The following is a 144,179-nucleotide window of genomic DNA, read 5'->3' as shown; positions in this document are numbered from 1 at the left end:
GCAGTTTCAGCACCGCCTGCTGTCGCTTAGCGACGGCACTGCTGCTGTGCCTAGAGCTACCGACTGATGGCGCCATGCCCACGGATGGTAATTCGGAGGAGGAGGAGGTGGAGGAGGGGTGGGAGGAGGTATAGTAGGCCTTTGAGACCTGGACCGAGGTAGGCCCCGCAATTCTCTGCGTCGGCAGTATATGACCAGCCCCAGGGTCAGACTCGGTCCCAGCCTGCACCAAGTTAAGTGTAGTAGCGTTCTCATAAGTTTGGGATATGGCGGGTGAGGGGAATGTAAACAGATGCGCAAGAAGCGCATGATGCGCATGGAGCTGGCGTTCCGCTGCCAGGCGAGCTTTCGCCAATCCAAGCCCCTGTCTCTAGGCTACTCCCCAAACAGCACTTCTAAGAACCTTTTGTATAAGATCAAGTGTAGTAGCGTTCTTATAAGTTTAGGATATGCCGGGTGAGGGGAATGTAAACAGATGCGCAAGAAGCGCTGAAATAATATCCCTAAATGGTAAAAGTTTGCCAGTATATTTTGTGGATAACACAGCAGGGTGGCGACAAAGTTAACAACTTTGATGTGGAATCCATGAAAACAACCCAAATTTCTGCCTGACACACCTCGTTTGATAAAGGGACGATGTATGGAGGCAGCTATATGGACGACTTTTGGAGGTAGCAATGGAGACAACGTGTGGAGGCTGCTATGGAGACAATTTAATTTGGATAGTGCCTGTATGTGGCAGTCCCAAACATTTTTCAAACCAGAGGAGCAGGTAGGTGGCCCTCCAGTAAAATGGGATAGATTGAGTGCCTGTATGTGGCAGTCCCAAAAATGTTTCAAACCAGAGGAGCAGGTAGGTGGCCCTGCAGTAAAATGGAATAGATTGAGTGCCTGTATGTGGCAGTCCCAAAAATGTTTCAAACCAGAGGAGCAGGTAGGTGGCCCTGCAGTAAAATGGAATAGATTGAGTGCCTGTATGTGGCAGTCCCAAAAATTGTTCAAACCAGAGGAGCAGGTAGGTGGCCCTGCAGTAAAATGGAATAGATTGAGTGCCTGTATGTGGCAGTCCCAAAAATTGTTCAAACCAGAGGAGCAGGTAGGTGGCCCTGCAGTAAAATGGAATAGATTGAGTGCCTGTATGTGGCAGTCCCAAAAATGTTTCAAACCAGAGGAGCAGGTAGGTGGCCCTGCAGTAAAATGGAATAGATTGAGTGCCTGTATGTGGCAGTCCCAAAAATGTTTCAAACCAGAGGAGCAGGTAGGTGGCCCTGCAGTAAAATGGAATAGATTGAGTGCCTGTATGTGGCAGTCCCAAAAATTGTTCAAACCAGAGGAGCAGGTAGGTGGCCCTGCAGTAAAATGGAATAGATTGAGTGCCTGTATGTGGCAGTCCCAAAAATTGTTCAAACCAGAGGAGCAGGTAGGTGGCCCTGCAGTAAAATGGAATAGATTGAGTGCCTGTATGTGGCAGTCCCAAAAATTGTTCAAACCAGAGGAGCAGGTAGGTGGCCCTGCAGTAAAATGGAATAGATTGAGTGCCTGTATGTGGCACTCACAAAAATTGTTTCAAACAGAGGACCGGGTAGGTGGCCCTCCAGAAAAATTAAATGCATGAAGTACTATAGCAAGAGCCAGTGGGCCCTGTCAAAAAATAGCCAGTTTCCTCTGCTTTACTGTACAAAGAGGAGGAGAAGGAGGAAAATGAGGAGGAGGAGGAGGAGTGGATCAATTATTCAGGTTGAGCTTCCTTCACCTGGTGGAGATTGGAAATTCTGAGAAATCCAGCCTTTATTCATTTTAATAAGCGTCAGCCTGTCAGCGCTGTCAGTCGACAGGCGTGTACGCTTATCGGTGATGATGCCACCAGCTGCACTGAAAACCCGCTCGGACAAGACGCTAGCGGCAGGGCAGGCAAGAACCTCCAAGGCGTAGAGCGCCAGTTCGTGCCACATGTCCAGCTTTGAAACCCAGTAGTTGTAGGGAGCTGTGTGATCATTTAGGACGATGGTATGGTCAGCTACGTACTCCCTCACCATCTTTCTGTAAAGATCAGCCCTACTCTGCCGAGACTGGGGACAGGTGACAGTGTCTTGCTGGGGTGACATAAAGCTGGCAAAAGCCTTGTAAAGCGTACCCTTGCCAGTGCTGGACAAGCTGCCTGCTCGCCTACTCTCCCTCACTACTTGTCCCGCAGAACTACGCACTCTGCCGCTAGCGCTGTCAGAAGGGAAATACTGTTTCAGCTTGTGCACCAGGGCCTGCTGGTATTCATGCATTCTCACACTCCTTTCCTCTCCAGGGATGAGAGTGGGAAGATTTTGCTTGTACCGTGGGTCCAGGAGAGTGAACACCCAGTAATCGGTGCTGGAATAAATTCTTTGAACGCGAGGGTCACGGGATAGGCAGCCTAGCATGAAATCTGCCATATGCGCCAGAGTACCAACGCGTAAGAATTCACTCCCCTCACTGGCCTGACTGTCCATTTCCTCCTCCTCCAACTCCTCCAACTCCTCTTCTTCTGCCCATACACGCTGAACAGTGAAGGACTCAACAATGGTCCCCTCTTGTGTCTCGCCAACATTCTCCTCCTCTTCCTCCTCATCCTCCTCCACCTCCACCTCCTCCGATATGCGCTGAGAAACAGACCTCAGGGTGCTTTGGCTATCAACAAGGGAATATTCTTCCCCCGTCTCTTGTGACGAGCGCAAAGCTTCCGACTTCATGCTGACCAGAGAGTTTTTCAACAGGCCAAGCAGCGGGATGGTGAGGCTGATGATGGCGGCATCGCCACTGACCATCTGTGTTGACTCCTCAAAGTTACTCAGCACCTGACAGATATCAGACATCCACGTCCACTCCTCATTGTAGACTTGAGGAAGCTGACTGACCTGACTACCAGTTCTGGTGGAAGTTGACATCTGGCAGTCTACAATCGCTCTGCGCTGCTGGTAAACTCTGGATAACATGGTCAGTGTTGAATTCCACCTCGTGGGCACGTCGCACAACAGTCGGTGAGCGGGCAGTTGGAGGCGGCGCTGCGCTGCCCTGAGAGTGGCAGCATCTGGGCTGGACTTCCTGAAATGCGCACAGATGCGGCGCACCTTCGTGAGCAAATCAGACAGATTGGGGTATGTCTTGAGGAAACGCTGCACTATCAGATTTAACACATGGGCCAGGCATGGCACATGTGTCAGTCTGCCGAGTTGCAGAGCCGCCACCAGGTTACGGCCGTTGTCACACACAACCATTCCCGGCTTGAGGTTCAGCGGTGCCAGCCACAGATCAGTCTGCGCCGTGATGCCCTGTAATAGCTCTTGGGCGGTGTGCCTTTTGTCGCCTAGGCTCAGCAGTTTGAGCACCGCCTGCTGTCGCTTAGCGACGGCACTGCTGCTGTGCCTAGAGCTACCGACTGATGGCGCCGTGCCCACGGATGGTAGTTCGGAGGAGGAGGTGGAGGAGGGGTGGGAGGAGGAGGAGGCATAGTAGGCCTGAAACACCTGGACCGAGGTAGGCCCCGCAATCCTCGGCGTCGGCAGTATATGAGCAGCCCCAGGGTCAGACTCGGTCCCAGCCTCCACCAAGTTAACCCAATGTGCCGTCAGCGATATATAGTGGCCCTGCCCGGCAGCACTCGTCCACGTGTCCGTGGTCAGGTGGACCTTGTCAGAAACGGCGTTGGTCAGGGCACGGATGATGTTGTCTGACACGTGCTGGTGCAGGGCTGGGACGGCACATCGGGAAAAGTAGTGGCGGCTGGGGACCGAATACCGAGGGGCGGCCGCCGCCATGAGGTTGCGAAAGGCCTCGGTCTCTACTAGCCTATAGGGCAGCATCTCCAGGCTAAGCAATCTGGAGATGTGCACATTAAGGGCTTGGGCGTGCGGGTGGGTTGCACTATATTTGCGTTTCCGCTCCAGCGTCTGGGGTATGGAGAGCTGAACGCTGGTGGATGCTGTGGAGGATCGTGGAGGCGACGATGGGGTTTTTGTGCCAGGGTCCTGGGCAGGGGGCTGACTAGCAGCTGACACAGGGGAAGGAGCAGTGGTGTGCACGGCCGGAGGTGAACGGGCTTGTTGCCACTGAGTGGGGTGCTTAGCATTCATATGCCTGCGCATACTGGAGGTAGTTAAGCTAGTAGTGGTGGAACCCCTGCTGAGCCTGGTTTGGCAAATGTTGCACACCACAGTCCGTCGGTCATCCGGTGTTTCCTTAAAGAACCTCCACACTTCTGAAGATCTAGCCCTCGCCGCAAGAGCCCTCACCACGGGAGCTTCACTAGTTGACAGTGGCGCTGATGCACCAGCTCTGGCCCTGCCTCTCCGTCTGGCCCCACCACTGCCTCTTCCAACCTGTTCAGGTCGAGGACTCTCCTCCGTCTCAGAAGCACTGTGTTCACCCGGCCTCTCAACCCAGCTTGGGTCTGTCACCTCATCATCCTCCGATCCCTCAGTCTGCTCCCCCCTCGGACTTCCTGCCCTGACAACAACTTCCCCACTGTCTGACAACCGTGTCTCCTCATCGTCGGACACCTCTTTACACACTTCCACTACGTCAAGAAGGTCATCATCACCCACAGACTGTGACTGGTGGAAAACCTGGGCATCGGAAAATTGCTCAGCAGCAACCGGACAAGTGGTTTGTGACTGTGGGAAGGGTCCAGAAAACAGTTCCTCAGAGTATGCCGGTTCAAATGCCAAATTTTCCTGGGAGGGGGCAGACTGGGGGGGAGGAGGCTGAGGTGCAGGAGCTGGAGGAGTGGGGATTTCGGTGACATGGGTGGACTGCGTGGAAGACTGACTGGTGGTGGACAAATTGCTCGAAGCATTGTCAGCAATCCACGACATCACCTGTTCGCACTGTTCTGGCCTCAACAGTGCTCTACCACGAGTCCCAGTAACTTCAGACATGAACCTAGGGAGTGTAGCTCTGCGGCGTTCCCCTGCTCCCTCATCAGCAGGTGGTGTCTCACCCCGCCCAGGACCACGGCCTCTGACCCCTGCAGTAGTTGGACGCCCACGTCCCCGCCCTCGTCCTCTACCCCTAGCCCTCGGGTTAAACATTTTTAAAATGAGAGTTATAACTTTTTTTTTTTTTTTACTTCTTTTTGTTTTTTTTGGTGTTTTTTTGTGTTTTTTTTTTTTTTTTGTGTTTTTTGTTTTTTTTTGAGTTTTTAAAACCAAACAATCCTATCCTATTGCTATGGCTATTTTCTAGCCAAGTATCAAAGGAAGCACACTACTATGCCAGATGAGATGACACTGAGTTATTGCCTAATAGAAATCCAACCCCTACTGAATTTTGCCACTTCGGCCTTTGCTATGGATATGTGCGCCACTAAGCGCAGAACACAGCGGTCGCAAGTCTCACTACAAATTGCTCAGAATTGGCAAGTACATGCACTGCAGAAACTACAGCCACCAGCAGATCAACCAGAAATCAAATATATAGAACGCTACTGTAGGCTTCAAGAAGCTGTTTGTATTCTCCTATGGCTATTTTCTAGCCAAGTATCAAAGGAAGCACACTACTATGCCAGATGAGATGACACTGAGTTATTGCCTAATAGAAATCCAACCCCTACTGAATTTTGCCACTTCGGCCTTTGCTATGGATATGTGCGCCACTAAGCGCAGAACACAGCGGTCGCAAGTCTCACTACAAATTGCTCAGAATTGGCAAGTACATGCACTGCAGAAACTACAGCCACCAGCAGATCAACCAGAAATCAAATATATAGAACGCTACTGTAGGCTTCAAGAAGCTGTTTGTATTCTCCTATGGCTATTTTCTAGCCAAGTATCAAAGGAAGCACACTACTATGCCAGATGAGATGACACTGAGTTATTGCCTAATAGAAATCCAACCCCTACTGAATTTTGCCACTTCGGCCTTTGCTATGGATATGTGCGCCACTAAGCGCAGAACACAGCGGTCGCAAGTCTCACTACAAATTGCTCAGAATTGGCAAGTACATGCACTGCAGAAACTACAGCCACCAGCAGATCAACCAGAAATCAAATATATAGAACGCTACTGTAGGCTTCAAGAAGCTGTTTGTATTCTCCTATGGCTATTTTCTAGCCAAGTATCAAAGGAAGCACACTACTATGCCAGATGAGATGACACTGAGTTATTGCCTAATAGAAATCCAACCCCTACTGAATTTTGCCACTTCGGCCTTTGCTATGGATATGTGCGCCACTAAGTGCAGAACACAGCGGTCGCAAGTCTCACTACAAATTGCTCAGAATTGGCAAGTACATGCACTGCAGAAACTACAGCCACCAGCAGATCAACCAGAAATCAAATATATAGAACGCTACTGTAGGCTTCAAGAAGCTGTTTGTATTCTCCTATGGCTATTTTCTAGCCAAGTATCAAAGGAAGCACACTACTATGCCAGATGAGATGACACTGAGTTATTGCCTAATAGAAATCCAACCCCTACTGAATTTTGCCACTTCGGCCTTTGCTATGGATATGTGCGCCACTAAGCGCAGAACACAGCGGTCGCAAGTCTCACTACAAATTGCTCAGAATTGGCAAGTACATGCACTGCAGAAACTACAGCCACCAGCAGATCAACCAGAAATCAAATATATAGAACGCTACTGTAGGCTTCAAGAAGCTGTTTGTATTCTCCTATGGCTATTTTCTAGCCAAGTATCAAAGGAAGCACACTACTATGCCAGATGAGATGACACTGAGTTATTGCCTAATAGAAATCCAACCCCTACTGAATTTTGCCACTTCGGCCTTTGCTATGGATATGTGCGCCACTAAGTGCAGAACACAGCGGTCGCAAGTCTCACTACAAATTGCTCAGAATTGGCAAGTACATGCACTGCAGAAACTACAGCCACCAGCAGATCAACCAGAAATCAAATATATAGAACGCTACTGTAGGCTTCAAGAAGCTGTTTGTATTCTCCTATGGCTATTTTCTAGCCAAGTATCAAAGGAAGCACACTACTATGCCAGATGAGATGACACTGAGTTATTGCCTAATAGAAATCCAACCCCTACTGAATTTTGCCACTTCGGCCTTTGCTATGGATATGTGCGCCACTAAGCGCAGAACACAGCGGTCGCAAGTCTCACTACAAATTGCTCAGAATTGGCAAGTACATGCACTGCAGAAACTACAGCCACCAGCAGATCAACCAGAAATCAAATATATAGAACGCTACTGTAGGCTTCAAGAAGCTGTTTGTATTCTCCTATGGCTATTTTCTAGCCAAGTATCAAAGGAAGCACACTACTATGCCAGATGAGATGACACTGAGTTATTGCCTAATAGAAATCCAACCCCTACTGAATTTTGCCACTTCGGTCTTTGCTATGGATATGTGTGCCACTAAGAGCTAAACACAACGGTAGCAAGTCCCCCTGCTAATTCCTCACAAAATGGTAAAAGATGCAAATTAAAATAAAAAAAGTAGAACGTTATTGTAGCCCTAAGAAGGGCTGTTGGGTTCTTTGAGAATCACTCCTGCCTAACAGTAAGCTAATAGAACACCCTAACGCTTTCCCTGACCAGCAGCAGCTCTCTCCCTAGCGGCATCCAGAGACAGAATGATCCGAGCAGCGCGGCCAGCGGCTAGTCTATCCCAGGGTCACCTGATCTGGCCAGCCAACCACTGCTATCGACGTGTAAGGGTACCACGTCATGCTGGGTGGAGTGCAGAGTCTCCTGGCTTGTGATTGGCTCTGTTTCTGGCCGCCAAAAAGCAAAACGGCGGGAGCTGCCATTTTCTCGAGCGGGCGAAGTATTCGTCCGAGTAACGAGCAGTTTCGAGTACCCTAATGCTCGACCGAGCATCAAGCTCGGACGAGCATGTTCGCTCATCTCTATTTATAAACCAGCAGAGATGAGTCATGGCTGGAAGAAGTCTCCTGGAAGATCAGACAGAAGTGAAGAGACAACATGAGGGACGTCACCCTCATTGGATGACACTGCAGCCTCTGTGCAGGACTGGTATATACTACTATATGGTCACTATATGCTGGTACATACTGGTCTGTGTGTGTAGATTATCATTTAGTATTGTAGTCATTTTGTAGTGGTGATAATCATGATGTAATGCTATTTTTACAGCGGTATCATTAGTGATATTGCACTTTGCTCGGTGGTGTTTGTATTATAACAATACAGATCATCAGTAAATGGAGTTTATAGTTGGTAAATTATTGGTAATACTGGTCATGTTGTGGTAATCCTCTGGGTCAGTTTCAAGGGATCACTTGCAAATTGTAGCGCTATTGTTTGGAATATTAGAATTATGTTAGTTCTTTTGGTAACAGTATTGTGGTATCATTATTCGGTAATAGTATGGTGGTAGTATTTTTTAGTTTGTCATGGACCAAAATTGGAAATCATTTAGTAAAAGTAGGAATTTATCTAAAACTAAAGATATCTTTCTTTCTAATATCTCTAGAGCTTTGAAACTGTGTAACTATGTGATATATTTTACATATATTGTTATGGGAGGGGGCCCCGCATTGGCTGCTGAGCTGGGGGGGGCCCCATCCTAAATGAGGTGCTCCATAACGCTGGGACCCTTAATCTGGCCCTGCTTGTGGGGGTATATAGTACATAAGCCTTTATAGGGCACTTCCAAACGGAATTGATCACCAAAAAGTTCGCATTTTTCAAATTTCAAGAAAATCTGAGAAGTTGCTACTAAAACTTCAAACCTTCTCACATCCATAAAAAAATGGAAACTTAAAACAAATAATGGATATAAAAAGAAGACCAATGGCAAAAGGTTTCTATCAAAAAAAATTTGTGGTATCACTTTTTGTCTAAAAAGTATAACATTTGAAACTTTGAAAATAGTAATTTTTTTCAAATTTTTCCTAAATTTTTGAATTTTTACCCCCCAAAAAAGGAACGGATCACCGAAATGACACTACTAACATAAACTACAATGTCTCACGAGAAAACTATCTCAAATTCACAGAGATATCTTAAAGCGTTGAAAAGTTATTACCACAGGAAGAGACACTGGTCAAATTTTAAAAAAAAGTAGCGAGCCTTAACCTGCAAACAGGCTGCGTCCTTAAGGGGTTAAATAATTTATGACATCATGGCATTATAGGGAGTTTGGATATCATTATCAGGTGATTGGACAGGGGCGTTGTGGTATTGACCTACACCATGGTCACCACCATGAATTTTTGTGTACATTTGTTATTTTAAATTATTTTAAATGTGTGTCTCCAATTTGGTCTGTTTTTTGAATATGTCTAATAAACGTATGATTGTTTTGTACTGATTAGCCGCTACTTTCACTCCTTTCTCTTCTTGTGGATTTTTGAGCACAAAGATCTGTCAGGGAATCCTTGGAACAGCCGGCCTTTAAGGAAACCAGGAAGTGCCAACACCAATCAGAGGTGCGCTGGCCCTTTAAATCCTAGAGTACTGGCGTGTGCGTGTCCTCGCATCCTAAGGTCAGGCCGGAGGGGAGCGGGAGTGTGGAGAGGTGAGTTTGATGCTGGGGCCAGGAGGCAGCTCCACAACGAAGAGGGGCACGGGTGTTCCCACGATCCGAGACATGGATCGCGGGGGCACCCGTGACAAACAGATAGCGATTCTGTTTTATTATGCAGATTGGTACGGACGCAGCAATACCAAATATGTGGCGGCTTCATGTTTTTATTCAATTTTACTGAATAAAAACTAATTTGGAGAAAATCTTGTTCATTTCAGCATTACCGTCTTTTCATATGCATAACTTTTTTATTTTTCGGCTGACAAATCTGGTTAGGGGCTTATTTTTTGCAAGAAGATTTGTTCTTTTTAGTGGTCTCATTTTAGAGAGCGGAACATTTTTTCATCACTTTTTAGAGCATTTTTTAAAAGGTATTAATTAAAAATGGTCTTTTTTCTGAACTTTTTTGCGTTTTTTTTTCTCCGGCGTTTACCATGCGGGTCCAGTAATAATTCTCTTTTATTATACAGATTGTTACAGACGCGGCAATACCAAATATGTTTTTTGTGATTTTTATACTTTATTAAGCGTTTTTATGGGAAAGTGACATTTTTATGTATTCATTTTTTATTTATTCGAATGTGTAAACTTTTTGTTTTTACATGTTTTTACATACTTGAACTTGAACCAGCAATGCTCTGTTCGCTGGTTCAAGTTCAATACACTGCTCTACTATACTTTTTCATTGTAGAGCAATGTAAACTGTCTGAGCATGTCGAGCATGCATGCAGGTCGTGCTTGACCGCGGCGTTTGAGGGGTTAACACCCGCGATCCGAGTCGGCTCCGATCTCGTATGTTAGCACACGTTGTCAGCTGTGATAGACAGCTGACAGCCGCTGCTTCTGGTGCCGCTTCCCTTCGTGAGCCAGTCCCAGAAGCAGGACATTATAGCGCGTCCCCGTGCGCTTAGCATCTAGCCGCAGGGACGTACTATAATTTCCTGGTGCACCTAGGGGTTAAACATAGTATCATAGTATATAAGGCTGGAAGGAGACACAAGTCCATTAAGTCCAACCTTTAAGAATTAAATAAATGTTTTATCCCCATAACCCGTGATATTTTTTCTCTCCAGAAAGCCATCCAGGCCTCTCTTGAACATGTACATAGAGTCGGCCATAACAACCTCCTGCGGCAGAGAGTTCCACAGTCTCAATGCTCTTACAGTAAAGAACCTTTGTCTATGGTGATGGTAAAATCGCCTCTCCTCGAGGCGTAGAGGATGCTCCCTTGTCCTGGTCACAGGCCGAGGTATAAAAAGATCTTTGGAGAGATCCTTGTACTGTCCGTTCACGTATTTGTACATTGTAATGAGGTCTCCCCTCAGTCGTCTTTTTTCTAAACTGAATAATCCCAAATTTTGTATCTGTCAGTGTATTCTAATCCCCCCAATGAAGAGTTTTGTTTTCATATACTTTGCTTGTTGTGGAAACTACTTTTACTGTATATCAATTGTCAACCAATCACAGAGCAGTTTTCATTTTAAGAGAGAACTTTTAGGAATGAAAGCTGTGCTGTGATTGGTTGCTATGGGTAACCAGCACAGTTATGACCTATGTTAGGCCTCGTTCCTTCAGGGATGTGTGTATACGTGACACCTGTGCAGTATGTAAGGGGCAACCACTGGGGTAGATGCATCCATAGGTGCAGTTACTGGACAATGTCCCTCATGTGTTCTCCTTATTGACCCTATGAGATGTGATGTGCACAGACCTTGTATTCACCTTCCCAAGAAACCCCCACGAAAAATGAATTAAAACAAAGAAGATCCAATAAATAGACAAAAGACAAATAATTGGGAAGTAAATAACCAAATATTTATTTATAATCCCATCCCATGGCAGACCCCCGACTCACGAAGAGTCACCCTTCAGCGCTCAGGAGAGGAAAAACCCCCTGTGGAGGAAACCTCTAGGGAACCCATGGCTGAAGGATCGCCCTTCCTCTGGGCTTAGAGGGTTACTGCCAATAAATATCTCTCACTCAGGTAGTCGGGTGTCCAGCGATCCAAGGGTTCATAATCCATACGTCCAGGGGTCCAGGCTCCATACGTCCAGGGGTCCAGGCTCCATACATCCAGGGGTCCAGGCTCCATACGTCCAGGGGTCCACGCTCCATACGTCCAGGGGTCCACGCTCCATACGTCCAGGGGTCCACGCTCCATACGTCCAGGGGTCCAGGCTCCATACATCCAGGGGTACATAAATCCACGGTTCTTCACGAATCGACGTCTCACCACCCAGTGCCTGCCCCTATTGACCAGCATAGATATTTATACTTGAGGCAGGTGGGCGTGGCAGCATGATGTGGCTCTTGGCTACTTCAGGCGGGTGGGGCTGTATGATCTTGCTTCTGATTGGTCAGTTTCAGTGTCTATCTGTCAGAAGTGGCAATTATGACATCAGCGCATCTATGACACAAAATTCTGAAGAATTAACCCTTTAATGTCTGACTAGAGGGGAAATTAAGTTGTCCTTATCTCTTGTACTGCAGTATAATATATACATATTTATAAGTGACGGCCTCACAGATCTTTTAATGTTATTTATTGGAGAACACAATAATTCAAGTTTTTGGGGGAATATATGATATGTGTGAATAAAGATTATTATATTATATAAGGCTACATATTTATCTGGGAGCACATAGAAATTCTTTCTTGTAATTGTGGGGTTTATTTTTGGGGGATTCTTTCATAAGGATTGAGGTTAGTCCTATGACGAGTTGTGGGGAGGACCACCACCACTGTGCCCAGTCCTATGTGATATTAGGGCTCATGCACAGACATTATGTGGGGACGTGTCTGTGATTATTACTCATCCCAATGTATTTCTATGGATTCTACTGAGCCGACTGCCAAGAGGCACAAAACATAGAGCGTCTTTAATATTTTTTTCTATTAAGCTGCAAAAAGAGGGAGCAGGGGGGGGGGGGCACAATATAAAAGGAGCCAAAATTGAAAGGAAGATGAGGGGGGACAATGGTAAGGGGAGATGAAGGGACACAATATCAGGGGGAAAGGAGAGACCACAATATGAAGGGAAGATGAGGGGCCACAATATGAGGGACAGATGAGGGGCCACAATATGAGGGAGAGGGAGAGATGAGGGGCCACAATATGAAGTGGAGATGAGGGGCCACAATATGAGGGAAGATCAGAGAGGGGGGGGTGGGAGGCGACACAATATGAGGGGGAGATGAGCAGGTCCCAATATTAGGAGGGGATGAGGGGCAGATTAGAGGTCACAATATTAGGGGGAGATGAGAGGGGCCACTAAGAAGTGGCACATGACATTAAGAGGAGCATCACAGACTGGATAGCAGAGAGAAAGAACCTGATAACCCAGCTGGACAATATGGGGATTGTATATAAGGTGAGTGAGACATGCCGGTGGCTATATACCCCTGAAGAAGTCGTCTTGTACGACGATACATGTGGGGAACCCGCTGCTTATGTCCTTCTTCCTCCTCCCACCTGTATGCTAGCCTATTGTTACCTATAGCGTGTACCCTCTTTGGTAATTATGTGGATGATTCACTTGGTCATAGCTACTCATTTATTACTTACCATTACTTATTTTTCTTTGGCGCATGCACTTTGGTATACTTCTACTGTATCAGCTTACACTTTTTTATCCCTGTTTTTGGGCTTAGTGCAATTAGGAGTATCAGCAGTTGGACGTTGTCTATAGGGTAGTGTTTACATATTGGCTTGTAGTACCGATATTAAATAATTTATGACATCATGGCATTATAGGGAGTTTGGATATCATTATCAGGTGATTGGACAGGGGCGTTGTGGTATTGACCTACACCATGGTCACCACCATGAATTTTTGTGTACATTTGTTATTTTAAATGATTATAAATGTGCGTCTCCAATTTGGTCTGTTTTTTTAATATGTCTAATAAACGTATGATTGTTTTGTACTGATTAGCTGCATCCTAGGGTCAGGCCGGAGGGGAGCGGGAGTGTGGAGAGGTGAGATTGATGCTGGGGCCAGGGGGCAGCACACAACGGAGAGGGGCACGGGTGTGCCCACGATCCGAGACATGGATCGCGGGGGCACCCGTGACAAACAGATAGCAATTTTCCATCCAGATTGCCTTAAAGGGGTATTCCCATGAATAGAAGATTCTCAAATATACTCAGGATAGCAACAGAAGACATTCTCTAATTCTTGCATATATTTGTCTGCTCATCAGAGATAACACATTGGGGGTCATATACTAAAGGCCCTATTCGCGTTTTCCCGACGTGTTACCCGAATCTTTCCGATTTGCGCTGATTTTCCCTGTATTGCCCCGGGATTTTGGCGCACGCAATCGGATTGTGGCGCATCGGCGCTGGCATGCACGCGACGGAAATCGGGGTGCGTGGCCAAACGAAAACCCGACGGATTCGGAAAAACCGCAGCATTTAAAAAAAAAAATTTGCTGCGGGACTCGCACTTACCTTCACCAGGTATAGGCTCGTGCATTCCGGCGGACCTTGGGGAACTTCAGCGCAGCAGCGACATCTGGTGGACGGCGGAGGAACTGCCTTAGTGAATCCCCAGAAAACCTGAATCCACCGCAGAGAACGCGCCGCTGGATCGCGAATGGGCCGGGTAAGTAAATCTGCCCCATTGTAGAGAACACAGGTAGCATTCACATTAGGAAAATTCTGGATTAATAGAATTGTGTCCATTTTCTGTTAAACAAAAAAACGCTCAAAAAGAGTGACTCTCCCTTTGGAGAATATCCTGTCAGCCTGGCATATCCAACAACCATAATGTCTGAATGAAAAAAATATATATTGTATATAGAGGTGGCGAGGACAGAAGCCAATATGGTGGGTTGCTTTGCATATGGCATTTAAACTGATAATACCGGCAATCCGTGCAAGCACCAATCACAGGTGTTAGTGGTGAATGTTTGCTGCATTATGCATCAAATACCCACATTGGGGGTCATTTACTAAGGGCCCGAATCATGTTTTTCCGTCACGTTACCCGAATATTTCTAATTTGCGCCGATTTTCCCTGAATTGCCCCGGGATTTTGGCGCACGCAATCGGATTGTGGCGCATCGGTGCCGGCATGCACGCGACGGAAATCAGGGGCGTGGCTGTAAGTAAACCCGACGAATTCTGAAAAACCGCCATATTTTTTTTTAAAAAAGTGTCGCTTGACACGCGCTTACCTGTACCCAGGGTAGGACGGTGAACTTCAGTGAACTCCGACGGAATTCAGCACAGCAGCGACACCTGGTGGACATCGGGCACACTACCTTAGTGAATCGAGAACGCGCCGCTGGATCGTGACAGGACCGGGTAAGTAAATTTGCCCCATTGTATGAGTGAGTTTAACCCTTGAGCCATGGGCCATTGTAGCACATGAAAATAGCTCAGTGAGGTGTTTAGAGCTTGGGATAACCCAGCAATACACTTTGCCACAACTTTATCCCTGAGCTATCTGGTTTGCTTCTTGGTTTTCAAGATGCTGTTTGTTCATTATTATTCTCTAACAAACCTCTGATGCCTTCACAAAGCATCTGTATTTTTACTGAGAATAAATTACATATAGATGTACTGTATTCTGCAACTTATAAAGAAAATATGATTTTAAATAAATATGATTTTATTTAGGGGTATCAGAGTACAGGGGGCACATCACACTTTTCAGCTTTTAAAAGGAAATCTAACACCTGGATGAAGGATTGTAAACCAAGCACACTAACACATTGGCGTGTGTATCAAAATACAAAAACGGTTATTCCCGAAGGTGATAGTGGAAAAAAAGTCCAAATGTTCGAAACGCCACTTTCATGCCATTTTACATCACATAAAAATTTTATAAAAAGTGATCAAAAGCTTGCACTGTCCTCAAAATGGTAGCAATGAAACGTCAGCTCATCTTGCAAAAAATGACACCTTAGACAGCTCCGTGCAACGAAGTATGAAAAAGTTGGAGAAATGAAATTAAAAAAATTTTGTACACAGTGGGGCACATACACTAAGGACCGGTTTTCCATCAGACTTTGCAGGTTCTTTTACAGGTATTTAAGAAGTGTCTGCACCACAATTGTGTCGCATGTGACCCTTTTGTGGCGTATCACCATAATCGTACAGAACCAAAGAATAAAGTAGAGCGTATAAACTAAACCCACAAATGCTTTTTTTGCCAATTTTACCACATTTGGAATTTTTTTTCCAGCTTTCCAGTATGCACCATGTAATAATAAATAACAGAACGGAGAAGAAAGATGTGTTATGCAGAAAATAAGCCCTCACACAGCTCTGTACACAGAAAAATGAAGGAGTTTTACATTTTAAACACCCTTACTATCCCATAGAAGCAGAAGGTAAAGGTGTTCCTTTTGTGAACTTCAATGAAGTGACGGGCTGCTTCTGAAACTCCTGTACTCTTTTTGTTTATATCTGACAAATGCTGAGCAACTTGGGTCATGAGGTTAGAGTTCTCCTAAGGCCGGCATCACTCGTGGCGTTTTGAACCCGTTTTTGGGCAATTTTTAAGCAGTCCGTAAAAAAACACATGCGTTAAAAAACACATGAGTTTTTGGGAAACGCATCCGTTTTTGACCGGTTTTACCAATTATCTTAATTAAAACCAGTCAAAAATGCATGCGTTTTTTAAACGGACTGCTTAAAAACGGCACAAAAATGGGTTCCAAAAGCCACGTGTACTGCCAGATTAATGGAGACTGCCAATTAATGCCGCCTTGTAGGCGTGTGGAGTCTTATAACCATGGATGCTACACTAGGGAGATAAGGAAAACCATGCCTCTTTTAGCTAACTTGTACGGCAGCTCCCTTGACATCAATCTTGACCTACAAGAGGCCTAATAACCAGGGCCATAACTTTAGGGGGTGCAGAGGTTGCGATTGCACCTGGGCCCAAGAGGTTTAGGGGGCCCTTATGGTGTCACTTTCCCATATGAGAAGACTATTACTATATACCATACATTATAGTCGGGGGCCTGGCACGGACTTTGCACTGGGGCCCATCAGCTTCTAGTTACACCACTGCTTATGACATGATGCGGGATTAAGACCAAACCAGTATATCTTTTCCAGAAGGAACAGACTCCCAACTGCCTACCTAAATGGTGGCCTTAATTGACAGTCTCCATAAGGAATACTCTTACCTCCTGACCCTAGTCACAAGCCTCTCGCACAGCCAAACCAGTTCCCTACACTGTACTGAGGAGACCCAATCAGGTTGAAACAGTGCTGTCTACATGTGTCTTTGTCGTCGCCGTAATTGAAATGCAGTGCGTGTTTAGTTAGGTCAATTGCGGGAACAGTGTGCTAGCATAGTGTTTTCATGGCATAGTTGAGGATTATACTCCTGTGTGCTGTAAACACTAAGTGTGAATCTTAATTTATTGTATACTTAATGTCGCGGTCTGTGCTGGGACACAATATACGCTGTTTGTATGTGCAAATGTATGTAATCTTGACTTATGCTCATTTAACCCCTTCCCGACGCGCGCCGTACTAGTACGGCGCGCGCCGGGTCCCGGTGCATGGAGAGGGCTCGCGGGCCGAGCCCTCTCCATAGCCGGTAAGTCTTTGCTGCATATTGCAGCAAAGGCTTACCGGTAACACCCGCGATCGGTGCTAGCACCGACCGCGGGTGCTTTCACCGCGATCGCCTCCGGCAATGCTGCCGGAGGCTTCAAAAAGATGGCGCCGCATGGGCGCCGCCATCTTGGCGCGGATCTCCGCTCCCCGATGACGTCACGGGGAGCGGTGATCCGTTGCCATGACAGCATCGGGCCTCACGAAGGCCCGAAGCTGTCTCGTTTTAACCTATTCATTACAATGTGCTATCAGCACATTGTAATGAATGAGGAGTAAAATCCCCATATACTGCCATATTGCAGTATGGCAGTATATGGTAGGATCGATCAGACAACCTAGGGTTAAAGTACCCTAGGGAGTCTGAAAAATAGTTAAAGTAAAAGTAAAAAAAAGTTTAAAAAAAAAAATTATATTAAAAAAACCTAAAAATTCAAATCACCCCCCTTTCCCTAGAACTGATATTAATATTAATAAACAGTAAAAATCATAAACACATTAGGTATCACCGCGTCCGAAAATGTCCGATCTATCAAAATATTATAACGGTTTTTCACTGCGTTTAACCCCGTAACGGAAAATAGCGTCCAAAGTCAAAAATGACATTTTTTTGCCATTTTGGAAAATATAAAAAAATTACTAAAAAGTGATCAAAAGGTAGCACAGTCCTAACAATGATAGCAATGAAAACGCCATCAAAAGTCGCAAAAAATGACACCACCCACAGCTTCGTACACCAAAGTATGAAAAAGTTATTAGCGCCAGAAGATGGCAAAATCAAAAAAAAATTTTTGTACAGGAGGTTTTAATTTTTTTAAATGTATGAAAACATTATAAAACCTGTACAAATGTGGTATCCCTGTGATCGTAGCAACCCAAAGAATAAAGTAGACCTGTCATTTGGGGCACACAGTGAAAGCTGTGAAATCCAAGCCCACAAGAAAACGTTGCAAATGTGTTTTTTCACCATTTTCACTGCATTTGGAATTTTTTTCCCGCTTCCCAGTACGCGCCATGGAATATTAAATACCGTCACTACGAAGTGCAATTTGTTACGCAGAAAATAAGCCATAACAGAGCTCTTTATGTGGAAAAATAAAAAAGTTATAGATTTTTGAAGGTGGGGTGTGAAAAATGGAAGTGAAAAAACTAAAAAAGGCCAAGTCGTTAAGGGGTTAATAATAAAGCTGTCTACAGTTGGGAGTCTGTTCCTTCTGGAATAGATATACTGGTTTGGCTTTACTCCTGCATTTGTCATAAGGCTTTTTGTAGGTCATGCTTAAAGGGGTTATCCGGCTGTTACCCAGGCCGGGCTGGGCTAGTTAAACATAATAAACATGTACTTACCTCCTCCGACGCCGCCGATGGTCCCTTCGATCCGTGCCCCTGTTTGTTTACAGGGACACAGAAGCCGCGCACAGGGAGCTTCCGGTCCGCAATGTGGCCAACTCCTCTCATCCGTTCCTATCTCTCAGCGTTGTAAGTGCTGGGAGATGGTGTCGGATGGGAGCTTCTGGCCGGAAGCTCCCTGTGCGCCCCTGTATACAAACCGGCGCACGGACCGCGGCGTGGGACATAGGCAGCGCCGGAAGAGGTAAGTAGATGTTTATTATGTTTAACTGGCCCTCAGTATTTTATAACACCCGGATAACCCCTTTAATGTCAAGGGAGCTTCAGTTTACATATAGTTCTACCTACATACTTCACATTGCAACTTTTGCACTACTATATAAACCACATGATGGGTATCACATTTCCTGAAAGAACACATATCGTAACTTCTGTTTTCATTTGAATTAAAATATTTGCATTCAGCGGAAAAAATCCAGGTACTACATCTTCTTCCACAAATAGCTGCCACCCCTCACATACCATTCAGGATATGCTGGTTGTAGAGCAAGGAGAAATTGCTCTAGAGATTATATCTATGAAGAACAGTGCAGAACTATAGAGAGAAATTTTTAAGAAAGAGGGTATAAGGATGTTGCAGAGAGCAAAAAAAAACGTGTTTGCAACAAAACACAAGGTAGTATATTCATTCCATTGAAGTTCACAACAGGAACACTTCTACCTTCTGCTTCTATGGGACATAAAAGGTGTTTAACCTCATGAGGGGAGGCAATTGGGAGTCACTAGTAAGGAAAAAAAGGGATAACACTGGATTTTGGAACAGAAAAGAGAGGATTTTTAATATATATATTATCTATATATATGTGTGTGTGTAACACCATGCAACTACTTTGCGCAAAAAAAACGCTCAATCACGTATTTAGATCTGATCTTCACAATTACTTTACAAACAAATATTTTACATAAAATATTCTCTATCATTATTTTTAATGAGCACTTGCATATTTTTAATTAACAGTGACTTTAAATAAAGTTCAAATTATTACCTTGTGTTTTATTTTAGGTTTGTTTCAAGGAGCATGTATACATTTTTGTGTTTTATTTTAAATCTTATTAATAATAACACAAATTGCGATTATTTTTTTTAACCAAAATAACTTACAGGATGTTAAAAATCGCAACATGCGATTGATAAAATAAACCACACATATTTATGATTAAATACCTCTTTTAGGTACTTTGTAAGTCAGCTCCCCTGACATCAAGCATGATCTACAGGAAGCCTTATGACATGATGTGGGATTAAAACCAAACCAGTTTATCCAGAAGGAACAGATTCCCAACTGTAGACAGGGCTGTACAATGTTTTGACCTAGTTGGGTCTCCTAAGTACAGTGTAGGGAACTGGTTTGGCTGGGTGAGATGCTTGTGACTAGGGTCAGGAAGTAAGAGTTCTCCATATGGAGACTGACAATTAAGGCCGCCGTGTAGGAGTGTGGAGTAATATTGCCATGGATGCTCCACTAGGGGATTCTGGAAAAATATGCAAAGTTTTCCAGGTTGGGATAAGGAAAACCACACCTTACTTAGGTACCTTGTAAGGCAGCTACCTTGACATCAAGCATGACCTACAAGAGGCCTTATGACATGATGTGGGATTAAAACCAAACCAGTATATCTATTCCAGAAGGAACAGAGTCCAAACTGTAGGCAGCGATGTTTCAAGCACTAGGTCTCCTCAGCACAGCGTAAGGAACTGGCTAGGCTTAGTGAGAGGCTTGTGACTAGGGTCGGGAAGTAAGAGTTCTCCTTATGGCGACTGCCAATTAACCATGGATGCTCCACTAGTGCGATTCTGGGAAAATATACAAAGTTTTCCAGGATGGGATAAGGAAAACCATGCCTATTGTAGCTGTCTTGTAAGGCAGCTCCCGTGACATCAAGCTTACTTCCTAGTCACAAGCCTCTCACTCAGCAAAACCAGTTCCCTACGCTGTACTGAGGAGACCCAATCAGGTCAAAACACTGCTGTCTACAGTCTGCTTGTAGGTCATGCTTGATGTCAAGGGAGCTGCCTTACAAAGTAGCTAAAAGAGGCATGGTTTTCCTTATCCCATCCTGGAAAACTTTGTATTCTTTCCCAGAATCCCCCTATATCCATAATAGACATACATAAACACAGCACAATATAAACTGTACACACACTACACATACAAATACACACACCATATATTAAAAAACACTGAAATATAGATGCACATTATATATACACCCACACCAATATCCACACATCACTGCACATTACTATATAGTGCCAAAAAATTTTCTGCGTTCCAGGGCTGCCATAAGTGAGATGTAGACATCACTTACTGTATAAATCGGTCGTAGATCTTGGTGGCTCTTCACAGATTTCTCCACCTGTTACAGGACATTGATAACATCTCCACCCATGACTTATTGCTACGGTATTCACCACAAGACGACTTCAGCTCTGGGCAGCACATCTCAAAACTGAGTACCTAAAAACACCACAGTCACTTACAGCATAATGTCACATGGATAAAAAAATCTCCCACTTATGTAAATACAGAAACAGCCTCTTATTAATTTATGTTTACTCCCATTCATTAATATTTTGCAAAGCAGTACCCCTTTTTTAATATGTAACCCTGCACCCCGCCAATAAAGTAGCAGAATAGCCCCCCTCCCCTCACCAAAACAGCCCCCCCCCCCCATTATATACTGTCCAGGTGTGCCTCCAATAATATACCCGGAGTCCCTCTAATACCCCCCAATAATATACTGTCCAGGAGTGCCTCAAATACCCCCCCCCACCCATATTATACCTCCAGCGGTGCATTTCCCACTCCCTAATAATATACTGCACAGCAGCCATTTAAAAACAAACTTATTACTTACCTTACCTCCGCGGACTGGTGATCGCCATCGCCCGCCTATTCTTATCTTCACCTGCAGGCAGAGACACGTTCCTGCGCTTTGCCGACCTGTGTATGACGTGGTGGAGTGATAATGTTATCACGTCCTGGCTATACGTTAGGCAGAGCGCGGGGATGTTACTTCTTGTGGCACTGTATTAATACTATCTTTCTCTAAATGACACATATAGAATTGATACGCTTTCTCTTAGGCCCGGATCTGCCACCCAGCAGATGCAGGCCCTCACCAGGGGCGGGCCTGGTCGCAGTCACACACCCTAAAATATTTACAAAATACATTTAAGTTTGTGGCTGTTCAAATACTTTTGCAACCCACTGTATGTAAACATACAAATGCTGCAATCTACAGTAGCAGTAATATATATGACAATTATACAAATAGCATTAGTGTTACAATAAAAATCCACAGCAAGAAGTGAGCTTTATTGTGGGTTTTAAGCACCAAATAATTTCCCAGCAGTGTTAGAGCTGGTGACATATTTGTTTTTTTTAGTGCATTTTCTTATTGTTCAGTTGCGCTCACGCAATGCTTGAGGTGCTTTAGCTTAATACATATGTCTCTCTTGGAATTTGTCTCTGCATGAAATCGCAGAGCACAAACACACGTGTTTTGAAAAATGCAACCGCTTTGAAAAATGCAATGAAAATGCAACTCAAAAATGAAGGCACAAAAAAAACGCAAGGGAGAAGACGCAAAGTTGTGACACTTTGGGGATTTATTTACTTACCCGGTCCAGTCGTGATCCCGCGGCGCATTGTTCGACGAGGATTCGGGTCTGCCGGGATTCACTAAGGTTGTGTTCCCGATATCCAGCAGGTGTCGCTGCTGCACTGAGGTCCGCCGGAGTTCACCTGCTTCTTCCCGTGCATGTAAGTGCTGATCTTGCGACACAATTCTTTTTTTAAATTCCGCGGTTTGTCTGAATCCGTTGGGTTATTCGATGGCCACGCACCCCCCCGAATTCTGTCGTGGTGCCGATGCGCCACAGTCTGATCGTGTGCCCCAAAACCTGGGGCAATTTAGGGGAAATATTTGGGAAAACCCGACGGAATTGCAGCTGCAGGACCCTTATTAAATGTGCCCCTTAGTAAATCCAAAAACCCATTTAACAAGTCAGTATGCAAAACTAATGCATTTTACAAGGATGCAGAAATGTACCAAAAGTGCCATGTGTGTTACGGGCTGAAAGAGCTTTACATCAAGCCCTTACACTAAGGAAAAAAGGAACAGATTGGAACGGCACCGTGCAAACTGTCGGGTGCAGGTCTGCAGAGCGGGTCTGACATGACTCGCTGGATGCAATCAAAAGGAAGGTTGAAGCAGCACTCCAATAAGTAGTGAAAAAAGAAAAAAGTTTATTCCACCATTGAAGTATCAATGGTGGAATAAACTTTTTTCTTTTTTCACTACTTATTGGAGTGCTGCTTCAACCTTCCTTTTGGAAGCCCTTACACTAGATATAGCAGAAAAAAACAGCTCCAGTGTGTTATAAATGATAGAAGCATTATGTAGGGAAACCTTCCATACATTTCAACGTCCACCAATCCCTGGTACCTTGGTGTCTGGCTTCATGCGCAACCTGTCATGGTCATGGTTAACTTAGTCCAGGTGGACAGGCCTCTTTAAAGCCGGGATTGGGCCAGCAAAGGAAATGCGAGAAGAGGGCACAATATAATGGTAGGTTCCCCCTGATGTACGTGTGGTGAAGGTGAGGCCCATGATGTTAGTGGCAGCCTGAGATCACACTTAGAGACAGAAATTATCAACATAACACTCACAGCTTCTTTATTCACAGAATCCAACACAGCAATGAGTAACAGGTTGAGGTAGTAGGTCCTTTCTGCAAATTGCACATGGTAGCTGGTGTTTCGATGCAGTCTGCGTGTAGCTTACAACCCCGGTCTAGTAGCTTGGTGCTGAAGGATAAGGTAAGCTGTTCGGGCTGAGAGAGAGCTGCTCTGTAGAGAGGCTGAGCTGCAGGTATAGTGGAGATGAAACCCTCTCAGGAGAGACAGCAGCAGGGCGCTAGTGTCTGCAGGCCTTGTGATGTTCACTGATCTGCAAGAGCCTCATAACTTTCTGGAAATCCAGCCAGGGGGAGCATTTATATACTTCCACTCTAGGGGATTTCCAGGCTTCCAACCAATGGCTGCTATTGCTGCAGCGAAGGATTTACATTTTAGATACAATAATCATAACATTGTAAACTTTAACCCTTCCTTGACAGTCAGGTGGAAATAATAGCTGCAATACCGTAAATCACCAGTGATAATTACTAAGGAATAAATAGACTGACCATAGGAAACATCACCCAACATCACCTAGATTGGTATAATAAGTTTGGCCATACTCTGCTAAGTTCCTAGGGGTCATATAAAATCCCACATTTATTAAAATGTTTGCACCAGTTTTCTGTCAGACTTTGCACTGAAAACTTCTTGCACATGTATTTATGAAGTGTCTGCGCCACTATTGTGTCATGGCTGCACTAAAGGGGCGTTCCGGTGCAGAGTCAGACTGTGTACCACATTTAATACATTAATTACCGTAATTAATACATTTAATACAGCGACTCAACACAATTGTATTGCACATTCTGGGGGTCATTTACTAAGGGCCCGAATCGCGTTTTTCTGTCGGGTTACCCAAATATTACCATTTTGCAGCGATTTTCCCTGAATTGCCCGGGTTTTTGGTGCACGCAATCGGATTGTGGCGTATCGGCACCGGCATGCACGCGACGGTTCGGGGGGCGTGGCCATAAGAATACCCAACGCATTCAGAAAAAACGCAGATTTTTTTAAAAAAAAGTGTCGCTTGACACGCGCTTACCTGCACCGAGGGTAGCTTGGTGAACTCCAGTCAACGCGCCGCTGGATCGGGACAGAACCGGGTAAGTAAATCTACCACTCTATGTTAAAGGTGCACCAAAAAAAGTAGGTGCACACTTCCCGAGTAGTGCAGGGGGCGCCAGATTAATGAAGTCCGTGCATCACTTCTGATTAATCTGGTTAAATTCTGCAATCTCCACAGGCAAACTGCACATAGTACAGACTGCACTACATTTGATAAATGTGGCCCAAAGTGTATAGAGCTGTAATGCCCCAGCCAACGAGCCATTACACACTAAGGGCAATAGACTTTGTAACGAATGTATGTAATAATACTCTTTATTTATATAGCGCCATCATATTCTTTAGCGCTTTACAAATCATATAAGAATATAATATTACATTACAGAGTACAAACAGTCATATGAAGCAATAGGAGAAGAAGAATTAATTCTATCCGGTGACCAATCATCTAATGAGTTTACCAGTAGTCCTAGCTCTCATTGGATAGAGGAAGCACACGGTTTTCTTACGAGGGCCAAGCGAAGGGGCCTTTACTCAGATACTTGTGAATGGAGCTATACTTGTTTCTCATATTAGCAGTTGTTAGAGCAAACATGCAATTATGAGCATAAGTCGGCTCATAAAATTCAGTTCCTGGGCAGGTTGGTTGGAGATGTTCCCGGGCGGCTATGACATGCTGGTGCATAAACCTTCTGCCCTAGATCTTCCCCTCCCCCCATTGAATTGTAACCTACTCCTTCCCACTGTACTATTCGTTTCAGAAGAAACTTTTGGTGCCTGTTTTAGTTGTATAAGTTGTTTCTGTAATGTGCTTATGGTTCGGTATTATGCACAGTGTCTTTCTACCGTATGATAAAACTGCCAATTTCATGACTACTAATTGTCTCGGTAGGACTTCCCTTTCATAAACGGCAATGTTACCTTCATCACCCCCCGTGGATCTCTGCACACTGATATATTCTAAACGGTTTGTTTTGTTGTAAGATAAATCTGTATTGCATTATGGAGGAGACATTTAATATGCTCATACATTACATGGTAAGATACATGTATATGTGTATATGTTGTAAAAGAAAATGTCTTTTATTAAAAATATTAATAAAAATATAATATTTAAAAGATAAGCAGTTGTTGAAAAATAAAAGCTTCTGGTCAATGTGAAGCCGTCATTTAGCTCCACAGATTATAGCAGAACATAACAATATCATGTTCCTTCCTATATGAGTCATTTCCACCACATTATATAACCTTGATCTTTAAATGTCACACATCTCCGATAACTGCGATCAGCTTTATTTATATATTTGATGTGTGAAGTTTTTTTTAATTGTATTAACCGTAAGTAAGAAACACAAGAGTTGGTTCACAAAAAATATATTCCACCTTATTGAATGATAAGTGAATAACATGATTCTTGGAATTTGGACCCCGGTGTCTCTAGAAATGAGAAGTTCTGTGTCCCCCATTTGAAGAAAGCAGTTATCACACATGTACAACCACTACATGCAATCTGTTTAATGGGAACCTGTGAGCAAATATTACCATACTAAGCTACTAGCCCCTCAGGTAAAATGTCCTTTCTAAAATATATGTGCAACATCCCCCACCGGGGCCTAGCCCTTGAGGTGAGGCCTGGAGACAGCCGGGGCCCGCGGTACCGGAGTGGCTGGCGGTTGCGGCCTAAGCACGCTATTGTCACGGTGCTTGGTACGGGGGAACCGGAGGGCTGTCCTACAGCCTGGCAGGTCTCCAGCAGGGTGGTGTTGGCAAGAAAAGATGAGGGAGAGGCTGCTATAGCGGATCTCCCTGGGGCAACCCCTTAATGTCCCGAGTGTGAGTCTCTGGGTGATGGACAGGGTGCCGGTGATGAAGGCAGCCGTATTAGCAGGGACCAGACGGAGACAGAAGTTGAAGAAAACAACTTACAGTTCTTTATTTGAACCGCAGGAACCGCAGCAAACGTGCCTTTAACAGGTAGGTAGGGTGCCGAGATGTGAGTTGGAGGGAGCCTCAGGAGATAGTTCACCAGCCTGGAAGTGGAGGGCAGGCTGGGAGGCAGCTGTGTCCTGGTAGGAAGCTTCAGCTTGTCCTGTAGGGCTTCAGGTATCACCTTTAAAGGTAAGATGATACCCCTTTTCCTCACTACACTAACTCTATTCTATTAGCTCCACTCTTCAGAGGCAGGGGCTAGGCTCTTCCTGCTCTGGTATGGGCTAGATAGAGATTTCTCACTCACTCTAGGATTCTCCTACACTGGAATCTCTCTGAAAGAAGATCTCCAAAGACCTTCTCCTGGAATCCTCCAGAACACTCCTGGCCAGAGGTTTTATTACCTCCCTTTTATCAGGTGGTGGCTGCTCCTCCAATCACATCTCAGCTCACAGGGACAGGATGTAACACAGACATTGGTTGATATAATTACATCACAGCTTAACATCTGCCTTGCCAGGCAGGATTAACCACTGCAACATCTCCACGTCCTGTCAGGACCATGTAGTGTCATGTGGGTATATGCAGGTGGGATGTATTCGCAAGCACTACCTCGCCATTGCATCGGCGAGGGTGTTGCATACCCCGGGGGCAATTGAAAGAGCCGCCCTCGGCTCGACTACAGATGTTTTGGGCACAGAGGGGGCTAAGGGCACTTCTAGGAAGTGCAGGCTATGTGAGGTGTAGGGACAAACCGCCCATGGTCCTGGAGACAGGCACCTGGGTTGGTGTCGGACTAAGACAAAAATATGTAGCTGTATGACAGTTGGTCGCTGACGCCATTAAACCGAACTGTACAGTAGGAAAGGTGTGGTGTCATGTCCTGTAATCCACTCCTTGCACCAAGGCCTGTATATTTGTTTGATCAACGCTTCTTCCCTGGCGGCAATTATATGGTGTCTATCTGCATAGCATGAGCATATGCGACACGAGTACCTCCTGACTGACAACCTTACCCATGTATGAGTGGCATCCAGGTGCTATCTGTGTAACACCCCCGGTCCCCTAAAGACCCGCAGTTTACGGACTACCCCCATGTGCAAACCTCAGTTTGAGGGATCAGGTAGCGGTCAGTGTTTTACATAAAAGACGGTCCGACACAGCCACACTACAACCTGAAAAGCCTATGAAAGGGTTAATGCAGACTACTGGCATATCTTCTGACAGTGTGCAAACAGGTTAAGATCACATTGGCTTAGGAGCCCAATGGGTACACATCTTGAACGTTACAAACGTTACAGAGGTAGATAGGCTACTCAGGGTAGCACGGTAGCAAATGTCTCTTTTCCTACAAAGGAAAGGCATAAAAAAGTGCATGCAGAATGTCCATACCTAAAAGGAAGGCATTAAGTGCAAAAATGATAATAAAGTACATTGCAACTTTTCCTGGAGGTTGGCAAAAGTCTCTCAGAAGGTCTCTACTGACAAAGTCCATCTTCTGGGTACAGCCCTTGAGGTGGGAAAAAGTGCAATGAAGAAACAAAGGGTCTCCTCTATTTGGAGAGGGACAGAGTCCTTTGAAGAAATCTCTGCTGTGACAGAGGAAGGGTGCTATCATAGCACATAATCTCTTGACTGAGATAAATAAGGGTAAGAGTCTCAGGACTGTCTCTGGCTCTTTGGGGAAAATGGAGATATACACAATATTTACAATGGACATAGTACCTGTAGAGGGCGACAGCCCTTCAGGGATTACTCCGCATCTTCGCTGGGTTCCACAGGGACAGGATCCAGAGTCAATAAGGAATCCTGTGCTTCCTCAGCGGGAGTAGGTGCCGGCTGGGGACACCCGGTGGCAGTAGTGGGCACTGCAGGTGCAGCAACATCCTCCGGACCTTCAGGGGGAGGAGCGCTGTCGCCCGGGGTGTCGGCTGTTCCAGCCGGGGGCTCAACTGAGCCAGGGACCACAGAGGGGTCCAGGAAAAAGTAAACGGAGTCCAGCGGCCGCGCCGCGGCTCCTTCCAGCTCCGGTTCTTCCGGGGCCGGGTCATCACCCCATTGGTAACCGGCAAGGGGAGATGTGGGCCTAGATGGGACCTCCGGACAGGGTTCACTAGCCGGGATGTCTTCTCCCACAGAAGAGCCGCGGGACCTGGCAATGCTCCCGGCAGGGGAACCGGTGGGGGTGGCGCCCTGTATCATGCCCGGCCCATGGATGGCAATGGGACCCGTACTCACGATTACCGTGGATGGGGCATTCACATGGGTCACCGCCCGGGGACTCGCAGCCGAGGAAGAGGAGGTGTTCGGGGACTCCGGCCACTCGTCGTCCTCATACCAGTCATGCGGGTAGTAGCGATCCTCATCGGAGTCGGGGATCCGGATCACTCCAGCCGCCCAGGGTCCACGCGGTCCTTCCTGCAGGGAGAACTCTATGCACTCGCCTGGCTTGAGGTTGTGCTGGCTCTCCGGCAGATCAGGCCTCTTGACGGACCGGCGGGGTATAAATACTTCCCGTCCGGTATAGTCCTGGGTAGCGAAGCCATAGCCCTTCCGCTTGTCGAAGAACCTGACCATGCCGGTGGTGCGGTTCTTCTCGACCCAAGCTCCCGCTGTGGATCTGCCGGCCATATACCGCTGGGCCTCCTTCTCTCGGCGTCGCTGTTCCGAGACAGCGTCTCGGAGTCGCCGGCGGGTGGCCTCACCTCGGCCTTGAGGCTGCGGGGGTTTCGGTGCTGGGGCTCGTGGCTCCGGTTCGGGTTCGGATCTCCTTGGGCGACAGGTAGGTGCCGGAACAGGAGCAGGAACCACCGGAGGGTCAGGAGCTACCATAGCGGGGCTAGCAGGCCGCGTAGCCGGAGGGGTAGGCCTCGGAGCAGGTGGAGCGGCCATACCAGGCCCAGGCGTTGGCTCCGCAGGAGTCGGGGCCTCTCCACGTGGCGCCTCCACGTGGGCCCGCGCTACCGGGATGGCAGCCGGGATAGGGACGAGGATCCGCCCGGGTGGAATCTGGTACTGCGTCACCGTGTGGTAGCAGGTCCGGGTGACGAAAGCCCGAGTAATTCCTCGGTGCAGCCGATGTCCCGCGGAAGGTCTTCGGACAGGCTGCGCGGAGACTACCACCATCGTCTCTAGGACTTCATAAAACTCAGGACGCTCCACAGGAGGGAAGGGCGGAGGACCCCACATGATGTAGTCCTCTCTGCTCAACATCCACTTGAGATCTGGCGCTTCTCTGAGGCAGGGCAGGAAGTCCGCCTCGGGCCAGGGGGGTGGAGTCTGAGTCCTTCCCGCCAAGAGCTGTGGCGGGCTCTAATTTTTCCTGCGCCACAGGAGGCGGGGTTCGCGCCATTCGCGCGTGGGTGGAGTTTTGTGCGTCATCTGGATTTCCCGCCTGTGAAGATTTTGGCGGGCTTGAATTATTTGCTGCGCCACAGTTTCTGAGATAAAAATCTTCAGGCGCGGCAGCGCCGGATGTAGCAGAGCTGGTACAGTTCTTGCCAGGATTAACCTCTGGAGTGCTGGAGCGACGCTCAGCAGCACGTGGCAGCAGTATAACGCAGTTCAGAAACACACAAGTCCTTAGGCCTAAACCCGGATGGCAGCAGGGTTAGGCAGCACAGTCTTTTTCTTAATAAAGTACAGTCTTTAGTGCCAGGATAAGGCACAGAAGTATATATCCTGTTCGTGACGCCACTTGCAACATCCCCCACCGGGGCCTAGCCCTTGAGGTGAGGCCTGGAGACAGCCGGGGCCCGCGGTACCGGAGTGGCTGGCGGTTGCGGCCTAAGCACGCTATTGTCACGGTGCTTGGTACGGGGGAACCGGAGGGCTGTCCTACAGCCTGGCAGGTCTCCAGCAGGGTGGTGTTGGCAAGAAAAGATGAGGGAGAGGCTGCTATAGCGGATCTCCCTGGGGCAACCCCTTAATGTCCCGAGTGTGAGTCTCTGGGTGATGGACAGGGTGCCGGTGATGAAGGCAGCCGTATTAGCAGGGACCAGACGGAGACAGAAGTTGAAGAAAACAACTTACAGTTCTTTATTTGAACCGCAGGAACCGCGGCAAACGTGCCTTTAACAGGTAGGTAGGGTGCCGAGATGTGAGTTGGAGGGAGCCTCAGGAGATAGTTCACCAGCCTGGAAGTGGAGGGCAGGCTGGGAGGCAGCTGTGTCCTGGTAGGAAGCTTCAGCTTGTCCTGTAGGGCTTCAGGTATCACCTTTAAAGGTAAGATGATACCCCTTTTCCTCACTACACTAACTCTATTCTATTAGCTCCACTCTTCAGAGGCAGGGGCTAGGCTCTTCCTGCTCTGGTATGGGCTAGATAGAGATTTCTCACTCACTCTAGGATTCTCCTACACTGGAATCTCTCTGAAAGAAGATCTCCAAAGACCTTCTCCTGGAATCCTCCAGAACACTCCTGGCCAGAGGTTTTATTACCTCCCTTTTATCAGGTGGTGGCTGCTCCTCCAATCACATCTCAGCTCACAGGGACAGGATGTAACACAGACATTGGTTGATATAATTACATCACAGCTTAACATCTGCCTTGCCAGGCAGGATTAACCACTGCAACATCTCCACGTCCTGTCAGGACCATGTAGTGTCATGTGGGTATATGCAGGTGGGACGTATTCGCAAGCACTACCTCGCCATTGCATCGGCGAGGGTGTTGCATATGAAACCTCTTCCATTTACCTATGAAACAAATCTCCTCCAAAATCATGTGAAAATGAGCAGATAAGAGTCATATTTTCCTAGAGATGAGTCAAGTTTAGAGACTACAGGGGGAGTGTCACTTGAGACCCCTCTATCTTCAGGACCTAGTAACATGAAATACAGAACCCAAGTTAAAGACTATGGCCCAGATATGTTTTTGTGTTTGGACCAATTTACATATAAAAATGTGATTATGGAGCTTGCACATGTATTTGTTTTGCTTGTGTGCCACAATTTCGTTGCAGTTATATTTTGTCCAACACTTTTTAATGCTGTGCACTCAAAGGAGCGTGGAAGTTTGTGTTTGTAAATTGCAACACATTATTACTGTGATGGGACACAATTCTGGCGCAACAACATAAAGCAAAGTGCACCAAGAACAAAATGGTGCAATTGTGCCACATCCTGAAAACTGACCTGATTAAGGCTATATTCACACAGTCGTATGGGCCAATGGGCGCACGGCGCCATACGGGAGTGGTACGGTGCAGCACAAGTGTGCCACCGTACCGTACCCCGTGAAAAGATAGGACGCGTCCTATCATTTCCCGGAATACAACGCAGGGCGGGGAGAGCGGCGCTCATCCTCTCCTCCTCTCCCAGGCGCCCACGTGTGCACGCCATACTACGGTACAGGGGGAACACATTAATGTGAATGTAGCCTAACTAAGAGCATTCAACACTATTACATAATGTAGTGCAAATTGCATAAAGTGCAAATAAAACTAATGTATAGTGCACCAGTTTTAATATATCTGGGCCATTGCTGGGAATGTAAATGGCAGAAACATCCAATTACTGCCTTTTTATTTAACTGCTGGTATCTCCGTTTCTGTAGATCACAGAACCACAAGCCAGAAGTGATGTGAAGGATGAGACTCTTGCAATTCTAGGTACAATAGAGCCCAAGATATAGACATCTGAAGTGTAGTCACCCTGCACTTCATCTTCAGTTCTCCTGAGCTTATTTTCACATTAATAACAAGCTATAAAGAGCTGTTATACCAAATATTAAAAAATCTACCCAAATTGGCTGAAATATATACAAAACCTAACAAATATAGAGAAATGAGAGAAAGCACACAACCTATATACAAACTTTCAATATATTGAAACTTTTCCTATACCTCTGAGGCCACCCCTCTCAACATTTCTTGCAGTTAAAAAGCAGTTACTCACCTTTCTTCTGCCCCCCCCCCCCCACAGCACTCCTGCTGCGGCTGTGCACAGACCTGATGACATCACATTGGGGCAGATTTACTTACCCAGTCCATTCGCGATCCAGCGGCACGTTCTCTGCAGTGGATTCGGGTCCGGCCGGGATTCATTGAGGCAGTTCCTCTGACGTCCACCAGGTGGCGCTGCTGCACTGAAGAGCATCGGAACGCACTCAAGTTCACTGGCCTATTCCTAGTGAAGGTAAGTGCAAGCTCCGCAACACTTTTTTTTTTTTTTTAAATGCGGCGTTTTTTCCGAATCCGTCGGGTTCTCGTTCGGCCACGCCCCCGATTTCCGCCGCGTGCATGCCAGCGCCGATGCACTACAATCCGATCGCGTGCGCCAAAATCCCGGGGCAATTCAGGGGAAATCGGCGCAAATCGGAAATATTCGGGTAACACGTCAGGAAAATGCAAATCGGCCCTTAGTAAATGACCCCCATTGTGTCTGCCCGCCTCTGCTGTACATGGCAGTGCCAGAAGACGGATGGTGACACAGGGAGCCGATAGCTCCCTGCATCACCATAAGATTCAACTCTATATCCTTATGAAAGGCCTGACCGGACCCCCCACTCTGAGGGAAACCATGAGAGCAGTGGTGGCGAACCTATGGGACGGGTGCCAGAGGCGGCACTCAGAGCTCTTTCTGTGGGCACCCCGGTCATCACCTCAGCACACCAGACTCAAAGAATCTTCCTGCAGTTCCAAGCAACTTAAAGGGAACCTACCACCACAAATCTACTTATAAAGGTAGATTGGGTGGTAGGTGGATCAATGGGACGTGCCCCGGTAGCCTCTTTTCTCCTCCTACTCACCCATCTTCGGCGTGCAGCTCCGCGTAGCTGCGCGCCCTCGTCCGGCGATCCTGGACCCGCGCCTGTTTCGGAGCAGTGACCGCGCAGGCGCGGGCCTGCTCTTCTGCGCATGCGCAGACGGCAGGATCGCCGGATGAGGGCGCGCAGCTACGCGGCGAAGATGGGTGAGTAGGAGGAGAAAAAAGGCTACCGGGGCGTGGAGTAGCCGCCTCGTGTAACCTCAGATGCGGCTACTCCACGCCCCAGTAGCCGCATAAGTAAATTTGAATATAGGGATAATAAAAGTTATCAAAAAAGTGTGGGGACGTGAGGATTAGCCCTTAAAAGGGCTATCCTCACGTCCCATTGATCCACCTACCACCCAATCTACCTTTATAGGTAGATTTGTGGTGGTAGGTGCCCCTTAAAAGATGCTGCTGTCATATAAGTGATACGTACTTCACTGCTTGGGAATGTAGGAAGAGGGAGAATGTGTAGACAGGGCCAAATTATCTTTGGAAGACCTTCTGTCGGCCCCACAATTCACTGTGTACAGAAAGACACTGGAAAAAAGCTAAAATTATGTAAATTTTCCATCTTGTCCTCAGGAGACCAATATGATTGAACGTTGTTGAGCACAGGGAGCAATAAGTTACTCCTTTAATTTTTGGTTGGCACCTCACGATAAATAGGGGGGTTTTGGGTTGCAGTTTGGGCACATGGCCGCTAAAAGGTTTGCCATCACTGCCCTAGGGTGTTATTTCCAGCAGTTGACCCGGAGTCTAAGCACCATTGCAGAGCAGTGGAAAAACCCTGCCTGCTGGTCCTGCAGTGGGTCCTGTATATGTGAAAGTAAGTGGGTGTTAGAGACAGACTAAGGTCATATTCACACATTGGGCTAGAAATTGCACTTAAAATTGTGATTCAAACGCAACTTGTGAATGCAGCCTCGGTAACCAGATTTAGTAGTAAGCACACTGCTAGATTTACCCCGCATAACTACAAAGGAGGACTGTAAACTCTCCAAAATAAATGTCTGAGGGAACAATACGATCTCTTCCTTCTACTGCTCAAGTTCTTCTCTCAGTAAACAACTTTTATGGTCATTTCCAACAGGATCTGCATCCAGAAAACTTCCTGGACTGATCTGCCGGGCTCTTCTATGACATATAAACATCTTCTCCCACTACTGTGTCCCTCCTCCAGGGATAACAATATCAGGCTCTGTTCATACTTAACCGTAAATGTTAATGAAAAAAAAGTTTATTATACTTTTTTTTCACGATAAAATGTAGTTTTTAATAGCACAATTGTGTTATGGCAAATGTCCTAGTGGTGACATTTTATTAACCATTTCTGTGCAGCATATTTAAAAAGAGAACGCACATCTGATGTTTTTGCTTAATTAAATACTTTTTGGGGAAATACATTTTTTTTTGCATCACCACCTTCTAAGCGCCACAACTTTAGAATTTTATTTTGTCAACGTGGCTGTTTGAGGGCTTTTTTTTTCCCCAAAAGACCTGTAGATTTTATTTGTATCCATTTGGGGCTCATAAAGTTTTTTGATCGCAATAAATATAATTTTTTGCGTGATGGGTGATTAAAAAATGTCAATTTGGACATTGTTTTTTCATTTTTTATTGTACAGGATTAATACTGCTCTAGTTTTGTAGTCTGGGTTGGGACATGTGTAGAGGAACACAATGGGGCTCACTTACTAAGGGTCCCGTGGACCACACATTCATCAGATATTCTGACGTTTTAGGATTGCACCACTGGGACAGGCATTTAGAAGGGGATTTTGGCGCACGCGGTCCGATTTTGGCGCATCGGCGCCGGCTTTCGTGCAACAGAAATTGGGGGGCAGACCGTCGGACAATCCGCAGGATTTAACTTTAATTAAAATTATGTCTTTTATTTCATTGTTTTTAAAGGGGCAATTTTTTTTGTGTCAGTGTTTTTTGTACACTTTATTTTTTTTTCTACAAATAAGGAGGCACTGACATGAGATAATTAGATCTCTTATATAATGCACTTCATTAGTTATGCAGTGGAACATATCGTCCCTAACATGCATTATTAGGCCAGACCGAAGCCCCGGGGTTCCCTGCAACAACACCCTGGGTGCCAATGGGTGACAGAGGGAGCCAACCATGGTGAGTGCTACCGGCAAACACATTACTAAAATGTAGGGATAGGGAAAAATAACATAGTAACACTGAAAACATTATGGCCATAAGCCTCCACTGGCCTACAAGGTGTCTTTAATTGGCGCATTCACACGCTGCGTCGTGCGTTGCGTTTTTGACGCATTCCACTGGCTTCAGCCTTGATTACATGCTAAGGTTACATTGCGTTTCCACTGCATCTGATAAAACGCAATGTAACCTTATCATGTAATCAAGGCTGAAGGCATTGGAATGCCTCAAAAACGCAACGCACCCTAAGGGAACTCTTACTTATTGACCACATAAAACATACTCATACAAATTAGAATAAAAGGGGAGGAGCTGTGCAACCAAGTGACTCCAGTTTATGACTAGGGTCCCTCTTATTAGATAAATGGAGCTGTCAAAGAAACTTCAGAAAGAAAACCGCCTGGTGTGAATGTAACTTAAGGTTTGTGTTTGGGTCTTTCCTGCAGTTTTGGTGACAACCTCTGTGTGGGAGGAGCTAGCACCGCCCTCACACTGCCCACCTCTTCTGCACAAGCCTATCAGCAGCCGGGGGCGTGGTCTGGCGGGTGTCATGTGACAGCGCTGTCTTGTGATCCGGTAGATGCAGGTGACCGGAGATGGCAGTGATGTCTGTGTGGCTGCTCCCGGTGCTGTGCCTCGCCCTCCTCTCCCTGCGGGGCTCCGGTGCCTATGATCCAGATGACATCGCCCTGTTACAGGCGGCGCAGGTGCCTTCCCCGTACGGCTCCCTCTGGCCGTTACCGCAGGCAGTGCAGATCTCCCCTGATGTCTACTACATCCCCCCGGGGGAGTTCTCCATCGTGCACGGTGCGGGCTCCACCGCCGGACCCACATGTGTAGTGCTGGAGAAAGCCTTCCAGAGGTGAGTGCCCGGGACTACAACTCCCAGCATCTATCACCGCAGCATCCCATCTAGTTCATATAGTGCTATATCTATGGGGAAAACTACAAATCCCAGCATCCCCCCCGACTACTGCAGTACAGTATGGCATGCTGGTAATTGTAGTCCTTCCCTGAGTAATGCATAGAGCCTGGCTGCAGGAGAGTCGGGTGACAATTATTACATGTGGCGCATCTTATTGAGCCCAAAAGTCACGAATATTATCTATGGCTGCAGGGGGAGGAAGATTTGGGTCGTGTTTTCGTCATATCTGCAAAAAACACGGTCACGAATAGTCACATTACACTCTGTGTAACTTTTTTAAGGGACGGTTTACACTCTTTACAGTTGTGTCAGCCGCGGGAGCATCATGGGATTACTAGGGGGGTTTGTGCTCATTTACCCTCATGATGATGATAATAACCTTCTAGAAGCTACTGGGGAAGGACGGGTGGGGGTTCAACAGTCCAAAAATACACTCGTCCTAAGCTTTGTACAAAACGTGTCTTTTTGGGGGTCTGTCCCCTGTGGTTTTTATTCTGCAATGGGATGTGTAGGAATTTCTTATTTTATTTTTAAACCTGCATCACACATCCCTTAATCCTTGACCCCCTTGTTTCATGGCCTTAAAGGGATTTTCTAGGTAGACCCTGAAATGCTCAGGAGGAGACCCCCTTAGCAGGTTTAGGCTGTGCACACTGATCCTGTGTATGGTGACAGCTTTTGCTCTGTAGCAGGGAGGGGGGGGGGGGGCGGCTTTGTTCCGCTTCTGTTGACAGATACAGGAGGAAGTTATTGGGATGTAAGTGGAAAATCGTGACTGGAAAGAAGCTGTGACCGGTATAGTGACTGACCTGGTCTAGTCCACGTGCAGGAAGACCGTGACCACAGGGCGCCCCATGGCTGTGATGTATGTCACTATAGAAATGGGGACTGATGGCTTCCTGCTGATTGTGTGGTGTGTTTTTTAATATTTATTTTTTTATTTTTCCTTTTCTTTATTTTGCAGTAGCCCTTTAGTATAGGAGTGTGCAGTCTGCTGTGGTGTCCTACTGGCCTGGCCTATCCCTATGAACATAGGGGGGTCCTCTGGATTTGCTTAATTAACGGGAGTGCAACCTCTTCCCCCTGATTGAATAAAGTGTGTGCCGTCCTGTCGCTCCATCAATGTCTATAGTAGACAGTGTGAATTGCCACACAGCGCTAAGACCGGTGCAATATGACCTCGCTCTCATGATCACTAAATTAAGTTTGGGACATCCCCTTTAAGTGTGCAGGAACAATGTACGTTAGGCCTATTATGGCTGCATTTTATTTTTTGTTGCTACATGAAATCCCCCAGTTCTTGTGTCTCTTCACTTCCTTGTACAATAACCTGCAGAACACGTCTTGGCTTTGTCTCCTATTGTTGTTCTCCTTCCAGATCTCACACCCTGATCAGGGTGCAAGTATCACAAAGTTCACACTGGATGATTTTATGTGGTGTCATTTGGATGTAACCCATCAACAAGACTTGAACAATAACCTGGGTCAGACTCCTGCAAGGTCCTGATCCCCCTGTCCTAACAGGATGGTTTCCCGTATCGGGGTGTGTGCAGATGGCTGTCAATCATCCTGTGTGGGCGGAGTAATCCTGACTCTCTCTGTCCTGATAGGAGTCCTCAGAGGAATTACCCAAATTTTTGGTTTTGGATAGGAAGGTAGAAAAAGTCAGAGCTTTAGTAACTTGTTCTTATAAAACCATCACTGGGAGAGCAAAAGTGTGGAGGGAACGTCTATTTTGCACTTTGTTACATCTTATGGTTCCTTACCAGATTACACTGATCTTTGGCAAGTCCACATGTTGTGACAATAACAGTAGGAAGGACTTCCAGAACCAAAAACGCAGGCAGGACTGGACCCGCTCAGTTTTATGTTTTACACAAGGGATTGAGGAAGCCACATCCGTGTCTGAGCCCATAGACATACATGGGGGTGTTTGGTGGCCTCTGATACAATATACATGGGTGCAGGGGGCCTTGCTGTCAGCTGTGGCCTGGATTCTGCAGCAGGACTTGTAGGTCACTGATGAGGACAGAGTTCCCTGCAGCCATTGAAGCTTATTATCTGAACCTCTCCCCTTGGTAATAAGTATGTGTTGGGTAATTGCTTCTTGTACAATTCATACCAGTTTTACAGGAATAAATTTAACCTCTTGTTTTATTTACCAAACTTCTAGATGTCTTCTCCGGGTGCCATAGGCTTTCTGTACAATGCATGAGGAAGTCAAGAGCTATATGTATGTGTATGTATAAATGGCTCTGCATACTCATACCGCCAAACTTTTGGGTCAAGAGAAAGGGGTACAAAAAGCCACAAACATTTTGTATATTTTTGACCTAACCTCATCCTCCATCATATTGTGGCACCCTATCCTCTAGTAGCCTCCTGGTGTGGCCTCCTCCTGTGGCCCCCTGGCCTCTAGTAGCCTCCTGGTGTGACCTCCAGCCTTCTCCTGTGGCCCCCTATCCTCTAGTGGCCTCCAGCCTCCTTCTGTGGCTTCCTATCCTCTAGTAGCCTCCTGGTGTGGCCTCCAGCCTCCTCCTGTGGCTTCCTATCCTCTAGTAGCCTCCTGGTGTGGCCTCCAGCCTACTCCTGTGGCCCCCTGGCCTCTAGAAGCCTTCTGGTGTGGCCTATAGTAGCCTCCTGGTGTGGCGTCCAGCCTCCTCCTGTGGCTCACTATCCTCTCGTAGCCTCCTGGAGTGACCTCCACCTTCTCCTGTGGTCCCCTGGCCTCTAGTAGCCTCCTGGTGTTGCCTCCACCTTCTAGTGTGGTCCCCTGGCCTCTAGTAGCCTCCTCCTGTGGCCCCCCCCCCCCTTGGCCTCTAGTAGCCTCCTCCTGTGGGCCCCCCCCCCCCTGGCCTCTAGTAGCCTCCTCCTGTGGGCCCCCCCCCTTGGCCTCTAACTACTACTACTACAAAAAAAAAACTTTACTCCTCCCTCAATCATTCTCCCACAGTCCTGCTTCCTCTTCTCCGGGGGCTCCGAAATGAAAAGTAGAACAGGGTGGGTCCATCCCGCCTCGAATGGCGGAATAGCATCCAAAAACCGGGACTGTCCTGGACAGTTGGGTTTTATGCTTACTGCCTTATAGTCCCTGCCTCGGTTCTGCATACTGCCCAATAGGACCAGTACTGCCTATTAGGGAGAGGGCCTCTACTAGTGTTTCCTCCCAGGGAGTAGGGTGCTGTGTGACCACAAGTAGCGAGATTGTGGTAAATTTCATGTAATCATTATTTTACACTCCCACTGTTGTGTCCCTTTACATACAGATGAGCAGAGTTATCAAACTGTCTGAAAAGAAGAATGTTCTTGGTTGCCATGGGGCAACTAAGAACATTCTTTCTTACTTTTTAGCTTGATAAATCTGCCCCAGTGTTTTATTGGACAATACGTTTAAATTCTTGATGTCAAATCCTTTAAACCTAACATTTTTGTGAATAAACCTTCTCTCCGGCCTCCTGCATTGGTAATGCCTCAAACTTTTTAGATTTGGACGACCTGACTAAAATGTATTCTGCCCCCTGACAACTATCTGATGTATGGCACAGGCACCATGTACTCAATGAACGTGATGTCATCACTTCCACTCTGATCGGACCAGGGTGCCGCTGTGCCTATATTTAAATTATTTTTAGTAGGCGCACTGCCCCCCCCCCCCCACTTTTTTTTTTTTTTTACCAGCCTCAGAAAACCCCTTAATGTTATGCAACCCCTGTGAAAATGACCCCCCCTTACACTGCATATTTTTCCTGTCATACTGCGGTATAATTTGTCTGGTCAGTATTACTATGACCACACCTGTCTATACATAAGCAGAGCGATGCTTGAGAAACAGTTCAGCTCAGTTCAGACATTTCACAAGAGCGAACCCGACCAACAACTTCTCTGCTTAAAAAAACTAATTTCAAAAACCAGATTGTCCAGGTGTATTATTCTTAGCATTTTAGCAAAAACTACATCTCAATCGCATTATATTGGTAAAAATGTGTTTTTACATGAAAAAAGGCACTTTAAGACACAAGGACCGCAAACAACGGAGCATAGGCCTGTTATGCAGCCCAGTATGCCGCGTATTGATGTGTAGGAGACCCAACACTGGATCCCCACACGCTTAAATCCATGTGTAATGTAAGGGCTCCTTTATGGACAACCAATATGGCCGCCCGAGCAAGTTCTATAGCGCGTTACTCCCGCCTGTTGTGCTGATATTCAGTGGATAAAGGGCTGAATGTATAGGAATATATATCACTCAGGGGGGAGGGTGACTGTATGTTCTCATCCGGGTTTTCCTCTTTCAGATATTATGATTATATGTTTGGATACGAGCAGAGGGAAGGCAGAGATGTAGACGCCAGCGCCCCGTCCTCCGGGAGGTTGCTTCAGCTTGAAGTTGTTATCACCTCTAAAGAAAACGAATGTCATAAGTATCCTCACATCAATTCAGACGAGTCTTGTGAGTATTTGTAATGGAGGGATTGTTCATGTTCATATCTTGTTACTTTATTTAGCATTTCTGGTGTTTAATTTGTTTGTTTTTTTTTTTTTTTTTTTTTTGTAGATAAACTGATAATCGATGATAGCGGAGCTGTGTTACAAGCCAGCCAAGTGTGGGGTGCTCTGCGAGGTAAGTCCTCACCAAATGCATTTTTATTTTCAAAGATGTGTTTTGCAGATCCGTCCCATTCACTTTACTCGAGTGACCTTTAAGACAAAGGGGCAGAGGTATTATCGTATCTGCGCCAAAAAATTGTCGGGCACTCACGTGATTTTAGGCGCAAAGTGTTGCGGATCATTTATGAGTTTGCGCCAGAAAGAACAGATGTTTCTGACTATCCCGACTCCTCCTTTTTTTTTTTTTTTTTTTCCCTTTGGCGAAAGTGGGCGTGTCCTAACTTTTCCACATTATCCATCACATTTATGTATATTGTGTTGGCAGTCTTTGGCGCACAATAGACCATGAATAAAAGGTCAGAGAGCAAAAATAGTTTTTGCGGCAGAATTAGTAAATCCACCTGACACCATTAACAGACCCCCCCCCCCCCCAAGTGTTTTTTTTTGTTTTTTTTTTTTATTGTATTGTAGTATAGGCAGTCTCTGAGTTACGTACAAGATGGGGTCCATAGGTTTGTTCTTAAGTTGAATTTGTATGCAAGTCGAAACTATATATTATATCATTGTAGTTCCAAAAAAAAAAAATTTTAGAAAAGGGAGGAGGAACTCCGGCTCAAAAGTAAACTTCAATCCAGGTAGGTAAAATCAAAGAGACTTTTATTGAAGATATACAGACAACATGATAAAACGGATTGGCATGGGTAGCGGGAAGGGTCCCTGGAATGCCCCAGTGACAATTGGATTTTCAAATAGGGGACTTCTGTCAGGTGTACTTAAGTAGGGGACTGCCTGTATATGTTTAAAGGACATCTGTTACAAGTTTACTGGTGATTGTGTCCTAATTAGATTCCTTGTTCAGTCTAGGCCTTGGAGGGGGGGGGGGGGTGTTCTTAACATGTTTTCCTGCATCTTTATTAAAGAAATAATAACCTAGACTTCCCTGTGTGTGTGTGTGTGTGTGTTTTTTTGTTTTGTTTTTATATTTATGCACGGGGTGTGGAAAGAGCGGGATGTATCCTCTCTTATATCCATGGCAGGAGGCAGCTTGCAGGCATAAATTAAAAGTCAGGAAAGCCAAGAGGTGCTTGGGCGCCATCAGCCTGAGCGCCTCCGGCTGTATGATAAAGCTATTATTTCATTAATAAAGATGGCAGAAAATGTCTTGAACGGCCTCCCCCCCCCCCCCCCCCCCCCCCCCGCCATCCCCTAGAATGAACGAGCAGTTTAATTAGGACACTCTCCTACCAGTAATCAGGTGGTAGATGTACTTTAATGTTTTATTTGGTTGCACAATAGACTATCAGACATATTTTCCTTTATTTCTTAAAGGCCTTGAAACTTTCAGCCAGCTGGTCTATCGGGACAGTACTGGGGCGGTAAGTCATAATCGTCTTATAAGCGATTGTATGTACGTTCTTTGCTGTAGCAACATATGAAGGCTTGAGAGATCGATATGGGATATAGATCTGTATGTATATAGCCATCTATATCTCCTATAGTAATAAAGCATTTTTTTTGTCTTAAGTTCACAGTTAACAAAACCCACATTGCTGATGCCCCAAGGTTTTCACACCGAGGAGTCTTGTTGGACACATCCAGACATTTCCTGCCTTTAAAAACTATTCTTTTGAACTTGGTGAGTTCTGGTTTTGTTTGTCTTCCCAGTTATTCATTCTCACACACATTGTTCTCGTCCATGCGTTATCCGTTTGTGCTAAAAAATAAAAGCAAAAAACTTTCACATTCATTTTAATGGATTTATGTGGAGATTGTAGAAACCTCAGAGATGGTCCTTTTCCTGCCTGTGTTTGCAGCTCAGGCTTTCCGATAGAATCCTATGGGAACCTACAAAATATAGATATTAAATGTGTGCTGAGTATTTGCAGAGACTACTGGGGTGTGTATTAGCGTTAGCTCCCATTCCCCGGAAAGGCTAGGACACGCCCCAGTAGCCTCTGCAGTTAATTTACATAATGCTAACATTTAAAGGACACCTGCCATCAGGTCTCTGTCACTATTTCTGTCACTACTACCTGTTGGAGCAGCTCACAAGGATCCCATCCCAGCCTTTATCTAGTCATTTCATACATTAATCAGTATAAAATCATCTTTTCTTTATTATGTAAATGAGGCTGGTCACATGGTCTGAAGCAGTGATGTTACCCTCCCATCTCCTCCCCCTGCTCATGTCTGTGTGTAATGTATAGTAAAGCATTGCTGGTGTCTGTGCTGCATCTGCTGACATGCTGCATCCACCTAATACACATGTGTGAGACACATACATCAGCTACACAAGTACCTGACATGCTCTGCTATACACATGGCCACCTGGAGCTGTTGTATCTCTCCTATACACACACACAGGTTGCAGGGGGCGCCAGCACCAGGAAGCACATAGAGGAGCCATTACACCATTATACATCACATCATTATACAGGCTGTCAATCAAACACTGGAGGGTGTGGCTGTGCCTCCCACTCATGAATAAGCCGGACAGCTTGAATATGCTAATGACTCATTGGACAACTCACAGGTCATTTACATACAACTTTAGGACCTCATTGCTTAAGTTTACAGGCATGTAGAGGGACAATGAAGGGATAGAGGCAATGCTTTCTAATGGCAGTTTATGAAAAGATATTTAGTTTAGGGGGTTAATTTTCCTGACTGGTTCCTTTTAAGTTTTTAACAAGTTAGTTATTGAATCCCCTATTAGGGCAGAGGCAGCAGGAGGAATCTACCATCCCATCTACTACTGGTAATAGATTCCTCATGGTAGGTTTCCTTTAATGTCACATCCTTTAAACAGCTCATGTAGCTGACAGTCTTGGAATAAACTTTTTCTGGGTTGTGCTCTGATGTGTCTTTCTGTTCCAGGATGCAATGTCTTTCAACAAAATGAATGTTTTCCATTGGCATATTGTCGACGATCAGTCTTTTCCCTACCAGAGCGCTCTATTTCCAGAACTGAGTAACAAGGTAGGTAAACTGTACAGGTTCATAAAGCATAAACATGGCCCCATGGGATTTTATTATATGTCAGCATTTGACATGTACAGATAACAGATTCCAGTAGTCTATATAATCTCAACTTTACAATGATGAAAAGGTGTCCTATGTGATGCGGAGCCATTAGGAATATATTCATTCACTTATTTTATTTTATTTTTTTTAATTTCTTCCCCCAGGGCGCTTATCATCCATTCACACACGTTTACACTCCCGTTGATGTCAGAATGGTGATTGAATATGCCCGATACAGAGGCATTCGGGTGGTACCAGAGTTTGACTCTCCAGGACACACTAGTTCATGGGGTAAAGGTAAGTGAAGTGTGAAAAATTATTTTATATTGTTTTAAGCTGCTTGGGAATTGCATAAACCTCTTACTATCGGGACGGTGGCATCCTCCTTCACTTTGCAGACTGTTCTTACTTGGTTTCTAGGTATTCTGTAAATAATGGCCTGCAGCTGCATCCCCCTCTTCCCAATCGCTCAGTTTTGCTCTTGATCTTAGAACATATCCTATTCACAGGATTTCAGATTTCCTAAGTGTTGTGGGAACTCACTTTTAAATGAATGAGCTGCCTGGGTAATACATCTCGGAAGTTCTTGAGCCTCACTGCAAAACCCAAACTATTTAGGGTGTCGTTTCCTAGCGGTTCTGCAATGGAGGGTTCGCAGTGGACTTCCCATTGCAGAATTGTTCTTTGTATCCTTGACCTAAATTGGGATCCTAAATGTGAATGTTGTAAAAGGTGTCTTGCCTTTCAGGCCAGAAAGATCTCTTGACTCCATGCTACACGGATGGCCAACCCAGTGGAACCTATGGACCTATAAATCCCATACTCAATAGCAGCTACTGCTTTATGGACGAGTTGTTCCAGGAGATCAGTTTAGTATTTGCCGACCAGTATATCCATCTAGGAGGGGATGAGGTTGATGTCTCTTGTTGGTGAGTTTATTGCTTAATTATAATATACCATAGTTGTGTATACCTTCACCAAATTATCTGGCTGAGCGCCCCCGTCCCCACTTCAGACGGTCTATTCCAGACAGCTATACCCTTTTTGCTGCAGCTTCTTTGATTCCCTCCTGGTTGTAGACCTTTTACATGTCTTAGTGTTCCTCCAGGTAATAACTAAATGATAATATCTGATCCTTTAAGTTCTGTTCAAGCGATTTGTCACTAATTTGTGAAAACCAATGAAAACTCCACAATGTAATCTATAGAAATCTACAGACTGCATACATCATCTATATAGTGAATTGGCTTGTAAGCTGTTATGTGGAGGGCTAAGGAGCAACTTCACATCATAGAAATTAGTAGTAGAATCGAAATGTATTGTCTGTTCTGTGTGAGATGCTAAAGGTGAATGTGGGCTTTGCAAAGTAGATCCACTTATGGATGGTGCTGGGATATGGAAACTGGTTGGGTACAGGGGAGCTGTGCGGCCACTCTTGTTTTTCACAAATCTACCCCAGAGCTTCACTGACACGTGGCTCGCCTGCTAGCTACACAGAGCATCACATGGTCCCTGAGGAGATACATGGCAGCAGTTGTTGTCATTCACTATAGCAGGGGTCAGGAACCTTTTTGGCTGAGAGAGCCATAAGCGGCAAATATTTAAAAATATAATTCTGCGAGAGCCGTACAATATGTTTAAAGGGACACTGACAGAACAATCGCTCCAGTAATCATTAGGACAAAAAGGAGTGTTCCTCCCCCCTGTACTAAGCCATCACTGGAGCAAAACAATGGTAATTCCCTTTAACCCCTAGGGGACACAGCCTATTTTGGCCTTAAGGACGCGGCCCCATTCTTCAAATCTGACCTGTGTCACTATAAGTGGTTATAGTTTTGGAACGCTATGAGATATCCAGGGGATTTTGAGATTGTTTTCTCGTGACACATTGTACTTCAAATTAGTTTAAAAATTTGGATGATATCTTTTGTGTTTAGTTATGAAAAAAAACTAAATTTGGCAAAAATTTGGAAAAATTCTTTATTTTCAACGTTCTAAATTCTCTACTTTTGATGCAGATAGTCATAGCTCCCAAATAAATTCATAACTTACATTTCCCAAATGTCTGCTTTATGTTGGCATGGTTTTTTAAGATTCCACATATTTTACTAGAATGTTATGAGGCTCAGAATTTGGGTGCCATTTTTCAAATTTTTTGTAAAATCACCAAAACCTGTATTTAGATGGACCTGCTCAACTTCTAATTGACACTGAGAGGCCTAAATAATAGTGGGACTCGTAAAATACCCCATTGTGGAAACTACACACCTCAACGTATGAAAAACCACTTTTAAGAAGTTTGTTAACCCTTTACGTGTTTTATAGGGGTTAAAACAAAATGGAGGTGCAGTCTGCAAATTGTAATATTTTTTCACAATACACTCATTTTGGGTGGAAAATTAAACATTTACAATGGATTAAATGAATAAAGGCTCCACAAAGTTTGTTACCCAATTTCTCCCGAGTACACGGATACTCTACATGTGGTGGTAACCTGCTGTATGGGCGCACGGCCGGGCATAGAAGGGAAGGAGGCGCCATCCAGATCAGATTTGCGATGTCACATTGTACAGGCTATAATTTTTTTCTTTTTTTAATGTGGACCTATAGGGGCTTATTTCTTTTGCCACATGAGATGCACTTTTCTGGTACGTAATTTGGGGGAATCTATAGGCTAATTGGTGAGATTTTATTAACTCTTTGTTGGTGGAGGAAATGAAAATCATCACTTTTCAGGAAGATTTTTATGGGTTTTTTTTTTTTGGCTGTTTACCATACCATAAAAATAGTATATTATTTTTATTCTATGGGTCGCCACGATTACAAAAAGACCTCATTTATATAGATTTTTTTATTTTTTTCCCATTTTTAGTGCATAAAAAGTAATTTGGCAAAAATGTTGTTACTTTTAGCATCACCGTCTTTCATATGCATAACTTTTTTATTTTTCGCCTCACAAATCTGTTTAAGGGCTTATTTTTTGCGAGAAGGATTGTTCTTTTTAGTGGTCTTATTTTAGAGTGCATAACATTTTTTAAATCCCTTTTTAGAGCATTTTTATAGGGTATTAATTGAAAATGATCTTTTTTCTGGAGCTTTTTTTTGTTTAGTTTTTTACGGGGTTAACTTTGCGGATCTAATAACGATTCTGTTTTATTATGCAGATTGTTACGGACGCAGGGATACCAAATATGTGGGGGTTTTGTGTATTTTATTCAATTGTACTGAATAAAAACCAATTTGGAGAAAATCTTGTTCATTTTAGCATCATCATCTTTTCATATGCATAACTTTTTTATTTTTTGGCAGACAAATCTGGTTAGGGGCTTATTTTTTGCGAGAAGAGTTGTTCTTTTTAGTGGGCTTATTTTGGAGTGCATAACATTTTTTAAATTACTTTTTAGAGCATTTTTTTATAGGGTATTAATTAAAAATTATCTTTTTTCGGAACGTTTTTGCGTTTTTTTTCTACGGCGTGTACCGTGCGGGTCCAGTAACGATTCTGTTTTATTATACAGATTGTTACGGACGCGGCAATACCAAATATGCGGGTTTTTTTGTGTTTTTTATACTTTATTAAGTGTTTTTATGGGAAAGTGACATTTTAGGGGCTTATATTTTTATGTATTTATTTTTTATTTATTATAATGTGTAGTGTTAAGTGTTTTTGCATATTTTTACTTATACATACTTGAACTTAAAACAGCGATGCTCTGATCACTGGTTTAAGTTCAATACACTGCTCTACAATACTATTTTATTGTAGAGCAGGGTAATCTTTCTGGCATGCTTGCGCATGCTCAGACAGTTTACAGTCAGACCCGGAAGGGGTCTGGCTGCCATGGAAACCGGGCAGCTCCGGGGCACATGCCAGTCCTCGGAGCTGCCCAGAAGTGGATCGGATCCCCCGGTAAGCGGCACGGGGGATCCGATCCACAGCGCAAACACCCTTACACGCCGCGGTCATGTTTGACCGCGGCGTGTAAGGGGTTAATACCCGCGATCGGAGCCGGCTCCGATCGCGGGTGCTAGCGCAGGCTGTCAGCTGTACTAGACAGCTGACAGCCGCTGCTTCTGGTACCGGCTCCGTTCGTGAGCCGGTGCCAGAAGCAGGACGTTATAGAACGTCCCCGTGCGCTAAGCATCTAGCCCCTGGGACGTTCTATAACGTCCTGGTGCGCCTAGGGGTTAAAATAAAAAATAGATAATTTACATTCGCGCTTGTGATGCAGGACATCTCGCCTAGCACTCTTCCTACTTCTGCGCACGCCTGAAAGCTGCATCTCTCATCAGGTGGGAAGAAGCCAGATCTAGTCCATTAAAAAGAAGAAGCCAGAGTTCTGGAAAAAATGTCAAGCATCACAAGCTCCAATGTAAATTATCTAGTTTTTTATTTTACAGGGAAATACCATTGTTTTTGTCCAGTGGTGGCTTAGCACAGCAGGGAGGAACACTGTTACGCACAAGCCTCAGCTGCTGCAGAACCTCCTCATACATGCAAAGACGGCAGGAGTAAGACCTGTCGTCTTTGCATCCCACACAGTCCCTTACGATGGACAGTGGCGAGATAAGTACCATTCACCCCACTGTTATCAGATGTTATCACCCCACTGCAAAATTCACATGTGCATGTGGCCTAATACTGCACACACATAAACACACAGTACAATACATGTCACACACCGCACACACACACACAGTACAATACATGTCACACACTGCACACACACACACAGTACAATACATGTCACACACTGCACACACACACAGTACAATACATGTCACACACTGCACACACACACACAGTACAATACATGTCACACAACACACTGCACACACACAGTACAATACATGTCACACACCGCACACACATAAACACACAGTACAATACATGTCACACACTGCACACACACACACAGTACAATACATGTCACACACTGCACACACACACACAGTACAATACATGTCACACACTGCACACACACACACAGTACAATACATGTCACACACTGCACACACACACACAGTACAATACATGTCACACACTGCACACACACACAGTACAATACATGTCACACACTGCACACACACACACAGTACAATACATGTCACACACTGCACACACACACACAGTACAATACATGTCACACACTGCACACACACACAGTACAATACATGTCACACACTGCACACACACACACAGTACAATACATGTCACACACTGCTCACACACACACACACAGTACAATACATGTCACACACTGCACACACACACACAGTACAATACATGTCACACACTGCACACACACACAGTACAATACATGTCACACACTGCACACACACACAGTACAATACATGTCACACACTGCACACACACACACAGTACAATACATGTCACACACTGCACACACACACAGTACAATACATGTCACACACTGCACACACACACACAGTACAATACATGTCACACACTGCACACACACACAGTACAATACATGTCACACACTGCACACACACACAGTACAATACATGTCACACACTGCACACACACACACAGTACAATACATGTCACACACTGCACACACACACAGTACAATACATGTCACACACTGACACTGCACACACACACAGTACAATACATGTCACACACTGACACTGCACACACACAGTACAATACATGTCACACACCACACTGCACACACACACAGTACAATACATGTCACACACTGACACTGCACACACACACAGTACAATACATGTCACACAGTGACACTGCACACACACACAGTACAATACATGTGACACACTGACACTGCACACACACAGTACAATACATGTCACACACTGACACTGCACACACACACAGTACAATACATGTCACACACCACACTGCACACACACACACACAGTACAATACATGTCACACACCACACTGCACACACACACAGTACAATACATGTCACACACCGACACTGCACACACACACAGTACAATACATGTCACACACCGACACTGCACACACACACAGTACAATACATGTCACACACTGACACTGCACACACACACAGTACAATACATGTCACACACTGACACTGCACACACACACAGTACAATACATGTCACACACTGACACTGCACACACACACAGTACAATACATGTCACACACTGACACTGCACACACACACAGTACAATACATGTCACACACTGACACTGCACACACACACACGCACACACACAGTACAATACATGTCACACACTGACACTGCACACACACAGTACAATACATGTCACACAACACACTGCACACACACACAGTACAATACATGTCACACACTGACACTGCACACACACACAGCACAATACACACTGACAGTTACTTCTACACACTTACATCTTCTGAATAGATCCCAAATCCCCCAGGATATCAGTGCAGGGGTCTGTACAGAGGCTGCATAGGAAGCTCAGGCTCTGCTCTCTGAGCTGGATCCCGGCAGACATGAGCTTCAGCCCCTCCCCCCTCCTCACACAGTCGGCTGCTGCTGCAGAAGGGGGTGAGGGACAGCTCCAGCAGCGCGAGGCTCAATCCCGGCACACCTCGTGGTCATGTGACCGGAGCAACAACGGTATGTACACAATTACTGGCTCCGGTCACATGACCATCCTTCGGGCGTAAGTGTCTGCCAGGACTGAGGGAGGAGAGAAGCCGCAAGCTCATTTATACACTCGGGGCTTTTTTAAATGAGTACATTTTTTGAACGTGATCTATGGATGCGGCCCTGGCCGCGAGCCAGATGCGGCCATCTAAAGAGCCACATCTGGCTCGCGAGCCATAGGTTCCCGACCCCTGCACTATAGTATGTCTTCAACATGGGTGTATTTGCCCATGGCAGACAAGATGCCTCCATCGTAGTTTGTATTATTTACTTTTAATATATTGTATTATAAAGCAGACACATTTGGTATTTTGTGGTCAAGTTGGCTGTTTCACCATGAAATATTGCCGACTGTGTTGGGCAGGAGCACTGGAGAGCAGTGCGCACCTTTAAGCTGTATGTGTTAGTTGAAGCTGGTCTGAGAACAATTGGTTTATATTTCAGGATTTTTGCTTCTCCAAACATTGTCTGCTGTTCTGCACGGTCGCAACTGCTGACAGATTCCCTTTAAGTAAATCTGGGTTTCAATCCACCCATTCCTGTTCCCGTATCCAGTCAGATGGTTACACGATGGTTATTCTATCTGTACTCTTTACAGGAAATCCAACCCTGATATTACAAAGTTCATGAGCGAGCACGGCTTTGGCACAGATTACCGCAAACTGGAGTCCTTGTATGTTCAAAGGTTAGTTGTTATATATTTTCTGCTGTCCTTAGAAGGTTCCTCCTCCATGTGCCTGCACACGTGGCTTATCACTGTCCCCTGTGATCCCTGGAGGTGAAAGGGGTGATCCAATTCTGATGTTTCTAAACTCCTTGAATTTGTAGTAGGACATGTGACCTCTAGAGCCTGTGATTGGCTGCTGTAGTTACTTTGTGACTTCTACCTGATCCTTTCTTCTAGCTGGACTAAACCTACAGGAAAACTTGGGTTTTTGCCACAAAAAAGGCTCTAACCTGTGACTAGACAAATGTTATATATATTTATTTTTTCCCCAGCATATTGGACATAGTTACAAAATACAAGAAGGGCTACATGGTCTGGCAAGAGGTATTTGATAATCACGACCAGGTATGTTCTTGTGGGATTGTTCGTGTTGCCTTGCTTTGTTTCTCTATTCTTGCCTACGTGATATTAAATTATTAAAATTTTATTAAATTATGTTTTGTTTTTTTTTTAATTATAACCGTGTTGCATATACTAAAATATATTTATTATACGTTTTGTGTGTATATTCAAATATTTGTTCCGTGTGTGGCCCCTCCTCCTCTTCTGTCTCTAATGTCATCTGTCAGTCTGAAGTGGCTGCTGATAGACCTACCTATCCATTTTATATGTAACTGGAATATATGATCTAGAGACTTGTTATCGTTCTAAAGTAACATCTGTCTGTACTACTTTATCTAACAGAATCAATGTCACATCTAAATTACTAATATTTACTCCTCTCACAGCAAGAATGCATTTCTGCCCCCTAACCAATCACAGCTCAGCCTTAAAGGGGTTTCCCACTTTAAAAGTAATCACTTAAAGTAAAGCCAATCAAAATCCATCATGATAAATCAGGTACACTTACCCATAGATCCAGGAACGGGGACTTTGGTAATCCTCTTTTATTTGTTATCCATGGGCTCATTCCTCCTAAAATCGATAAACTGATGGTAAGGAGTCTCCGTTGCTCTAGGGACATTTCCTGAGTAGCTTCACTGGCTGTTGCACTGTGCAGAAGCACCTCCCCATTTCTCTCTGCCTGATCTCATTGCACAGTGGGAGGGCAAAGTGCTCTTATACAGTGTAACAGCCTGTGAATCTGGATGGTCTCTGGTAACACCCCCACCCTTCCCGATCCCTTCTTTAGCATAATTTTAAAAGTTGATTTTAGCAGAAAGGAGGCCATGAAAATTATATAAGATAATATAATATGAGATTACCACAGTCACTTTACTTGGATCTATGAATAAGTGTTCCTGGTTTATTATAGTGGATTTAAATGTTGAGGTTTCATTTTTAAAACTAGAGTTGTATTATTCTTTAATAAATCTATTCTTTAAAAAATATTTCTAAAAATTTGGCCTCATTTTAAAGCCATTCCCTTATTTTGAAAGTCAATGTCACACGGAGTATCCCCTGACCTAGCCATCCATCTACATCTATCCACATTCCTGTAACTTTCTACCATGCATGAGCTAACCCTTGCAGACTTGTGCATGGGCATTAGAAAAGTGCTGCGTATGGGTTAACCCTTTGCTGTGCGTGTGTCAGCTGACTGCACTGTGCTGCGCATGGGCTGTGTTCTTTGCCAAGAAAATTGGAGTGAATATAGGGCCAGACTGGGTCACATTGAGGATCTCCTTAAAGAGCACAGTAAAACTATTAAATTTTAAAAGCAAAAAAATGTATATCTTCTTTTTCCTCTCTTCACACGCCTCTCCAAAATTATTCATCTATAATCAATAAATTGGTGTGTGGTGACTTTGATAAATACAACTCCTTCTCAAAAAAGATTCTGAAATGTCCCCCAAAAAATTTTAACAAAAACCTGGTCATTCAAGTCCAAAATGCAGATCTGAAGATGCCAATAAAAAGGAAGTCAGATTCTTCTCCTCCATTAGGATTAGTCTGACTCCCCAGTTGTTTTGTTACAACTTCATACTGGTGGGGGACCTAGAAAACTCAGTAAAATTTTTTTGGGTTATTAGCCAAAAATTTTTTTTATCCACTGAATAATCCCTATAAAAAAAAAAAAAAAAAAAAAAAAGGGGGGGGGGGGGGGGGCATGTAGCTGACCGACTTTGGGAAGGCTTGGCTGGTCATGTGGAAGGCTCGGATTGTCTCTACAGACGGCTGTCGCTGTCATTCTCTGTCTGGCCCCGGCCTTCTAGTCCTGTTTCTGGCATGTGATGGCTCCACTTTTGACTTCTATTAAAATCTAATATATTAAAATCTCTACAGATTAAGCCTGACACAATAGTGGAGGTATGGAAGATGGAAAAGTATCAGGAAGAATTGTACAAAGTGACTGCTGCGGGCTATACTGCCGTCCTCTCAGCCCCCTGGTACCTAGATATTATTAGCTATGGCCAGGACTGGCAGAAATACTACAATGCCGACCCGCATAATTTCAATGGTTAGTTAACTTTTTAATATTCTAATGTATTACTAATTTTCGGTTACACTTCTAACACATTTATTAACACCATTAAGTTTTGAGATGGACGATACATATGGGTCTAAGGATTAACCTTAATTTTTTTTTTTTTTTTTAAAGTATTATTCCATTTATACCAACGTCAAAGGAAATCTACATTTAAGATTTCCTATTTAACCATTAATGTGATTAGAAAAATACGTTTATTAGCTGTATTGATAAGATAAACTTTATTTAACCTTGTAATCGCAGCCCGTTTTTCGCGTTTTCCCTTTGGATGTCTCCAATATAAAATTATGGACTTTTTTAATGATGTGCACTGGGGAGTTGGGAAAAAAAACCTCCAAATGCGGTGAAATAAACACATTTGCAGCATTTTCTGGTGGGCCTTGTTTTTTTTTCTTTTTACGGATTTAACTGTGCACTTCAAATGACACCTCTTTATTCTTTCGAAAGCGGATAACAAATTTTTATATAAGTGGATTTAAATATTCAGAGGACCATAACTTTTTCATACAATGGTGTGCGAGCTGCGTAAGATGTTGTTTATTATTTTGTGGGCTGAGATGAGGTGTTTGCTCCATTATGCAGCAAACGCAACACGTGTATGAATAGGGCTCAGCCCATGAGCCTTGGGGAATGTCATGGCGTGGCAAGGGGGTTAAAGTTTCCAGCAGACAGAGGGGGGGAGCAGCGAGGGAGAAGTGCTCAAAGTATACGGAACCTGAGGGCTCTGGGATGCCAAACCCCCCCCCCCCCCCCAAAGCACATTTAAAAAAGAAAATTTGCATTTTAACAACAATGACTGCATGACTACCACTAACGCACCAGTATCGGGGAGGGTGATGACTGGGTAACGGCACTAGTTGAATGGGGAACCATGATTGGTCTAACTTTGTGGTCGTCCTTTCTCAAGGATACTTGGCTGTTGTTGCTTCTCTGCTTGAATATCTACGTCACAGCTTTGCCACCATCTTTGAATTGTCTTTTTAGAATGTCTCCGGTTATCCCCCCCACTATTAAGGTCCTCAGCAGCCACAACCAGGGCAAAGCTTTAATCTTGTATTGAATCCTTGTAATCCGGCTAATGTCTGCTTTATGCCTCCTGCAACGTGTTCTGCAGAAGTGATCGTCTTTCCGAATCTTCCATTGTCAAACGTCACTTCACCTTTTTATTGTCTTGTTCGAAAAAACATGGGGGCGTTTTGACTTTTTTTTTTACGTGTGTAGCCTTGCTCTCTTTGCAGGTGTAAGACCCTAATAAATAAGTGTTTGTCCCCCAGTTGAAGGCGGACACCGTTGTGGAAGTTTGGAAGGAAAAAGATTACCAGAAAGAGATGGCGGCTGTTACGGCCGCCGGGTTTCAGACTCTACTGACCGCTCCCTGGTACCTAAACCGCATTTCCTATGGTCAGGACTGGATCCAAGCCTACAAAGTTGAGCCAACCAATTTTACTGGTGTGTTTTGGCGCCTCTTTACCCACGCTAAATTTATCTGTAAAAATCTGGCAATTTTTTTTTTTTTTTTTTTTCCATCTACGTTTAGTCACCGCAGCTTTTGGCTGGCCGTTGTTAAGAATAGAATTGGGACCTGATTTTATTTTGTACTGGCCCTTTAATATTTGCATTTTAATTCTCTTCTCCCCCCCACTCCCCTAGTTTATTAGTCAGTAGTATTAGATTTGCCTTGTCTTGAGCATAGTGTACCCTGTGACCATCGACTATGCCGATAGCATAGGCATCTGTCAACAGTACTAGGTAGCAGCCTTGGAAATTTTGTGTACATACACGTGTGTGTGAAGCAGTAGGAATGTAAAAAATGCATTTATATTCCAGGATTGTAGCTGGATTCGGTGTACGGACTCGTGGCTCCTCCCCACTGCAGCAACTTGTGTTTAAATCCTACAACAGTGGAAAGGGCTGTGCAGCAGTTCATTGAAAAATCTTGCACGCCAGTGTAACAGGGGGCTCTAAATCCAGCCACAATCCTGGAATCCTGGAGAAGGATCAAGCCACATGGCACATACTGTTTCTTCAGTGAAATAAGTGGTGACCTCGATCTTCAGGGTGACTTGGGTTGCAGTCTTTGCTCTATAAAAAGTCTCTGATCTATGAAAACCTTGGCTGTCTGTGCACACAGGACCACATTACCCCCTCTATTGTGCCTGTTGTATAAAACGCTTAGCTTGCTCTCCTGGAGAGCGCTGGGGTTATAGGAATGTTGACCTTTGCACTAAGGATGTTTGTTTGCCTGTACAAGTACAATGTCTCTTCTGTTCCATCAGCCTGACCTTAGGTTTCCTTTAAAAAACAGATGTAAGTTTCCTGGAGGATATTGGCTCATGGGTCTTGTAATAAATGCAAATCGGGCCTTTTGGGTGAAGTGTCCTTCATGTGGAGGAATTTTTTTAATTTTATATTGTATGCAAACTGTTGTGTTTGTGCATTATGGGAACGGCCATATAGAATGTGGTTATGCCTGAAGACTTGACAAATGTTGGAAACTATGTCCTAAGGCCGTGATGGCGAACCTTTTCGAGACCGAGAGCCCAAACTACATCCAAAATCTGATTATTTACCGTGAAGTGCCAACATGGCATTTTAAGCAGTAACTTATTGCTAGCTGTTCTTCCACATCTTTCAATTGTATTGCCCTTCCTCTTTAGAGGAAGAATGGTGGGTCCAGCAGGAGAAACTCCAAAGATATTGCAGTTCTTGCAACACCTTCTCAGTTTCCTGCAGTTCCAAACAGCCGATCAAATGTCGCTGTAAAATAGCACTGAGCAGCATTTCTTAAGTTGCCTTGGACTGGAAGAAGATTTGGTCCTATTTGGTGAACTGAGTGCCAACAGAAATGGCTCAGAGTGCCACCTCCGGCACCCGTGCCATAGGTTAGCCACCACTGTCCTAAGGTCTTATACACACTGCCTTATCATAGAGCTCCGATATGATTCCTGCTATTGGGTCATATAGCACCAATGAATTAGGAGGTATAAGAATTTTCTCTTTATCCAACAGGACTTGGTTGTCTACCCCAAATGTAGTCAGTCCATGAATCGCCAGCCGTGCCGAGTTCTGTTTCACTTACTGACCACAGTGTAGAGGATGGGACTTCTTGTAACGTTTACCACTATGATGCTTGGAGTTCCTGCAAAACAGCAGCAGCACCAATAATCTGTGTGGAAAAAGGGATTCCTTGGGACTTTTTGTGACACTTTTCGTAGTTTGAGACTTTTTTAGGTGCAGAATCAAGTAGTGCACCAAAGTTAGCTTCCTCATGGATATAATGCAGTGGCCGGATTTATCTTCGTAGCTCAGATGTTTGTTCAACTTGAGACTTTTGGGCTCTGAAATTGTCCCATTCTTGCACCTAATAAGTCCCAAAACAGAGCATGCTAGACCCAGACTTACTTTTGGTAAACTGCTGTTTGGGACTAAAATCGCACACCACAAATAGTCCTGAAGTGAGACTAAACAGGCAACTCATCACATGCATCACAAAAGGGAAATAACTTAAGATACATTGCAGTGATCAAGTAGGCCAACTTCAGGAAACTTAAAAAAGTGGCAGATGGAAAACTATTCTACATGTCTCCTTGTATCATGTATCACTGATTCTCGAGTTCTTTCTTCCGCATTGATCATGATTAAAGTTTGCTGCTGCTGTATTGTAGGGACTCCAAGCATCATAGTGATATGATACAAGAAGTCCCATCTTCTGCACTGTGGTTGATCCATGACTGACCGCAGCAGTGTGCAATTGCCCTTACTCATTGACAATCGGGTTGGCTGTGTTGTGTTAATATGGCAGCGGTGTATAATATCTGCACTGAATGACGGTTTTCCTATATGGCGGCAGGCACAGAAGAGCAGAAGCGGCTGGTAATTGGCGGTGAAGCTTGTTTATGGGGAGAATTTGTGGATGCAACCAACGTCACTCCAAGATTATGGTAAGTTTCAAGTCAACCCCATCCCCTCCGTGGTACTGATATAATGTGTATAGAAGTAGTACCTCTAAGATTGAGACGACCACCAAACAATGGAAACGAGGGGGAGGCCTACAGGTGATCGATTGCTTGAATAACCCAGTGGTGTCCTATGGCCTGATGACAAGGTCGGTCAGGGTGTGCCATGGCGTTGTGTGATTTGCTATAATATCTGGAGAATGTAGACTCTTGTGGTGATGCTGAATACACTGATATTGCTCTTAGGCCCAGAGCTAGTGCCGTCGCAGAAAGACTATGGAGCAGCAAAGATACCAACTCTGTGGGGGATGCCTACAACAGACTTGAGAAGCATCGATGCCGCATGCGCAGGTAAATCCATAAAGCAAAAAAAAATGTAGCATGGAGAGGTCACCGCCTAATGTCTAAAGGTCACTGGCTGCCTAACTGTAGTGAAGCCCATCCTATGTCAAGAATTCCTCCTAGTGTCTTCCCAAGGTATAACGAAAAATTCACTAAAGGCCTTGTGCCACAGCTATCAAGGCTCGTAGACCTCTTTTTTGTGGCACTTTTCTGGCTAAGGGGGCGTGGCCTCGCAAGAAGGAGACGTGGTTTGCTGGAAACCGTTTCTGCGCCAAAAATTCAGAAGTAGGAACCGACAGTCTTACACTGGACCAGAATTCCTCATCGGGGTGATAGATCTGGCGCAGCAAAAGACAAGTGTTTTCCAGCCAGAAACTGGCAGAACCTGAGGCACATTGTTAAATTCCCCCCCAAGTGTTGAGGTAAAGGGTTTTTAAGACTGGCGCTGAGTTCAGCAGGTGCTGCGGCCTCTCTGCGTTTGGGACCGTTTACCCAGTAGCCTCACAGTTTGACAGAATAAACTTATGTGAAACTGTCCTTAACCAGAAGAAATTCCAAAATAAAAAGTTTTACATTAAATAATTTAATTTTAAGAAAGTTTATTTTTGCTTTTTTAGTTTTACATTGTTTATCATGATTGCCATTGTTACCCAGATGCTAATAACCCAAGTAACTGCTGCAAAGAATTAGACCCTACTTTTAAAATAAAGGGTCCTTGTGCTCTTTGTAAATTGTTCAAAGCAAAAGAAGAAAATATAAAACCTACAGAGTGTGTGTGTTAAATATTCATACTAATATATTTCTACATTTTGTGTATTTGTCTCTTCTCTTTCCCCCAGTCGAGGAGTCGCAGCAGAGCCGTTGTATGTAGGATATTGTGAACATGAGTCTCTTGCCTAGATCCATAAAGGGAAGAAAGTTGCACTGTGGGCCGAACCTACTTGACCAATCACAAGTGATTTTTATATTGGAAACCTTTAAATTTTATGATTTGCTTTCTTTTTGGAAAAGTTGAATTGTAAACTTTATTAGCAGTAATAAAGGCTTTACAGTAACGTGGTATTTCATGTCTATCTGGATACAAAGGAAAGTCATGGATGCAAGTGTCTGTTCAGTGGTCCCATCCTTTCTGTTATTTTCATACTTTAACCCCTTACCGACATGCGATGTACTATTACGTCACGTCAGCTGCACTTGTATGGAGACTCCTCAGGGGCTGAGCCCTCTCCATACAAGGTGGGTGTTTGCTGCAAATTTTGGGTGGCTTGGCGGTTACCATTACAGTCTTGCAGCGATGGGGACCTGGGTTCAGGTCCCCGGGTGAACATCTGCAAAGAGTTTGTATGTTCTCTCCATGTTTGCAGGGGTTTCCACCCACACTCCAAAACATACTGGAAGGTTGATTAGATTGGGAGCCCCATGGGGACAGGGACTGATTTGGCAAACTCTGTGCAGCGCTGTGTAATCTGTGTGCGCTATACAAATTATTATTGCAGCAAACGCCCACCGGTAACACGCATGGTCAGTACTGGCACCAATCGCAGGTGTTAATCATGTAAATGCCCCTGGGAAAGCATGGGCGATGCCATCTTGGATTCTATCAAGAAGAGGGGAGGTGTCGCCATGTCTTAAGACTTGAGGCTGTCTGGTTTTAACCTATTCATTACAATGTGCGATTTGCACATTGTAATCTATGATGAGGAAAATCCCCATACTGTAGTATGGCAGCATATGGTAGGATCAAAGTACCCTAGGGCAGTGATTTTCAACCTTTTTTGAGCCGTGGCACACTTTTTATACTTAGAAAATCCTGGGGCACACCACCAACCAAAATAGCACAAAATGACACTAAAACAGTCATATAGTTAATATAGATTCTAAATTTATTTTACTCACTCAGTGTGAAACCTGGGCCTGTTTCGATAAACACCAAAGGGATATCCTGGCAGCAATGGTGGAAAGACACACACGAAGCTCTTCCTCAACAGTTCTCAGTTTCTCCCTGTTTTTAGTATATGGTGCTGATTATTATGTGGCTCATATACTGCAATATAAAGGGGTACAATGAGAAGTACTATGGCTCATATAAAGGGGCTCATATACTCAGCATATCAGCTGGTACTTGTAGTACTCCAGCCTCATGACTATAGTATTTCTCATTTTACATTTCTCATTGTTATATGCAGTATACTGCTGGAGTACTAAAAGTACCAGCTCATATGCTGAGTATTCTGCAAACAGTTCATACACTCAGGCAAAAGCTCATATAGTCAGCATTATTGGTGGGCATTACATTGGCGGTGGGCAAATACGAGAGTCTCTCCGCTCTCAGGATGATGCGCCGGCTTCGGTGACGTCACTTTGTCGCACGAGGTTCAAAGCTTGCGCATGTGTTATTGTACACGTCTCCTACATCGTAAGAAGCCGTGACTGCGCATCGCTGCGCATTACCGGGAAACAAAACACAGGGGGCACCATAGTTTGGGGAAATTTTTCCTGCGGCACACCCGACCATGAGTCGCAGCACACTAGTGTGCCACGGCACACAGGTTGAAAATCACTGCCCTAAGGAATAGTAAAGAAAATTAAAGGGAACCTGTCACCAGGGACCACATTTTCACTAAAGGCAGATTGTAAAAGCCCATGACACCTGCAGTGCAAACATGCCTCTCTGCCTTTTCTAAGCATTTGCATTACAATATAATTGTGTGTTATTTGCATCCTGACAAAATACTGGGATAGTCCCAGGGGCTGAGCTTTGGTTTGGATGCATTCAAAAAACATGTGACTTGTCTGAGGTGCAGGCCGTCTCCATCATTGTGCTCCTGCACAGCTTGTCCCTCCCCCACTGTCATTTGAGAAGGAGCTAGACAGGAGCACAAAGGTGGGGGCTAAGCTCTGAGGAGGGAGTACAAGGCACATGTTTTTTGAAATGCATGCAAACCAAAGTCCAGCCCCTGTGACTACCCCAGGATTTTGTCAAGATGCAAGGTAAGTTATAGCACACTATTATGTTGTTAAGCAAATGCTTTGAAAAGGCAGATTTGGAATGCAGGTGTGATGAGCTTCTGCAACCTTTCTTTAGTGAAAATGAGGTCCTGGTGACAGGTTCCCTTTAAAAAAATTAATCTCCACCCCCCCCCCCCCCTCCCCTAGAACCGATATAAATAAACATGTTAGATCAGACATTTTGGGACGCGGCAATACCTATCAAAATTGGTTTTTTTTTTGGGTGCTATTTTCCGTTTGTGATTAAAGTAAAAAATATCACAATTTTGAAAAACATTTTTAAAAATTTCAAAAAGTGACCAAAAAACTGTACAGTGCTAAAAATGGTTGCATTGAAAACGTAATCAGAAGTCAAATTACACCACCCACCCCAAGTATTAAAGTTAATGGCGCCAGAAGATGGCAAATTTATTTTTTTTTTGGACAGAAGGATTTAATTTATGTAAATGTATGAAAACATTACAAAAACTTTACAAATTTGTTATCCCCGTGATTGCACCGACCCAAAGAATTTGGGGCACACAGTAAAAGCGCTAAAGTCCAAGCCCAAAAGAATATGGTGCATATGCATTTTTTTTCTCAACGCATTTGGAATTTTTTTCCAGCTTCCCAGTACACGGCATGGAATTTTAAATACCGTCACTATGAAGTGCAATTTGTTATGCAGAAAGCAAGCCATCACACAGCTCTGTACATGGAAAAATAAAGTTTAGATTTTTGAAGATGGAGTAAAAAAATGGAAACTAAAAAGGGCCCTCGGCAGGAAGGGGTTAAGGCCATAATTTTTGTTATGGATTTTATATATGGGAGGAGTGGTCATGGACAGTGCAACAGCCTGTGAAGTTACAACAATGCTGGGCTCCGGTAACACCCCAGGCTTATTGGCATACTATTAAAAGTTGGTTTTAGAAGGAAGGAGGCCACGGATAACAGATATAAGAAGATAACCACAGTCCCGGTGCCTGGATCTATGTGTCAGTGTCCCTGGTTTATCACAATTGATTTTTATGGTAGATTTCCTTTAATATATTCTGATAAATGTAATTTACATGGGGCACAGATTGGAGAGATGGCAGCGCAGGAGGTGTAGGGGTGTGTGTGTGTGTGTGTGTGTATATATATATATATATATATTTTAAGCAACCCCCTCCTGGCCACCAAGGTTTTTTTTTTTTTTTTTTTTTTTTGTCTGACCACCCCTTTAAACCTATATTCAAGGAAATCTCCCATTCGCTTTTATGCATTGTGAACCAAACCTACCTTGAGAATGCTACATTGATGCTGGAACATATCTTGTTTAATCCCTGAACTGAGGGGTTTTACTGGAAAAAAATAAATAAAAAAAATGAGGCTCTGTCGCAACCAAGCACCTACATTTACGGCTAGCTGTGCAGTTTCCCATGGAGAGGGGATGGATGGAGCGGTGCTCCCCCCTTCAGCGGGCAGCCGTATGTTCAGCCAGGCGAGTTTAAATGTGTGAATGAGGCCTTAGAGTGAGTCTTCCCTCTCCCAAATCACATTTGTTTTGGAGGGCCTCCTGCAGAACTTGCATATACAACTTTCCACGTACAAAACATTTCATCCCCTACTGAAAGGGGACATCAATTGTTGTAGTGTAAAAGTTGGGTGTTAAAAAAATTAAAGCATTACCAATTTTTTGTTCCCCATGAAAAAAACCAAACAATTCAGCACAAGTTGTACATCTTTTATATAAACATCATAAATACAATATATAAAGCTCAAACGTGTCATACGCCAAAATCCCTATACAAGTCCCTTCTTCCGCAGCAGAGAATTCTGCTCCTGGGGATTCATGGCTTCATAGTTTGATAGTTCCAGAGTAAATGTGGCCGTCCCTGATGTTACTGTGCGCAAATCTGTCGAATATCCCTATAAGAGAGGAAGGCATAGATCATGTCAGTCTATAAACATGTACCATGGATGGGGATAACCCTACATTATGATATAGACTGGACAAAGCCATTATATGAATAGGACGGTGAAACTAAGTTTACAACTCTGGGCAGAATCTTCACCTTTTGACAATACGGAGGTGGAAGATATTTACCATGAGTTCAGCGAGTGGCACATGGGCCAGTACAACTTTACTATCCAAGCGGTCCTGTATCGCCCCGACATTTCCTCTTCTCTGGGAAAGATCAGCTAAGACTCTGCTCAGGTGATCTTCGCCCATCGTGATTTCCAAACTCATCATCGGTTCCAGGATTTGCTTTTCGGACATTTTCAGAGCCTATGAGACAGACCCCAAGGGTTAATTCACTGAAAGAATGCACAAAGATGTTATTTAGGCTTTAACAACCCTATAAAATCTCCATAGATTTTTGTCCTTGTTGGAATTGCCATGAATTTATTTGCAGATTTTGTGAAATCCATCAGAACAGGTAATAAAGTGCAGATTCTTGTAGTGATCATAATTTAATAACTAATTATCAATACCCTATAGTCAATGACAGGGCGGTGGAGACGGTAAGACAAACCTTTGAACTCTACTCCAGCTCCACTGAAATGGCCCCGACTCAGACTCCACAGTCCTGTTATCCTGGTCTCTCTAGCAGTGCTGAGATAAATGCTTTCCTTCCCAGTGCCTTATACCTCGAATCTATAGCAGAGACACTTCACTCCTGAGCATGTACATAAAGTGCAGCACACATTCATATAGACTAAAAGGGGGATCAGTGGTGCACAAGTCGTGCCGACAGGTCACATGCAGCCTGTCAAGCAATGAGTTGCGGTCCACTCCCTGTTGACAATGAGTCCAATGAACACTTCCATAACCGATGGCAGATCATTGGGGCAGGAGGCCGGGTAGCGGTGAGTGAAAAGCTCTCTCTGCTCTGCGTCCTGACTCCTGAAACTTGTTGTATGTGTTGAAGTCAGGATCCAAAGCAGAGTGCCCAGGGGAGAGGCAAGTATTTGTAAGCTGTACTGTACTGCTCCCGGATTTGCTCATGGCACTTCTGCTTTGGGTCCTGATGCCGCCACATACAAACAGCACAGTGTGCAGAGCAGCACATGGAGGAGAGAAGCAGCTGCATTGTGGTGCTGGGAGGAGGAGAGGAGTCAGAAAAGAAGAGGGTTTCATTTTTGCTGCTCTGGGGTTCTCCAGTATTACTAGTTTTATACTCTGGGGGTTCTCCGGTGTTGCTAGTTTTGCTGCTCTGGGGTTCTCCAGTATTACTAGTTTTATACTCTGAGGTCTGCACTATTATGGTCTCCTCTGATTGTAATATTTGGTTGCTGGGGTCACATATATAGTTTCTGTGGTGGCATTTTGTGTTGCGTTGTGGTTATTAGTACATCTAGGGTGTTGGTTACTGATGCAGCACCTTAAAGTTGATCAGTATGACAATATGACCCTTGGAGCAATACATGTTCACCCCTGACCTCAAACCTTAGGTCAGGAATAGAACAGACATTTAAAAGGAAATCAAAATCAAATTTTTTATACAACTCCCACCAAAATTGTCAACGATTGACTCCAAAGCCCTTGTCAATGAGGTGAGTGCACACTTACCTTTGTCATGCATCGCGATACACAAGCAGACACCACGGTCATGGATGTGCCAGGTAAAAGACTGACTTCATGTACAATGACTCCAACATCCTGCAGAGGAGAGCCGAGCAGAGGACCTGGAAAACCACACATTTCCATATTATCCATCTTCTAGCAGAAATTGTGTATTCGACACAAGATAAATTCAGCATTTTGGATATGTTTTATATGCTATGAAAGACACAGAAAGACTATTTTTGGGATACATTGGCTAAAGGTTTAAAATTTATCTTGCAGGGACCCTCTGATTGCCCCCCTTAGCTGCCTTGTGATGTCTACATCCAGCAAAGGTGCATCCTGAGAAATCAGAGGACAGGAGTTTTTCTGTGGATAAGGGAGAAATATCCTTTTTGGGGAAAACTCCTGTAAGGCTACCAAAATGTTGTTAATGACAGTCAGGCTGAATATTAAAAAATATATAAAAAGCAGTGACTACTCAGACATTTTATTACATGTAATAAAGGGCAAAGTCTGGTGAAAACATTCAGGTGACACAAGGACACACACGAGAGGCCTCACCTGTGAGATAACAACCATGGATGCCATTTTCTATGGCTTCTTTATAGCTGTTCACACTGGACGGCAGATTAGCAGAATATTCAATAAGTGGAATGTCCTCAGACAAGGGTCTCACTTCAAGCTCTACTGTCACCTGGTGACGGGTGTCACCCATCGTTCTATCCAGGGTATCTAGTCATTAGAAGAACACTGAAAGTAAGGCTTCATTCACATGACGCTTTTTATGCCGTATGTTGTAAGGGGACGTCGGGAGGATTCCTTGTCCTTACAAGGTAGGGCACAGATGTATCCCCTGGTATATGCTCATACAACTGCATGTATCCTCCTCGTGGCCTGGTGTCCTGGTGTCTGCTGCACTGTACCTGATGCTCGGGAGCCACTAACAATGGTCTCCCTATAAGCGATCTGAAGGGGTCCCAAGTACGTTTGCAAACCATACTCCCTCCGAATGCGGTCGTGAATTATCTCTATATGAAGTTCTCCCATTCCACAGAGAATAAGCTGCAATTCAGGACAGAAAAGAGAAATACAAAGTTAGTTTAACCAAATTATTAAAGTCACTAAAGTAACCCCATTGCGTTGCTCACAATATGTGAAAAGAAAATCCATCATGATAAACCAGGGACACTTACTCATATCTCAAGGCACTGCGACTGTGGTAATATTCTTATATTTTTTATCCATGGGCTTCTTCCTTCTTAAAGCAAATTTTTAAAATTATGGTAATTAGATAAAAGGGGTTTTGAGGGGGCGTTACCAGAGCCCCTTTGTGCTAAGCTTCACAGCCTTTTACACCGTCTCCCCATTTGCACTCCATGCCCCCCTCCCTCCTGTAATCCCACAGTGGGAATGGAGTGGGTGCAGTGCTTCTATACAGTATAACAGCCTGTGAAGCTACAGTAACAAAGGGCTATAGCCCTGGTTACTCCCCCCATAGCCCTTCTGGTTCATTAATATAATTTTAAAGGTTGATTTTAGAAGGAAGGAGGCCATGGATAACAAAAATAAGAAGATTACCACAGTACCGGTGCCTGGATCTATGAGTAAGTGTCCCTGGTTTATCATGATGGATTTTGATGGCAGATTTCCGTTAAAGTACTTGTGCGTGTGCTCTCTCCTACCCCCTGGCTGAGAGCAGGAATAGGCTTACAGCAAAGGGGGCGGAATAAATGAAAACCCGAGGAAGCAAAGATGATGTAACCATAGCGCATCCGTCTCATTTACATATTTTTTTAAAGTTATTTTTTGAGCTTATATGCCCTCTCTTTATACACTAAAAACGGTTCCAATTAGTGCATAAAGAAATGGGCATCTAATGCTGGACATCTAATAGTCAAACTCATGGTAGATGTCCTCTAGCTTAAAAAAAAATTTTAAACATAGGTTGTACGTCATGCCCAGCTGTGCATCAAAGAAGTGAATTGATATAGACTGCAATACGGCACAGGACCTTAGGACAGGCGTGCACTATTTTAGAGAGAAAGCAGCCATACTCATACTTCAAAAAATCTGGAACAAACCTAAAATAGCATATGACAGCCGTGTAATACTGGGAGAGATTATGTTCATATCCTTAAAGTGGACTTGTCGCTAGGAATGGTAACAGATTACAATCGCCTGTGCTATGCGGATTTGAAAAATGCCTTTGTCAGCATTCTGAATCATTTCAGTACTTTATACAAGTTTAATTTGCATTACCTGGCTCCCTGCCAGCAGTGTGTGGCAAGTCCCCGGGGTGGGGGCAGCTACACTGTGTGTCAGTCTCCTCTCCTCCTCACTCATGCAGCTGCCTCCCCCCTTCCTGTCAAGTGCATTGAGCAGGGGAGGGGGGGGGGGGTGGAGGAGAAGAACAGTGAATGAGGATACACAGGCACAGGCTGCAGCTGTGAAATAAAATTGTGAAGTTTTTGGAGTACTGAAATGATGCAGAATGCCGACAACAAGCATAACATAGTCTATTGGATCCGGTCACCAACTAAAAATGACATTCTTTAAAGCATAAACAAATTGCCCACATTTATTTTTTGGGAGCCTCTTGGGAAACAGTTGACATAATCTCTTACTTGTCCAGAATCTGGATCGGTCCTCACTTTTAGGCTTGGATCCTCTAACTGGAGACATCTTAGTGCATTTTCTAGATCTGGGTAGAAACACAACACAAATATATAACACCTGAACCAATTTATTCACATTAAAGCATTATTTAACAAAAAAAACTTTTCACCACAAGATTTTCCCTAAATATTTCAATTCAAATATAATGGGAAGAAAATATTACTTTGGTATTTTTGCACATATATCCAACATGATGTGAACATATATGATAAGCCGAGCTTTTCGGAACAAAATTTGTTCCAAAAATAAAGCTAAAATCGGCATTATCCTTGAATCTATGAAAAAAAAGTAACACTGTACTCACCTTTCTGACGCCCCCCGCAGGTCCTCTTGTTTCAGGTGCTCCGGGTCCATGCCTGATAAAGTGTTGTTTTTTTGTATGGCTTGGCATAAATGGGGGTAGGGCTGGCAGGCTATAAACTAGGGGGCACGGGGCTGGCCTGCAGGGCCTGCTGAGCTTTATACTGGCTGGAGGCTGTGACCAATACATTTCCCACCCTCGGCTTATACTCGAGTCAATAGGTTTTCCCAGTTTTTTTGTGTTAAAATGAGGTATCTTGGGCTTATACTCGAGTATATACGGTAATAAATGTACAGTAAATGTTAGGCCCCATGGACATGACAGTGTGTGCAGTATGGGCCACAAACAGGGAATAGTGATCCTGCTTGCGGCTCTTTTTGGCATCATCCCACCTACCTCCATGGGAAATGAGCAGTCACAAATCAAGGCAGTAACATGCTCTGCTCTACGATCTGTGGCCCACAAAAATGGTTGCCTGCACGAGGCGTTAAAGGTCACAACATTTTCACCTAAACAGCTAGTGACAGGTTACATAGAGCCCTAATAACCAAATGCCACCATTCTTTCAGCTAAAAATGGTTTCCCCTCACATCCACATAAAATCAACTTTCTGCCTCCTCACTATTCAGGGCTTCATGGCATGTGACCAGGAGGAAATAATCTAGGGTCCTTTACCCAGTAACAAGTGCATGTCTTGTATGTATCTGATCACATGAAATAACAGCAGCCTCCATGGACTTCTTCTCCGCTGCTGTGATTTCAGGCGATCAGGTAGATGCATCTGATCAACCACTGTGTAATAAGCATTATTAGCCAAACATTCCTTTAGACATGTGTAGGTAAAGCTGATACAGGTACTGGTCTTGTATAGATTTGGGACCAAGTGGTTTCCGGCAAAAAAAAAAATTGTAAAATTATGCTCATGAACCTCCACTACTCCTGCGGCCGTCATACAGGGCACTTGGCGCTCGCTATTAGCCAAGGCTCATTGGCAAAAATTTGAAAACGTTTTTTGACAAAATGCTCAGTTCCAAAACTATACAAGACCAGAACTGATATCAGTTTACCTACACCTGTCTAAAGGTATGTTTGGCTAATAATGCTCATTACAAAGTGGTCGATTTCCTTTAATGAGGACATCACCCCGTTTACATGACATGAAGGGCTCAATGACGTAACCAATGTTCCAGAAAGGCGCTGTGTAAAACATTTGAGACAGCTCCTACCTTTCTACTCCAAATAATAAGTAAACAGAGTTGTACAAGTCTGTAGCTGAATATTAACCCAAGGTCCCTAAGTACTAGTTCCACACAACAGCAGTGAGACCTGTCAATCAGGACTCTTGTAATATCATTGGATTCACATCAGATAAGTTGTATATATAAATTAACAAATTTTATTTTTTTTAAAACACTGCAGCCATGGAGAGGAACCATTAGAGATAAGGGCAATGCTTTATAATCATAATTTTTGTAATAAAGTATTTATTTTGGGTGGCTTAATTTATTTTTTTTAAACTGTTTTATTGCATAATCAGAATAGCAGAAAACATTACATTGTCATTTTATGTTTTACAATTTAACATCGCATATCGTGTTACAATCTTCATCAATTTATCTGCTTGTCTGAAAGAACAAAAACAATAATAAAACTATCGAGTCAATACCATCTAACTGGGACTTTGGTTTCATTGTCGACATTATCTATTGTGTTGTATTCGAAGGTTTGTGTCACCTGTCCCCGCTCTATCTTGTCCTACTGGCGTGAAGCTTATTTATCCCTTCAATTGTTTCTGTTTTGTAGGTGTCCAGTCCTCCCAGGTCTCAGGAGGGTGGTAAAGAGTGGGTTCCCGTCTGGGGTCATATATAGAACTCTACTTAAAGACATTTTAGTATCACCACTGCTGTGCTTTCATATTGTTCTCAAATTTTGTCCGCTTATAAGTCTCTCATGGCCATTCTAAGTCTGGGAGGAGAGTAGTTGGTTCTCGGCGAGTCGCACCAATCTCCCCATATTTGGTCAAATTTGCCTGGCTTTTTCTCGTATGGCAGAATTTGGTTTACCTGAAGCTTCCACATGCTAAGTGTAGGAGTGTTCGGTGAGTACCACCGCAGCGCAATGCATTTTCGGGCCAAAAACAATGTTTCTCTTAAGAATATGATTTGGTAATGTGTCCAATCTGCTTCCTGAATTAGACCCAGTAAACATGTCTCGGGTGAGTGCGGGCGGTAAAATGCCCGTGAGGAAGTCGGTAATGTCTTTCCAAAATTTTTGGATCGGTGCGCAGCTCCAGCTCATGTGCCAAAAATCTGCTCCTGATTCTCCGCATCTAGGACATCTAGGGCTGTCGTAGTCACCCTACCTACCCATGTGCCGTAGCCGGACTGGGGTTAGGTATGCTTGGTGGATGAAGTACCGCTGGATGACTTTGTTATTTACTGAGGGAGAGACTTTTAGACGTGAGGACAGAATATCTGAAATGGATTCCTCATCTAGTGAGGCAATGAGTTTTTTCCATTTGTCTATTATAGTCAGTGGACATGTATGATCTTTTTCTGTATTAGATGAGAGTAGAGTATTGAGACTAACCCTCTAGGACCCTGTGTTCTGTATATGCCAATTATCGGGTACGACGATATGATGAGGGGAGAGGCTGGAAACTGAGCCTCCAGCACATGTCTGAGCTGTAGGTATCTGTAGAAGAAGGACCTATCCAAGTCATATTTGTTTTGCAATTCTTGGAATGAGCAGGGGACATTTTCTTAATAAATATCTCCTATTATGCTTATGCTTCCATAGGGCTTGCCCTTCCAGGGCATGTATGTGTCGGAGGGTGGGATTATGCCACTGTGGGGTTTCAGCTATAATGTCTGTGAAGTTTGCTATTTGTTTAGCCGCTTTCCAGACCTGTCTAGCTAAATTATGTAGTGGTAACAAGGTTGGGCCTGCCTCCTGAGATGGTTCCAGGACCGGCCATAAAGTGTTGAGGCCTAAATAATGTTGTAAGTGATGTTCTGAGTTGGGCAGGGTTTGTTCGCCTATCCAGCAATGTAAGTATCTAAGTTGTCCTGCTAAGTAATAATTATAAAAATCTGGGAGTGCCATTCCCGCCTCTTCTTTTGGACGTTGTAAGGTGTTGAGGCTAAGTTTAGCTCTGGAAGTGGCCCATACAAATACACCTGTCAGGGAGTGTAGTTCTTTAAAGAATTTTTGGGGTAAAGGTACTGCCGAATGCTGCAGGATGTAAAGACATTTCGGTAGAATTATGAGTTTGACTAGGTTTATTCTGCCTGCAACCGAAAGAGGAAGTGCTTTCCACGATTTATATTTCTCCTTCACATAGGTGAGATGTGGGCCTGTTATGTGCTTGCGTGCATCCTGATGCAGTCTAGTTATCATGACCCCCAGATATTTGAATTCTGAGACCACCGCCAACCCCTCCACTATTGCCGGGCCCTCCCATGGACGTGTGCCCAGAGGCATAAATGTTGATTTCGACCAGTTCACTTGCAGCCCTGAATACATCCCAAATTCATTGATGATTGTAATGGCATGTGGCAGTGATATGGTGGCCCTGGACAGGAACAGTATCATATCGTCTGCGTACAGACCCACTCGGTCTTCCTGTTGGCCTAGGCTAATACCTTGATAGATGGGGTCTTGTCTGAGCTGGGCCGCTAGTGCTTCAATAGTTTTAGCAAATAATAATGGGGAGAGCGGGCACCCTTGCCGCGTGCCTCGGTGAAGGGTAAAGGTAGGGGCAGGGGCGCACCTGCCATGAGGCGAGTTGAGATTCTCGCCTCAGGCGGCGCGCTTCCTGCTACACTAGGGGGCGGCATCGGGCTCCCGCCTCCCGGAATGTGTTGAGGGCGCTACATCTCCCCGACCCAAACCGCCCCCCCTGCCCCCCGCACAATCCGCCACCCATCACATGCACCCGCCCGCGGCCGGCACATGTACCTGCCGTCACTTCCCCCCACAGCCCGCCCATCTATTCAACACGTGCGCGGCTGTACCTGCGCGCCCACAGAAATTTCCCCCTTGCGCGCCCGCTGACACTTCCAACCCCCGCAGCCCGCCTATTTCATCCACCGGCCCGGCACAAGTACCGCTCCCCGCCCCAGCCTGTCCGCGCTGCCCCCCCCCCCTTCACGCTCCGTTTTCGAACCCCCCTCGGTCCGTCACTACCACCCCCCCCCCCTCGCTCCGACGTCCGACATCCCCGGCAACCACCCCTCTCCCCCGCTCCGACATCCCCGGCAACCGGCTCGACAACCCCCCCCCCCCGTTACGACATCCCCGGCAACCGGCTCCCCCCCCCCCCCCGTTACGACATCCCCGGCAACACCCCCACTTCCACCAGAGGACAAGGCCAAAGAAAAAAGAAGAAAAAAAAGTAAAGGTAACTTCTACGTATGTATATGTGTGTGTATGTATAGATTTGTCTGTGTGTATTTGTATGTGTATGTGTATATGTAAATATACATATATATATATATATATATATATATGTATGTCTGTATATTTGCTGTATATGTGTATATATATATATATATATATATATATATATATATGTATGTACATTCAGCGTGCCACCATTTAAAATATACTATATGGCAGCACACTGTATGTATTATATGGTATATGGTGGCACACTGTATGTATTATATGGTATATAGGGGCACACTGTATGTATTATATGGTATATAGGGGCACACTGTATGTATTATATGGTATATGGGGGCACGCTGTATGTATTATATGGTATATGGCGGCACGCTGTATGTATTATATGGTATATGGCGGCACACTGTATGTATTATATGGTATATGGCGGCACGCTGTATGTATTATATGGTATATGGCGGCACACTGTATGTATTATATGGTATATGGCGGCACGCTGTATGTATTATATGGTATATGGGGGCATGCTGTATGTATTATATGGTATATGGCAGCACACTGTATGTATTATATGGTATATGGTGGCACACTGTATGTATTATATGGTATATGGGGGCACACTGTATGTATTATATGGTATATGGGGGCACACTGTATGTATTATATGGTATATGGAGGCACACTGTATGTATTATATGGTATATGGGGCACACTGTATGTATTATATGGTATATGGGGGCACGCTGTATGTATTATATGGTATATGGCAGCACACTGTATGTATTATATGGTGGCACGCTGTATGTATTATATGGTATATGGTGGCACGCTGTATGTATTATATGGTATATAGGGGCACACTGTATGTATTATATGGTATATGGGGGCACGCTGTATGTATTATATGGTATATGGCGGCACACTGTATGTATTATATGGTATATGGCGGCACGCTGTATGTATTATATGGTATATGGCGGCACGCTGTGTGTATTATATGGTATATGAGGGCACGCTGTATGTATTATATGGTATATGAGGGCACGCTGTATGTATTATATGGTATATGGCGGCACGCTGTGTGTATTATATGGTATATGGCAGCACGCTGTATGTATTATATGGTATATGGGGGCACGCTGTATGTATTATACGGTATATGGGGGCACGCTGTATGTATTATATGGTATATAGGGGCACGCTGTATGTATTATATGGTATATGGGGGCACGCTGTATGTATTATATGGTATATGGGGGCACGCTGTATGTATTATATGGTATATGGCAGCACGCTGTATGTATTATATGGTATATGGCGGCACACTGTATGTATTATATGATATATGGCTGCACACTGTATGTATTATATGGTATATGGGGGCACACTGTATGTATTATATGGTATATGGGGGCACGCTGTATGTATTATATGGCATATGGGGGCACGCTGTATGTATTATATGGCATATGGGGGCACGCTGTATGTATTATATGGTATATGGCGGCACGCTGTATGTATTATATGGTATATAGGGGCACACTGTATGTATTATATGGTATATGGGGGCACGCTGTATGTATCATATGGTATATGGGGGCACACTGTATTTATTATCTGGTATATGGCGGCACACTGTATATATTATATGGTATATGGCGGCACGCTGTATGTATTATATGGTATATGGCGGCACGCTGTATGTATTATATGGTATATGGCGGCACGCTGTATGTATTATATGGTATATAGGGGCACACTGTATGTATTATATGGTATATGGGGGCACGCTGTATGTATTATATGGTATATGGCGGCACGCTGTATGTATTATATGGTATATGGCGGCACACTGTATGTATTATATGGTATATGAGGGCACGCTGTATGTATTATATGGTATATAGGGGCACACTGTATGTATTATATGGTATATGGGGGCACGCTGTATGTATTATATGGTATATGGCGGCACACTGTATGTATTATATGGTATATGAGGGCACGCTGTATGTATTATATGGCATATGGGGGCACGCTGTATGTAATATATGGTATATGGGGGCACACTGTATGTATTATATGGTATATGGGGCACGCTGTATGTATTATATGGTATATGGCGGCACACTGTATTGATTTTATATTATATGGCGGATTGTTTTATGTATATTGTTCTTTGTAGTAGCTCGCTGTGTGTATTATATAGTTATGTATTTTGCATTGCTTTATTTTCACATTTTTCACATTGGGTCTGGTCCTGACACTCCTTGATATTTTACATGTATGGGGGGGGGGGGCGTTTTTCTATAGTTCGCCTCAGGCAGCAGAAAGGCTAGGTGCACCCCTGGGTAGGGGACAACTCTCCATTACTTAATAATCTGCTATTAGGTGTGGAGTATAATATGCTAATCGATCTGCAGAAGTTAGGTCCAAATCCCATCCTCCGAAGGCATTGATTCAAGAAGGGCCATTCAAGTCGAATGCCTTGGCAGTGTCCAAGGAGGCCAATGCCCAGTCTCCCCCCCCCCCCCTCGTCTGTCCAATTTGGGCAATCACTTGTACCCGTCTTATATTGTCTGATGTGGATTTTCCTGGCATAAACCCGCATTGGTCTGGGTGTATTAGTGTTAGTATGATATTGTTAAGCCGGGATGCTAGTATTCTGGTGAGGACCTTGTAATTGGTATTTAATAATGCTATGGGCCTATGAGAACCGCACTCCAGCGGATCCTTGCCTGACTTTAAAATCACAATAATGGTATCTTCAGTTAATGATCTAGGAAGTGCTCTTTCAGTAAATGCGGCCTCATACATCCCTAGTAAGCACAGGAGGAGTTGTTCTCTGTATTTGTTGTATATTTCCTTAGGGAGCCCGTCAGGGCCAGGTGATTTATTATTGTTCAACTGGTCTATTGCCTCCTCTACCTCCTGTTCTAGGAGATTAGCTTGTTCCGCTGTGAAGACTGGTAGTCTTAGCCTATCTAGGTAGTGTTCTATGTCACTATCTGACTTCTCTAGGGATGGTCTGTATAGGTCGCTATAAAATTCTGTGAACCTAGCTAATATATCTGAATGGGTTTGCAGTATATCACCATTTGATGAACGTATACGTAAAATTGGAGGAGATAGCATGTGTTGTCTGGCGATGTGAGCGAGTAATTTTGCCGATTGGTTACCTAATTCAAATGCGGTTTGTCTGTAGAAGAACATTTTACTGTTGGGTGGCTTAATTTAAAAGGCAGGTTCCCTTTAAGGTGCTCAATGCATCCTATAATCCATGTCAAATTTAAGCCATTCTTGCAAGTAGTGAACTTAATAAAACAATGGATAAACCTGTTCAACAATTCACAGTGCATGTGCAGTAAGGTGTAGTACAGGGCTACTAAGATCTCTGGAAAGATAAATAATCCTTATAATTCTTATTAAAAAAAAAAATATATGAGGATTTACCGGATTGCTTGGCTACAGAGGGAGGTTCGATAGTGCAAAAGAAGACGGGCTCTGGGATCTCCACTCCCGCTAGTACCAGGTTGTCCTGAGACTTTCTGTCCTTAGTCCTCTCTTCGGCCCGAACAGCTCTGCGGGCAGCAGCGGCTGCAGAAGCTTTGGAGGATACAATAGTGTCTCCAGTTGCGGTCTATAAAACATATTGGTAGACATATCAGTACAAAGATAGTGAACATTTTGTATTCGTTATTAGACAACCAAAAATTACAGTGGTTTTTTTAATGAGACATTTTAATGCAGGAATCTAGTGTCACCTGGCGGCTATATTTTGATCAGTGGAATTTCCCTATATATAGCGACTAATACACAAATGACTACTATCCCTATCCACAGGTTAAATGTACAATTGTTGTGGATTTAACCATGAATAGGGGAGGATTCTCACTTGAGATACAAGCCCTTCACGTCAGTATGATCCATTTCCAGAGCCTACACACAAAGCACACAGTCCTACTAGTCCTATATGAAGCTTCTGAAAGGTACAAGAGTTATACATGACAACCCTTATCTAACGTAACCATTCACACTTACCTGTTTAAGGCCCACAGTTAGAGCAATGTTGCCAGGAGATAAGGAGGAGATTTCAACTTGTTGATCAGCAAATGGCAAGAGCAAGCGGCTCATCCTTTCCCTGTATGAGGGGCAGGAAAAACATTGTCAGCTGTAAATAGCTTGTTGGGGATGATGTAGATAAAGCTTAACAATAGCATCTCCATTCATATAGCTTCAGCCTATTCTGCACAACTTTACAAACCTAAACATGCTCAGGTGAGCCACCAACTGGGTGTTGAAACTTCCTCTGCTGCAGTGAGATTAGAAGTATCACGGTTCCTGTCTCTATAAGGAAGTGTCTCCGGTTTATCTTGATTTATATTGATGGTAAATTTCCTTTAACCGGTTCCTTTCCTGGTTTTTCATTTCCATTTTTGACTCCCCACCTTCAAAATACTATAACTTTTATATTTTTACAAATAAAGAGCTGTGTGACGGCTTGTTTTCTGCGTAACAAATTGCACTTCATAGTGATGGTATTGAATATTCCACACCATGTACTGGAAAAACAGCATTTGCGCCATTTTCTTTTGGGCTTTCACGAGTGTCCCAAATGACATGTCTACTTTATTCCTTGGGTCGGTACGATTACGTGGATAACAAATTTGTATAGGTTTTATAATGTTTTCATAGATTTACAAAAATTAAAACCTCCTGTACAAAATGTTTTTTTTTATTTGGCCATCTTCTGGGGCTAATAACTTTTTTATACTTTGTTGTACGGAGCTGTGGGTGGTGTCATTTTTTGCGACATTTGATAATATTTTCAATTATATCATTTTTAGGACTGTACGACCTTTTAGCACCGATCGCGGGTGTTACCGGTAAGCCTTTGCTGCAATATGAAGCAAAGACTTACCGGCTATGGAGAGGACTCAGCCCAAGAGCCCTCTCCATGCAGCGCAATCCGACCGCCGCCGTGAATACACGGCGGGCGGGCGTGAACCAGTTAACATACAAGTTCAACAAAATATTGGACTCCATATAAATGAGAGACCGGCTGATGTCAGGAAATGCGATATAAGGGACCCTACGGAGAGACGTCTACACCAGAACACTGGAGTAATTTGCACCTCAAATGGTATTCACCAGATTTATTGAGGGTTTTAGACCATTTGTAGGCAATTTTTACAACTGGTCCAAAAGGGGGTGTGTCCTGTTAAAAAAGGGTGTGTGGCCACAGCAGAAAAGTCAATATTCTGGCGCAGCAAACTATACTAACTAATTAATAAACTAACTAACTAATACTGAAGTACAAACTCACCAGTCTTAGGGCTCTTTCACATTAGCGTTGTTTTTCCACCTCCGTGCTTCAGTGATTTCCACGGATGCCTCACAAAGCAATTGATTTCTTTAGGTGTTTTCACAATGGGGCAGATTTACATACCCGGTCCGTTCGCGATCCAGCGGCGCATTCTCTGCGGTGGATTCGGGTCCGGTCAGGATTCACTAAGGTAGTTCCTCCGCCGTCCACCAGGTGGCGCTGCTGCGCTGAAGTTCCCTGGAGGCGCGCTGGAATGCCCTGAAAATCACTGGCCTATACCTGGTGAAGGTAAGTGTAATTTTCGCGACACATTTTTTTTCTTAAATGTGGCGTTTTTTCCGAATCCGTCGGGTTTTCGTTCGGCCACGCCCCCCGATTTCCGTCGCGTGCATGCCAGCGCCGATGCGCCACAATCCGATCGCGTGCGCCAAAATCCCAGGGCAATTCAGGTACAATCGGCGCAAATCGGAAATATTCGGGTAACACGTCGGGAAACCGCGAATCGGGCCCTTAGTAAATGACCCCCAATGACTTGTATTTTCCCTGATCTGTTATGTCCTATTTTTTCACTGATGTGAATTACAGAAGGCAATAGAAGTCTATGGGTCACCAAAAAAACCGTGATGAAAAATCCGTTCTTTTTGACTGATGAGGCTTAGAAACCAGGTGTGATGTTCGCTAAGCAACGTTTTTTTTTTTTTGTGGACACGGAGATAAAAGGATGCATAACGGAGACAAAACCAAAGAAAAACGGAGACAAAACCAACAGATGCATAACTGAGGCTGAGCACCAACGCCAATGTGAAAAAGCCCTTAAACTGCACCAGATTAATCATCCAGCATGAGATACAGGGATTAATCTGTCTAGTCCTACTGTGCACTGGTCCAATGACCCGCACATTAATACATCTCCCCCTGTGAGAAGTAGATTGGAGCCTTGATTTCCGTCCTTCTATAAAGATATACTAAGAAAAATTACTGAACACAAAATCTTAAAAATCTACATACGTGCAGTTTTTGTTCACATTATACACTGCGGATTGTGCCTTCATCATTCCTGAGTAAATCCGGACAAACACCATGGGTCCACGCTGCCGATCATGAACAACCTTAAACGCCAAAGCGCACAAGTCATCCTTGTACCAGGACCTAGAAGGGAAAGAACAAGCCAATTATGATTTCATATAAGTCCAAAAGACTTTCAGCAAATATTCACCCATATTAAACACGTGAATCAGCCAGAACATATTATATTGGGCAGATAAGTTATGTTTATATTTTTCAATCCAATGTCAGAACTAGATCCATGCAAGTATTTGCTCTGCAGACAAACAGCTGAATATCTCCATTAAAAAAAGCAGCTTTTTGTGAGCTGAAGGGCGGTCGCAGGGATCAGATCCGGAGCTTCATACCCTAGAAGCCATTTTATGGCTGGAAGAATAAAGGAATACAGAAATAGTAGTTGACCTCATGTACTTACATGAAGTCGTGGGTGCAGTCATCTGGAGAGGGAAGGTACAAGGTGATGGCGTCTAGTAGGGGCTGAACGCCTTTATTCTTCAGGGCGCTGCCACATAGTACAGGGACGGCTGAGCGCGTCAGTGTAATCCTGCGGATGGCCGCCTGTAACTACATTATACAACCATTCAAAATATCAATAGGAAAGAAGACGTTAGTTTTGTACTTAAAAGGGAGCCGGTTACCGTAAACATGCAGTGTAATCTGCAAATATATATAAAATATATTAGATAGGCCGGCTACACACTATTAGGTTCCGTCTGTGGAAACTGACCCGTATGTTGGTTAAATGTGTAGGCATTGCACAGGACGGGAGTCCTTGCATTATACAGTAATATGTATGTAATAGTAAATCCAATGCTGGCGCTGCGGTTCAGCCGACAGGGAATCTTTGCATCACATTTCTGTATAATGTGAGGACTCACATACGGGCCCGGTTCCACGGGCACGGACATACGTGCAACATGTTCGTATTAAATTATTTTCTCAAAAAGCCATATGCAAATCTTCTTAGCTCCTTCTGCTCAAAAAGATGTGCCTGCATGAAGGATAGTGTACAATCTGCTCAGCTCCTTCTGCTCTATTACATGCTGCCTGTAGAAGGATATTATGTACAATCTACTCAGCTCCTTCTGCTCCATAGCATGCTGCCTGCAGATGGGACCGGATATATAATGTGGAGAGATTCTCCTGCCCTATAACATGCTGTCTGTAGGAGGATATCTCGTACAAAATACCAGGCTCCTGCTGCTCTATAACATGCTCCATGCAGATGGGACCAGATATATAACATGCTGCCTGTAGTAGGATATCTTGTACAAAATACCAGGCTCCTGCTGCTCTATAACATGCTGCCTGCAGAAAGGATATGATGTACAATGTGCTCAGCTTCTCCTGGTCTATAACATGCTGCCTGTAGTAGGATATCATGTACAATCTGATCAGATGCTTCTGCTCTATAACATGCTGCCTGATTACACTACATTTTGTGGTCATCAATAATAAAGTCGTGGAAATCCCCTACAATTTGGGTCCCATGAGCAGGTAATTGTATTATTCTAACAAACTAAAAGCCCAGCAGACAATACAGTTAATGGGGTTATCCGTGGTATCATCACAAAGTCCTCTAATATCCCATGAATTTGAAATCTCCTTCCTACTTGTCATTGATAACACTGTCGTCTCTCATACATCATGAGTGATACAGATATCCCGTTAATGTAAGGGAGATGGCTGCCGTACCTTTTCTACAGGGATGAGATTACAATCCTCACTGTATTCCTCGAGCATTAATGAGGCAAAATCATCATCTAGATCCGCAACCTGCAACAAGAGACATTTCCACCAATGTGAGACGCATAAAGACCAATGCAAAAACCCCAGGTCACCAACCTAAACTGCAGAGGTCCACAACCTTCCCGGATTATGGCAATAATAACACTTCATGCAGTGCTATTTATTCAGACAGATAGTTAACCACCCAGGCAGAGTACCCCAATAAGTCTCCTTCTGCTGGGCACAGTTGGTGCCCATTGTGTGATGTTAAGTGACTGTAATGTGGTTTCCATACAAAACAGAAACCCTGATTCAATGTGCACAGAGCCTTACATTGCAATGCATCTATCAGTGTCCAGTACTATGGGGGTACTATGGGGGTACTTGGCTTTCCCATGACAGATCCTCAAACCACCAGTCATTTTACATATTTACTTTAAAACTTTACTTGTTCTAATAAAGCATTTCTGGCTTCTTTGGCCGATTGTAGAAGGTCCTGATCCATTAAGTCACTCAAAGGCTTCCTCTTAAATCTTCTCCCATCATCTTCATTGGATCGTGAGCTCCAGCTGAGCGATTCCATGGACACCAAATCAATCAGACCCTGGAAGGATTTTCCTTCACCTATAGGAAGCTGTACATAGAAAGAAATAGGATGTATAGGAGAAATTGTTCAGTGTGTTGGTCCCGTTCACAGCCTACACATGGACCGGGTGAAGCCATGTGTCATGATCCAAGAAAAATATCAAACCACAATCAGTACAATGAAAGATAATCAGTTGAGAGAATTGAACTTACAAACCACCACCAAACTATTATCCTGGAGGGGTAGGTTATCCATGAGAAGTGACTACTACATTCTGAGATTATGCAGAGAAAGAGTCATGCTGTGTCTCCTAGTGGCTTTTATCATGTCCAACAGATCATTATCATGCGATACCCTCAGCAGCCCTCACCCACACTTGTGCCTATAAGGCACCAACCAAGCCAGAGGGGCCAGCGAGACCCTTCTCCATCCACTTAACTCCTACACATCATTTGTATGCCCTGTAGGAAATATACCAATAGGATCATTTAATGGAAACCAAGGACACTTACATGTTGCTGCCTCGGGTCTTCTATTTCAGTTCTATAGCCATGTTAGGCCAAAAATTAAAATGTTAAATTATGCAAATGAGCCTCCGGGCTCCACAGTCTATTACTTATTCACTCCTCTTCGCAGCATTACTACCCGCCTCCTCCCTTCCCTGCTGCAGCCAGAGGGCCTGTGACTTCACCAAGCTCTCGACAATTCTTGCGCATGCATGGTTGTCTCTGCAGCGCACAACCACAATGAGGTGCACAGAAATTGCTGAGATATGGGTGACATCATCGGGTTTTTGTCTGAGGCGAGTCTGCGGAGAGGTGTGAATTTTTAAAACACAACGGAACCCCGAGGGGCTCTGGAAACACCGCCTCAGGCTCATTTGCATAATGTTATAAGTCTGTTTTAGCCAGATAAAGGCTTTAAGAAAGATAGAAGACCCGAGACAGACCAAGGGGGAACAAAGCTGTATATATGCGTCCTTGGTTTACATTACATGATCCGGCTGGTAGATTTACTTTAATGCAGTGGTGGCGAACCTATGGCACGGGTGCCAGAGGTGGCACTAAAAGCCCTTTCTGTGGGCACACAGGCCTTCACCTCAGCACCAAATTTTCTAGACATGACTGAAGGTTTCCTCCTGCGGTCCAAAACTATTCTTGGTAACACCTTCTTGGCTGCAAGGACTACACAAGAAGGTGTGGATAGAGATGGATTATAGTTGGAGCTCCTACTCTGGGTCCCCTGATTTTTCCTCTTCAGGGTACAATCCAAATTTTCTTTCGATTGTATTTGTGTCCGCAGAACGCCAAAACGATTAAGACTTATGATACAGTTGGGATCAATAGGTTACTGCTTAAATTGTCATATTGGCACTTTGCGACATAAAAGTAGATTTTGGTTGTAGTTTGGGCACTCTGTGTCTAAAAGGTTCTCCATCACTGCTTTAAGGATTTGTAGGACCAAATTAAAAATGTAATTCATCTTGAAAAAGGAGGGGCTATGACTAAGTTTGCTGCCATATGGCAACCTTGAATTGCCACTCTTGTATTTCCGCTCTCTGATGATATTAAACTGATGAGTTAAGTCATTAGACACTTCATCCGGTTCTTTTATCTCTCAGCCGTCAGTGGATTCAGGACTGGATCCTGCCTCATCGACTGATAAAACAGCAATGCAGAATAACAGGATCAGAAGAACGGAGAGGACTCTACAGTGTTCTCCAAGGTGCTGTCTGGGGTTATTAAGCTGATCTGTGGTGACAGGTTCCGTTTCAATAAGGAAGAAAGGCAGGGGAAGAAGAAGGACACAGCAACAGATTTTTTTTAATAAAGTATATTACAAAGTTTACTAGTATCATCTGCACTACGGGATTTATAAAAATGTAAAAGTTTAGTTAAATTTTAACTGAGTAACGACATAAAGGCATTAGCGTGGATAATGGATTACATTTTAGCATTGATCTACAAATGAGAACATTTTACCTGTAATAACAAGGGCCGGGCTTTCAACTTTTCTTTGATGCTTTCAATGGAATATGTAAAACTGAAAAATAAAAAAACATAAAATGTATAAATATAAGTAGGTTTCAAAGACACTGCAAGTGACAACCTTGATTTACGCTGCCCCCCACTCTTATAGCTAACGAGGGATAGTGATGGTCCACTTTAAACCCATCTTACTTTGTGAAGAGTTTCAGAAGAGCGTGACGGAAACTAAATATGCAATTGCTTTTCTTCTCTTAGGATTACTTCCATCCTGCGTCTGTTATTTAAAGAAGAAAAATGACACGTCTTCCTCTATAAATAATGAAAGGCACACGGTGCCCTCAATACTGGGAGCTCTGGCAGTGGGGATCCGACCCATCACTAAAACAGGGGTCCTTACCCCCCATTTCCCCTTAGATCTGAGTGATGGTCAAACATTATCCCAGCTGCTGTATTTCAATGTCTATGTTGCTACAGTCAAGCACCGTCTTCTATGGTCCCATAAACTTTGAGCCGAAGAGTCATGTGCAAGGCAGGCCGACCATTTATTTTAAATGCTCTTCAGGGAAGGACGAAGCATTTGTGCGAAACGCGCGTCGGGGTGCATCCTTTGGCTTTCCTCTGATCTGCCCAGCGTCTGTCCACCATGTTTTCGGGTCAGTGTGCAATAGTAATATGATATTTTCCCAACACTGGATGGTACCTCCAGTGCTGTGTATGGTTTACCTCTACTGCACTATTGCCACTTTTCCCCTATCTATTTGAGTCTAACATTTTGACTGTATTACTATTATTATCAATTACATTATTTGGACTCTGGGCTAATAGGGGTAGCCACTCGTCTCCTGTGTTGCCCTTATTCCATCTTGGGCTACTTGTGTGCCCTATACATTGTATTGATATATTTTTTTCCCCATTTGAGGGTTATATATGTCGAATCTATTTATTTTCAATAAAGAGTATTACTTTTATACATTAGTGTTTGTTGCCGCTCTGGTTCCTTTTGGTGTTTTGAATGTACAGTTGGAGAGGCATTGATGATTTATGGAGGAGTGTAGGGGTAGGGTTGGTTTTATGCACATGCATAGGCTGACACTGTGCCTTTAAGATGACGTGACAGACACCATCTTAAAGGCACTGACTTCAAGCATCTCTGGGGTCCCGACCGGTCCCCAGAGATGCCATAGCAACGATCGGCGCACCCGAAAACAGCGCGGGGCGCCGATTGTGGGGGAAAGACCCCCGGAAGGCATGTTAAATGCCGCGGCATTTAACAGGATAAACACCCGCGATCAGAGCCCACTCCGACCGCGGGTGTTAGCCTGGGATCCCCGTGACCCCCCCGGCTCGGCTCCTGTGCACAGCTGCACCGGCATCGTCTCTGCTATTCCCAGGACTCTGCGCAGTACAGCTACGCCACAGAGCGCTAAGGGGTGTATTAAGGTACAGGGCCTCACTGGCAGCTAATTTTAGGTGATATGGGGAGGACTTGTAACCCTTTACCAGCAGGCATTGTTAGTCAAGGGGGGGAAAAATCTAATGACAGGTCCTCTAGAACTCCCATTCTCAGAAATGTTTTAAACCATTTTGGGACCCCAAATAATCCCAGTTATATCACTTAAAGTACCTGGCTCCGGTCTTATCCATCTTGTTCAAAAAACACATTCGTGGTACAGCATGCTTGTCAGCTTGTCTCCACACCGTCAGCGTCTGAGCCTTGGTGGAAGAAAGGGGACATGTTACAATTGTGCCCATGTACTAAAGTGCTGGGTGGTCATGTAGTTGCACAGTTGCTCTTTGGGAAGTCTACTGGATTAATGCACGTGGAAGAGTACAGATAGACATGTAATAGGTGCTAAAAGTCCTGGCCTAGAAACACAATATCACAAAATCAAATCAAAATCACAAAACTGCAAAGTGAGGGATTAAAATCTATATATTGATATAATTTATATGTTATTATCTTCATCATGTTATCATCACTAATGGATTAAGATTTGAGGACTTTCTTTCATGGACAAAACCCTTTAAGGTACAGCACCTCAGTGGCAGATAATTTTAGGCAATTTGGAGATTCCATGGACCCTTGACCAGCAGGTATTACGGGTGTGAGGGGTAAAAGTGGGTAGGTGGAGAAGTGCCATTTTATAGAATATATGTATACGCCAATATAATATAACAGTTTACACAATCGTGTGCCAATTACAATAATCTAAAAGGAAAGTACAACTAGTGATTACTTATTAAATAGTAAATTTATTTACAAAGTTAACATAAAGGTACAGTTATTCACTGTCAAGATGTGGAGTTCCACGGCAGGGATGACCAATCTACAAGTAAAAGAGATGAATCGGGAATCAGAGAGTGGGCCTGGGTTGTCCTCTGTTTAGACAGTTGATATAATTAGTAAAAAAGGAGAACTCACCTCAGGAGTGAAATACTGCTTCGGACTCCCACTAGGGGCATATGTGTGACTCCTAATCGATGGTGTCGAAAACACCGGTGTTCCAGTATGCAGTAAAGGCCGTTTATGGGTATAGGGGTATAACACCGTAGGGAGTACACACAGAAATGCACAGGAAAAGAATCGGGTGGTAGAAAGAAAATGTCCAGTAGGATTAAGGGTATGAAAGACTCAAAGGTCGTGTAGTGGTACCCTACAAAAATCCCTATTATGGACTATAGAACTATCGCACCCTAAAGGCCTAGCTTCGGAACTGGGGTCCTTTTTAACCGCAGTCCCGACTGGAACCTGACCCTGCAATAGCTGGCCCTGTTATTGGCCTAATAACAGCAGGTTGCGTCAGGTAAAGCGTCAGAGGGGAGTCAGTATAACATCAATTCTGACCCCCTATAGTCTAGAGAAAGTGTGTCATGGCTGAGATCTGAATCCAATGTCCCATGTCCCGACAAGACTTGTTTCGCCCTATGGGCTCATCAGGGGATTGCTGGGTTCATGCAAAAAATACAGCCTTGTCCCTTGTAGGGGCAAGTGCTTGATAGCCAGGCAGGGAATGGCTGGTGAGGTGTATAACCTCACGGTAGAAGCCAGGAGGACCAATTACAATAATCTATCATACCTCCACACCAGCCGAGGCATCAAACACAGCGACGGCTCCATCCAGCACCCTTAATGAGCGCTCCACTTCTACGGTGAAATCCACATGTCCTGTGAAAGACACAAGACATTGTTCAGAATATATGAAACTGGTTACAATTCTTGTCTGAAATCCAGTGAATCCATGAAATAGTGACTCAGGGAGAACCTGGAGTGTCAATCAGGTTGATCCGGTGTCCATTCCAGTCAAATGTAACAGCGGCCGACTGAATAGTGATCCCACGCTCCCTCTCCTGCGCCATAAAATCCGTCACTGTGTCCCCATCATCAACATCTGTTACGGAGAAATATCATGACTTCTACAAACTTCTACAATAAATATTCATCATGATAAACCAGGAACATTTAATCACAGATCTAAGAACTGCGACTGTGGTAATGGCCTCCTTCCTCCAAAAATCTATTTTAAAATGATTCTAATGAGCCTGAAGGACTCTGGGTGAGTTACCGGAGCCCCTCCGTGTCGCAGCTTCACTGGCAGTTACAATGAGCAGAACATATCTCACCAAACCCCCTGCTCTCTCCCTTCTCTCATTGCCTGTGTGATCTAGCAGCAGCAGGAAGTGTGGGGGAGTTTGTGTTCTGCTCATTGTAACAGCCTGTGAAGCTGCAGCATTCAGGGGCTCAGGACCCCCCCCCCCAAACCCTTTGGTTCATTAGCATAATTGTAAACATTTTAGAATTTTAAAAGGAAGGAGGCCTTGGATAACAAGTATACAAAGATTATCAGAGTCACGGTGCCTGGATCTATGAGTAATTGGTGTACCATGTTTGATTTTGATAGTGGATTTCCTTTTAATGCATTTTCTTACCTCCGAGAGCACGGGTATATCCAGAATAATATAACATTCTCTCTGTTGTTGTGGTTTTCCCAGCATCAATATGAGCCATGATTCCTATGTTTCTGATCCTGCAGTGAAAACATAGCAAAGGACATTATAGACCAACAGAACAAGCGCATAACTGGTTGCAGGTTTGTCATCCGAATATGTCCTTCTCATATCAAAATTCACAGACCGTCATCATTCAAATAGAAATAGCGAAATGTAATTCTAGTCAAGATACAGTCCTGCTCCAGTAGCCACAAAAAAAAAACACAAAAAAAAAAACCAAAAAAAAAGGAAAACATGGATTCTTATATTTATTTTAGTGGACATTGATAGAAAGTCCGTTCTTTCTATGTTTGTCCAGGAAGTTACAGATTGATGGCAATTCGGAATGTTTGAAATATTCTTTGTAGTTTATGATCGAATGAAATAAAGAAATCTACAGCAGGACCAGGCCCAATACTTTTCCTTACTTGGATACGGGAGGGTTGATGATACTCCGCAAAGATTTGATGTCACCTGCAAAACAGTAGAAGTGACGGTAGTTTGAACCAATGTTGCAGTAAAGGGCTACTCACATGAAGACAAGATTCTTATATGTACTCAGGATAACAAAATGACACATCCTCTAATTCACTGTTATTAACAATAATACAGCATTTCACAGATATAATTCCACCCTGTCTCTATCAGTCCCAGTGTACACAATTTGGTTGTCCCCGATACGACCGTAAATCTTCTGACTATGGTCGGGTTCTTCTCATAAATAGCTTCTCCTGTCTGCACACTGCAGTGCTCTCTGCCCTCCCCCTGCATTACAAGACCAGCTCAGACACAGCAAGCAGCTGCGTGCAGAGACCAACTCTACAAGCTACAGGCAAGAAAAGGTCTTTATCCAGGGAAGGGGGATGGGAGGGAGGCATATAGCCGAGCTGACTGTGTGTATTATAGGCGAGTCAGTAGAGGTGAAAGTGTCATTGTGTTTTATATCCATCTCATGGATCTCATCATCTCTCATCTCTGATCTGTCTCATCTCTCTTTTTCTTTGTGTCAGAAACTAGTAGAATGTTCAGAAGCTAAATAGTGTATATACACCTTGTACCCAGATAATCTAAGCACATTGTCAGCACCCAGCATCTTATAGCACAGAGGGATCATGAAGTCTCTGCTTAGAGACTCCCCGCCCACACTCAGGAATATTACACTGACCATCAGGACCAGTGATAGTTTTTTTGCCGTTTTAGCTCCTGAGTAAAATAGTAAAGTAAGGGGTTAAAAATGATCTTTACTGTGTAAACATCCCTAGGGGATTCGAATTTTTTTTTCTTACCACCCCTTTAAATACAAATATAATCCTGTTCATTTCTGAGGAAGGTTTCCAACCATTAATGAGACCATATTAGTAAACCTGCCCCAATGTATTAAAATTGGTCAGGAGTCACATATACAGGGAAGGAAAAGGAGTCCGGAGATATGGAGTCAGGGCTACGCATTTCAGTAAAGCCTTAGTAATTCTGTATAATATAAACTCCACTGGCACTAAAATATCTGCTGTCACTTAGCCGCCACTGGAATTTTACGTGATACACATGTCCAATAAAACATTAAGACATTTTCTATGTAGGACATAATATTTAGTCAGTAAATCATCATACCTGTGGGCATACTGTAGCTCCTAGATTGGCCATTTTGGTGTCTTGGTCTAATGCACAGTAATCGTTGTCTTCTACAGCAATGGACACACTGTATGGGGAAATATCAAAATACAGATTGAAAAACTGAAAAAAATACCCACTATAGCCAGCCAGCTCGTTCATTACTGAGCATGTGTGACCTCAGGCACTGAACACATTAGATGGACATACTTTGAAGGATTCAAAAACCCAATGGGGCAACTTAACAATTTTTAAAGGGAATCTATGAGTAGAAAATATCCTACTAAACTACCACCATTTTGTTGTCAAGAATCTTAACACTTTTCAGATCATGGTTATTTATTTTATGACCCGGTGTGGTGGCATCATCCAGAATATCAACTTTGAAGTGAGATGTAAATTGCCTTTATAAAGTCATGGAGGCGGAGAGTTTACTACCAAATTCAATCTCTCCTCTCCTCAGAACTTTATTCAACCAATTTACATTTCACTTCAGAGTAAAGTCCTAAAGGCGGGAGTCAAGCAGTGAAAACAAATTCTTCTTATCCCATAACACCCCCTTTGCTGTAATTGACACCTCTGCATCTTAGACCATGACTAAACAGCCCTCCAGAACCAAATGAGGTGGGGAGGAGAGCTTCACTTCAGTACTAAACTATCTGCTTCCATGACTTTATAAAACTAATTGGCATCTTCAGAGTTGATATTCTGGATCATGCTATCACGCCGAGCCTGAAGTATGATCAATTCTAGACCAGAATTTTACCACCTTGACTAAGAATGCCTGCTGATAAAGGGTTACAAGTCCTCCCCATATCACCTGAAATTAGCTGCCAGTGAGGGACTATACCTTAATATGCAAATTAGCTTTTTTGGCTCATGTCTTCTGGCTTTGACTCTTCTCGTTTCCTGGGCTACCACTGAACCACACCCCCTTATTTTGACTGACAGCCTTGTGTTACAAACCTGTCATGTAACCAAAGTGACATCAGCTCAGGTCTTTTAGCCACCTAACATTAGCAAACCCGTACTGTACTGTATGTATCTGATGACATGAAATCACAGAGGATGGAGAGGAGTACAAATCCATGGAGGCTGCTGTGATTTCATGTCATCAATAACATATACAGTATATGGTACATTTTGCAAATGTAAAGTGCACAGGACCTTTGATGACATCAACCTAGTAACATGACATGAACTGCTGAATGGTAATAAGGCATGGGAAGGAGTAGATTGGAGGGGCAGGTTGAACAAGACACACCTCCTATGATTTAAGGTAACATAAGATAAAATTGATTTATGAGGATGTGAGGGAAACAAATTTTAGCTAAAAGAAGGGTGTCAGTGAAAAGGCCTCTATAGGAACCTGTCACTGGCTGTATATATGCAAATGTGGTGACGGGTTCCCTTTAAGTGGTTTAATAACATACCGGTAGTAGTTTATTAAGACAATTTCTGCTGACAGCTTCCCTTTAACACTTTGACATTAGAATGACTCATAAGTGATTCCCACTGAAAAGTTGTCCAGTTCTTAGTGATAGAGTAAAATCATCTCTCTAGTTGTGTGACGAATTAGTGGCTTGGCCACTTTACCTCATGTTTTTGTAATGTATGTAGAGGGGGGGGGGGGGTATATACATAATTTACTGATATACATCTATTAGAAGTTCTGCTCCGCTTTCTTCATATGTAAAGTGAAGCCTCCTGTCTTTTACCTCATTAGCCAGATATTCCTGCCAAAAAATGGCCGCAGATGGAGGGTCATGTGATCTCTATCAGTCCATGAACAATCGCCCTGCCAGGACCTTATGATAGTGTTTATGAATATAAGATTAAAGCCATGGCAGGCCTGTTGGTCATAGACAGATAGAGATCACTTGACCCTCCATCCGCAGCCATTGTATGGACAGGAATGTCTGGCTGATGAAAGCGGAGAAGAACTATTACTAGATGTATAGTGGTAAATTATCCAATATCCTGCCCCCAACACTTACATTACGAAAATACGCAGTGCAGTGGCCAACCCCTTTATGGACTACCAACAAATATGTGCAAATTATTATCTACAGTGTGGGAATAACCTGGAAAACCTCCCATGAGTCCCCCATACATTCTCAACATTTGGGTACAAGGACTGCCATGTGACCCACAACTATGGCCACTTAAAGATTACAATGTGGTAGTTCCCCTCATTACTTACCTCTAGGTGAACAGGAGACCTTCCAAGCACAGACTTTAAGACGGCCAACATTGTCCCTTCTTTGTATTTTACAGACACGGCATGTTAACTATTAAGACGTCTTCTTCTGAACGTGTCAAAGAATGTATCAGCTGTATAAGCGCAGATTGTAGGGGATCTGCTCCCAGACCCTGCAAATTACCATATGGTAAAGACCAAAATTACTAAATGAAGTTCTTTTTTCTGTTACGTATTTTACAATTATATGCGAGAACGTGATTTGCAGTCAACTGTTATTTTGGTGTGAGAATCTAGCTAAAGACGTCGTCATACATCCACCAGACACATGGACCAGGGGTTCTGAGTAGAGATGAGCGGACCTGTAGTTTCAATACAGGTCTGGCTGTGCAACCCAGAGTCAGGTGCGTAACTACAGCAGTAACAGCAGTAACAGCCATAGCAGCTGCTATTGGGCCCAAGGTATAAGGGGGGCCCCAGCATCCGACCTGACACTCATAAATGGATGGTTAACACTTCTTGATGTACAGTGTGCTAGAAAATTACCCCTAAGACTTATGGATAATAAAGGCTGTGCACAACATAGTATCAATGCAATTAAAGTTTATTGTAATTACAGTAGTGTACAGTGGACGTTTCGGATCCCTGGGCCTTTGTCAAACACAACTGGTATAAGGTAACGATATGGAGGCGATCTGAATAGAGCTGCTAAACTCTAGCCCTGAGCTCTGCTTTGTGCCACAGGTCTCGTGGAGGAAGATGGAGGAAGCTGTATAGGGTCTTACTACTCTGATCTGTCAGCTATGACTACATCCACACCAAACTCAATGTGAAATTTTATAACAATCCAATACTTAAGGGCAGGGGAAGAAAAAAATCTGCTTTGAAATTAATACTTAGCAAAAAATAATAATCATCCTGCATTGTGTACTGCCAAGGGCAAAAGTGATGAAGATCTACACTACAGATCTGCTAAGGTAAAACCACCGGAATCGCAGCTTATTCATCCAAGGTGTGAATTGAACCACATGTGGTGATTTAAAGTACATCTCCATTTTCCAGAACACGTGCTGGGGCATCGCTTACATACACCCTCTGACCCTCGCTATGATGAGTGACCTACACGAGCGCACATCTCACCTGTCAGCGCAGCGGCGGCTTCACACTAATATACACCACGTGACCTCCATGCCCTGAACTCTTTCCCACGTGATGACATGACGCGATGACGTCACTGCGCGACCATAACAATTTTGCCCTTCTTCCCATAATCCTCCTGTGTGGAATGTACCAATCTCGAGTTCGCTATCTTGAAGGATGTGTGTAAAAAAAAAATAAATAAATAAAAAGTGTCACGTGTCACCGCGCTGGTATCCGTACTGTCCATGACTTCTATGTCTATAGAGTTGATTTCCATTGAAAGAATAGATCATTGAAATGGTATTACCCGGAAATGACGTCACGCCCGCTCTGTGGGCGGAGCCTTCTTTTTCTACTACCATCTTGCTCGGTGGCGGTGGCCCGGGCCTCCCGGTTCTTACATAACCATCTACTGAAGCTTCCCGGGATACAGGCCGGAGCGGGGAACACACAGTAACAGCGCGGGAGGACAGGACTAAAGAGCCGCCATGGTGAGGAGCCGCCGCGGCACGTGTACACAGCATGTGCCTGCCCGGACATGTCATACACGGGGGCAGCTGCAGGGATTGCTGGGACTTGTAGCTCTACAGGCCGCAGTCTCCTCTAATGGCTTCTTACTAGATTATATTATGAAGTAAATAAGGGTCATATTGTCCTTCTCCCCCTACAGTGATGGCAGTGGGGCTGTCGTGTGTTATGCTGCCCATCATTATACGGAACAGTCAGTACTGGAGAGGAGCCGTCCTCCTCCAGATGGTGTGCAGGGGTTGTGTACTGTTATTCCTTCTTGAAATTTCTAAAATTGACAAGTAGGCGTTACCATTCCACTTGTCAAAGGGGTGTGTGTCTATAAGATAGCGCCAGTGTGCAGGGACACACTCCCGGTACTGTTTTTACTCAGTTATCAGTTTAATCTCAAATTTCTGAGAAGAATAACACAGGTGATATAATACACAGAAGAAGAGCGGACCCTGATTTTTTTTTTTTTTTTTGTGAAGGCTTTTCGTTCCTAGAACAAGTCAGACAAGGCGACATTCTAGAAAGTGAGGCCCAGGACTCTGCTTATAACAATAACTGCAAATCATGATTTGATCATTCAACAGACAAGACTGTTTATAGGTGATTTGTGGGGACGCAGCACCCTGCACCCCACTAAAGTATTACACACAGAGTGGAGGAGGTCTGGGCTTACAGACATTGTGAAACAGATCGTTGGGTGTTGCACCCCAATAAATCATTGTTAAATGGTCCATCCTGTTTACATATCATTAACATAAATATTTTTTAGATTAATCTTGTCCCTGGTCTCAATTGTTTGCAGTCAGAATGTGTTATTGATTCCTGGATCTTCTCTCTCGTGTTTTCTTACAGCCTCAGAACGACTACATCGAGTTGCACCGTAAGCGGTACGGTTATCGCTTGGATTACCATGAGAAGAAGAGGAAGAAGGAGAGCCGTGAGGCCCATGAGCGATCACACAAGGCTAAGAAACTCATCGGTCTGAAGGCTAAACTGTACCACAAGCAGCGCCATGCTGAGAAGATCCAGATGAAGAAGACGTAAGTGGCTCTTGTTTATGTACATAAATTATGTATAAGGAGGTCATCGTTATATTGGGTTCCTTTTTTTGTAGTATATGAGCAACCATCCAGGGACCTTCTTACTTAAAGAGTTGTTCTGCTGTGTTGGTTAAAAGGGTGAATTTCATGGTAACGTTCTGTGACCCCCACATAGTTTGTAGTTTACACTGGTTCCTTCAGCTGGATTAAGAGGCCGCACTATACTGTGTGGATCCTTCTACACGGACCATTTATGTCTTGATTGTTGCCTCATTCCTATAGTTTCACATCAGTTTGTACTCTGTAATGTACTCTGTCATGCAATATTATTCTGTATATGTCCCCTATGATTTGTAAAGCACTAAAGAATTCAATGGCGATATATAAATAGATTATTATTGCTCTGGATTCACAAACCAGGGATGTTAGAAAACGTCTGCCACCTCAGCACTACCTATGTCAGTGGGTGTGACTAGTATTTCAGCTCTTGAAGAGAATAAAATTGCAGTACCACACATAACACAAGGACACATGTGGCGCTGTTGGACGAAAGTAAACCTAACAATACATTTAAATCCCTGCATATCCTTGCTTTAAAGAGATATTGCCCTACTGGACATTTATGACCTAATCTTTGGATAAGCTATAAATGTCTGATAGATGTCACAGTTCACTTCCATGTAACTTCAAGGAACCACTCTGTTCCATTCTCTGGCCTTGAAAGTCTCAGAAATGTGAATGTGGACAGCAGCCACTTGTAAGGATAGAAATGTCCCCCTTCTAATGTATACTTATGTGCATATGCTGTAAATATTGAAGAGGGCTGTATACCTTTAAAGATTGTTTCAACTACAATGTGCTAGTTATAATAAGGAGGATGCTGCTGCCTGTAAACCTGGATGGAGTTGGCTCCCTCTAGTGGTGGCTGCAGAACATTGCAATTTTATCCAATTTTGTGATGGGAAGCTTTGGAGCATCCGTATGCTTTGTGTAACTGACCTCCTCTGGTAACCAATGTAGACCTGTGGCATGTAATACTAGCGGTGAAATGAAAAACATTCCCTTATTTATACAAGTCTCTTTATTCATCTAGAATAAAAATGCACGAGAAGAGAAACACCAAACAGAAGGAAGAGAAGACTCCAGAAGGAGCCGTCCCAGCGTATCTCCTGGACAGAGAAGGCCAAAGCCGCGCCAAAGTCCTCTCCAATATGATCAAGCAAAAGCGAAAAGAGAAGGCAGTAAGTGATAACTCAGCGCTTTGCTTCAAACTGAGACCCATATACTAGAAACCTCTGAGCAGCTCTGCATTATTTATATGTATTTTAGGGTAAATGGGAGGTTCCTCTCCCCAAAGTCCGTGCACAAGGAGAAACTGAAGTGCTCAAAGTGATCCGCACTGGCAAGAGGAAGAAGAAGGCTTGGAAGAGGATGGTCACTAAAGTTTGTTTTGTCGGAGATGGCTTCACACGGAAACCTCCCAAATATGAAAGATTTATTAGACCTATGGTGAGTTTTCTAAAAATTTACAGCAGCCTTTTCATTTACTTCCTAACTTTGTAGATGTTCACACCTTTTGCAGCACCCTGTAGTATTTGCCCTTGTTTACTTATTGAACTCCCATCATAGTCTTTATAGGGGAAATCTCTTCAGCTCCATAGAGATGACTGGAGAAGAACAGACATACATTGCCGTCTGCTCCATTCATCTCGGGGAGCGATGAGGGTTCTGTTGGAGGTACCTCGGACCCCTGTTCTCATGATCCGCTAGTGTCTCATCACTAAGAACCCCACCGATTAGCAAGTTAGTATCCACGGAGTAGGGCCTAAGTTGTAAGTAGCCTATGACAAACGTGGCATTCTTGGTCAAGTTGCTGTCAGTTTTCCAAGTGTCCCTCATTCTCTTCTCTGGTTTGCTGATGCCTGGCAGAATCTATGTCTATAGAATCCTTGTAAGAAACTTACCATTTATACTGTATTCGGAAGAGGGTTATAATAACGGTCAACAGAAGTCAGATCAGGGCCCTTGCAAGGTTTTTATCGAAATGTATGTTGTTTTCTAGGGCCTACGTTTTAAAAAGGCCCACGTGACCCATCCAGAACTCAAAGCCACATTCTGCTTGCCCATCCTGGGTGTAAAGAAGAACCCTTCATCGCCGCTTTACACAACGTTAGGTGTCATCACAAAAGGAACAGTCATCGAGGTGAACGTCAGTGAGCTCGGCCTCGTCACGCAAGGAGGCAAAGTTATATGGGGTAAGGTTACCAGTTCTAAATGGAGTTGTTTAACGTGACTCTTATTTAAGGTAGAGATAAAAATGTAATATGTTATATTTTCGCCCTGCAGGAAAGTATGCACAGGTCACAAATAACCCTGAAAATGACGGCTGCATCAATGCTGTTTTGCTCGTATAATGTTCTTGCATTCAACATGGACTGGATTATTCTGCTATACATAACAAGGCCCATATTGGGAGATCACCTTCTGTGGAACGTAATAATAAAGTTTTGTGTTAATAAGCAGGTTGTAGTGTTTCTATTCTTTTATCCAGTTCTAGACTCCTCCTACACCCGCTGCTGCCCCAAGTATAAGTGGACACTGCCATTAACATTTTAATTTGCTTTTACAAATTCATGCAAGACATTGATTTTTGCACCTACCTATAGCAGCCATGAGAATCGCACATGCTATGCACATGTTTCTCGTCATGGTTCTCTCCATGGATTCAAAATTAAATGAATTTCTATGGGCTCTCATACACAAATGTGGTTTCCACAAATCCATGTGAGTCTTCTGTCATTGACACTGTGGATACCAGTGACACACAGGCTGAAAAACAACCACGTATCTGCTTCACATTGCATTATTGTCCAGATTCGTCATTAATTTTAAATGTCTTTCGAATGTAGTGCTTTAAAGGACATCCAACCCTAGGATGGAGCCCCTCAGGCTTATTTACATACAGTCTTTCATCCTGGTGGTAATGTCCTTTAAGGATCATAACTGCATTTTTGTGTGTGCAATCTCCTTTTTTTCTGAGATACACAGGGCTAGTTCAACATTTACAAATATTCAAGTATTCTCTATTTATGTCATCTTATTTGGGGTTAAAGTTGCAAAAAATGGGGGAGAAAGGGGTAATTTTTGGTAATGTAATGAAGATTGTTAATGAATTCCCTATATATTAAAATCTGTTCATCTGACATGTAGTATGTATGGTCTTCGGCAAACATAGTTACTGTGGTGATGTTTTTTAAAGCATGATACAGGATTTTTTTTTTTTTTTTGTAAATGTGATTGGGAAATATTAATGTGTATTTGTATGTATATATTTGGTTTTGCTTAACCTCTATGCCCCCCCCCCCCATGATGTGATATAAGAGCCTTGCAGGTCTTTATGACATTATTTTTGATTCACATTACTATGCAAATGAGCATGAGGGGCTCCAGGCTCCATTAACACCTATGGAACCTGGAGCCCTTCAGGCTCATTTGCATATAGTCCTTCATCCTGGTAGTAGATGCCCTTTAAAGCACTGCAAGGGGTTAAAAATCTGATCGTTGGAACATGAGAATTGCTGCGCACAGTGCTTGGGAGCGCTAGAGATAGTTGAGCGGTATGTGCAGCAATTTCTGACACTCCCATAGTATTGAATGGAGCAGCAGGACACATCCTCAACTTGCTGCTCCATTTATTTAGTAATAATGGGACCCTTTTTCCTCATGCTTTGGGGGAGACAGTTGTATCTACAATCGAAGTTGGTACACCATTATTTGGGATGTGTCTACTGAGCAACGTGTGACATAAGTTGACTATGTTGAGATTCTACATCACAATTAAAGACCATGAAGTCCGTCTTTAGCTTGCTGTGACCTAGTAGACCTTTCCCAAAGCCTTTCCCAAAGCAGTAGTATAAAATACAAGTCAGTAACACACTTTCTGGTAAATCTTAATATCCAAAAGCTGCTTTACTTAACCAACAAACTTGAAAATGTTCTCAATAACACAACCTTTTCATTGTATAACACTTGTGCTGGGTTCTGACACCTTGGTGTAAAGTGGTTTAAAAAAAAAAAAATAACAAAAAACTGGTAAAACTCACAAAAGTAAAACACAAACGAGAAAAAAAATAACATGAACCAGAAAACTTTAAAATTGAACAGATACAAATGTATGTGGCCTATGTTTGCACAACTTCTTAGAACTTAAAAAAAAAAAATTCTGAATAATCCTGTTATACAAATACTTTGTGAAGAACGTGTTATATACTGGCATCAGCTAGACTGATAACTTGGCTCTTCTCTTGGGTGGTCCCTTGTAGCCCCGAGCCTTCCTGCGCAGACCTCCTCGTCTGTCTGCTATGGGGATCTCTGCTTCCACTTCTTCAGAGCTGCTCTCGCCTCCTCTCTCTGTAGACTTCTGCGCTGACTGATCGGTCTCCACTGATCCTTCAGACTGTTCTGAAATGCTCCTCTGTCCATCAGATTGATGGTGGAAGGCTACGTCTTGAAGTTCCACCACCAGAAGAGGACCCTGCCGGAGAAGAGGCAATGTTTCTGCTGAAACGTGAACTGTTGTTTCTTCAAGGGAACCGGTGTCCAGGGTAGATGTCTCGTCAGATGTTGGACACTCTTCTGCAGTGCAGCTCTCTGTGTAGCCAGGTAGACCATTATCTGTTAGGTCATCCCCTGGTAGACCGGCTTCAGTGGGTTTTGCTGCCATCCTCTCTTTGAACTCCTCATCTTGTATTGTAGTTTCTTCTACTGGGGTTATCATATTCTCATGAGCGGCAGGCTCTAGATCATCTGGATTAAGGACCTGCAAAGAATTATACAATAAAAAGTTAGAGGACCTGCATCATGTTCACACCACAGTGGATTAGGCTGAATAAAACCACAGGTCCATCAAATACAACCTGCTCCTATAATGTTTATCAAGAGGAAGGCAAAAAATTAATTCTTTCCTAACTCCAAATACTGTATTCAGAATAAATATGTGGACATTAAAGAGGACCTGTCACTCAAATTTTCGGCACAAGGAGCTGCTTACTAAACTAGTGCTTGAACAAACGCCGCAGTGTTAGAGTGATAGCGTTACCAGAAACTTCCGGTAGCGCTATCAAACACTGCGGCGGGGTACAATGTAATCATCAGACTGCACGCAAAGCTGTCCGATGTATTCATGAGGGGCCGATCCGAGGCTCTGCCTCTTCCCCGGACCGCCCTGCTCGCTCTATAGGCCGGCAGTGACTGCCGCGCGCCAGGCGACAGTCACCACCCCTAGCCACGCCCAACCCTGCCCCCTCATGAATACGTCGGACAGCTTTGCGACACTGTACCCCGCCGCAATGTTTGATAGCGTTACCGGAGGTTTCCAGTAATGCTATCATTCTAACACTGCGGAGTTTGTTCAAGCAGCTCCTAGTGCCGAAAATTTGGGTGACAGGTTCTCTTTAAGGTCCCTTTAATCTACCCTCAAAATCCATCATGATAACTACGAATACTTACTCATAAATCCAGGCAGTGTGACTGTGGTAATCTTATATTTGTTATCCATGGACTCCTTTCTTCAAAAATCAACTTTTATAATTTTGAGTCAAAAGAGCTTTAGGGGCCTTACCAGGGCCCCTCTGTGCTGTAGCTTCACAGGCTGTTACACGTTCTCCCCCTCAGCGCACACTCTGCCTAATGTTACACAATGGGAGGAGGAATGTGCTCCTGCATAGTGAAACAACCTGTTAAGCTACAGCACAGAGGGGATCTGGTAACCACCCCCAGAACCATTCTGGCTCATAATTTTAAAAGTTAATTATAGAAGAAAAGGAGGCCATGGACAGTAAATATAAAAAGATTACCACAGGTACGATATCTGGATCTATGAGTAAGTGTCCGTGGCTTATCCATGCTGGATTCTGATGGAAGAGTTTCTTATAATCAGACCAGGCAGTCTAAAGTGCATCTGTGTAATATGGTCATGAACTGTACATGCCATAAGCAATATGCAGTTCACAACTACAGTGACATAGTAATAGTCAATAGGAGCAGAACCCGCCTGAGTATCCTGTTTGTGTCATATAACATCTGACTATGTCTTGCAAAGACACACAGATACTTTTGAACATGGCTGCCCCCATGAGAATGTATTTTTTTTTTAATTCTTATGTGCTCGCAATAGCTTACGGAAAGATCTAAATATCTAAAAAAAACTATAAATAGCAAAACAAAATTCATGACACATTCCCTTTACCTTATCTGGTGTAGTGTGGTCATACATTCACAGAAGTATGTGAAAGAATCAGGATTACCGTACTAGGGGCTCTGGAATTTTATTAATACAGGCAGTCCCCGGGTTACGTACAAGATAGGGTCTGTAGGTTTGTTCTTAAGTTGAATTTGTATGTAAGTCGGAATTGTATATTTTATCATTGTAGCTCCAGACAAATTTTTTTTTTTTGCCCAAGTGACAATTGGAGTTAACATTTTTTTGATGTAATTGGACCAAGGATTATCAATAAAGCTTCATTACAGACACCTTACAGCTGGACATTGCAGTCTGGGACTATAGTAAAGCCTCCAGAGAGCTTCACCAGAGGTCACAGTGGGCAGAGGGGTCCGTCTGTAACTATGAGTCGTCTGTAAGTCGGGTGTCCTTAAGTAGGGGACCGCCTGTATAACAAGCCAGTCATATATGTTGTACAATGTTCACCACTAACACTGTGTGTGCACTGGAATGGCCCTCCACATTGGTGGAAGATTTAATAGTAATAATAATAATTTCCTGTCCCCAATGGGGCTCACAATCTAATCAACCTGCCAGTATGTTTGGGAGAAAACCGGACGACCCGGAGGAAACCCATCCAAACCAATCACTCTTACATGCTGGCATGTATCCCCTTTTCAGGTTCTGCTCTTCTTTTAGGTGTAAAAATGTAGCAAGTGAGCCTGAGGGTCTCCGGGCTCTATTGATGTTTGTGAAGCCTAGAGCCCCTCAGGCTCATTTGCATCATTTTTAAAGACTTTATTTCTTAAAAACAAGGGCATAAGATGCTACTAGAAGAACAGAACCTGACAGAGGGGGCACACACCAGTATGTGCTTGGTTTACAAATCTTCATCCTGGTGGTAGATGTCCTTTAATGGAAAATTTCTTCTTAGTATTAAAATGTATCTCAAATTTTGGCAATGTTTTTCAAATTATGCCATGTGTTAAAAAAATGAAATGATTATGGATCACTGCCTTCCTGAATTCTGATTATAGGGCATATATAGAAGGCTGTACCCTATTAAGAGGGATGTGCATTGAGGTCCACATACATCTTGTGTCTGTAATACGGTATGGTATGTTTTGGATGTGAGGCCCACACTGATGAGATAGCTGGGATAGCTTCTTTTTGGTATAAGGACATGCTGTTTACTGATCTAGTCTCATCACAGGAAGGTCGGTGGCTGCAGAATCTATTCCCACTGACTCTAGACCTGCTATGTCAGTGACTCTCCCACATGCATAAGCTTTTAGTCCTTGATCCATGTGGTCCATGTTCCACAGCCAACACTATTCAGCTACTGATCACGAACCTACACAATGGCCCGTATTTATTAAAAAACAGTGCAGTTTGCCTGTGGAGTGTGCAGGGGACACCAGATTCAGGAATTGTGGCACATGTTCTTCATGAATCTGTTGCTTCCCTGCAAGGCTCTGACAGAGTGCACCAACTTTTTTTTTGGTGCCCCTAATGTGGAGCACAGTCCAACTGCACCGGAGCGCCCCTTTTAGTGCAGAAATTGTGCGTCGGGAATAGTGCAGCCATGATGCACTTTATAACAAAATGTGTAAGCAGTTTGCAATGAAAGAACGTGCAGACAAAAAACTGGTGCAGGGGCTTTCATAAATGGGGGCCAATATGGAGATTAAAGTAGAAAGCTCTGCCCATTATACATAGGTCTGACAGGGTGTTACAGCTCTGCTCCCATTCCTTAGAATAGGTCATCGACATGAAAAATGCACGAGGATCCTAGAAAAAAAGTGGACCCCAGATCCAAGAACAGAACAAGTAGCCCCTGTCCTCAGAGTATGACTTGTCCGCAGCCCCTTTCTATGGTACATTGGATATTTCAGGTATACATATACACAGGCTATGTAACACATCACATGTGGTGGTTATACTACACACACGGGACACGAGACATGGCTTCATATCACTAGGCTTTATTCTTGTATAGCAGGGCACCGTGCTGTGCGCTGTGATGAGACCCCCTTACACTAGGACAGCGGTGGGCACTGCGGGCTGAGGAAGTTCCTGGGCTGGATCATGCCCTCCTGTTTGGCGGCCTCGTCCTGCAGGGCGCTGATCACGGCTTCTATGGTGCTGTCTGGGATGTCTCCATCCATCTGGGCCAGGTACTTGTAGAGGAATAGGAATGTCTGCAGGGGGATACGAGCGGCGCCCCCCTCCGGGTCCTGGGTCAGGATCTCACAGGCATACTTCAGGGCGGTGGTGATGCTGCCCCCCAGGGCACTGCAGGCCAGGGCCAGGAACTTCATCCAGTCCACGTGACTGCCCTGGTGGTCCAGCTCCAGGAGGCTGCACAGCTGGGCCTGGGGTAAGCAGAGATCCCTCCACCTGTGCTCCAGCTCCTCCGCAGGGACCAGCCCCCCGGCCCCCAGCTGTCTGTGCAGCACCCGCAGCAGCCCCGGGCTGAGGCCCGTGTCCGTCTTCTGGGTGGCCACCGGCATCTCCAGGCGCTCCGTCACCGGCAGGGGCTCTCCTCTGCTCAGGCTGCGGAAGTAGGCGGCGGACCACTGCAGGACGTCCCCGGGCTGTGTGCGGATCGCCGCCTTGGTGAACTCCTTCAGCAGGTCGGGAAGTTCTGGAGGGATGTGGATCTGCTGAGCGCAGAACATGGGCTCCGGGAGAGGCATGGCGGACACGGCGATCTACTGACAGCCGGGACACGGCAACCGGCAGTTATCACTGAGCGTCCACTGTAACCTGGCAACGACGTAACGTGCTGGCGTCCACACTACTGCGACGTGGGAGGAGACGTGCATGCTCTATAGCGACACCAGGTGGCTGATAGCGGCAGCGCGTGACATAGATCATCATACTAGAGCCATGGATGGATACAGAGAGCAGAGAGGTATATAGCTAGAGAGAGATAGATATTACATACTACAGGATATAATAAAGATGATAAATATTAGGTACAGACAGAAAGCTAAAAGATAGATAGAAATATAATATAGATTATTGATATAGATAGATGATTGATTGATTGATAGATAATAGATAGGGCAGAGAGCTAAGAGATACACAGAAATCCACACAAATATTAGGCACAGAGAATGAAGAGGTAGATAATATTGATAGGTAGATGGATGAGACAGATCTGTAGATAGACAATATAGATGATATATTTGTAGACAGATAATATAGACATGTAGATTATCAGGTTGATATACTGTATATTGACATGAGCTAGTTGAATGCATACAAAAAGCAAAAAAGGTGACTTGTTCACCAGAATGTTGCGTTATGGAATTAAAAAACACCACAATTTTGGAGTTCTGTTGCTGCTGCTTTGGGTTATGTTTTAGATACCCAGGCCAAGGGCTTACAGAATTGCACCCTACTTCAGCTGTGCTGCTCTGGGTTCTCCTTTTTCAATATAGAGGATAGATATGTAGTCAGATAAGATAGACATGGGACGGAGAGATAGATGATAGATATGTAGTCAGATAAGATAGACATGGGACGGAGAGATAGATGATAGATATGTAGTCAGATAAGATAGACATGGGACGGAGAGATAGATGATAGATATGTAGTCAGATAAGATAGACATGGGATGGAGAGATAGATGGTAGATATGTAGTCAGATAAGATAGACATGGGATGGAGAGATAGATGATAGATATGTAGTCAGATAAGATAGACATGGGACGGAGAGATAGATGGATAGATATGTAGTCAGATAAGATAGACATGGGATGGAGAGATAGATGATAGATATGTAGTCAGATAAGATAGACATGGGATGGGGAGATAGATGATAGATATGTAGTCAGATAAGATAGACATGGGATGGAGAGATAGATGGTAGATATGTAGTCAGATAAGATAGACATGGGACGGAGAGATAGATGGATAGATATGTAGTCAGATAAGATAGACATGGGATAGAGAGATAGATGATAGATATGTAGTCAGATAAGATAGACATGGGATGGGGAGATAGATGATAGATATGTAGTCAGATAAGATAGACATGGGACGGAGAGATAGATGGTAGATATGTAGTCAGATAAGATAGACATGGGATGGAGAGATAGATGATAGATATGTAGTCAGATAAGATAGACATGGGATGGAGAGATAGATGATAGATATGTAGTCAGATAAGATAGACATGGGACGGAGAGATAGATGGATAGATATGTAGTCAGATAAGATAGACATGGGATGGAGAGATAGATGATAGATATGTAGTCAGATAAGATAGACATGGGATAGAGAGATAGATGGTAGATATGTAGTCAGATAAGATAGACATGGGATGGAGAGATAGATGGATACATATGAAATAGATATTACATAGATAGAAGATAGAATGAAGATAAGTATTATGTACAAACAGACAGAGAGCTGATATATGCATGGAAGGATAGAAATGTAAGAGGATCAGACTCATATTTTTCTTATTATGAATAATAAACATTTGGCAGGCTCTATCTTTTGTTCCTATGGGAATAAGACGCTGTCTGTGTCGGGAATCAACATATATCCCTCTACCCATTACAATATGTTACAACATATGAAAGCGAACCCGACATGTATTGTTATAGTACGGTAAGAAGAAACGGCTGTCGAGAAGGGGGAGCAATAATTATACGGGGTAAATGAGGGTTGTTAGGACTAGCAGGGTCTACACAGTGTAGGGAGTCATGTACTAAGTACTAACATCCATTACAATTACTTCTCACTGATGTTATGTATTATTCCATGTCATGTACCAAATGTGGTGAAATTGCCAAAAAAGTGCATTTGCATCACTTTCTTGTGGGCTTAGTTTTCACGGTACGCTCTAAAGAACACCTCTGCTTTATTCTTTAATTTGGTGCAATCACATTGTACATTTATATAAGTTTTATTGTGTTTTAATACATTTTCCCAAATTAAATGTGTTCGAAAAAAAAATTTTCCGCCATCTTCTGACGGTGTGTGAGGTGTAATTTTTTGCGAAAAGAGCTTACTCTACGTTGCTACCATTTTGAGGACTTTCGGACCTTTTGATCACTTTAATTACATTTTTTATATCATGTAAAATGGTGTGAAAGTTGCGTTTCGGACATTTGGGCACATCTATCCGTTGTGGGGTTTACCACCAGCAATAACCGTTTTTATATTTTGATAGATCGCCAATTTGAGACTTGGCGATACCTAACGTGTTTGTGTTTTATACTGTTTATTACTTTTTATATCAGTTCTAGGGAAAGAGGGTGATTTGAATTTTTAGGTTTTTTAAAAGTTTTATTATTTTTTAAACCTTTTTGAAAGCTTTTTTTTTTTAAAAAATAGTACTTTTTAAACCTTCTAGGGTAAATTAACCCTAGATTGTCTGATCATTCCTACCATATACTGCAATACTAGTGTATTGCAGTATATGGCATTTTTACACAGCATTCATTGCAATGAGCCACTGGCTCATAGTAATGAAATTGCATATGCAATCGGTGCTAGCAACCCGTCAGCCCTCATCATGCAGCACCTGTGCCTCTGTGCTGTACATGTACGGAGCAGAGCGTGAACAGGTTAAAGGCAGTCTGATAAGTGGGGCTTATTCCGAAGGCTGGGAAATAGACAGTGAATGGAAAACGCTGGAAATAGCTGAACACTAGTGTGTTGTGGAATAGCAGAGATGTAGGAGAGCTGTTTGTCAATGTGTGTAATAGGCATTTCATGGATCTGATCATCTCATCTCTGATTTGTCTTATCTCTCTTTCTATGTGTCAGATACTAATATAATTTTCAGAAGGTAAATGAAAGTGTATATAAACCTGTACCCTGATAATCTAACCACACTGTCAGCTCACAGAACTAGGTTGATTATAAGGGTGTCTGCTTAGAGAGGCCCCGCCCACACCCTGGGATTTTGCACTGAGCAGCCTAGGGATTGATAGGAGCTAAAACAGCAATACAACTGAGTAAAATTGTGAAGTAATTTCTATTGTGTAAGCATCACTAGGGGATTGAAATTTGAGAATTTTCCTTAATGGGAAAACCCCTTTAATAGATCATGAATTAGTAAAAAGGATACATCTCATGATGAATGGGGATCCCAGTAGTTGGACCCCCACCTATCAGATTGTTATCCCCTATCCAGTGGATAGGGAGTAACAATATATTGGTATACCCCCTTTCAGGCAGTGGAACTACAATAAAATAAAAAGCAGTATACACTGGAGAAAAAACACACACAAAGGTATGTAATAATTCTGCATGGTAAACCAGGACTTGGTGATAGAATCCCATCCCCTACCATCCAAACCCAAGATATAAGTCTACACTGGACTAAGTCCACACTATTTCCCATCACTCCAGCACCATAGACAGCGCAGATGCAGCATGTCACTGTGCCAATTTACCTCCCATATACATACATGTCATCAATTCGATATTATTAAAAAAAATACCTGTGTGAAGATAATTTCTCAGAAAAGACAACATTGGCCCTTAGAAAGGAGATTGCAGTCCTTGGATACGACCACCTCTACTGGAGTGATTGCACAAAGAGACAAATAGTTTTTGGGAGTTACTGCATGTTGTGCAGCCGTCATGTGGTAATGAACAGTGAATCTGGTCAGGCGCCTTAATAGCACATGTCTGGCCACTGCTGGAAGAGTGTAATGGTGGTCGTATCCAAGGACAGCTATCTTGTTTCTAAGAGACCACATGGAGACATTTATGGGAAATACACGGGTACATTATTTTTAATAACATGCAACTGAAGAAATGTTCATGTATGGCAGATTAATGCAATTAAATGTGAATGTGCAGATGGGAATACCCCTTCAAATACATGTGCAAGCTCCAAAAACATTCTTTTTGGTGCAAAGTATGACAGAAAACTGTTCCTATAGATCAAGCGCAAGGATTCTTACCTGCTCTGGAAATGAGTCTTCAAAGGATTTCTCCAAATCCATGTTAACTGATACCAGAGTGGTGAGAGACTTCCCATCACTGTCCCCGGGTTCTAAATTGGATTCTGTATCTGAAGCTTCTCTCGCTACTTCATGTGCATCTACCAGTTGTGGCTCAAAGACGTCCTTTGTGATCTCACCATTCACTGGCTCCAATTCGGCTTCCTAAAATGTACATATAAGGGACATCTATAACAGCTTCTCCTTCTCCATATACATCGCAGTAGAGCAGTTCACCACAGTGGCCTAGTACGTGCCATGACATCATACCAGTAATACCTACCTGTGCTGGAAGAGACACAAACCTTTACCTCTTCATGTCCCATCATAAGATGTGATTGAGGTAATATTATTAAAGGGGTTTTCCCACAAACTAAAGTTAGCCTTATCCACAGGATATGGCCTAACTTGCTGATCAGTGGGGGTCTCAGTGCTAAGACCCCCACAGATCGCTAAAACAAGGGGTCCATCGGACGGAAATTGCAGAGTGCAGCTGAATGGTCATGCAAGGCCATCTGCTCCATTAGTCTGACAGAGCGACGAGGGGTCCGCCGTAGGTGCATGGGACTGAGACCCCCACTGATCAGCAAGTTAGGCCCTTTCCTGTGAATAGGGCCTAACCTTAGTTTGTGGGAAAACCCCTTTAAGCCTCAGCTTTTTCACTCAGATGCTATATGGTCTAGTGACAATAAAAATTTGTGAATATAATGTCAGAGGAACAGCACAGAATAATTTGGGCCCAAAGAATATAATAATAGACACTCTGTTACACCCTCAATTGTTGCCGTCAAGTTCTGCAATGTCTCCTCTCTATGTCAGCATCATCAATATCTCAATAAGTGTCCGGCAGCTCCGCCAACATACAAAGGTGGACCTATTATAACCGAAGATGCAGAGTCCGACTAATTTAAAGGAAATCTACCATCAAAATGAAGCACATCCCCAACTATATCTTTATCTGTCTGTATCTCTGGTTCTGTAGCTCACAGAATAACAATACTGCCCAATCTGAAATCTTTCATCTGAAACCAAAATTACAGTTCTAGGTACTATAGAACTGAAGGGATATCAGAAGTGACACTCTCCCTGCAGCCTCTAAACTTGACTCATTTAAGGAAAAATCTGACTCTTCTCAGCACATTTACGACTTTGTCGATTTTTTAAATAGCTAACTGGATAATATATATAAAAGAGCGAACTAGGAGTACAATCTGGTGAGTCCCTTTTAGGGGAAAGAGCGATAAGATAAGATTTCTGCACCTGTTTGTCCTCACTCCTTTCCTCATTCTGAAAATCCGGGCTTTCACATAATAAGTGTTCCACGGGCTTTGCCGAGATCTCCTCCTGTAGTTTGGTCATGTCAGTCTCATCCTTGTCTTCTGCAAGCTGCTGGATGAGTTCTTTGAAGTTCTCCACTATCTGTTCCTTAGAGTCTAGTCTGCAATAAAACAGCATAATGACATTGCCACTTGTAAGGTTATGGGATTATATAGGACTGCACAGCAACATAAGCAAAGAGAATGAATCTGTTATGTGGGATACAATGGGGCACATTTACTTACCCGGTCCAGTCGCGATCCAGCGGCGCGTTCTCTGCTCTGCATTCGGGTCCGGCCGGGATTTATGAATGTAGTTCTTCCGCCGTCCACCAGGTGGCGCTGCTGCGCTGAAAGTCATCTCATCGCGCCGGAATTCACCACCTCGGACCAAGTGAAGGTAAGCGGTCCCCAAGCGACACTTTTTCGGTTTTTAAATGCGGCGGTTTTTCCGAATACGTCGGGTTTTCGTTCGGCCACGCCCCCCGATTTCCGTCGCGCGCATGCCGGCGCCGATGCGCCACAATCCGATCGCGTGCGCCACAATCCCGGGGCAATTCAGGTACAATCGGCGCAAATCGGAAATATTCGCGTAACACGTCGGGAAAACGCGAATCGGGCCTTTAGTAAATGACCCCCAATGTTTTCATGTATTAGTGCATAGAGCGTAAATGGAGAAAAATAAGAAAAAAATGAAAGAAAAAAATAATAAAGTGCCTGGCCAAACCTACGGTCATCAGCTAATCCTTAATCCTCTTTTCCGAGAAAGGGTTGTCCAATGGGACACTGGTTTACATACAATAAACATCATCCAGCATTGTGTTAAAAAAAATTTCTATTTTATTCTTCAAATGTCAAAATTAATTTCCATACAAAAAAACCACTTCAGATCTGACACGTTTCGAGCCCTCACATAGCTCTTAGTAGTAGCCCTGGCTATGTTTAGAGCCATGTGAGGACTCGAAATGCGTCAGATCTGATGCGCTTTTTTGTATGGAAATGAATTTTAACATTTGAAGAATAAAATAGAAAAAAATTTTAACACAATGCTGGATGACGTTTATTGTATGTAAACCAGTGTGGGTGCCCTGGACTCTGCCTCACATAAGGATTGCTGGATTTGGAGGAGGGGGGGTAAGCTGTAACAGTTTTTCTCTTCTGGACTTCTAGCTGCCCAATGTGACAGCTCTTTTATAACAAAAACCCCTTTTAAAAGAAATCTACCATTAAAATCCATCATGATAAACCAGGGACACTTACTCATAGATCCATGCACCATGACTGTGGTAATCTTCTTATATTTGTTATCCAGTTATGCTTATGAGCCAGATGGGTGTGTTACCAGAGCCCCTTTGTGCTGTAGCCTCACAGACTGTTACACTGTCTCACCATCTCCCCTGCTCCATCAACACTTTCCCTCTCCCTGGTAATCTCACACAATGGAAGGGGAGGAAGCATTGCACACGTTAATAGCCCGTTAACACCCCCAGAGTTATTAGCATAATTCTAAAAGTTGATTTCAAGTTTCTCATGCTTGATTTAGATGGTAGATTTCCTTTAAAATGTAATAATTAGTGTCCTCGTTCTCAGGAGTGGCATGCTAAACCACAGGTCCATAAGGGTTGCACCAATACCCGAATATTGAGTACAATACAATACCCAGAAAAGTATCACAATACTTGATACTGATGCTTTACAAGAAACTAAAAAAAGGATTATGTGAATGTTTAGAGTGCGGTCATATAGGGGCGATGCAAGAAATGTAATGTTTAGAAATGTGATGTAATCGTCTGTGGGCGGGGCTCAGCCTAATCACATATACATTTCCATTGACGCACATGCGATCAGTCAACTAATGTTTTGCGAGGAGAAGCTTTAGTGCTTTATAACAGTTTAATATATGTATTGTAAAGGTTGTCCTGGTAATGTTAATATATGTAATTTTAATTAATATAATTTATTATATCCGTAAGCTATCCTTTTTTTTTTTTGCAGATGGCATATGGAACCATCATTTCATATGGATCTGTTCACATGCTTGATTTTGCATGGTCGGCACATGCATGACATCCGTGTGCGGACAGTTTTTTCTAAAATGTTGCTAGGCAACCGACTGGGCAGGACAAAGAGTAAATTAGAAACCCATCAGGTTTTTTTTGCATATGTAAAAAAAACGGATGGCAAACGGATGTGAAAAAAACCCGGATACAATATGGACTGAACACAGACATCACATCCGCAGTTTTTGCAGATGCGCAGCAGACACGCTTGTGTGAATGAACCCTTCCATCTATAAATACCACACATTAAGCCTGGATCACAGTGTAACTCTATGGAGGCTGTAGTGAAGCTCTTAGTTAGGGCTGGGTAAAATATAATTTAAGTGAATAATTTAGAGCCTTGTGTCAGGGGAAGTCCTGGGAGATGTAGAGACACCATATTTGGACCATGGTTCATGATATTTCCCTGATGACTTCGGCCCTGATCGATGTCCCCTCTGGGGAATCCCCTGCAGACAGATACTAGGTGGCAGTTTTATCATTAGTCCTATGTAGCTTCTTGGCGTATAATTGTGGAAATTTTTTGCGCAAACATCGTTTTTGCGGGGTTTTTTTTAGAGAGAAAAAAACACTACTCTAAAGTCACGCAAAGGTGGAGAAAAATACACCACAGAGTGTGCAACACCACATTTATCAACTGAGAATTTCTGAAAGAATGCAAACTACACCACATAGGAGGTGGTGTATGTGGGTCCATTGCTAATACAGGGGGGAGATTTATCTCAAACTTGCTAAATTTTGAAGGTTTTCCTCAATTTTATGTTTGAGGAATCTGAGAATTTCCTGCACATGTGCAGTAGCTCCGGTCTCGGAGCTGTGGCCTTGCAACCGCGGGCCCTGCGTTCTACCGATACAGCTACGAGGAGCTACGCGCTGAAGATCTCAGGGTAGGAGGAGTAAAGAGGCTACTGGAGCATGGAGTAGCCGTGATGTGTAGCCTCATGTCCGGCTACTCCACGACCCAGTAGCCGCTTTACAAAATGTACATATTAGGGCAATAAAGTTTTCAAAAAGAAAGCGGGGATGTGAGGATTAGCTCTAAAAAGGGTTATCCTCACATCCAACACATGCACCTACCACCCGTTCTACCTTTATAGGTAGAATCGTGGTGGTAGGTTCCCTTTAACACTGCGCATACACCGGACTATAAATCAGACTGTAAGGAAACCTGCCAGTCTAACACATAGACAATTGCTCAAAATCCTGCCTAACGATAAATCTCCCCCTAGGAGTCTGTATAGCAGAACAAGTCATTCAGTACCGAAAATGATATAAACCTGGTATTGAACCGTTCTGACTTTGAAAGTATTAAACAAGTACTGAGGTTTTTGTTACATCGTGAAACCCTAATAAGGACCTCTTGTAAGTTTAGTGTTCCACAGCCTAAACCATGGCTAATAGTTTGTTACATGTGCCCCTCTCCTTATCTCTCTAATGTTTTTTAAAAATAGTTTCTATACCAGATGATCCCTTAATGTAAAGATCTACATTCAGGGATATATAGAAATGGGTGTAGACATAAAACCGCCATTACTTCTTGGGTGCATTATCACTTTTGGTAGTGTCCTCCTCCACTGCTTCGATAACTTTCTTTCCAATCTTTGGCCGCTTCAGCTGACTGCTTCTTGTGCGAGTGGAGACAGGGGTTACATCATGGTCTGAAAATATTGAATTTATTCAGTTCTCTTTCTTTTTTGTGCGCACATTTAGTATGTTAGAGTATAAAAGATCTTTACCCTCAATGGTACCAGCATCAGCAGTTATAATAGCTTTCTCTTTCTCTGGTTCTACCTGAAGCAAAAGATAATAAATAAAATTATTAAGAAAAACAGTAATAACTGGTCAAATAATGTCACACTGTGACGTCCGGAAAGAGTTCCCCGAGTTCCTTGCTTAGTTATCCCATGCAAGGGGCATTTCATGTTATCACTTCCGATCTGATAAAGTCATAAGCAGTAGAGACTCACACTTAGAACCAAGGGGACTCTTTGGAAAAGAGAGGATACATTTATTTTGGTTATTTCCACCATCCAATGATGCCTCAGCAGATCATCACATGACAAGTCAGACACAGAACCATATTTGCTATAGGGGAGTGGAATATGATGACGCTCTTCATGTACAGTGAGGACAGAAAGTATTCAGACCCCTTTACATTTTTCATTCTTTGTTTCATTGCAGCCGATTGGTAATATCAAAAAAGTTATATATTTTGCCTATTAATGTGCACTCTGCCCCCATCTTGACGGAAAGAAAAATGTAGATATTTTTGCTAATTTATTAAACAAGAAAACTAACATATCACATGATCAAAAGTATTCAGGTCCGTATTATAGTACAGGCGGTCCCCTACTTAAGGAGGTACAAACCCAAGGAACCTATCTTGTATGTAGCCCGGGGACTGCCTGTAGAAGCTTTGGAGCTAGTACAGTCATGAGTTTTCTTGGGAAGATGCAACAAGTTTCTCACACCTGGGAATCCTCTGCCTCTTCCTTGCAGATCCTCTCCAGTTCCCTCAGGTTGGATGGTGAACATCGGTGGAAGCCATTTACAAGTCTCTCCAGAGATGCTCAATTGGGTTTAGGTCCGGGTTCTGGCTGGGCCAGTCAGGAATGGTCACAGAGATGTTCTGAAGCCTCTGCTGTGTTATGTTAGCTGTGTGCTAAGGGTCATTGTCTTGTTGGAAGGTGAACCTTCAGCCCAGTCTGAGGTCCAGAGCACTCTTGAAGAGGTTTTCATCCAGGAAATCTCTGTACTTGTCCACATTCATCTTTCCTTCCAATGCAACCAGTGTTCCTGTCCCTTCCCCCACAGCATGATGCTGCCCCCACCATGTGTCACTGTTGGGATTGTATTTGGCAGGTGATGAGCAGTACCTGGTTTTCTCCACACATATTGCTTAGAATTAAAACCATCTTCATCTCATCAGAGCAAAGAACCTTATTTCTTTTAGTCTGGAAGTCCTTCATGTGTTTTACGCACTGTTTGCAGGCTTTCATATGTCTTGCACTGAGGAGAGGTTTCCGTCAGTATATTCTGCCATAAAGCCCCGACTGGTGGAGTCTGCAGTGATAAGTGACTTTATGGAACTTCCTCCCATCTCACTACTTCATCTCTGGAACTCAGCCACATTATTTTTCTCACCAAGGCTCTTCTACCATGATTTCTTAGTTTGGCTGGACGGCCTAGTTGAGGAAGAGTTGTGGTCGTCCCAAACTTTTTCCATTTAAGGATTATGGAGGCCACTGTGTTCTTAGGAAACTTGAGTGCTGCAGAATTTTTTTTTTTTGTAACCTTGGTCAGATTTGTCCTTTGCAACAATTCTGTCTCTGAGCTCCTTGGGCAGTTCCTAAGAACTCATGATTCTCATGTGCTCTGACATGCACTGTGAGGTCTTTTATAGACAGATTTGTGCCTTTCCTAATCAAGTCCAATCAGCTTGATTCCAATGAAGGAGTAGAATCCTCTCAAGGAGGATCAGAAGGAAATGGACAGCATGTGAGGTGAGTTATATATGAGCATCACAGCAAAGGGGCTGAATACTGACCATGTGATATTTCAGTTTTTCTTGTTTAATAAATTAGCAAAAGTAGAGTGTACATTAATGAGCAAAATAAAAATGTTTTTGATTTTATCAATTGGCGGAATTAAACAAATTTCAAATTTCAAAGGGGTCTGAATACTTTCCATACTCACTGTATATTCTCCAAAATAAGATGTGGTACCATAGGTGGTGGTATTTATGACCATGTAACAGGCACATGTCTTATTGTTATTATTAGTGACTCTAATAGTTGATTCTGTCCACCCCTTCAACCATAGAAAACATGTTACCGGAGTCAGATGCTTATAGATACAATCCTAAAGTCATGTACAGGCAGTCCCCTGTACAAGAAGATTCTTTAGGTTTGTTCTTAAGTTGAATTTGTATGTAAGTCGGAACTGTGTATTTTATAATTTATTTTATAATTGTAGCTCCAGACAAATTTTTTTTGTCCCTATGTTAATAAGATTTTTTTTTTTTAATTTATGTGAAGGGAATAACCATTATCAATAAAGTTTCATTACAGACACCTTACAACTGATCATTGCAGCCTGAGTAACATCCAGAGAACATCACCAGAGGTCACAGAGGGCGGAGAGGTCCGTCTGTAACTAGGAGTCGTCTGTAAATCGGATGGCCTCAAGTAGGAGACCACAAATAGGAAGAGCAAGGAAAAGACTGACACATGGAATTCCAACATAAGAAACTTAATTATCGCTGGAACGTCCCTTTAGTTTATGAAGATTATCCATTCTATAATCCCACCTGTATGTATGTGTTATCCACTATCTGGATGTCTGCCTTCTTCCCAATCTCTGAATCATGGGAATCTTCCATCTGGGATTCAGCTAGGAGCTGCACTGACTGCTGACCTGTGAACTGAGGAACCAAATCAGCAACTTCTGTATCTGGAGGAATAAACAAAAATGTGATTAAAAAATGTAATAACAGGTATTGTAACGTCCACTAGTTATCACTGACCTAATACACTGTGTGTATACCATCTCCATATGCTCCTTATCACACTGGTGATTATGCAAAATGCAAAAGAATAGTTCACTGATGTAAGTATCTACTGAATGATGTAGAAAGATCCATGTTTTACCCAATAATCTCGGGGATTCTCTCTTTATAATACTGGCGATAAGAGTTCTCTGGAACCAATGACCAACTCCTTCCACTTCCCAAAGCAGCTCCTGGTCTCCAGGATACTTGTCTAAATACTGCTTGCAGGCTAAAATACAAAGATATCAATGTAAGAGATGTACATAGGGTGGAAATCACAGCAAAACAAGAGACAAAAGTATGATTTCTATGGGGGAGCCCTGCCCCCCCTGCCATGGCAGATACATCATGAGGCTTAGACCTGCACTGGTGGATAAAACAACGCCAGGCCCTATATGGCGTAGTTCTGCAAACAATAAGCGTTGAATGTTCAGTGGTTTTTAGAAAGCAACGCCAACATGTGCGCCTCTTTAGGCCCCCACCATACCCATATGGCAAAGAGGTGGCATAGTCACATAATAAGAAGAATTTGCAATTATTTCAGTGCTTCTATGCCAGATAACTGGTGTGTCTGGTCCTTATACTGTCTATCTGTCCAGCGTTTCATTGTCCCGTGTCAGTATCGTGCCCAAGAAACAGGTATGCCCATCTGTCCAGTAATAGTACACCAGTTTAGAGATCTTTTTCATTATATGAGAAATATATAGTGGACATAGGGTATTTTCCCCCAATTATTATTTGCTATGTATGATGTCTGAGTGGATGCTGCCTATTTCTTTTTTACTAGGATAGAGCTAAGTTCAGTAACATCAGCTTAACTTCTCTGTCGGGACTTAAGTCCATCTTTTGCCTCATCAAAGATCAGACGGTGACTCCCCCATGCTTTACGCTGCAGTCCAGACTCCCGGCTGTGTGAGCGCTAGCCGCCCATGAGCTTACCATAAAGCACCAGTGGGAAAAAGAAGATTAAAAGATAAGTGCCATACATAGACGGAGTCTCTGTAAGAGGGAGACTGGAGAATTAATGGGGACACTGTGAGGTGTAGCAATAATAATCTCCCTGCTTGGCTACAATGCAGCATGTATACTGGATGCATAATACAGAGAAATGACTAACACACAGATCCTACAAGGGGATTCACACAGACCATAAAAGGAACTATACAATACAACACTGTGGGGTAGATTTATCAAGCAGTCTGAAAGTCAGAATATTTCCAGTTGCCCATGGCAACCAATCACAGCTCAGCTTTCATTTCACCAGTGCCCATGAATATTTTAAAGGGGAGCTGTGATTGGTTGCCATGGGCAATTGGAAATATTCTGACTTTCAGACTGCTTGATAAATCTGCCCCTCTGTCTTTACATACTATTTGAATGCTGTTTCATAATTGCTAATAGAAAACTATTCTGTGACACACATAAACAAGATATGTGTATGGGACTTGTATAGGATCTGTTTGAGATTTGCAATGTAAAAAAATAAATATTTTCATGAACCTATGTACCTATGTGAGGAACATTGGACTCCCATCTGAAGATCTCAGTGCCGGTGCCTCTTCTTGCGTTGCTGCTATGAAGCCAGGATAATATACAGGCTTCAACTATCGCACCACTTAGGCGCCAAGAGCTCGGGATGACAAGGTGAGTATAAATTCTAGTTTTTTTTTCTATGTGCCCATGAAAAGAAGTAATGCAGATTGCCCAGACAGGTTCCATCGTCAATGGACTCTAACAGTCAAAAGCACAACGAGCAGCAGGGACAACAGCAGGTTGGCTACAGCATGTAACAAGGACCAAAAATGTTATCTGCCTTATATGTCTCCTATCATGGCCTCCATTTTACTGAGGCATCATGAGCTTTCCCGTAGCTTTTCAAGATGTTACTGTAAAACACATGCACTGTAATAAAACCCTCCTTATAGAACCCTACATAAAACACACAGGTTTAGTTAACATCCATGTTGGAGGTTATGGGAGATTCTGTCAAAAATGATGAGGAAAATCAGAGAACTTTGTCCAGTAAAATGGACCGCAATGGAAACCCGATGCATCACATTAGAATCGCTGCATGAAGCAATAACAGGAACCGCCGGTCTCCATTAAGGCAATGGGAGAGTCAAAAACATTTAGGAGCACAGTATATAGCAAGTAGCAGTACATTACCTGTATACATTAGAGATGACAGAGGATACCTCAGTCCCAGAGAGTCTTCTGTGAAACAGTCAACAAAATCTTCAAGCATTTGTAATGCAAAATCTTTACCACGATATCTCTTCCTAACAAACATGGTGTCCAGAACCGGGAGGGTGTAGTTTTGTGTTAGATATGCTGTGCACATACTTCCTAGTAAAGGAACCCAGAAATGCAGAAAATTAAAGTTTAAAAAAAAAAAAATTTAATTGGACCTAGGGCCCATTCACATGGCCGTCATGGGGACGTATATCTGGCATGCTCTATGGTTTCCTCCGATGCCACGGGGAAAAAGATAGATCATGCTCTATCCTTCCCTGTATGTACGATCGGGAAGTGCTATTGCCTATGGAGAGGGGAGGGGTGAGCAGCTCTCATCCCTCCTCCTCTCTAGCGCCGAGCATACGTCCATGTGAATGCAGCCATATATGCTGAGATATGTTCATTTCAAGATATAGGCCCGAAGCCTAGTAATGCACTTCCTATAGCAGGTAGGGAAATGAAGAGACGGCTCAGATGAATACTGCGGTCTCTTCACTCCATACCAATCAGACATAGTACATTGCCTCAGCATTGTAGCCCAGCTCAGGGAACTGTGTGTGCACACAGGCCACATCCTAATAATACACCTGAAGAAGACAATACGTACCCGAAGGTTTCACAGAAAAGAAGCCAATGGCTTCACCCTTTCTCCACAAAATTTTGGCATAGTCTGTGCTGCTGTGACATAAGAAGGGAACCTCATTCCTCTCCATTTCTTTCTTTCGATATATGATCCGGTTTAGCACATATAGGACAATTCTTTCTCCAAGAGAACGGACCTGCAGATAAGAGCCATCAAATATAAACTTAAAGAGGACCCACTGGTGAATACCAAATGCTGGTTATAGCCAATTATGTTAATATACTTTACTATCTAATATAGAGATAGCATAGTAGTCTTAATAAGATTAAAATATGTACAATGTTAATGGGTTGGACACTTTTCAATAAACCTCTTCTAAAGTCTCTTCTTTTCTTAACATGTCTCTGCATGCATATGTCACTGTGTCTTTGCCTACTTTGAAAGCTGAAGGCATACCCTGTTCTCACCATGCTGCCCTCTGCAAAAACAGAAAGCCTCTCTCTGCAGAGCCGCTGCTGGACAACCACTTGACATCACTTCAGACACTACTTCCATGATACACACATACACATACTAAGCCGAAGAAGGGGGGGGGGGGGTGAGACATCATGTGAAGGGTGGGGGCAGAATGTTGTCTCCCGCCTTTCAGCAGAGTTCAGGCATGTAAATGAAGAAAGATGCTCTGCAAATATTACAAAAACAAGTTACAGTTCTGTTGAATGACTTGAGGAGCATTCAAAAATTATGTATAAGGCACTACAGACACAAGGACAAATTAAATAAAGGACTAGCCAGTCTCTTTAACCTTTTCCCTGACAAGGACATATCTCATATGTCCTTACATGATGTCACCTCTATTGATAAGGAAATATGATATACATTCTGGATTCTCGAAGCCATAACTTTGGATCCGTGCCACCTAGCCTTGAGATTCTAGGTGCCAGGGATACCAAGTAATCTTGTTTTTTTCTGTAATTGAATTTTTTACTCTTTTTTTTTGGAGTTCACTGTATACCCTTAATAACATGTTATCTTTATTCTACAGGACAGTACAATTATGTTGATACCAAATTTCTATATTATTGCTTACATTTTAGTAATTGCTATATAATAAAAACCTAATGTGGGGGGAAAAAATTGCATCACCATAACATTTTTATTTTTGGTCTATATAGCTGCTTGAGAGCTTTAAAACAGTACCATTTTCATATAGATGCATTTTTTATTGCATTTTGTTAGGGACAAGATAGGTAAAATGATTCATTTTGGTGTTATGTTTTTTTTATTTTTTTAATGTTTTTGGATTATTTTACGGGACATTGTGGACAGGGAGAAAATATATATATATATATATATATATATATATATATATATATATATATATATTTATGGGGTTTGTATAGTGATTTTTAAATGTATATTTTATATGTAATGGGGCTTTGGGGGCATTTTTATTTTTATAATATTTTTATTTATTTTATGTTATTTATTATTTCTCTTTTTTTTACTTCTATACTTTGGTTTGGACCACAGGATAGGGCCTAACTTTCTGATCAAGCGGGTCTCAGGCTCTCAGTAATAAGATCTCCAAAGATAACGCAAACAGGGGGTCCAATGGCGTCTGAGGTACCTCTGTCGGACCACTCGTCATCACTACCCGAGATGAGTGGAGCAGATGGCCGTGCATGTCCGTTCTGTTCCATTCATCTCTATGGAGCTGACAGACATTGACGAGCACAGCGCCCCATCAGACCACCTCTTCTCGTGATCTATGGGGGTCTCATCACTGAGAGCCGTAACGATCATCAAGTTAGGCCATCCTGTGGATAGGGTCTAACATGTTTCCTGGGAAAACCCCTTTAGCCAGACAACTCATTTAAAGGGGAAATAAAAGATTTCAGTTCTTACTTGCTGAAGCCCTTCTCGAGAGGGGTTTGATGTCCTAACAGTGTCCTCAATTGTCCACCATTGATGAGCGAGATACAGAGCCACGGCTGCAGATGAACAATAACATAATGAAAAGAACCAATACAATTCAGTATATCATAATGACACATAGTCCATTCTAATACCTTATAAAATATATCTAGTTTCCTTTTCACCCTGTAATGACATATTCTTTGCATGAAATGATGGAAATACTAAAGCTTCAAATATGTGACAGATATGGCTGTAAATGCATCAGTAAATATAAAGTACTGACTTATAATGGGGATGTTTGAGTTCTGTTGTGTCTATGGTGTCTACAATATTAATATTTTAACAGCGTTAAAACATAACAGAACCAGGCTGCAGAATATATGAGACAGGAGAAAACCAGATAAGCTGCATTTTTAAATATATATATATCATATCCTCTTTCTCTGCATAGATAAAGAAGACAAGGTCTTGTGGCCTCTGGAGTTATCAATGGCCCACCTACAAGTTCTGTCTATTTTACAAAATAGTAAAGTCATTGCATTATATCCTACCTGTTAGTGGATCGTCTGGTGCAAAAAGGGCCAAAACTTTGTGTGTTTGGTCCCCTCCGTAAAGTGGGACATATCCTACTGTACTAAGACTGATCGGCACCTGGAAAAAAAATACAAATCCGTTCTTTACTGTGTAGTTTTAAAGGGGAATAAATCTGATAGAGAGAATACAAAGCAAATACCAGGTCACTACCGCAGGACAACTTACATGTAGATACACATATTCCTAATAGCTCCAGACATTGGTAATGTCACACTAATTACCTCTCTTCCATCCTGCGATGATAAATACTCCGGGTTATCAGGGTCGGCACATCGGAGGTAAGACAAATAATCCTCTGACAGGCTCTCCAGGTCCTCATGGCTGCAGTTCTCCAAAATGTCGGCAGGGAAGGCCATTCCTGAAAATAACACAGAATGTGTGTCATGTGGAAACAAACACCTACAGAGGTCACTCTTAGGCCCCTTCCACACTAGCGTTTTTCACGCGCGAGTTCTGCGCGTGGTTTTGACGCGCAGAACTTGCATTGCGCTCTGTCCCATTGTTTCCAATGGGTCTTTCCTCATTTGCATTGTTTTGCACGCGTGTGCTTGTGTTTGTTTTGATCGCAGCATGCTCTACTTTTGCGTTTCACGCGCGTTTTTCCCGCCCCATTCAAGTCTATGGAGAACAATATATATGTGTGTAAAGAACACATTGCAGATGTTTCCATACATCTGCAATGTCTTCTTCACACATATATATTGTTCTTCACATGCTATTTTGTTCGCATCGTTCCGCGCGCATCTCCCGACAAGTAAGCAGATGTGCCGAACATCTGTAATCTATTCTTCACTGTGTTCTTTACTGTGTTTTTCACTTAAATGATCCTGTGTTCACTGTGTTCACTGTTTTTATTCTATTCTTCACTGTTCTTCACATCTGCTAACTTGTCGGGAGATAATATACGCGCGGAACAGTAAAGAAAAGATTGTAGATGTTTGCATACATCTGCTATCTTATCTGAAGACATTCTTTTTCAATTAAATAAAAAATTTTATTCCCGAACCATGGTCCCTTTGAAAAAGTCCAATTGACTTAAAAAAACACGCGTGAAAAACGCAAAAAAACGCGAACAACACGCGCGTGAAAAACGCAAAAACGCTAATGACTCCAAGGAAAAATGGAACAAAAACGCAGCCAAAAACGTCAGTTTTTCACGCATTGCACCCTGACGTGAAATGCAACGCTAGTGTGGAGGGGGCCTTAAATGTCCATCTATTTAAAGGGGTTATCCACTTTCAAGAAATAATTAAAATGGTTTGTGTCATGAAAAGTTATAAAGTTTCCCAACAAACTTTTCTAGATCTCTGTCATTCTATAGGAGGTTTCATTGTGCACCTGTGTGACATCAAATTACTAGGGATATAATGAGCCGTGCACCTGTGTGACATCATATGACCAGGGATATAACAAGCTGTGCACCTGTGTGACATCACATGTTCAGGGATATAAAGAGCCGTGCACTTGTGGGACATCACACGACCAGGGATAAGACGAGCCATGCACCTGTGTGACATCGCATGACCAGGGATATAACGAGCCGTGCACCTGTGTGACATCACATGACCAGGGATATAACGAGCCGTGCACCTGTGTGACATCACAACATCAGAGATATAACGAGGCGTGCACCTGTGTGACATCACATGTCCAGGGATATAATGAGCTCAGCACCTGTGTGACATCACATGTCCAGGGATATAATGAGCTCAGCACCTGTGTGACATCACATGATCAGGGATATAATGAGCTCAGCACCTGTGTGACATCACATGACCATGGACGGGTTTTTATCCAAAGGAAGTAAACAATGAAACTTCCTATAGTATGACAGAAAGCAAAGATCTAGAAAACCGTAAGAAAGTGAATCGGAAAGTTTATTGAAAAATTGTGTAACTTTTCATTCCACAAACAACACTATAGGGACTAACGTGCTCATCATTGGGAGACCCCCATTCTCATGATCCATGGGGGCCCCATTACTGAGACCCCCAACGATCAGCAAGTATATCCCTATCCTGTTTGTGCAATGAAAACTTTTAACAATTTTCCAATAGGGGCTAATTTGTTGTCACCAGACGATTCTTATATATTACCGTAATTTATAATATATATATTAATACATAATGTCATAATATGCAGTTTCTATTGGGCTCCAATAAAAAGACCCTTTATACAGAATAACCATGGCATACCATGTAGGGAACGTGACTGTACTATATTCCTTTCCCTCATTTTATAGAATGTATTTTAGTGGCATCAATAAAGCTTATTTAACTTTGCGTCTATTAATAGGCACAGATTAACAGATTCAGGCTCAGTGTTACAGAATTACACAAGTCCCTACCATGGGATTCATCATTGAGACCCCTTCTGTCAAGTAGGAGGAGCTGGGCTACAGCGGATAGTTTGGGTAAGACAATCTGATAGCAAAGTCTAATAGGCATGTGGGGGCAGTCTCCGTGTTACGTACCAGATAGGTTCTCTAGGTTTGGTCTTAAGTCAATTTTGTATGTAAGTCGGATCTGGTATATTTTATAATTGTAACTCCAGAGACAATTTTTTTTTTGACCTTACAGCTGATCATTGCAGCCCGAGACTAAAGTAAAGCACCAGAGGCCACAGGGGGCAGAGAGGTCCGTCTGTAACTAGGGGTCATCTGTAAATTGTGTCTCCTTAAGTAGGGGACTGTCTGTACAATTTAAAGTGCTTCATTAGTACTTAAATTTGTTTTCTGTATTGTTAGGAGACAACAAGGACGTCATGTGCAGCCGACAGAAAGCAGTGGGGTAAGAGGTGAGTTACCATTTGTTAATTTAGTGGAACCCTGTTGAAGCCCTCAATGTAAAATTTAAAGGGCAAGCAACTTTTTGTTCCTAAGCCATTTTTCCCACATCTACAACTTTATATAGTAATGACGCACTTCATATATGGAATGTCGGAAACATCCTATGTTGGTTATAGAGGGTGATCAGGAGCGGTTGTACTTTTTACTAGTGACCAGGAATGTTGCTACTGATCTGTGTGACTATTACTCAGTGTTGCTACTATCCAGCAACTTGTCACTTTCACTAGATGTCACAGCATCCGTGCTCATAGCCAAACCTCCTCTGATAGGCCGAGGCCGATTCTACATGGATGAGAAGGTTCCACATCGCCCCGGGAAAAAAACACTCATTAAACTCTCATGCAGAAAGGATATTGAAGTGGAAAAGAATGTCCAAAGACAACAACAAAAAAATGTGCCCTGAAAACAAAATTATGCAAAAACAGAGGCTGGGGAAAGAAGAGGGGACTTGGAGAGTAAAAGCATTAAAAAGACCATAGACAACTCATGCTGTGATATTACAATATTGTATAAACTACAAACTATTATTGTGAAGATGGTCATAGATATTTAATTTGATCACTCATAGATGATCTGTGACGATGAAAAGTTGCTTTGATATTCCGGCTGTTTTGCCCCATAAATACACTGGCAGGTGGCATCCATCCAATCACTACTCAGTATGAGAGGGCTCTGCACAACCGCAACGCCCGAATATTCAGGGTCTAACAGGGTCTCTTGTGAAAAAACTACCGTCCTTGACTCTAATAAAATTCTCTGGAGCACTTGCAGTTGCTGCTGAGAGGCCTCCTCCGGTTTCCTGTTCCCACAGCGCTCTAGTCCCTTGTTTACACCTCGGGCTCGGTTGGACGTGTTGGTGGTTGTGTGACTGCTGAGGCCAAGAAATGGTCACAGCAGGGAGAATGGTGACATCACTATCCTCTGACACTCCTGGCCCAGCCAGAGGTGTAATCAGGCATCTGAAGCAAGTAAAAGCCCCTTAAAGGGATTGGTCATTATAACTAAACTTTCCCAGGGTAATGACAAGACTATAAGGTTCACTTATATAGTACTTGGATAAGTTTGTGTAAATTGGCTGGGACTGATGGGTCACATAATTGGTTGGACACTTGCCACAGCCCTGCTTTGGGAGTGGATATGATGGAGCGGGTGTGCATAAATTTAAGCCTTTTTTTACCTTCTCCATCCAAGGGTGCGTCCAAATGTTCAGTTTTGCAAATACAGTTTTTGCAGCCAAAAGCAGGTGCGGATCATAGTGGGTGAGACCACATCATTGTGGGAAGCTGTTCCTCCTCTTTTTTACGCTCCACTCCTTATTTGGACACTGATGCATGCGTTTTGTAAACACATTGTTGATGTTGACAAAACGTATGCGTTGACGCATGAAGAACGTTTTTTACCTCCCTTCTGTCCAAAAGCCAGGGCTTTTTTTTATTTTTCTGTTTACATATGCCAGTTTTCTGCAGAACAAATGTAACTTCTTAGTGGCACCATCTAATAATCCATATGCATAAGGTTTCTGACTAAAGGGCGTGTCAGTGCTTAGACTTTGGCCGTGGCCACAAGTGGCGCTAGCGTTGCATCTAGGGTGGGCCTCGGCCCGATGGCATATATGTTCCCAGGGAAACGCATGCAATTGTTACCCAGCCCCCATCTAAACAATACTATTCACCAGGGTTTGGTTACCGATCGCATGAGTTTCCTGGAGACACATATGCCATCGGCCAAGGCCCACCCCCGGTGTGCTAGCCTTGCGCCACAATTTCACAGCATGAACAAAGCGCACCAGATAAAAAATGGTGCACTCTGCCAGAGCAGTGCAGGGGGCACCAGATTCATGACCGTGCACCACAATTCATGAATCTGGCGCCCCCTGCACGCTACACAGACAAACTGCACCTAGTATAGACTGCACTGTTTTTGATAAAAGTGGGTCATAATCTTTTGAAAAAAGAAAAATTTCTTCAGATCCCCATATTCCAATGCCCCTAATTATTTTATACTTTGGAGTATGGAGTTGTGTAAAGTATACACCATAATATTCTACCAACAATGGGCACAGAGTAATCGACACACCCAGCTGTCAATACAAAGAGTTAGTAACATACACTCACCGGCCACTTTATTAGGTACACCTGTCCAACTGCTCGTTAACACTTAATTTCTAATCAGCCAATCACATGGTGGCAACTCAGTGCATTTAGGCATGTAGACATGGTCAAGACAATCTCCTGCAGTTCAAACCGAGCATCAGTATGGGGAAGAAAGGTGATTTGAGGCCTTTGAACGTGGCATGGTTGTTGGTGCCAGAAGGGCTGGTCTGAGTATTTCAGAAACTGCTGATCTACTGGGATTTTCACGCACAACCATCTCTAGGGTTTACAGAGAATGGTCCGAAAAAGAAAAAACATCCAGTGAGCGGCAGTTCTGTGGGCGGAAATGCCTTGTTGATGCCAGAGGTCAGATGAGAATGGGCAGACTGGTTCGAGCTGATAGAAAGGCAACAGTGACTCAAATCGCCCCCCGTTACAACCAAGGTAGGCAGAAGAGCATCTCTGAACGCACAGTACGTCGAACTTTGAGGCAGATGGGCTACAGCAGCAGAAGACCACACCGGGTGCCAATCCTTTCAGCTAAGAACAGGAAACTGAGGCTACAATTTGCACAAGCTCATCGAATTTAAACAGTAGAAGATTGGAAAAACGTTGCCTGGTCTGATGAGTCTCAATTTCTGCTGCGACATTCGGATGGTAGGGTCAGAATTTGGCGTCAACAACATGAAAGAATGGATCCATCCTGCCTTGTATCAACGGTTCAGGCTGGTGGTGGTGGTGTCATGGTGTGGGGAATATTTTCTTGGCACTCTTTGGGCCCCTTGGTACCAATTGAGCATCGTTGCAACGCCACAGCCTACCTGAGTATTGTTGCTGACCATGTCCATCCCTTTACAATGTACCCAACATCTGATGGCTACTTTCAGCAGGATAATGCTGAATGGACCAAAATCTCTGAGGAATGCATCCAGCACCTTGTTGAATCTATGCCACCAAGAATTGAGGCAGTTCTGAAGGCAAAAGAGGGTCCAACCCGTTACTAGCATGGTGTACCTAATAAAGTGGCCGGTGAGTGTATATACGGCAGCACACAATGATGACGAAAGACACAGTCGAATTGATTTAATGAAGGATACATGTATTAACAAAAGCCATGTCCTGAAAGCTGAAAGGACCTACAAAGGTAGGGGGGTTGGGGGCTTAAAAAAAAAACTACCATAAGCAACTAATCAAAATTCAAGACAATTTGCACTAAATAGAAAAACACTGATTGTATTTTACTTGTCTTACTGTACTTTAGTAACTCTCTGATAAAACTTCTATGTACTGTAGATAAAAGTAAATCCAGTACAAAAGCCTTGAGTCTATTATTTCATCTACATCCAAAGATAACAGACAAGTTTGCAAGGACAATGGATTTTGAGAAGGACAATTTCCCGTTTATTTCTCAGCAATAGACAATATAGAGGGAAGGTGTCAGTTTCTTCAAGTATCACCAGGAGTCTTATGTTATTACAGAAAGTGAATTGCTGAATATTTTACTGCAACTTTTATAAAACATACTGGACTATAGATGATGGCTAAAAACGCACGATGACAAGTCAACATTCACCTATATCATCACAAAAGCCCCTTTCCCCAAATCGTGACAAAGTCAGAATATGACAGTTCCACTTTGGGTTCGTCCTGCATTGGCTTCCAAACAGCCAAACCGGCAAATTGACACCCCTAACGAGCCATGTCTATGATTAGCAGCCAGGGGATGGGTCAGAGAAGAATTACAGCTGCGACTGGGTATGAAGAAGAGCTGTGTGTATGTGTGGATGGGTGTAGCAGTTGTACTTGTAGCATGGTTGTAGCAGAGCTGTGTACAAGTAAATAAATGTAGCAGAGCTGTGTGTGTGAATATAGGTAGTAGTGCTGTGTGAGTGAATAGATGTAGCAGAGATGTGTGTGTGTGAATGTACATAGCAGTGCTGTGTGAGTGAATAGATGTAGCAGTGCTGTGTGTGAGTCAATGGTCCACATTAATTAAGCAATATCACGGTCTTCATGAGTCCAGTGCCCACTGCACCTCTCCAACAGAGTGCGCCATTTTTTTATCTGGTGCACCTTGTTCATGCTGTGAAATTGTGGCACAGACTAAGGCCGGCGCCACACAGGGCGCTTTGTCTGCGCTTGCAAACGCAAACGCAGACAAAGTCGCGCCCACTGGGGCGGGCCTCGGCCCGATCGCATTGGCGTTTCTATGGAAACGCCTGCGATCGGGAACGAGCCGCCGGTGTGTCGCGTTAAATCCATAGAAACGCCGATGCCCGCCCCGGTGGGCGCGACTTTGTCTGCGTTTGCGTTTGCAAGCGCAGACAAAGCGCCCTGTGTGGCGTCGGCTTAAGGCCGCGGTTACACGTGCCCCTAGCCTTCATGACACAACGCTAGATTTAAATGCAAGACACTGGGGGCTGGTTATCAATCGCATGCGTTTCCCTGGTGTTATGAACACAACACTAGCGGCACAGTCGAAACTGTATATTCTATAATTGTAGTTCCAGACAAATAAAATTTTGCCCCAGTGACAATCGGAGTTTCAATTTTTTTTGCTGTAATGGGACCAAGGATTATCAAGCTGCAGCCTGGGAGTAAAGCATCCAGAGAGCTTCACCAGAGGTCACAGTGGGCAAAGGGGTCCGTCTTTAACTAGAGGTCATCTGTAAGTAGGGTGTCCTTAAGTAGGGGACCGCCTGTACAAGGGATAAGATAATAAATACCATCACTAAGAAGTACAATTTGGTGCAGAAATGAGCCCTCAAACACCTTTGTACAGAAAAAAATGAAAAAGTTATATTTTTTTTTACGCTGGGGAGTAAAAAATGAAAGAAAATAGGATGCGTTCTTAAGGGGTTAATGGGCTTTTCCAGGCTAACAATATTGATAGGGACACAATATAACTTTGTGGGTTTTTAAAACACAGCCCCCAACAAAAATTGAAACAGCTCTGTTCTCCGTGTAGTGGTCAGACCAGGTTACTGCAAATGATCTCACTTTCATATGAATGGGGGCTCAGCTAGACAGCCCTTTTAACGTGACATGGGAGTTTTCGCTGACATAATAGAGAAGGGATTTCTGACAGCCTAATTCATTGTTACCATAAAGCGAAATAGTACGCGACCTGATGTGATGCTTGTTCTGCTCACTGTAACAAGTTCTCTGCTGTCAACATTTCCAGGGTTAAGCTGACGGCATATAACGTAATCCTGCTTATCCGTATCAAGTCAACAGGCATATAGTGACCTACATTACAGCAGCGCTCCTAGCCCGCAGAATTTTTCAATAAAATTGGATTACAAAGAAACCCACAGGAGGAAATTCCTAGTGTTTCCATGTCACACAATTCTAGTAAAACATGGAGCTGCCGTCAGTCACACCAATGAATGAGAGCTTTATCTCCTGTTTCAGTACACTGGACTCTGCCTTGTACAATGATGGTTCTTTTATTTCAAACACATTGTAGTATTTAGAAAGTGATCGATGCTGTCACAAGGCTACAAAACTCTATGGGGTACATTTACTTACCCGTTCCTGTCGCGATCCCCGATATGGACAGTCTGACGAGGATGAAGTCCGTCGCGATTCACCAAGATCGTGTGCCCGATGTCCTGCATGTGTCACTTCCCCGCTCAGGTCCGCCGGAGTTCACCTTCTTCTTCCCGGTGTATGTGAGTGCATTGTCTTGCAACACAATTTGAAGTTTAAATCCTGCGCTTAGTCTGAATTAGTTGGGTTGTCCGATGGCCACGCCCTGATTTGTGCCGCATGTAAGTCAGCACGATTGCGCCAAAATCTGATTGCATGCGCCAAAAACTCCAGTTAAATGCGGCACAAATCGTTGCGAAACCCGACGGAAATGTGGTGTGCGGACCCTTAGTAAATATGCCCCTATGTATACCACCACTCCAAGCAGAAGACTTTTACAATATTTGCAACGTAACTGTTTTCTATAGCTGCGATAGCGTAAAAGTAATACTTTTCCAATGTACATTCACTGGGGGCCATTAATCGTTCTTGAATGACCTATCACTGACAAGTAGAGCTGATTGATATACTAGGATGGATTTCAAGCTAGGAAGAAACAGGAGGAGAGCAGAAATTAAGGATAAGATGACTTGTGCCCTTTGAACTGAACCCAGGACCCAACACACCCTGAATGTGGCAGGGAGACAAGTAATGCTAAAGAAGGCAGGTTATGCTTTCATCGGTACAGAAAAATAGGGCGTAGAAAGAAAAAGTGTATTACAAAATGTACTATTATCACCTGTACTACTGATTCAGACACAATGGGGAGGATCTCGGCCCAATTATGTACGGTTTTCCACTGAAATGCGATCGGTAATGTGCACCAATTCTCACCGATCATTCCACAGATCCATATTATTTAACAGTTAACACTCTGGGAGGTGCGAATATGTATGAAAACCTCATGACTTACATTATGACTCTTATACTTACTGCCTGAAGGTGCATAGAAGTGTCAGAAAAGATGAGAGCACAGATTCTTCTACTATAACCTTAGGTGTTCTGTGAAATAGTCTCTATACGTGAAACAATCTAGATATATAAGTTCCAAGAACTTACCAAAAGTTCAACTTTCTCCATGCCCAATGCTGCTAATGGGAGTTTCCAAGCTAAAAATATTTATAGCATCACCCCCCCCCCCCCCCAAAAAAAAAATCAACTGTCAGAAGTAGACATCACTGGTCTCCATGTAGTGATCAGACCAGGTTACTGCAGAACAGCTTTAAACTGAACAAGAGCTGAGGTGCACTGACTCTGTTCAGTCACTACGCCAAAAATGGAGCTACCTGTTCCATTCTCTGTTTATTGGCTGCGGAACTGAGGGGTGTGCTAGATGTTGGACCCCCAAGGCCGTAATCAGGGGGTAATACTGGGACTCCAGTCACAGGTCTGACGATAAAAAAGGTCCCACACCCCAGAGTCGTAGTCTTTCCCCTTGTGAGCTGCCATTTACTGGTGTACACGACATTACATGTATCACACCACATGCACATGGGCTGAGTTCAGCATCTTTGATCCAGATGCCCTTCCGCCATGGTGTAAGGTAGAGCACGGTGGAGAATACGTTAGATTCTTCAGGGACAGCATTTTAGCTGAAGTTTTACGAGAAGAATAACAGAAAGAGCATTAGCATACCTAATGATACCTGCACACTAACTTTTTTTCCCTCTGCCCTCTATTTTTACGTTTCTAACCCAAACACCATCCACAAAAAAAAAAACAAAAACACGAAAATAGGCAAATTATATCAGTAGCTTATCTCTCTCTAGATTCCCTAGTCTATCATTCCCAAAGAGCCCTGTCATAGTTATTTTATATATACGTCCTCATAGTTTAACTACATACAGCCCCCCATGGATTCATTATATACAGTCCCCCCTCACTAGACTGCTAGGGAATGAAATCCGTCCGTGTGGGCCCCTCCCCAGCAGCTCTGGGCCCTGGGCTAAGGTTAGCATAGCAATGTGTATGAAAAACAAATTTACCCCAATGTTAGATATCCTATCAACTCTCAAATTGTGAAATTCACACAAATTCTTTGTCAGGGGTGTATCTTCCGGCCTCCCCTCTGATTGTCCTTTGTCTGCCTTTCATCATGCCTGTGGGTAAGTGTGAAATAGTTTCTTGGAATCTTTAATACCAGAAAGTACAGTACCTCCGGTTTATTGAATTATCGGTGTTTAATGCATTATCGTCACTTTACCCCCATTTTTGTCTTATTGTTGGACGTATTATTTTTTGATAATTAAATTTGGCACGCTTTGACTCTGGGGCATACGGAGGGGGGGTCGCAGGTACTCTGTGGTGGTCCTATCTGGGACGTCCTGTTTCCCCATATATTGAATTTCTCCAATCTTTTGGGGAGTTATATGTACATTATTTGTATGGAATGTCAAAAAAGGATATATATTTTTTTCTAAACATTTTTCAGCTTTTTGTTTCGGTATTGTGTATAAGCCCATAAAAAAAAAAAAACAAACATGAGGACATGAGCCGCACTCATGTGAAAAATATGTTTGCGTGCATTTGGGATTAGGTTTAGGATTTTTACCACTGCCCTCAAACCATAGATATCTTGTCCTTTTTTGCGGTCAGTTTGTTTTTAGTATTTTTATAGTTTCTGATTCACAGGACGTAGTATACGATATACGGTATTTGTGCTCCATATGTTTTCTGTTTTTCTCCATTTCCTCCCCCATATGGACAAAAATACGATTTGTGTGTCACATGTGAGGCACAGGCCGTAAATACAGACAGAATTAGGACCTGCTTTTAAAAAAACTTCGCGAGAGACACAGTGAGACACAGATATGGACCTGTGGAAAATGAGGCAGTGAGCGTGACTACATGGAATAACATACGGATGAGACACATTTGGGAAACAACATAGTATGCATGTGGCTGTATGTCCACAAAAACGCTGTGCGTCATCCATATGTCATCTATGTGTTCAGTATATACCGTATATATACGAGAGCACAAAAATGTGCAATAGTGTTGTGTGTGCCGGGGGTCCAGCTCCATAACGGGGAAGGGTTTGCCTATATACAGGGGCACAGGGGCTGCTGGCTATGTACTCTGGCAGGGGCTGGCAGGCTATGTACTGGGGGCAGGGGCTGGCAGGCTATATACTACAGGGGCTGGTGGCTATATACTACAGGGTGCTTGCTTGCTATATACTGGGGGGGCTGTGACCAATGCATTTCCCACCCTCGGCTTATACTTGAGTCACTAAGTTTTCCCAGTTTTTTGTGGTAAATTTAGGGGCCTCGGCTTATACTCAGGTCGGCTTATACTCGAGTATATACGGTAATTAGTATCTTAAAGGATAACTAACACCAGGGTCAAGGATTATAAACCAAGCACACTGATATACTGGTGTGTTTCCCTTCTGGCAGGATCTGATCTTCTTTTAGCTTCTTATGCCCTGATTTTTTTAAAAGGCTTTTAAAATTGTGCAAACAAGCCTGGAGGGCTCTGGTTCCACAGGTTTTAGTGGAGCCTGGAGCCCCTCACCACAGGCTCAGGAAGCTTAAATAACAGATCCTGCCAGAGGAGGCACACACTAGTATGTCAGTGTGCTTGGTGTACAATACTTCATCCTGGTGGAAGATGTCTATTAACCATATGGCAAGAAACACTTCTGTGTGTCATCCATATGCCATCTTTTTTTGGTGAATCTGCAAAAATGAATGAAGGCTGGTCAATGATGTAATTCCAAAAATGTAAGCAACAGGTAATACAATATTTCCTAGCAACAGAACATAAAAATGGACTGCACACCTATTACACACACTTCACAGCTGTTTGCAGTCCATTTTTTATGGATTTCAATGCATTTAAATAGGACTAGACCTGATGAGAACACGTCCAGGAAGCTTAAAGAAGAGTGGATCCTGCCAGAGGGGGAACACACCAGTATGCTTGGTTTAAAATCCTTCAACCTGGTGGTAGATGCCCCGGTGAATCAGGTAAATTGGATTGTGGAGATGAAACCTGCTCAATTAGGCCGGCGGCACACGTGCCGTCTTGAACCCATTTTTGGGACGCTTTTAAGCAGTCCGTTAAAAAACTGCTTTAAAACAGCCCAAAAATGGGTTTAAAACGCCACCGGCCTTTATGTGATTGAGCTGTTCTGAGCAGACAATGGCAGAGCTTGGGTGGAAAGTCACAAGGACACTTGATACTGCTATCGATTGTCTTGACTATCTGATCTGATTATTGTAATAGGTGAGGTGTTTGTTTAGTTAGATCCCAGACAGGTGTTTATTTTATGTTTTCTTTATCTGCTGCACTGTATTTCTGTATTTGGAGTGAATAAACACAGCGCATAAACTTTTACCAATAGAGTCTGCATCATTACCAAGCATATACGTCACTCAGCAAAGCACGGCAGGTTAGAAAGAAGCATCTTGCTATGCACACAGTGCAGACTAAGGCACAAGTATGTCTATATATACGCTCAGCACATACGCGGGGAGCTTTCCTGGTGTATGCAGAAAACCTGGTGTGAATGTAGCCTTGAAGATATATATATATATATATATACAGGCAGTCCCCGGGTTACATACAAGAAAGGGTCCGGAGGTTTGTTCTTAAGTTGAATTTGTATGTAAGTTGAAACTGTATATTTTATAAATGTAGATCCAGAAGAAAAAAATTTTTGCCCCAGTGACAATTGGAGTTTAAACATTTTTTGCTGTAATGGGACCAAGGATTATCAATAAAGCTTCATTACAGACACCTTACAGCTGATCATTGCAGTCTGGGACTATAGTAAAGCATCCAGAGAGCTTCACCAGAGGTCACAGAGGTCAGAGGGGTCTGTCTGTAACTATGGGTTGTCTGTAAGTCGGGTGTCCTTAAGTAGGGGACCGCCTGTATATATATTTTTTCCTCCTACTTGAATATGGTAAGGAAGGTGACAAGGTGAAGGTCTTTTATACACAATAAAATCCCAGTAGGCCATTATCTGCTCACTACGTAGATAACACAGTAAATTAGATAAGAACAATAAGCATATCATATATACAAGTCCCTGCACAAAGCACATAACATATCATTGTACCAAAGGGCTGAAGTTAAAAATAGGTGTGCAATCTCATTATCTGTTCTCCCGACCAAAGATTATAATTACTCCAGCATCGACTGTCAGGTCTGTTATTGCTTTGTCTTTTCTATCCCATAATTCTAGCAAAGCAGCTAAAATATGCAATTCGGACACTTTTTTTTTATAGTAATTCTGTCATAATTACAGTTATTTGCTGTTTGAGTGTTCACAACTATTAGAGAGGGTAAATATCCACAGAAGGATATTGGGGGCCATGATTTGGGCGCGCAGTCTGCAGCCAGATCATGGCCCCCATAAAGATCTATAGCCCTGTGCATGAGGCCTAAGGGTGATGCCACACATGGCGTTTTTGAACCTGATTTTGGTCTGTTTCTAAGCAGTCTGTCCAAAAACACATGCGTTTTTTGAAAACACATCTGTTTTTGTCCTGTTTTAATTAAGATAATTGGTAAAACCTGTCAAAAACAGATGCGTTTTAACGGACTGCTTAAAAACGTACCAAAAACGGGTTCAAAACGCTTTGTGTGGCTTCACCCTAAGGGAGTGTTCAAATACCAGGTCACAATTCCGCATTGGACGATATTGACTGCCGTGTGTCTGCCGCGTCGGCTTTGATTCTGACGTAGGCCATGATTTTCTTTTTTTAGTTATTGGACAAAAAAAGACATGGCGATCACCTCAAGGATTTTCAGTACAAGACCTGAAGTACCACATTAAACCACTGAAATAAAGACACTAAAACTAATGGGGAATTTTCATCAGAAATATCCATCCTAGAAGTCATTTTATTTTTGGTTAGAAAAATGGCCATGACAGAAGGGAAGACTGAGGGTGATCCTGGGAATGAATCCTTCTCAGAGGTGTTACAGGACCTCCGGCGAGCCCTTCAGCCACAGGGATAAGGCCTCTTGCACACAACTTTTTTGCTGAAACAGCGCTAGCACACAGCCCCATATATTTCTATGGGCTCACACACGGATGTGGACCCTGTGCACAAACCGACTGGGCGTGAAAGCAGCACACAGTCGTGTGCATGTAGCCTTATAGATACAATAGGTACGCTTTAAAGGGAACCCGTCAGCAGAAATTTACCTCATTAACAACTACCAATACGATGTCAAGCAGAATAAAACCTTCCAGATTATGTTTCAGTTATGATCCAGTGTGGCCACATCATCATAAGGAAAATTAATTTTGGAAGTGAGTTGTAAAACTGTTTTATAAAGTCAAGGGGGTGGAGACTTTAACACTAAAGTGAAGTTCAACCCCTTCACGCCGTGCAACGGATATATCCGCGGGAGAGCTATGAAGGGTGTATGAAGAAGGCTGAGCCCTCTTCATACAGAGATGAGCTTTACTGCATATTGCAGAGAAGACCTATCGCTAATACCCGCTGTCGGAGCTTTATTATTTATGATGTTTCTAACTTTATTAAAATATAGTTAAAACATGTACAGCAGACAAGAAGGCGATATATGAATAAAAGAAGAGCTTTGTGACGCATTTGAGACACTGTCTATGGCTGCATTCACACGTTCATAAGCACATGTGTTTGTTAACGGATTGTTAACGTAAATTGTAAACACAATGTTGTGTGAACGCAGCATAGGAGTTCTTAATTAGACAAAGTACATAGGGGGACATAGTGGTGGCCAGGTCCGACTTGGTGTAGTTTTGCGTAAAAGTTTGCAGGTTTTTTAAAAGTACAGAGGCTCGCCCCATGCCCACCCACTCCGCAGACGACCAGGCCCCTCTTTGCCCCCTCCATGTCCACATGGCATAGAGGTGACATTGTCGCATAATACTTTGGCGTAAAAAAGTGAAAAAAAAAATCAAAAGGACCTTTTACCGCCACATATAGTACAATAGTGTGTAAAGCCAGATTTATGACTTCAATCTTTGGGTATTTTTAATTGCATGGTCACTCCCCTTGCCTCCTGGTGTATGTGCTGCTCTGATTTTTTAACAAATTTTGTGATTATTTTGCAATTATTTTTTTAAAAAGGCACAGACACTGCTTATTTATACTGATTTATTATTTATGCTGATGCTGATTAAACGGCCAAAGCCACTTTATAGAGAACCTGCCATGCAAATGAACTCACCCAAAATAAAAATTATTTTAAAAACTATGCTTAAAGAGGACCTGTCACCAATTTATCGGCACTAGGAGCTGCTTACTAAAGCTTTGCAAGCGGTCCGATGATTACACTGTACCCCGCCGCAGTGTAACGCTATCACTCTAACACTGCGGCGTTTGATCAAGCACTAGGAGCTGCTTACAGGTGACAGGTCCTCTTTAAAAAGCATTGCAATTATCCCTGAGGCTGTGTTCACACGTTCAGTTTACAGATGCAGTTTTTGATGTGATTTCAATGACATGTTCTCACCCATTATGATCCACACCTGCTTTTGGCTTCCATAACTACATCTAAAAAACTGAATGGTGAATGCACCCTAAATTGTTCCTTTCCATGGCTGCAATGTTAAAAAATCAGTTTGCAAACTTATATGCAAACTTATATTACAGTAAGTGAGTCCCTGCATAGTCCTGCCTCCTTGTTCCTGATTGACAGGTCTTAGTGCTATGATATTCTGCTATGTGAGCATTATCTTGATAGAGAGCTCTGTTACATCATCGGCCACTATATCTCCTGAGTAATGTCATCTAAGGTCCTGTTACATTTGCCCAAGTATTTATCTGATCACATGAAATCACAGCAGCCACCATGGAGGATGGAGAGGAGTAGAAGTACAAGTGTAGGGTAGAAGTGTGATACTGCCAGATCAGATACATACATACATTAGATGACACCCTGGTCACATGACATGCCGAGGAGATGGACATGGGGAGGAGTAGATGAGAGGGACCGGTCGAGCAAGACACGCCCCCTCTGATGCCAGGTAATATAAGATAAAGTTGATATATGGGGATGTGAGGGAAATTATTTTTATCTAAAAGAAGGGTGTCAGTTAGTTAATAGGGGTCTATGGGAACCTTTCATTAGCTGTATTTGTGACAATGTGGTGACAGGTTCCCTTTAACAAACCCGATGGGCAGCAGAGCTCCAAAGACAGACATAGAACTATTGCTACAAGGCTGCCTAAAAATAACTAACCTCCAAAAAATACTGAATTGTACTAGAGCCCAAAGAGCTCCATAAAAATGTCAAAATAATTAAGGACGTACAACTTATAGGGGGGGATTTACTAATTCTGGCACAAGCACGACTGTTGGCATTGGAGATCAGTCTCCAGAAAGCACAGCCCAATGTTTTAAAGTGGCGCACGGCTGTAAGTAAATAATGGGTAGACAGTAATAATCACCATAAAAATGCCGAAATCAATAAGATGTGCGCCGAAAACTTACATAGACTGCGCCTTTATTTTGCTCTCTGACCATTTTTTCCTGGTCAATTGTGCACCAAAAATTGCGCCTGAAAATGCCAACAAAATACATATAAATATTATATTTATAATAATATTCTATAATATTATTATAAATGATCCGCAACAGTTCTGCGCCCAAAAAAACAAAAGATGACGGCATTTTTTAAGGCGCAGATACAATAATACATGTCCCCCATAGTCTTCATAATGATATTTGATACTGACAGAGTAGCATTCATTTTAAGTGTCGAAACCCCATAAAATCGAGAATAATATACAGTATTTGCTTAAAATGCAAGTAATTCCCAACAATAGCTGTCCTTCAGTTAAAGGGGTTGCCTCATTAGATTAAATTTAATTAAAGGGAACCTGTCATCAGATTTTACCCCATTAAGATACTAGCCCAATTATCTATATAAAAAGAAAACATATCAGAAGGCATATATCCAAATGAGGCAAGGGGAGTTATTCGCTGAGTTGAGTCACTTTTAGAGGCTGTAGAAAAAACATCACTTTAGCTGTCCCTATCGTCAGTCACCAGTGTAACTAGTGTTACCAGTGTGATGAGCTGTGGGCACATAGTGGTATTTGTATATATGATACCAGTGTAATGAGCTGTGGGCACATAGTGGTATTAGTATATATGATACCAGTGTAATGAGCTGTGGGCACATAGTGGTATTAGTATATATGACACCAGTGTAATGAGCTGTGGGCACATAATGGTATTAGTATATATGACACCAGTGTAATGAGCTGTGGGTACATAGTGGTATTTGTATATATGACACCAGTGTAATGAGCTGTGGGCACATAGTGGTATTAGTATATATGATACCAGTGTAATGAGCTGTGGGCACATAGTGGTATTAGTATATATGATACCAGTGTAATGAGCTGTGGGCACATAGTGGTATTAGTATATATGATGCCAGTGTAATGAGCTGTGGGCACATAGTGGTATTTGTATATATGATAACAGTGTAATGAGCTGTGGGCACATAGTGGTATTAGTATATATGATACCAGGGTAATGAGCTGTGGACACATAGTGGTATTAGTATATATGATATTAGTGTAATGAGCTGTGGGCACATAGTGGTATTAGTATATATGATGCCAGTGTAATGAGCTGTGGGCACATAGTGGTATTAGTATATATGATACCAGTGTAATGAGCTGTGGGCACATAGTGGTATTAGTATATATGATACCAGTGTAATGAGCTGTGGGCACATAGTGGTATTAGTATATATGATACCAGTGTAATGAGCTGTGGGCACATAGTGGTATTAGTATATATGATACCAGTGTAATGAGCTGTGGGCACATAGTGGTATTAGTATATATGATGCCAGTGTAATGAGCTGTGGGCACATAGTGGTATTTGTATATATGACACCAGTGTGATGAGCTGTGGGCACATAGTGGTATTAGTATATATGATACCAGTGTAATGAGCTGTGGGCAATAGTGGTATTTGTATATATGATACCAGTGTAATGAGCTGTGGGCACATAGTGGTATTAGTATATATGATGCCAGTGTAATGAGCTGTGGGCACATAGTGGTATTTGTATATATGATACCAGTGTAATGAGCTGTGGGCACATAGTGGTATTAGTATATATGATACCAGTGTAATGAGCTGTGGGCACATAGTGGTATTAGTATATATGATACCAGTGTAATGAGCTGTGGGCACATAGTGGTATTAGTATATATGATACCAGTGTAATGAGCTGTGGACACATAGTGGTATTAGTATATATGATACCAGTGTAATGAGCTGTGGGCACATAGTGGTATTAGTATATATGATACCAGTGTAATGAGCTGTGGGCACATAGTGGTATTAGTATATATGATGCCAGTGTAATGAGCTGTGGGCACATAGTGGTATTAGTATATATGATATCAGTGTAATGAGCTGTGGGCACATAGTGGTATTAGTATATATGATACCAGTGTGATGAGCTGTGGGCACATAGTGGTATTAGTATATATGATACCAGTGTAATGAGCTGTGGGCACATAGTGGTATTAGTATATATGATACCAGTGTAATGAGCTGTGGGCACATAGTGGTATTAGTATATATGATATCAGTGTAATGAGCTGTGGGCACATAGTGGTATTAGTATATATGATACCAGTGTGATGAGCTGTGGGCACATAGTGGTATTAGTATATATGATACCAGTGTAATGAGCTGTGGGCACATAGTGGTATTAGTATATATGATACCAGTGTAATGAGCTGTGGGCACATAGTGGTATTAGTATATATGATACCAGTGTAATGAGCTGTGGGCACATAGTGGTATTAGTATATATGATACCAGTGTAATGAGCTGTGGGCACATAGTGGTATTAGTATATATGATACCAGTGTAATGAGCTGTGGGCACATAGTGGTATTAGTACATATAATACCAGTGTAATGAGCTGTGGGCACATAGTGGTATTAGTATATATGACACCAGTGTAACGAGCTGTGGGCACATAGTGGTATTAGTATATATGATAACAGTGTAATGAGCTGTGGGCACATAGTGGTATTAGTATATATGATACCAGTGTAATGAGCTGTGGGCACATAGTGGTATTAGTATATATGATACCAGTGTAATGAGCTGTGGGCACATAGTGGTATTAGTATATATGATACCAGTGTAATGAGCTGTGGGCACATAGTGGTATTAGTATATATGATATCAGTGTAATGAGCTGTGGGCACATAGTGGTATTAGTATATATGATACCAGTGTAATGAGCTGTGGGCACATAGTGGTATTAGTATATATGATACCAGTGTAATGAGCTGTGGGCACATAGTGGTATTAGTATATATGATACCAGTGTAATGAGCTGTGGGCACATAGTGGTATTAGTATATATGATATCAGTGTAATGAGCTGTGGGCACATAGTGGTATTAGTATATATAATACCAGTGTAATGAGCTGTGGGCACATAGTGGTATTAGTATATATGATACCAGTGTAATGAGCTGTGGGCACATAGTGGTATTAGTATATATGACACCAGTGTAATGAGCTGTGGGCACATAGTGGTATTAGTATATATGATACCAGTGTAATGAGCTGTGGGCACATAGTGGTATTAGTATATATGATACCAGTGTAATGAGCTGTGGGCACATAGTGGTATTAGTATATATGATACCAGTGTAATGAGTTGTGGGCACATAGTGGTATTAGTATATATGATACCAGTGTAATGAGCTGTGGGCACATAGTGGTATTAGTATATATGATACCAGTGTAATGAGCTGTGGGCACATAGTGGTATTAGTATATATGATACCAGTGTAATGAGTTGTGGGCACATAGTGGTATTAGTATATATGATGCCAGTGTAATGAGCTGTGGGCACATAGTGGTATTAGTATATATGATACCAGTGTAATGAGCTGTGGGCACATAGTGGTATTAGTATATATGATACCAGTGTAATGAGCTGTGGGCACATAGTGGTATTAGTATATATGATACCAGTGTAATGAGCTGTGGGCACATAGTGGTATTAGTATACATGATACCAGTGTAATGAGCTGTGGGCACATAGTGGTATTAGTATATATGATGCCAGTGTAATGAGCTGTGGGCACATAGTGGTATTTGTATATATGATAACAGTGTAATGAGCTGTGGGCACATAGTGGTATTAGTATATATGATGCCAGTGTAATGAGCTGTGGGCACATAGTGGTATTTGTATATATGATAACAGTGTAATGAGCTGTGGGCACATAGTGGTATTAGTATATACGATACCAGTGTAATGAGCTGTGGGCACATAGTGGTATTAGTATATATGATACCAGTGTAATGAGTTGTGGGCACATACTAACATCCGCATACATGATGCCAGTGCATTTAGCCGTGGGTGGATAGTGACACTTCTACAAACGCTGCCCATGTCATATAAGATACCAGTGTAACAGGCAGTGGGCACCTACTGTAGTAATACTTGTATAAGTAGGTAGTTATACTGCTGTTTAAGATACCAGGCACAAAGTAGTAGTATGTTTTGTGGGCACCATAATCTTGTATACATCATGGCAGTGCCATAAGCTGTGGCACGATATATGATACCAATGTAACGAGCTAGGGGCACATATACAGACAGGTCTATATATAACGGTGTATAATGAGCTGCGGGCACATCCTAATATTTGTACACATGATGCCAGTGTAATACGCTGTGGGCAGGCAGCGTCACTGGATGATGCCAGCCTCCTCAGCACTAAGCGGCGGACATCTCCTCCATAGTCCTACACATATAACCATATATTATATATAAAAACTAATAAACAGCCACATGTGTGATAGAGAGCTACACATCACCCAGCTGGTACCTGTGCCCTGGCATCTCTGCCAGCCTCATCCTACAAAGGATATTTATCTGCCTGCAACATTTCTAAAATGGAGGTTATAGCTGGAGCCGGGAATGTGTCACAATATTCCTAAAGCTTCCAAATCCTAGAGTGACAGAGCCGTGCAGCAGCGGCGCCTGCCCGGGCATGGCACATACATGGCACACGCATGGCACATACATGGCACACACATGGCACACACATGATGCAGGTGCGGATGACTTAGTGCACAGTAATGATAATCCCTATAATGAGGCCCCCAGCCCCTGATGGGATTTGCACGTAGCCGGGTGTGTGCCGGGCAGCAGGGGGTGGTGGCTGATGATGGGGGTGATGGTCCTCCCTGGGGCACTGCCAGCCGCATCACTCACCTCCACAAGCTCTCTCCTCCCGGTGTGCGGCTGCTGCTGCTGCTGGGGATGATTGGCAGTAGTGGGCGCCGCTGTCTGCTGCCCCTTCCCCTCTGACGTTACCGCGCACTGCCCACCACACACGTAATGTGCACGGGGCTCCACGTTATGTAACGCCGCCGCTGCATCATACACACAGGTGCGGTACCGCGAGGAGAATAACGCCAGCACACGAAGCCCCCACTGCTTGTCTCTACACATTACACTGCTCTCTCTCCATTGCTCACCTCTTACAAGATGCGCGTCCTCCGGCTTTACACCAGCTCCTCCAGCCTGAGCCATGAAAGGTTAATACCACTATTAGCCTCTAGAGGGCGCATCTTGTATAACTTGGATTCTCCATACTGACCCGTATGCAATGAGCTCCCCCTAGTGGCAATATAAGGACATGTCAGGTCGATTTGGGACCCTAAACCAACTACAGGTCCTGAGTTTAAGAAATAATTTAGGGCCGGGCTGGGGCCGTCTATTTAGCTGGCCTGGCCTGAAGCTCCCATCCGACACCATCTCCCAGCGCTCTACAACACTCCTGCAGTCACTGCTCCGAAGTCGTAACTGCACGGCCGGCAGCTTTCACAGACGAGGGCGCGCAGCTACGAGGAGCTGTGCGCCGAAGATTTCTGGTAGGAGGGTCAAAGAGGCTACTGGGGCGTGGAGTAGCCGCGCCGTGTAGTCTCAGCTCCGGCTACTCCACGCCCTAGTAGACTTTCTAGAAAATGTACATATTAGGCAAATAAAAGTTATAAAAAAATCTGTGTTAAAAATTGCACTTCCAAGTGATGGTATTGAATATTATTCGCCATGTACTGGAAAAAAAATTCCAAATGCGGTGAAATTGATGAAAAACATTTTCTTGTGGATTTAGTTTTTAAGGCTTTTATTGTGCACTACAAATGACACCTTCCATTTATTCTTTGGGTCAGTACAATAATGGTAATACCAAATCTGCATATGTTTTATTATGTTTTAATAGATTTTTTAAAAAATAAATCCTTTTGTAAAAAAAAAAAAATCTCCATGTTTCACAATATTCTGATGCCAATAACTTTTTTATACTTTGGTGTATAAACTTGTGTAAGGTGTAATTATTTGGTGGAAATTGATGACATTTCCATTACCAGCAGCTATGGGAACCTTTTCATCACTTTTTAAATCAAATTTTATGTATTGCAAAATTGGTGAAAAACTGTCATTTTGGAAATTTGGGGGATATTTTCAGTTTCAGAATTCACCGTTGGGAATAACTATTTTTATATTTTGATAACCCGGGCATTTTGAGATGCTGCAATACTTGACAGTTTATGATTGATTTTTGTTCATTAGTTCTAGGGAAAGGGGGGGTGATTTGAACTATTATGTTTTTTACTTATTACATTTTTTTAACTACTTTTAAATTATGCCACAGCGCTGCCTGCAATCACTAGTCTTTGTTAGTATATAGAGAGCGGTAGTGATGCAGCATCTACAGCAGGAGTTTCAGGCTGTATATAGGCTGTATATAGGAATGCGACTGTTATTGTGATGTCACTGCCCGCCCCTGTATACAATCAGAGGCCAGCCGTGACGGGCGGTGGCACAGCTGAATGGGAGCGTGGACAGAGGATTATTAATTCTAAAAAGCCCCCGCCCCCCTCTAGCCAAATATAAAAAGTTTTGAATTCACTTTAATTTCTACTTTATTCATTTATGGAATTTATGAAGGATAATCTTCCTGCAAAAAATGTAAATAGATCACTTAATAATAATAATAATCTTTATTTATATAGTGCCATCATATTCCGTAGCACTTTACAAATCATAGGAGACATGTACATTAAAATATTACATAACAGAATACAAACATTCATATGGAACTATAGAAACGTGCAGCTAGTTTCATTGCCCCACTGCTGGAAATAGTAAGGCTCAGTTCACACCTGTGTTCCACAGGTTCCGTTTCCCAATCTGCTATAAAATATAGGAAAAATAGTGAAAATAGTGAAGCAGCCCATGTTTTTTTATGCTATTGTAAGTGAATTGTAAAGGAAGGCAACGCTCAGTTCTGGGGAATGGAAGGAGAACCTACTGTTCTTAGTTTTCGTTATACTCTCCTAAAACAGAGGCTGCGCAATGTAATGCTTATTACATTATTATTGATTAATTATGATTTATTTTTTACTTGGGTTATGTTTCTTTTTCCCTTGTTCTATATTAATCGAAATAAAGTTCCTTTGTCTAAAAAAAAAAAAAAAAAAGAAATGTTTATTTTTTTATACATAATATAGGAATAAATTGTCAGTCCAACATATCTGGTTCTCACCATGTAGAAGAATTGCCATCACATCACACTGATCTCCATGTCATAACGATCATAAGTGCATGTTAGAACGCATTGTACTTGCTTTACATACAGATGTAGCAATACTGGAAGGTTGAAAAAAGACAAGAAAGAGTAAAAAAATTCCCAAATTTTGTTTTCTACAGAGGTAAAAGGAATAGGACACCAGTTATCCTATATAAGGGGAAAATTGTCCCTCACTCCAATGTGGCAATCAGAATAATCCCTAATCAAGTACAGTTACATTTGCAATTAAAATTTGTTTATGTTTTGTGTGCAATGTTACATCTTGCCAAATAATATAGTAAGAAAAGACACCTAAACCCCATTACAATGTTCTAATGACTTTTTTTCCTATGTATCCTTCTGCTGTGAAGAGAGAGAACAATGTAAGTTATATGTACTATACCTATTCAGTGTTGTGGCACTAAACTGTATGAATCCGATTGTCAAGGTAAAATCTAAGGACTTTCAATAATAACATTTTTTAAGGGTAATATTATTAGAAGATGAAGTTAGCATGTAGTTACACTAGATGGCAGTATATACCACAATAATGCAACACCGTACACATGGGTAGTTACATCATTATTTAAAAGGGAAGAAAAAATACTGTTACCAAAAAATAATAATAATCTTTTTTTTACAGCGCCATCATATTCGATCAAGTACTTACATTCTATGAGGATGAGAGGGTGACACAAGAGCTTACAGTCTATGAGGATGAGGGGGTGACACAAGAGATTACAGTCTATGAGGATGAGGGGGTGGCACAAGAGCTTA

The 144,179-nt window shown here is 43.3% G+C and overlaps 5 protein-coding genes across 8 annotated transcripts; 2 read left to right on the top strand and 3 right to left on the bottom strand.

Moving 5' to 3' along the window:
- Window positions 1–35,646: 35,646 nt before the first annotated feature.
- Window positions 35,647–58,829, top strand: HEXB (hexosaminidase subunit beta). Of its 3 annotated transcripts, none has more exons than XR_011853377.1 (14): window positions 35,647–35,961; window positions 40,320–40,474; window positions 40,580–40,645; window positions 41,962–42,008; window positions 42,158–42,268; window positions 43,510–43,611; window positions 43,821–43,953; window positions 44,405–44,585; window positions 50,910–50,996; window positions 51,311–51,383; window positions 53,265–53,439; window positions 54,744–54,918; window positions 57,320–57,410; window positions 57,672–57,719. XR_011853377.1 is itself a non-coding variant. In XM_072138551.1 (14 exons), the coding sequence occupies exons 1-14, from the start codon at window positions 35,696–35,698 to the stop codon at window positions 58,665–58,667; spliced, it is 1,653 nt and encodes a 550-aa protein (XP_071994652.1). In that variant the 5' UTR covers window positions 35,647–35,695; the 3' UTR covers window positions 58,668–58,829. The 3 variants fall into 3 exon arrangements, 2 of the variants coding, with proteins under 2 accessions (XP_071994652.1, XP_071994643.1); XM_072138551.1 differs by lacking the exon at window positions 53,265–53,439 and adding an exon at window positions 58,607–58,829 and having other exon boundaries at window positions 57,672–57,776; XM_072138542.1 differs by lacking the exon at window positions 54,744–54,918 and adding an exon at window positions 58,607–58,829 and having other exon boundaries at window positions 35,648–35,961; window positions 57,672–57,776.
- Window positions 58,830–62,460: 3,631 nt separating this feature from the next.
- GFM2 (GTP dependent ribosome recycling factor mitochondrial 2) lies at window positions 62,461–91,469 on the bottom strand. The gene is made up of 21 exons (XM_072138529.1): window positions 91,324–91,469; window positions 90,187–90,356; window positions 87,984–88,071; window positions 86,801–86,846; window positions 86,313–86,410; window positions 85,649–85,774; window positions 85,463–85,551; window positions 84,010–84,098; window positions 82,380–82,440; window positions 80,260–80,445; window positions 79,779–79,859; window positions 78,499–78,647; window positions 78,027–78,167; window positions 75,734–75,833; window positions 75,146–75,332; window positions 66,933–67,009; window positions 65,232–65,370; window positions 64,870–65,040; window positions 64,312–64,427; window positions 62,845–63,027; window positions 62,461–62,666 (listed from the first exon to the last, which is right to left on the bottom strand). The coding sequence occupies exons 2-21, from the start codon at window positions 90,235–90,237 to the stop codon at window positions 62,541–62,543; spliced, it is 2,304 nt and encodes a 767-aa protein (XP_071994630.1). The 5' UTR covers window positions 90,238–90,356; window positions 91,324–91,469; the 3' UTR covers window positions 62,461–62,540.
- A 184-nt stretch (window positions 91,470–91,653) lies between these two features.
- On the top strand, window positions 91,654–95,401 carry NSA2 (NSA2 ribosome biogenesis factor). The gene is made up of 6 exons (XM_072138517.1): window positions 91,654–91,814; window positions 92,695–92,882; window positions 93,976–94,123; window positions 94,212–94,391; window positions 94,945–95,137; window positions 95,229–95,401. The coding sequence occupies exons 1-6, from the start codon at window positions 91,812–91,814 to the stop codon at window positions 95,294–95,296; spliced, it is 780 nt and encodes a 259-aa protein (XP_071994618.1). The 5' UTR covers window positions 91,654–91,811; the 3' UTR covers window positions 95,297–95,401.
- A 1,413-nt stretch (window positions 95,402–96,814) lies between these two features.
- On the bottom strand, window positions 96,815–141,442 carry FAM169A (family with sequence similarity 169 member A). Of its 2 annotated transcripts, none has more exons than XM_072138480.1 (13): window positions 141,307–141,442; window positions 119,558–119,694; window positions 119,294–119,393; window positions 118,731–118,816; window positions 116,847–117,018; window positions 116,171–116,350; window positions 114,105–114,233; window positions 113,765–113,907; window positions 111,192–111,246; window positions 110,990–111,113; window positions 107,340–107,517; window positions 106,041–106,244; window positions 96,815–97,701 (listed from the first exon to the last, which is right to left on the bottom strand). In XM_072138480.1, exons 1-13 carry the CDS (start codon window positions 141,359–141,361, stop codon window positions 97,162–97,164), a joined length of 2,103 nt encoding a protein of 700 aa, XP_071994581.1. In that variant the 5' UTR covers window positions 141,362–141,442; the 3' UTR covers window positions 96,815–97,161. The 2 variants fall into 2 exon arrangements, with proteins under 2 accessions (XP_071994581.1, XP_071994590.1); XM_072138489.1 differs by lacking the exon at window positions 141,307–141,442 and adding an exon at window positions 141,041–141,290.
- Window positions 101,072–101,891, bottom strand: ROPN1L (rhophilin associated tail protein 1 like). Its single transcript, XM_072138504.1, has one exon. It carries the CDS (start codon window positions 101,799–101,801, stop codon window positions 101,142–101,144), a length of 660 nt encoding a protein of 219 aa, XP_071994605.1. The 5' UTR covers window positions 101,802–101,891; the 3' UTR covers window positions 101,072–101,141.
- Window positions 141,443–144,179: the final 2,737 nt, after the last annotated feature.

This window comes from Engystomops pustulosus, chromosome 1 (genome assembly GCF_040894005.1).
Source record: "Engystomops pustulosus chromosome 1, aEngPut4.maternal, whole genome shotgun sequence".
In the NCBI taxonomy this organism is placed as follows: Eukaryota; Metazoa; Chordata; class Amphibia; order Anura; family Leptodactylidae; genus Engystomops; species Engystomops pustulosus.
This window is presented reverse-complemented; position numbering and strand designations above follow the sequence as displayed.

What these genes read in the sequence shown, in the direction of transcription:
- HEXB (XM_072138551.1), top strand. Translation starts at nt 35,696, where the DNA reads ATGGCAGTGATGTCTGTGTGGCTGCTCCCGGTGCTGTGCCTCGCCCTC. An exon ending in GAGTCCTTGTATGTTCAAAG is followed by an intron (nt 50,997 to 51,310) that starts GTTAGTTGTTAT and finishes TTTTTTCCCCAG; the next exon opens with CATATTGGACATAGTTACAA. An exon ending in AACGTCACTCCAAGATTATG is followed by an intron (nt 57,411 to 57,671) that starts GTAAGTTTCAAG and finishes TATTGCTCTTAG; the next exon opens with GCCCAGAGCTAGTGCCGTCG.
- GFM2 (XM_072138529.1), bottom strand. Translation starts at nt 90,237, where the DNA reads ATGTTGGCCGTCTTAAAGTCTGTGCTTGGAAGGTCTCCTGTTCACCTA. An exon ending in GAGCTACAGTATGCCCACAG is followed by an intron (nt 86,847 to 87,983) that starts GTATGATGATTT and finishes ACTGTTTTGCAG; the next exon opens with GTGACATCAAATCTTTGCGG. An exon ending in CCGATCCAGATTCTGGACAA is followed by an intron (nt 65,371 to 66,932) that starts GTAAGAGATTAT and finishes CCTGAATTGCAG; the next exon opens with CTTATTCTCTGTGGAATGGG.
- NSA2 (XM_072138517.1), top strand. An exon ending in AAAAGCGAAAAGAGAAGGCA is followed by an intron (nt 94,124 to 94,211) that starts GTAAGTGATAAC and finishes TATGTATTTTAG; the next exon opens with GGTAAATGGGAGGTTCCTCT. An exon ending in AAAGATTTATTAGACCTATG is followed by an intron (nt 94,392 to 94,944) that starts GTGAGTTTTCTA and finishes GTTGTTTTCTAG; the next exon opens with GGCCTACGTTTTAAAAAGGC.
- ROPN1L (XM_072138504.1), bottom strand. Translation starts at nt 101,801, where the DNA reads ATGCCTCTCCCGGAGCCCATGTTCTGCGCTCAGCAGATCCACATCCCT.
- FAM169A (XM_072138480.1), bottom strand. Translation starts at nt 141,361, where the DNA reads ATGGCTCAGGCTGGAGGAGCTGGTGTAAAGCCGGAGGACGCGCATCTT. An exon ending in AGAATCCCCGAGATTATTGG is followed by an intron (nt 113,908 to 114,104) that starts GTAAAACATGGA and finishes TTATTCCTCCAG; the next exon opens with ATACAGAAGTTGCTGATTTG. An exon ending in AGTGATAATGCACCCAAGAA is followed by an intron (nt 107,518 to 110,989) that starts GTAATGGCGGTT and finishes GTTTTATTGCAG; the next exon opens with ACTAGACTCTAAGGAACAGA.